This window comes from Lygodium microphyllum, chromosome 28 (assembly GCF_053477565.2).
Source record: "Lygodium microphyllum isolate KBCC chromosome 28, Lygodium_microphyllum_v1.1.10, whole genome shotgun sequence".
NCBI lineage: Eukaryota > Viridiplantae > Streptophyta > Polypodiopsida > Schizaeales > Lygodiaceae > Lygodium > Lygodium microphyllum.
The window spans coordinates 40,815,391-40,959,569 of NC_141162.1; the positions used below are offsets into that span (position 1 = coordinate 40,815,391).

A 144,179-nucleotide genomic window follows, 5' to 3' on the forward strand; every position below is an offset into this window, starting at 1 on the left:
CATATTCTTATATAATGAAGCAACTGTTTCTAGTTTCCTATTGAAAGAAATATGAATTAGCATCAACACTCAAACAAAAAGTAGTACAAATTTAAGATGCTCATGGGAAAAGCATAAACAACTCAAGTAGTTTATCACCCATACGCTACATATTTTGGTATCCCATATCACTAAAATACGGAATATGTGCCATATTTTAAATATCATTGGTGGCCATACTTAATAAAACTCAACTTCAATATATTAGTGTTATCTCATATGGCGAATCTACATTATCAAACTCCATTGTGACTTTTATGTTGGCTATAATGTTAAGAATGTGATAGGGATCAACTTATGCTTTGGAGTCATACAATAAATATAATAGAAAATACTATAATATTATTATTATTATTTTAATTTTATTTTTTATTTATAGATTCTCATTGTCTATTTATCACATAATAGTGGCTTGTCACATGTAAGCATTGAGTGTAATGTTGGTTGCATTGTGCTTGGTAGATAAATAGTAGAAAACTAATATGTTTAGTGTTATGGTGACTAGATTATTAGATGAAATTAGGTAAATTAATATTTATGAAAAATTATTGAGTATAAATCATCTTTAGGTGAATTTTTATTAAAATTTTAATATATATTTACATGATATTATTATTATTATTTTATTAGTAAATTATAAGTTTTATTTTTTTTAGTGATAAATTTGACTAACTAAATCATTGATATTTAATTGTACTAATTAATTTAATTTACTCACTTTACTATAAATAAGATTAAAAATCAAAATTAATATACACTTTTATTCAAATAAGTTTTTTTCGTAGAATGCTTTGTTATTTTCTTTATATGGTTCAAGTTTTCCTAGCTTTCTTTTACAAAGCAGCAAGATTGCATGTAAAACAAGAGAATAGGTAAAAACTTAGTTTTTTTGTTTCTCTCTCATTTGGAGTTGAAATTTAGAGCTTTCGGAGTCATTTTAAGGGTTTTGGCATGTTTTGGATGTGATTATGATGTCAAAATATCATGATTTGGTATACATAATTTTCTATATCAATTGCATCAAGGTACATGAAATCTCTTAATTCATAACACTTTGTAGTTTGATTGATACTTGTATTTTCTTTGAAGTTAGACACATGATATAATTGTAAATAGCTATGTAATCAATATTCCATAATATAGGATGTCAAACCATGGCTTTTGTCATGGAGGAAGTTGGTTGGGCCTATCGTGTGATTTCTCTTATTCTCTCTCAATTTGTTAAATTATTGAGTTTGTGTTTAATATTTAAGATGCTAGACTCGTCATGTGGTCCACTTTGCAATAGTGGTACCAAAGCTTGGTTACATTTCAACTTTCAATCATTTGGCTTTTTATATGAAGATAAGTATTGTAGCACAATCAAGATCTATAAGGAAAACCATTACAAACAAAAGCTGTAGTCATAGAAGTTATAATCATGTTTCTCATGCTCCAAAACCCTTGATTTTATTACTTAACTATATTGATTGGTTCATATTTCTTATCTCTAGACTCTTTTAAATTTTGAACGATTATATGGGTTGTCTAAACTCCAAATCTCAAAATCATCATCACAACTATACTTCAATCTCAAATCCTAAATAACATTTGAGATAAAATAACATAACTTTCTTTGTATTCTAAATTTGAGGATAACAAAGAAATAAAAGTTTAAGAGATTAAAAAGATCTATAATTCTCATTAGAGGCAACAAATAACCCTAAATCCATATTTTAGAGCAACAAATAGAAATTTATATTCTGGCAAACTTTGGGCTCTATTTCATCACTCTTACCTTCTGAATTAACAAGTCATCAACAATGGGAGATGATTTATAGAAATTTTTGCTATCTACAACTCTCTAGTTATCATCTTGAATTGAATCTAACTACTTAGAAAGTTATTTGATTCTAAAGTACATCTTTAGACTGGCCTAGACATCCAAATTTTTCAAATCAAACTTATGTAGTGACCTAGTTTCTCCTCAAAACAACTTTTGATTTATTTGAAATTCAAATGTACCATAAAAAGAAAAGTTGTAGCTTATAGAAAGAACTATTACTTGTATTAGAGGATGGATCTGACTAAATATGCATAGTTTTTAAGTTAATCTTAGCCAAAGTCGATTTTCCATAGCATTTGTCTTCTCGAAGGTCATGGAAAAAGATTCATGATGCTTTTCTTCCTTTGGTTTTGCTTCCTTATCTTCTTCTCCTTCTTCATCACTCTCTCAAAATACAAGAGAGGCTTCAACTTTAACTAGCCTAGGAGAGGGCATGCTCATAAGAGTAGTGGTCATACTCTTTAGGCAGGGATTTAAACAAGATACCAATAGCAATGTCTTCTTCAATTTTCAATTCAATTCTTACAAGCTGAGTTAACAATCCTTTCATGTAGTTCAAGTGAGATGCAAGGGAAACTCAAGATTTGATTTCCAAGCGAAAAAATTAAAATAGTAAACCAAACTCAAAACCTTTGGATTGAGGTGATCATTGCATGATGTGAAAGGGTGGGTGACTATGGAAGCTAGCAATAGTAGCTAATTGTCAATTTAAAGTGGACGGTGCTAAAGCTTAAGTGAAATTCGGTTATTGCTTAAAAAAAATTATGATTAAAATTTGTCTTCCTAAACTACAATTCCTGGTTTTATGGTAGATATAGCAAGTGCAAATTAGGTGGCAATGCTTCCAAAGTATATGTGTGAACCTAGAAACAAAATGGTGGACAAAGAAATAGTATGTAGATACCACTAGGAGACAAGCAAGGTGGAGCATGTTTGTCTTCAGTATCATTAACAAATTGTCAAAATCCACATTAAAATCTTGAACTTCAGCAACCTCTATATCCAGTTTAAAGAGGTTAAGAGCCACACGAAAAAAAGGTAATAGACTTTTGGACACTAATGCACACTAAGGATGGTGAATTTCCCCCCCTTCAAACATGATTGGCATTTTAGGATATTTGTCATAACCAAAGGGGTTTTGTTATGAGTGTAGCATGATTACACAAGTTTTGTTCCTATAGTAAACCTATTTAAATGTATATTTCATTGTGCAAAGCTAGTGTTGCAAGCATGGTATTAAATGTATTGCAAGGTGGACATTACCATGCATAATAAGAAGTGAAATTCTAGGGATAGGTCGTGGTTTGGAAGCTCTAAGGGTAAGATTTTTGGATAGTCGTTTTGGAAGATCGCACAAAAATAAAGTGATCAATTTGGGAGGGTGTGCATATGAAGAAGCAAGTTAAAATCCATTGAAAGTGGCAAAATCATCGAAACCTATTTATATGAAGAAGAAGAGCAGTACTGTGATCACCATTGATGAAGAACATGAGCAAGGGTGGTTTGTAAAATAAGGAGGCTTGATACAAGAGGGAGATAGTTAGAAGTTAATGAATATAATTGGTTGATAGAATAACTAATCCGCATAGTGTTGTGGAATCTTAGAGAGTACAAAGAAAAGATATCAGGCTTTAATTAATTCATTTCTAAAAGATATGGGGCTTTAATTAGTTCACTGGGTAGACAAGCACATTCTTGGAGTGTTATTGCCTTCTTTTAAGGGGAGATGTGTTCATAACAAAGGAGCAATTGAGCAAATGGTTCGATTTTGCAATTCAAATTTCAAAAATACTTAGACACATTATAACTCCATTCATGGTGTTCTAAGCAGATTCTTAGTGAATGGAACATTGCAACATATGGTAAAATGGAGGAACACATTCATTGAGATGGAGAGTAGTCAAATGGATGTCTCATTTGAATAAGGATTTCAAACAAAGAATAGATAAGCCTAAAATGATAGATTCATAATTGGTTAGTGAGTTGAATCAAGTGCAAGAGGGTTCTTGTACATACACTAATGCCATTCAAAATTTCAAGAGTACACATGTTGCACATGCTCGACTTGATGGGGAGAGAAGCAATGAAAGAATCATCTATGCCTTTCAAACTTATGTATTTTCATTTTTACCACATATGCTTGGTTTAAATCATGTTGGTCATCAATTTATGTACCAAGTTGCACTCACAAGGGTTGAATTGCATCAAGCTTTGAGTGGTCCAAAAAAGTATTAAAGGCATACCACACAAAAAAAGTTTGCACCTATGGGACTTCTCTCAATTGAAACTTATGATGATAGGCTATCATTTTACACCGTGAAATGTGGACTAGTTGAGTGCTTCTCATTCTTTGCTATCACATGTTTGAGCTTAACAAAAAAAACATCAAAAGCATGAAATGCTAAAAAGAACGAGTACTATTTTGGTTGCCATTTTGGATGAAAAATGTACCAATTGATCGTTGTTTTGTTTAGTGTATTCATGTTCAACGTTCCGAAAATTTACATCTGAAACTTCAGTTTCATGGCTTTTTCCTTCTATGGATTGGCATGTTGACTCTATTTATTGGTAAATATCATTGCATGGCTCATTGGTGGTTATAATAATTTAATTGGACGCTTATGCTAATATGAAAGCTTTGATCAAACATTTTATCATTGAATGATATGAACCCTCACTTTTTCAAACTCGCCCTTGAAAGATTCTCGCTTTTGTTGCTCAATTTTTTGATAATCCTCTAATAGTTTGTGTACTCTTAACGTTTTATGAGCATGGTGTAGAAATTTCACTATCAAATATCCATTCTAAATTATTGAGCAAGTTATAAGCCAATAAAAAAGCAACTATACCTAGTTCAAAGTTTCACAATGGTTACTAGTATTTTGCAATGCTCCCTTGTATATTATACTATTGTGCATTTTATTAGAATGGACATGGCTTTTAAAGACTTAATCTAAGAAACACGAGTACAATGTCACATGAGATAAAACTTTAATGCCTTTTGAGTATACCTTGTAAAACTCCATCTCATAAATGGGACCCTCTAAACGATGAACATGCCATCCATAGACACAAAATTAGATACAACGATCAAGCAACATACAAGACCCATGATTATATTTTCGACACTTCTACATGATATGAAATCATGTTGAATTTGTGTTTGTGATGACCACATGCTTAAGAAAAACTTCTGGAGCACATAATGGTTTCCTAGATATTCATTTGCATTGGTTCAACTACAACATCACACCTCAATTGATATACTTCCTTTGAATTTTATTGTTTATATTGGATCTTGTTCAATTGGCAAACATGCATTCAATGAATTCTATATCATTATATGTCATCAAGGAGGGATTAGGTTTACAACACCAAGAAGAATATTGTAGAATATTGCTCCTTGTATGCCCCCTGCGCCAAATTATAATGCATGTATGCCCCATTTTGATGTCATGTAAACTAATATAACACATACAAATTTTAGATGTTTTCCTTGCCAAAACAAATAGATTTGTGACTTTTATTTGAAAACAAGTTCATATTGGCATGCTATTGTAAAATTATGATGGTGTTAAGAGGATTCAAAATAGGATAGCTTGGATTAGCCAAGCTAATGACACCAAGGATAATTGTAATGCTTTTTTAAATTCTGCTGACTTGCCTTGCATTAGACAAATTTGAATATGAATTATGACACACCAATTTTTTGGCAACAAGTATTTGCCAGTTGACTAAGATGGAAATCTTTTCATGGAATATTTCAAGACAATATGAAATAGCAAATGTTACCATTGATCCATCTTGTGTGGCAAACATCTTTCCCCCATAGCTTAAGCCACAATGCACACAACAGGCTAGCTTGGGTCAATGAGATACAATGGATTCAACAAACTAGCAAGTTCTACAACTGAGAAAATGGAAAAGCTAGCCATACAGGAGGCCTGAGTCAGAGAATCAAGGGGATGATTTCAATGTCCTCTTAAGTAAGGCTGTTTGACTTGATACCTTCAGTTTGTAGTGCAGCAGATGACATTTTGCCTTCCGAATTCATATGATTTCTGTCAACAAACTTAAAGCTTATATTCAGCAGTTTCTTTTTAGATTCTACAAATGGATCTCAATGTGCAAGGTGACTGGAAACAAATATTCAAAGCCAGGTTTACTAGTGAGACAATTGTGATACCTCATGCTTTTCTCATTATGAACATTGAACATACAATTCTGTGGATGTCATTTAAAAAAGTACTCGTCATACTTGACACACATTTTACACCATTTCCAATTTTATGGACCCACTCATCATATCACACTATTTCGGCCGATCCGCTGTACTTCCTCCAGGTCTTTAATGAAGCTGCAAAAATATAAACTTTCAAGGATGGAAAACTTTAAATCAAGCACCAAGATCTTCAAAACTCTAGGTAGATACCTTGCCGAGTTGAGAACCACAGAGCCTCCAAGGATAACACGAGTTCCTGTGTTGGCAACATTCTGCAAAGCTACAGTGCGAGCTTCCTCATATGTTGATCCTCCCACAATGAATATCACCACATCTTGAGGTCTGTTAAGCATAAATATATGTGTATCAAAACAAGCATCTGCATTGATCTGATTACCTTTTTAATATGGCTAGTCTGTCAACTGTGAATGAGCATGAATTGAGTAAACTTCTAATGAGCATTGTCATATCTGGATACTACACCTGCCATGCTGAAAATGGTTGCCTAAAAATGGATAATCAGTATCCCGCAGTCGTCCCTTCACAATGTTTTCAATCGTCTGATAGAGAAGAGGTTGATGTTGTGTATACACGTTTTCCACACCCTGGCACATGACATTGGACCAAAAGAAAAATGCACATTAAACATTTAGGAGCACATGTTGAAATAACTAGAGGTCTTAGCCAAAGGAAATCCATTAACACTAGTTTCTTTGAAAATATGTAAAACACACATAAAGGCTCCATTCCTTGAGTTTTTTATGCACAAATTTTTTTGCTTCTTGGCATGTGCATTGGATAACAATGCTGTAGACAGAGCAAACTCACCGTGATGGCAATCTACGTGTGGGTGGCATTAAGGCTAGCCCACTGATAAACATACTGCCAGACAATAATCAGATCAAACCTACAATAAAATAAAATAAAATTCCGAGAGGGATTTGGACCGCTATTTAGGGCGATGGTCTGTCCAGATCAGCATTACCTCAGACTCGTCTTGGAGCTTTGCCAACATAGAGAGCACCTTTTGCAGTCTGGAGGGAGGCACCTTGAGGATGTAGGGTAACACACTCTTACAAACAGTTTCAGAGTTCAAGCCACATCAGGTACTTCAGAGCACACCTCCGATAGACCTGTGGATCCACAAAGGGTACTCACCTTTGACAAAGCCACAAGGTGATGCAGATCATGCCGTGGATGGGAACCTGGCTTTGGAGCCTTATCAACAGGTGCAGAAAAAGAGAGCTGAAATCAATAGGTCATTATCAAGTGGTATATGGTTTTCAATCAAAGGTAGATGATCCCTAGGTCACATGGTCTTCATGAAGTTCAACGTGCACTAACTTTCAAATGGGAGTGGTGTAACACCACAAACTAAGACTCCATAGCATAAATGCTTGTTTAGAAAGGCTATTTATTCCATTCAGATTAGCTACATTAGAGATGTGCAAATCCAACGTGTCATTGATCTTGAAACATATCACATGGGTTTGGATTTGGGCTATGTGTATATCACTGCTCACTTGGATCTTCTCAAAGTCTATGAGAAATGTTTTGGATTCCAAGCACATACCTAGATGGATTGGAATATGGGATTCTATCATGCATTTAGTGCCCTACACTTTACATACCAAACAAAATAAGTTGACATTGGACACAAAACGACATGAAGCAACATGTGCACTGCTGCTGCCATATACATGTCCACAAGGGTAATCAAAATCACAATTGTCCAGGCACCCATATGCAATTGCATAACAACATACATAGTGTCTGGAACACTAATCATAACAGGTCCCAAATCAAATTACTATCAGCATGCAGTACCTCGAATGAACACAAAGACTCCAAGCAACCATTTCTAGATATTTGAGTGTATCTAACGGTTAAGCAACAGGAGTGGAAGTGCTACCCCTCTCTTGACCATCAGGCAATGTTCCACATCTACGAGCTGCTAAGCCTGATGGAGCTACAACCAAAGCTGGCTAGTGAAATGCCTCAAGGTAAAGCTGCAACAACTTAGGTAAATTTGCTAAGTCATCCTCATGGTTGTCACGTTCAATGACATCCAATTAGTACCATCCAATACTCATACAGCACTATTCAAACTTATAAATCTTGGACATATGTCAATGCTACGTGCGATACCCCAAAAAAAAAAAAAAAAAAGTACATATGTTTTAAAGTCTATACTCAATATTTGAACTTAAAACACAATATTGAGAGAGAGAGAGAGAGAGAGAGAGAGAGAGAGAGAGAGAGAGAGCGAGCTTGAGGGGGTAGAGAGACTGAGGAACTGGAGAGAGTTTGAGGGAGTAGAAAGGGTAGAGAGATTGAGGAAGTAGAGAGAGCTTAAGGGAGTAGACAGCTTGAGATAGCAAGAGAGCTTGAGGGATAGTGAGAGTGAAAAGTCGAGTGAGTAGAAAGGATGAATGAGAAGGGGGAGGGAAAGAGATTTTTATAGAAGAGGGAGAGAGAGAGAGAGAGAGAAAGAGAGAGAGAGATTTACGAAAAGAGAGAGAGAGAGAGAGAGAGAGAGAGAGAGAGAGAGAGAGAGAGAAAATGTATATATTGTGTGTGTGAGAGATGAGTGTAATGTGTGATCACGAGAGAGGTGTGTGTGTGTGTGTGTGTGTGTGTGTGTGTGTGAGATCACGAAAGAGAGAGAGAGAGAGAGAGAGAGAGTGTGTGTGTGTGTGTGTGTATGAGAGAGGAGAGAGAATGTGGTGTATGAGAGAGAACTGAGATAAGAATATGTTTTGTGTGTGTGTGTGTGTGTGTGTGTGTGTGTGAGAGAGAGAGAGAGAGAGCCTAGAGAGACATGCCACAACCATTTGCTTGCATGTGGGAGCAAATGGCAAAAATGCTTAAGAAATCAATTGCTTAGACCTCGGCTTGCCAACTTTTTGTTGAGCTAAAATATGCATTACATGCTGATTAGCCTCTTGAACAGCCCCAAAAATGCTCATTTAATGAAAAAACCCCAAAAACGGGAGCGGTTTTGTGAAGATATGCTAGGGTTTGCACTAAGGAAATACATGTATGACCAAGACTAAAACACAAAGACTCAAACAAAGACAAACAAAACTCAAACCCTAAATGCAAAATGCAAAAACTCAAAAGTCAAACACAAAGAGAAGAAATTCTCAAGTGAATGAATGTTGTAAATGAATGTAAGAGTGTACAGAATGCCCAAGGGCAAAGCAATGCAGTGTCGAAGAGTGACGTCCACAAGATGGATCCCAAGTGCAGTAACCACTAGTCAGAGATGAGAGAGTGCTAAATAATGAAGGGCAGCAGGCTGGTCACCAAAACACAACAATCGGAGGCTGAAATCTAGTAAACGCAGCATTGTCCCACCAGAGAAGGCTGAAAACTGATCACCTGAGGCAGAGAATTGATGGGCGACAACAAGAGAGGTGTTTGCTGACGTAGACGGCCTACTAGACAGCATTAACGTAGATACTGCAGCAATCGCCTGGTGGGAAAGATGGCAACAGCCTGTCGCCTAGCACCAAATGCTGAAGATACATGTTGATCAGGTGCTATGATGACACAACAAATGGAGACATCCAAACAATAGGGTGATGGCTGAAAATAGGCCGCCTAGGGCTGGAAAGTGATGGGCTGCAGTCGATGCTGGCTGGACAGTAGATGGACAATGGCTGATGGCTGAAATTTGCACAGTAGAGTGAGAAACCTGCACAAAAGAATGAGGTTGAATGGTGGGCAATTCGTCTATTTATAGATGTTGAAGGGTATCTCAAAAAGTAGGGTTTTGGGGGACCACTGAAACACTCTCAAACCACACACCAAGTTTGTGTTTTTCATTAATTAAGTGTGTTTTGGGACTGTTTGAAAATGCTAATCAGCTGTAAAGCATGTTTTAGCTCAACAACCCCTCTCATGTCAGAGTGCAGCAGTGCGAAAACGCATGACCGAGATTGAGAGATAGAGTGAACACAAAGAGAAGAGAGAGAAGAACGCAGATCTGCAATATAAAGAATGCTGAATAAGGAACATAGATATGCACGCATGCAGTTTGTATATCTATGTATCTCCACCTCAATGATGTCACCCTACCATACACCTTGAAGTCTGCATCAGTCAACACGATCTTTGCCCCGAATTGAGCTTAGAATCTGTGATTAGAATGTGCCAAAGTGTGCTGGAAATCTGCTATATATAGTAGAAAATAATTACCAGCAAAAATAGCGACTACTGACACATGAAACTTGTGGCTGACTGCTGACATGACAACAACTGTCCAAGGTGATCAAACTACTGCCTATCGAGGGGATGACCAAATGACCATATCTCTAACACCCCCTCTTAGACCCTAGACAAGGCAAAAGGTTGAGGGATCTGAAATGCTAACGGAGTAAAGCTTGGGGAAGCACCTTCGTAAACAAATCTACTAGATTGTCCTATGTCTTGCAGTAAACCGCATTGATAGTCTTATCCAGAAGCTTCTCTTGAATGAAATGGTACTATAGCTCAATGTGCTTTATCCTAGCATGAAACATGGGGTTCCAAGCCAAGGCAATGCAACTTTCATTGTCGCAATGAAGTATAGTAGGACCTATGGGCCGGCAACCAAGCTCCTCTAATAACCTCTGAAGCCACACTATCTCGCAGGTGGTAGAAGATGCCACTCAATACTCCGCCTTGGTCGAAGATAAGGCAACCAAGGGTTGCTTCTTACTACTCCATGAAACAACACCTACACCCAAGGTAAAGCAATAACTTTTCATGGACCTCTTGTGGTCTACACCGCCAGCCTAATCTAAATAGCTCCAACTTATAAACACAAGATTTGACCATCTGTACCTACTAAATACAAGATCCCTAGATCGAGTGTCCCCCTCAAGAACCGCAAAATCCTTAAAGAAGCTTGCCAATGTATCTCTTTAGGGTCAGTCATGAACCTAGCCAACAAACCTACAACATAAGACAAATCAAGACAAGTGTTGAGAAGCCAAATGAGGAACCCAATAAGCTGCATGTAACGGGTAGCATCCACCAAAGGTGAATCAACATGGACTGTGGCCTTCTAGTTCGAATACATAGAAGTCGACAAGGACTTGCATCCATCCATCTCAAATGTAGTCAAGAGCTCCTGCACATACTACTATTGGGAGATGAAGATTCCCAGCTGAGTCTAATAGATCTCATGCCCCAAGAAGAAATGGAGAAGCCCCATGTCTATCATCTCGAACTTCTCATGAAGTGCTGCCTCGGTTGCCTTGACCATCTATATATAATCACCGATGAAAAACAGATCATCCACATAGAGCACAAACAAAGCACTTGCCCCCCCCCCCAAAATTTGGACATAAAGCTGTTGCATACTTGTCAAGTACAAAAGGTACGATACAGTACGGTACGAAAAAATATGGTACTAAATGGTACCTTGCGATTTTATAAGGTACGGTACGATATTAGTACGAATAAAAATTTAACATGATTTTTTTTTTAAACCGTAAATCATTAAATGATAGAATACATGACTCCTTTCTTTCCACATTGTCTGAAGGGGCTCATGTCTCTTCAAACTCAAGGGCTTCAAGTACACTGAAAGAAAAATAAGAAAACCTGCCAAACAGCCAATACTGTTTCTGAAACAATTGGGGACATGGACGTGTGCATACAAGCTGATCCATGCACTGGTATACCCACAGAGAATGTTTGTCTATGTATGAAAGTGTTGGAAACTTCTCCCAAAAAAAGAGTTGGCTTTTTGCAATTCCCAATATGGGATGAACCCCACTATAAGAAAGATGAGACAAACTCTTAAGGACATGAAGTTTAAGATCCTTCACAACATAATTAATATTCAGTAGTCTATGTCACATAGGCAGCCAGGACGACCCCTGTATATGTGCGTAGAAGTTAAATCGTGATTTGGTGACGCTCATGTTGCATCAAACATGCTATGATACCAAGTCCTGGCTGCCTACCTTAATTTTCAGATGGCCTTGCAGAATAAGCAGGGTGACCAAGAAGAAGCAGCTATATTAGCAACACCCAAAAAGACTCAGGGACACCCTTACTAAAATGAAGAAAGATTCTGCAACTTGGGAGCAAGGTTTCCTGTAAGATGTGCAGATCAGGTGCAGGGTTGCCTCATTTATGCTGGAGCTAGAGCTTGCCTAAGTAGCATTGGCATAATCCTGAAGGAGCTTCCAGCACAAACAGAACACGAATGAGGTTTTGGAATTTTTCAGTGGCCTTTGTCAGCTTTGCGAAAATTGACTGATAACCTGCAATAGTAAGACAGCTTTTTTGAATTGGTACAGTTGCCACACCTTTCACTTGATTTGCATTTTGTAACTTGTACCAGAACATTTGAGCAGACTGGCACAGGAATCTGTATTGTTCTTCAGAGCAGTTTCTAAGAAATAAGGATGAAGAGTGACCAGTGTCTAATGTTTAATTAATTTCTTCAGTGTTGTAAGCTATGTTCATGTCAAAGTGATTTAATATGCAAAGAATTTCAGAAAGATACCTTCAAGCCACGTGCCATGTTACGTGCCCTATTGAAAAGGTCTCGATTCCCATACAGATCCCCAGTACGTTTATCAACTCCTGCCTGGCTTATGAGAGTATGTATAAGCTGCATCCACCATGAGCTCTAGATAAGTACATGGATGAAAAATCTACACAAGGCACAATTATGAAAGGATTTCAAGAAAAGATACGTACATGGAATGATAAATCTACACAAGGGGCACAATTATGAAGGATTCTAAGAAAGTACCGAGGTTTTGTATTTGCTGGATCGTGAAGCCAGTTTATTCAAAAGAATATCTAGTTGTTGTGGATTTTCCTTCTCATAACGCAAAGCATAAAGCATCACCAATCTCAATCTATCTATCTCGTGCAAACCGTCATTGTTTAGCTGATTCATTACAGCCTGCATATAAAGTGAGCAAGCGGATAAAGCAGACACAGTCAGTGTGCTGGTATGTTTATTTTGAGCCAGAATGAATCACAGCACGTGAATGCAGACATGTATCTACAATATGACTAGACAAGAACTTCCAGATAAGCCCAAGCTTCTAACAGTCTGATCAGTTTTTGGTCTTAAATCAGGCAGACCATTGAAGCATTGGTTTTTATGAATACGCAGTGCAAACTCAGGCAGGCCTTTAAAGCATTGGTTTCTATGGCCAAATCAGCATAAACTCGGTTTTATCCTTCAATAAATCACAAATTTATTCAGTCCTCCAGAATTCAGAGCTCAGAAGAATATTTAGTCTTTCCCTTTACTTGGCCTCTCATGTCTTTTTTCTAGAGTTAACAGCAATACTAGTAAGCACTAGACTCCCAGACAAGGTAAAAAGGAGAGTGACACCCTAAAAGTCAAAGAGACTTCAATGTGTTTCCATTTTAAGCCCGCAGAAAAATGGACAGGATCTGCAATATCAACTGCCACAAGCCTGTAACTTGTCGATCAAAATAAATGTTCGTGTGATTCTACTGTAATCGTCCATACCTCAAAGGCTACAGCTTGCCCCGCATTATTGCAAGCCAGGTCCTGCTCTATCTGAGAAACTGACATCAACTTTCGTTCTTCGACTATTCTACTCATCTCTGTGACCATGGTGACATGCTTTGAAACATTACCATGCATCTTCCGATATTCTGGATAGTGCTCCACAAACTTTGCCATGTCCTCTGAAAAGAAAATAAAGGTCTAAGATCCACAGAAAGGTCGGCTAGCTCCAAGAATGAAAAATTAAAGACTAAAAATGACAACATACCAAGTGTTTGAATATTCTGATTACTTTTGTCCTTCTGCTGAAACTCGTCTACCATTTTCTTGATGTTTATTCCAAGATCTCCAAAATTCTCATACATGTTTGATTTGAAGAAGGCATCTTGTTCTGATGATAATACAACTTCCTGAAACAGGCGTGTCACTAAAGAACTACGAGAAGATTTAATTTAAGCCATTGCTTCAATCTACAAAAAATCACTACCTTGAAGTCTAAAGCCATTGCATTCAGACATGCAAGAAACTTTTCTTTTCAGAACACACAACCTACAGATGGGAGCCCCTATGCTTTGCAAGAACCTCAAATCTTACGCAATCTTAAGACAAACCTGCTGTTCTTTTGAGGCTTTTGAAACTTCCTTCAAAGCAACTTTGTTGTCCTTGATTCCGACCAGCTCATGCACCATAGCCTGTGATGTCAACACTTGTATCAGAGAGATTAAAAACAAGCATTCTAATACAACACGAAATAGTTATTTTTCCTCATAAGCTCTCACAAAAGAGTGACAATCCACCAGTTTCAACCACAAAAGAGACACTTTAAAGCCTTTTGGCATACAGCCTCACTATGCATACTCACCATCCTAGTCACAAACAGGAGTGCTAATAAGGCACCTTCTTCATAACTGCACATTTATTCACATCTAAATGCACTGTCCAAAATAAACTCCTTTTTTTAAAGGGCAAAACAAACATCGGATTGGACTATGTCTAAACTGCATTAAACTGAAATATTTCTCATATCCAGTGCATCCTCGCAGTTAAAGGAACACCATCCACACATTCAATACCTGGTAGGTCCATTGATTGAGTAAAGGTGTTACAGGGTCATCCCTCCTGTCCACTATCAGCAGTAATGGTGAGATCTCTGTCCGCCTGAAATCAAACAAGGCACTTTCTTCTTCATACATGAGCTTCTGCATGATAAGCATTATTCAATCAATGGCCAACTTACAGCACTGAGGAAAGCATGCAGTCTATTAGAAAATATTACATATCTCTCTTCAAAAACATCAATACTAAGCTTACCGCTACATCTTGAGCCAGTTTGCGTGAAATTTCTGAGCTACGCTGATAGCGTATTACAGGCCTCCTCTTGAGGGCCAAAAACACAGCTGCTATACCCTCTACCATCCTACCACAAATCTGCTGCATGCTTGGTGGATCTACGAGTGCTGGCAGCATGTACATATAATTTGATGGAAGATTGAGGGTAAAATGGAATGGATCAATTGCTAGATAGTCTGCATAAAACTCCTGCAAGCATTACCTGTAAATTATTAATATCATTAGCCTAAGTAAACGAAAAATTTAAGAAGACTTCTGATACAAACACCAACGAGACATATCAGTGAACATAATGCTTCCACAAGAGGCATGCAAAACATGATTATCATTCACAAGCATGCAAAAGGTGTCTAGTCTCACATGTAGGCATGAAGCTGATGCTCTCTCTAATCTTACAATTGGGTGCAAACAGACCCCACAAAAAGCAAGGCATATATAAGCATTGAAGCTGCAATGGTGTGCATTTTATAGCTTGAAGAACCTTGGAAGACTAGCACTAGATGGATTTGACAGTTCCAGGCATCAGTCACTTTGAGGTGTGATTTGCAACCCCCATGACAAAGCATCTAGCACATGCAACCACTGGTGCATTACTTGAGTGCACTTGCGCACTGGAGTTTGCACTCAGACCCTTCATGCACATACCTCTCACGCACTAACTAGTACACATAGATGCACATCACCCTTAATTGTGCGCAGCCATAAGAAGTCTCCTTCTCTCAAGTTCATTGACTCTTATTCTAGTGGACTGTAGAAAGGAGTCCATTGGGTACTAAGGACGAAGTGGGACTTGCCAAGTGCACTTGACACTCTACCCTAATGCACCCACATGCAAGTGCGATATCATGCACCTGAATAAAGTCATCCTACCTTAGTGCACATGGACACTAAGGTTACTCCTCATCCAGCCTCAAAAGTGTTCACCCTGCCCTTTTCCACAGTCGCCCTTATATTGAGCATGAAACAGCACTTCGAAAATGCAAGTCCCCATCCCCTTGTCAGTGGTCACATGGTGGATTCCAACCTATATGTTTTTTTGCTCTATGTGACACCAAGTTCTGTGCTTTGAAAAGAAGAGGACTTCCCACTTGGCATAAATTTGTTACCAAATTCTGCAGCCATCTAAGAGATATGAGGGGCTTGATACACAAGAGATGGATATCCCAACCTTGGAGCTCCCAAGGATATAAGGTTTCAGAGCGGTGTCACAAGGACATGTATAAGGTCTGAATTAGACGTGATGAGAAAGTGTAAGGTCATAAATTTTACATATGACTATTCCTAGCTCTTTGGGCATGTTGGACAATGCAGGGGTTGTGCAGGACATGGGAAGATCCATCAATGGCAAAGATTCAATCGGAAAAGAGTCAAAGTTCAATTTATTATTTTATGTGCACTTAAACGCACACATTTCATAATCTGGGGCTTTTTGAACCTTAGTGCCAGTAGTTTTCTCAAAGTAATAAATTTCAGGATGGCCAAGTTTGGGCCCTGGACATTTCAATTTCATATTTTTAAGTGAAAGTACACTTTTGGGAAGGATTAAAAAACCTGGAAAAATGTGGGAAAGCTGAAGTGTGAGTTTTAATTAATCACAGCACCTTTTAGCAAGTCATGGCAGCAAGAGGGGTCATGGATGCATGGGAATTGTGGCAGCTATGGGAGCAGTCCTGGCTGTGTAGACAACATCATGCGGCAGATTTCTCTCTCCTAGTGTTGCATGCATGCAAAAAAATACTGATTCTCTCTCTTCTCAAGTTGTGGGATAGCAGCTCTCTCATTCTCACCAATGTGTATACCTTTGATTTGTACCTCAATGCATATGCCCAACAATGACAGGTCTTTTCATCAATGAAGGTCACAAAATACATGGTTTCTACTTATAGGGGTCCATTGATTCCGATTGGCAGGAGATCTTGATGCCCGGCATTCCCATGGAGGCTACCTCTACACATTGGGCATGGTACCCATCTCTTGACCTAGTCGTAGGCAGAAGACGGTGGTGGCTTCCACAGTCGAGGCAGAGTATCAAGCTCTTTTTTATGGTATTACGAAGGCCATCTATCAAAGAAACTTCCTAGTTACACTTCAGTTTCCTTGCGAGTCGCCTACAAATGTCTACTGCGACAACCAAAGTGCCATTGCCCTTGCTGGTAATCCTATCATCACTCCTCAAACACGGCATGTGGCGGTTCACTTTCACTTCACTAGAGAGTAAGTTGAGCTAGGCACCATTTGCCTAGAGTTTGTACCATCTAATGACAACTTTGCAAATAATTTAACCAAGGTGCGGTCAACAAGCCAATTCTACATTATCTTCTACCACAAATCGGCTTGGATACACCCTCCTCTACTTCTTCAAAATTGACAGGGACAAGGTGCTTCCCTCTTATTTCTCCTTCTAGTTTGAGAGGGGGCAATTTCCTTCTCTTGATAGTGACAATGATTATGTTCACAGTTTTTGACCTTCAAACACTTATTTATTTTGTATTATATATCATCAACATTTGTAAATTCATCGACACTGTTAAGATGACATGATTGTAAAAGGGTGCTTGGGCAAGTGAACAATTTCCCTATGAGGGTACTATCCAAGTGGCACCATTGCATCGTATTCTGCATAAGCATGAATATTTGCATCTTCCTTTGCATTACCCCATGCATCAGCATTTTGTTCATACAAACATGCATCTATGTACATTTATCCCTCTTCGATTATCCTTAGAGTGGTCAACTCCGAATCCACCATACTCATAGTACTGCACATTGTGGTTTCCAAAGGCAATTTTTTCCTATGCTTGTATACTGGCTTTGCTTATCTTTTTTGCTTCCCATTGTCTTGCTTTTCTTCTCCACATATTCTTCATAAGATTGACACACATACACACACTCCCTTAGGAATCCCTAGACACCTATCCTAGTAGTGTGGGATTGTTTTGCTTTTTTTATAAAGATAGTGAGCCGTACTTCGGGGCATAGTGACTCAATGGGACGCACACTAATTTAAAACCCTCATCTAATGCTAAATCTTGTGCTACACTCAAACAAAGTCTTTTTTTTAAATAATATTTTTTTAAAGTCCACTGTTGATTTCATCCATCTTTGCATGACTTAGTAAGCCCTTGGCCAGTCGACACACACCCTTGGTCCAATGCCTTGGCCTCTCTAGGGTAATCACTTGGGCTCCCTTGGTAAGATAATCATTGCCTCTGTAGTCTTGGTAGGTCATTGAATAGCCGACGTACACCCTTTGCCCAATGCCCTAGTTGATTTGAGCTAGGACACCTTAGAGTCAAAGAAAATAAACCTCAAAGGCTTATTTCTCATGGCTCAATTTTGGGCCTGAGAGGGGATGTTGACCTAAAAATGCATTAACTTGACTTAAAGAGTCCCAAAAATATGCTTAATTAATGAAGAAACCATCTTATTTTTAAAAGAAACACAATCCTAAAGACTTATTGTGTCCCACATACAAAACCCTAATTTGAATGTCCCAAACTTTCTATAAATAGGCATGCAACCCACCACTCTCTCTCAATCTTGTTTTTGCAGGTTTCAGAAGTCGTATCTCTACTGCCCACACCCCGTTTACGAAGGATATTATGGTTAGACTATCTGCTATCATCCGGCGCCTTCACCTTCAGCCTACAGCTGTCGCTTGGTACCTTGGAGCTATCGCCTACTATCAGATTGCTGCATTTGCTATTAATGTCATCATCTATCAATCAGACACTATCACCATCTCCAAAATCTGTGTTTGTTGAGTTTCTCTCTCCTCTAGTTGTCGCCTACATCTTTTGCACAATTGCTTACTGATTGCAGCTGTCGCCCAATTTTTCTCATTCCTCAGATATCTGCATTTTTAGTCTCTCTCTCTCCTACACTATTGTCTGCATCAGATCCAGCCTTCCTTGGCTGTGTTTAATGGTATTTGACACACAGAGGCTGCCTTGCTACGTTTCGAGATCCATTCGAAGTGTGACACACTCTCCATCTCATAACCTTTGCCTTGATCCCAAAGATACAAGAGTTTGAGGTTCAATATTCACTGCACAGTATGTTTGTTGCATGAACATTGTATATTCAGTATTCATTCATTTTATTATTCATTGTATTCACTGTCTTTGAGATACCCTAAGCCTAGCCCTAACTGTGTTCTATGTTTATCAGTTTGTGCTTTGTCATACGATTGATTTTGTGTTTTCTACATTTAGAGCATTTCTTCACACTTGGCTATATACCAATGTTACCATACATGCCATTGTGCATTTGGGGCTGCATTGCCCCATGATAGTTCCTGGGAACACCTAACATAGGTGGCTGAAAACCAGCTGCATTTTGCATGCCAACATTGGTCGGTGCAGTGGCATCCATAGCTTGAAACACTGACCCGCCCCCAAAATAACCTAGATGCATAGATAGTGCAAGTATTGTTCGTTGTCCATGAGATATATACCACGCATTGTGTGAATTAACTATTGCAGGTTCATAATAGCACTTACTAACTATGCCATAAACATTGCATTAGCTTCCGGAGTACTTTGGACTTGTAGAATTACATGTGATTAAGTTGCATACTCACTGATCACATTTATTACTCATTGCCCTAAAGCATTTTCAGCATTTGAAGTCTCTCAACCATGTGTTAGAGCATCTTTCAAGAGGGGATTCCTGTTCCTCACTCCTACTACCACTGTTGTGTGACATCTTTTACCATTTGCCCCTGGTTATACACTATTTTCAGTGAGTATAAATCTTATTGTTGTAAAGAGATACTCTAAATGCAAAAAGCAAAAAACCAAGCATACGACAAAGCACAAACTGATAGACTCAAAATATAGTTAGGGTTAGTGCTAGGGCAACTCAAAGACGGTGAACACAATGAACAATGAAGTGAATGAATAATGAATATACAATGCTCATGCAGCAAACACTATGCAGTGAATACTGAACCTCGAACTCTCATATCTTTGGGATCAAGGCAAAGGTTATGAACTATAGAGTGCGTCGTACTCCAAGCGGATCCCGAAACACAATAAGTGCAGCCTTTGAGCATCGAACACCAATAAAAGCAGCCAAGGAAAGCTAGATTTGATACAAACAGCAATGAAGGAGAGAGAAAGACTAAAAATGCAAATATCTAAGAAGAGAGAAAATCTAAATGACCGTTGTTCAATGCAAACACGGCAGACAAAGGTGAGAGAATGTCATAGCAACTGTCAAAAATTGAAAACGCACCATTCAGAGGAGAGAGATAATTAAGGCGACAATTCTAGGCTAATGGCGACAACACCAGATACTAACATCAACATCAAACGCAACAGCCAACTCTAGGAGACAGCTCCTGGAAACCTGGCAAAAGCTACAACCGAGTGGTGAAGGCTAGAATTAAGCGCCAGATGTTAGTAGATAGCTAGGAAAGCTCTGACCACGATATCTACTACGGATGAGGTGTTGGCAACAAAGATACGGCTCCCGAAACCTACAAAAACGAGATTAAGAGAGAGTATGGACTGCCTATTTACACAAAGTTTAAGGCACCCAAATTAGGGTTTTACATATGGAACATAGTAACTCTCTAGAATCGTATTTCTTTTTAATATAAGAGGTTTTCTTCAATAATTAAGCATATTTTGAGACTGTTTAAGTCAAGCTAATGCGTATTTTGCTCAACACCTCCTCTCAGGCCCAAAATTGAGCCATGAGAAATAAGCCTTAATATATTTTTTATTTTACCCCAAGGCGTCCCACCCAAGCGATCAGGGCATCGAGCAAAGGGTGCACGGTGGCTGCCCAATGACCTACCAAGACTACAGAGACGATACTTGTCTTACCAAGGAAATCCAAGTAATCACCTCGGAGAGGCCACGGCATCGGACCAAGGATACTCGTGGGTTGCCCAAGGGCCTAGCAAGTCCTACAAAGGCGGATGGAATCAATAATAAACTTTTTTATTTTTTTAAAAAAATTTAAAAGGGCTTTTGGAGTGATGTGTTCAAGAAAATTAGCATTAAGTGATGGTTTCAAATCAATTTTCGTTCCATTGAGTCACTATATCCGAAAATACAAGAAAAAAAGAATGGATAGTCTCACTACCTTCATAAAACAAGCAAAACAATACCACACACAACTAGGATAAGTGCCTAGAAATTCCTCTATGTGTGTATGTGTGTGTGTGTGAATCATATGAAAAATATGTAAAGAGAAAGGAAAGATAGGTAAGCAAGCAAGACAAGCAAAGCTAGCATGCAAGCATAAGAAAAGAAGTATCTTCGGAGACTACTATATACAATGCCACGAGTATAGTGGATCCACAGTCGACTACTCTAAGGATATCCGAAAAGGGATAAATGCGCACACATGCATGTTTACATAAACAAAATGTCAATGTATGAAATAATGCAAAGGAATATGCAAGTATTCATACTTATGTCAAATGTAAGGCAACGGTGTCACTTGAACAATGCCCTCACACGAGAATTGTTCACTTGCCCAAGCGTCCTTTTACAATCATGGCATCCTAACAATACAAATGAAGTTACAAATGTCCATAATAGAGAATACATAATAAATAAATCTCTGAAACTGAAAAGCTATAAACATCATCACTATCACTATCAAGAGAAGGAAACCGCTCTCTCTCAAACCAGAAAGAAAAGTAGGAGAGAAACACCCTCTTTCCGTCAATCTGAAGAAATAGAAGAGAGTGTATCCAAGCCAATCCGCAGTAGAAGTTACTATAGAACTTGACCGCCTTGGCCAAAATATTTGCAAACTTATCACTAAACGGCACAAATTCTAGATAAATGGTACTTAGCTCAACCAACTCTTTGGTGGAGTGATAACCACCACGTATTATATCCAAGGAGTGACAATCGGATTATCTGCAAGGACAATGGCACTCTAGTTGTCATAGTAGACAACTGTAGGCGACTTGCAAGGAAATTGTAATGTGGCCAACAAGTTCCTTAGATAGATGGTCTCCATAATGCCATCGAAGAGAGCTCAATACTCTATCTCGACCGTGGAAACCATCACTATCTCCTTCTTATGGCTAGCCCAAGAGATGGATGCCATGCCCAAGATATAGAGGTAGCCTCCATGGGAACGTCAGGTGTCAGGATCTCCCGTCCAATCAAAATCAGTATACATGGGTTCCATGCACAAGATATCGAGGTAGCCTCCATAGGAACGCCAGGTGTTAGGATCTCTCGCCCAATCAGAATCAATGTACCCCTGCAAGCATAAACCATAACCATAAGTTAGTCCATTATTATAGATACACCGTAAATATCTTAATACACAACAAGCGATCCAATGAGACATTCTAGGTACATTAAAATACTGACTAAGCAAACTAACTAAAAATGCAAGATCTAGCCTAGTATGAATCAACCAAGTGAGTTCCCTACAATAAAACGATAGACATGAGCATCAAAAGGCTAACCCAAGATATCCTTGTACAGATGGACAATGGGATTTAGACGCATGGCCACTAACCGTTTCTAATTAGTGCAATATTGTCCTACCAGCTATAGGACGTACTTCTGCTGTGACAAAAAAGATACTTCCGTCAAATCTAACAATCTCCATCCTCAAGAAATAAGACAACAATCCTAAGTCTGTCATCTCGAATGTAGAGTAAAGTTATGCATTAATTTCTGCGAGAACCACAGAATCTGACCCAATGAGTAATAAGTCATCAACATATAGCAGGATATAGCTGATCCCTGTACTAGTAGTGCACACATATAGATTTGGATCATTGGGGGTAGAATGGTATCCATGAGTCCATAAGAACTCATTCATCCTGAGTTAGCAAGACTTTGGTGCCTACTTCAATCCATAAAGAACTTTTCGCAAGTAAAATATTTGGTCAGGGCAGTGAGCGGAAGAAAAGCTAGAAGGTTACTCCACATAGACTTCCTTCTCTAAATAACCATTCAGAAATACACTTTTAACATCTATCTAATAGATTGCCAATCGTGGTAAGTGGCGAGCACAATCAGCAAACGAAATGATGTCAATCGAGCAATAGATGCAAAGGTTTCTTCATAGTCAATGCCCTGCTTTTGCTTGAAATGTTGCACTATAAGGCGAGCGTTGTATTTGTCTAAAGTACCATCAACCTTTAGCTTAGTCCTAAAAATCCACTTCATCCCGATAAGCGGCTTGTGACGAGAGCGATCAATTGATATCCAAGTCCCATTGTGATCAATACTATCAAGTTTCTCCTCCATGGTCTCACACCACAAAGAGTCCTAGAGAGTCTCCTGCCAACTGTCTGTGTGCAATATAATCAGCTGTAAACAGGGATGCATATAAAGCATGAGAGGCGAGCCGAGTAGACTTCTAGGGATATTCGGAGTGAAATCCGATGGAAGGATCCCCGAATCCCTCATGGTCTACTGGTATCAACGAAATAACGGATCTCGCTGAGGAGGCATGAGAGCTGAAGTATCTGTAGGAAGGCCACAAGCGGATAGTAGACCTAGCTCAATAGGCACGATCTCAAATAATGTGAGTGAAGGTGAAGACAAAGAGTCTAGTAAGAATAACTGCACTATGTTACTCTCATCAAAGAAAACATCTCTCCTAACAATCACCTTGTTCGTCCGAGGATCAAACAAATGATAGGCTTTCACTTCAAAAGAATAGCCCATAAAAATCAAGAGATCAACTCGAGAGGTGAGCTTTCCTATCTTGTCAGCATCAGAAATGTGTAAATAAAGCACGACTACTAAAAACTCTGAAGTGAGAAATAACATGCCAAGAAACAAAAAATGCCTCGTACGGAGCCTTTTTAGAGACTGCCGCAATCAGGCATCACTTGAGGACATACACTAATGTATTAAAAACCTCGATCCAAAGGCGCTCAGGGAGCTCTCCTGCAAACAACATAAAGTGTCCATATTCATGATTGTCCGGTTCCTACGCTCTACAACTCCATTCTGTGCAAGGGAGTTGATAGAGGTGAGCTGGCATGTAATGCCTTGCTCCTATAGAAACTCAAAAAACTCGTGGGAGTTAAACTCACCACCAGAGTCACTCCTCATAGTACCCACACGACGACCAGTCTCATTATAAACCAACAGCACCCAAGCACTCAAATAAGTAAAAGCATTGGACTTGTGCTTAAGGAAGTAGACCCACATGTATCTAGAGAAATCATCCACTATCAAAAAGTACAATGCGCCATTTAAGGCAGCAGTGGATGTGGGACCAAGATCATATGAAGAAGAAAAAGAGGTGGGTTCTGCAACAAAAGTGATAGATTGCCTCTCGAGATAGTTTTAGGCTTGGAAGACCCTCAACCATCTCCTAACGTGATAGATCATAAAGAGAGTCGTAGCCAAGATGTCCTAAGCAAAAATACCAAAGACGCTCAAAGTCTGTAGACTTCCATGTAACGACCAAAGCCTCAAAGCGATGAAACTCCAAATTATCGACAGTAGGCTTGGTAAGAAAGTGGGTCATGTGGTAAAAGCCATTAAGTTGTGCCTAGCCGCGAGCAATCACTAAACCAGTTTGAAAGTCCAAGACCTTGACTGTACTCGCAATGAAAAAAACTGCTCGCCCCAACTGGCAAAGCTACTGAACGGACAACAAGTTCACTCCAAGCTGGGAGACATGATAGACATCATTCAACAAAGCGAGATCAAAATCCAAGTGAGTAGAAAAACTGACGACGAGTGTGATGCACCTGCACTCATTCACTCACTCAACACGGCACAGAAAGGTAACATGATATGTGAGAGTAAGATATACTCTTGTATTATTCAATGTAAGAAATGGTACAACATAGGTATATCCCAAGACTACACCCTTGTGATGCCACACATATGAGGGTTCACCATTGGGTATAGGGAATCACACGTAGAGTGGAAACCAAGCAGGGCTCAAAGTCGCTACTACTCTCTATATAGGTGTTTTTGGTATGATGGGTAGCTCCACTGTCCATAAGCTAAACAGATACTGACGTGCTTGGCTATGAGTGGGCCTTTGCACGCACCTCATCAGGAGACAACTCGTAGATGTAAACGAGACTCACATCCAACGTCTCTAAGGAGACGATATGGGCCTCTATAAACCAGTCAGACAAACCCTCTGGAGTTGAGTAGTTCGCCGACTATGATGACTGAACGGTGGCAGTGTGGGTCTAGCCTTGCCACTGCCTCTACTGAGGGTGGCCACCACGCTACTTCCCTTGTTGGAGATTACCTAACTGGGGTGCGAGGGTCTGATTCTTGGATTTCGATCGTGTGCCTCTTGACTTAGATTGACACTCGTTATCATAATGGCCAACCTTTCAATATTGAGAATACCTATTCTTCTCAGGTACATTCTGTCATCTAGGTTTAAGTGTAGATTGATTGGTTTCTTGGGATTCACTAGCCTGTTGTGATTTTGATTTTGATTTGAGTTTTATGTGCCCTTGCCCTATTGCCCCCTCTGAGAAAATGCAACAAGAGTCCCCCTTATTGAGGACGTGTTATAAAATTCATTGAACAACCGTCGAATAAGCCAATAGTTGGCACTCAAACTCATAAAATGTAGGCATATAAGGCTGTGAAATCACCTGCTATACAAAATGGATGTTGAAGCTAGGAGTGAAACTTAGGCAATAAGCCATACATAAGCTTAACAATAGCGAAGGCATTACGAGCCTTCCATGAGCGGACAACCTCGTATGAAACAAGGGCAGGATCAAGTTGAGGTTCCAATCCCTTGCACTAAATCCCATAGGTTCTAAGAGTCTTATACATACCTTACCAAATTTGACTAAGTGATGTAGTTTGACCCGTTGAAACGAGTCTTGTCATTAAATGCATGCTTGGCAGATGAAGAGCTAGAACTATAGTGTCTATGAAGATGGATAGATGGAATAATATGGAGGATAAGATGGTGATGGCGGTGGTGGATAAGAAGTAGAAGGAGGTAAAGATGGATAGGAAAAAATAGGCTATTAATGTCTAATGAGTGCTAATTACTACATAGATAAACGGACATAGGTCCATATGATTCCGTTGGTATAGGTGGAGGCACTGGGACACAATAGCCTTGTCTAAATGTTAGCTGAAACACAACATAATGATTGGATGGTCCACTAGGTAATTCCATAGAGACAAATTGCGATATCAAATGATCCACACTCCAGTATGTTTGGGATGCACTCCCAGAGGGATAACCTAAATGTGTGTGTGTGGAAGGTCAAGCCTTTGTCATAAATATACCACCCAAAAATGGCTATATAGAGATCATAAAGACTATGCCTAAATGTGCAAAACCCCCCAGTGTGGTGTGTGGTGGATAATGTGGTATACTTAATAGAAGTGGAAAGGAAGATGCAATAGAAGATGAGGGAGGGATGACTTAGGGCCCAAATGAATTTGTGATGGATGTTGTTGTGGGAAACATGATTGTTTCTTTTGTCCATTAAATACACTAGATGAAGATGCACCTACTCCACATTAACCATGAGAAATAAAATCATTTTCAAATTGAAAAAGTCCAAAAGTTTATTCATGAAATGTGAAGGATGCAGTCATAGATTTGAAAAGCCCCAATTTTTATTGGGTAAATGATGAGAAATTTTGATAAAAATCAAAAAAACCCCAATTTAGTGTGAACTACACCTTAAGAATTTTAAAACTTCAATTGATTTAAGTGTAAAAACCTTATGGGGCTGATGATGTGTCAACCAGTCAATGGGCCAGTGTGGACAAGTGGGTCACTCAAACTTACATTGGGAGCCGCTGGTTGATGGGGCACGCGTCGGGGCAGACAAACTTGACGGGCCAGGACAGCGTAGACAGACTTGACAGGTCATGTGGATGTGACATCTGCTAGTCAACAATCAAGAACGATTGGCGAGTTGAGTGTCGACACACAGGACATGAATGCACATGAGACGGGCTGCAGGTCAAACCCTTCCAGGGCAGTACTCCATAGGTCAGACAAGCCACAAGTCAGTTGTGGAGGACAGGCTGCAAGCAAGCATGCAGACAGGAAGTGCAAAACTTTCTCCTCCTCTTTTTCTCCTCTCGCAAAACTAGGCAGTGCTCAGCAGTATTTCTGCTACTTGTTTCTTTTTCTCCTCCTTTTTCTTTTACTTCTTCTTCTTCTTCTTCTTGTAGCACAGGCACACAAGGACAGGCAGCACATAGCTCCTTCTTCAAGCCATACTTTCCAACAGCACCATGCTTCTTGGATTCTCCTACTTTGATACCATTATTGGGTATGGAGCTCACATGTGTGACCAGCAGGCTATGGCAGATGGAACTCCATGGAGAGTGTTGGGAATAAAGGCCTCGTGCCTTTAAATGTGCTCGGGTGTGAACACACCCTTAGCGCTTGTACTTACACATATATATCTATCTAAAAACCTAGAGGTACACACTCCTCATTGTACCTTAAAACGTGCACACTCTCTGCTTTGCTCTCACCCACTCTCTCTCTGTTTCTCGCTCTTGCTGCGCGTAACGATTGACTGTCTCAATTTCGTGCCTAACCCGTCACTACAAACTAGTATTAGAGCGGGCAAGGAGTGCACACTTCTCGAGACCTCAGAAGTGTGCCGGGCTGCAGAAGGCGAGCAGGTTGTGAAGTCGTGGGTAACAGTTGCTGCAGGCACGACAGGGTAGCTGGCAGGCGAGCTCTCGGCAGGCAGCTAACTGATAGTCGACAGGAGTGTTGACTGTCAGACGAAGCCAGCGTGTAGCAACCAGCAGGCGACGTTGCAAGCCAGATGATGACAGGGCACGCAGGGATTAAACGCGCCACGCCAATGACCAAGCGCTAGCATGACCATCGAACAGTAGTCGCTTGACGGGCTCGTGGCGGGTAGGCCCAGGCAACATCCGGTCGGCGACCTGCACGGGGTCAACAAACCCCGTCACACCTTTCAAAATCTTTTTTTTTTAAGGAAAAAAAATCAACTTCTACCCCCTTTTCTTGACGAGGTTTCACGCGCCAGGCACAAAAGGTCAGATTTGTGCAATGGTGGTCCAAAAAATTTGTGCAATTGTAGTCCATAAAATTTGGAGCTTTTCCCAAATTTGGGGAATGCAATGTAGGACACACAAATTTGTCTCAAAAATTGCAGGAATTTGTGAAATCTTGCCTCCGACATTTGGGGCTTTTCATGTACATGCACAAATTGGGCTGAAATTTACCCAATTTCTCAATATTGATGCACATTGGACCCCGTGCAATTTGGGGTTTTTGCAGTTTGGGCAAAATCTGTGCAACATTTGGTCATTTTATGTACATGCAAGTTCAATTCCATGCAATTTGGACATCAACACTTTGTAAATTTTGGAGGTTTTTTCTGAAATTGCCCTATTTTGGCAAAATTGGCATGTTCTATGCATGACAGAGAAAATGCAAATGTGTGGCTGATGCTTTGAGCACAAAAATTTTGGGGCTTTTGACCGTGCATGTCAAATTTTATGCCCGTGGGTACATGTACAACAGAAATTGCAGCTAAATTTTGGGATTTCTCATGTAATGTGATGCATATGCCCTTGCAACAGCCGTAATCAGTTGTGGAATGCTGTAGCACATGGTTTGGTGCTTCTAAAAGTTTAATTACAAATCTGAAATCTGTGCTTCCACATGGTTATTTATTGCTGGTTGGTACTTGTTTGTACCTTGGTCACTTGGGTGACAGTTTTGGGCCTGCATTTCCTTTTTTTTGTCACATTTGGGCTGAGAATCATGGCTGGCAGCAATGACAGCAATAATCTGATGCACATGAAGAAGCTTGAAGGAGCACACAACTTTGCAGTTTAGCAAAAACCGTGCTACAATATCCTATTGCAAAAGAAGCAGGCAAAGCCGATTAAAACCAAAGGGGCAAAGCCCATGGACATGGAACAGGAAGATTGGGATGAGTTAAATGAGCTTGCACGCTCAACCATCGAGCTATCGATTTCTAATGCCTTGCTGTTTAACATTGAAGGTTTGAATTCTGCATATGCTATATGGACTCAATTGGAAGAACTGTATGCACAAAAAAGTGTTGCAAGCAAAGTGTACTAGCTGAAAAAGCTTATGGATTTGCGTATGAAAGAGGGTACAGCAAGGTCTACACATTTGAGTGAGTTTAACTCCATTTTCAGCCAGCTGGTTGCCTTGAAGTTCATGATTGATGAGGGATTTAAGGCTACTTTCTTGCTTTGCACTCTACCATAGAGTTGGGATACATTCAGGACTACTATGAGCAAATCTAATCTGATTCTTTTGTATGCTAATGTAGAGAGTGCTCTACTCATGGAAGAAATGAATCTGCAGAACAATACATCCAGAAAGTCTTCCAGTGCTTTGCATACCAGGGGCAGATCACAGCAGAAAGGCAAATCTGATAGCAAGTGATGCAGTAAATCACCTGGCAACGATGTTGAATGCCACCATTGTGGTAAGAAAGGTCACTTTAAATGTGATTGCTACAAATGGAAGAAAGAGAAAGGAAAGGGAAAGAAGACAGATGATAGCAAGAGAAGAAAGACAGTCAGCCTAAGAAGAGCAATGTCAAAATTGAAGAGGTGAATGTAGTCACTCATAACAGTGATAGTGGGAGTGACGTACTCTTTGTCTCTTCACACTTTGGTGCACATGCTTTACTTGCAGATACAGATGATGACATGCATACCTGGATTCTTGATTCAAGTCCTTCCTTTCATATCACCCCTCATCAAGAGTGGTTCTCTGACTATACAGAGGATCGACCTGGTGTTGTCCATCTTGGGGACAACTATGCATGTGACATTGTAGGTATTGGCAGTGTGCAGTTGTAGTTTCACCATGGCTCTATCTTTACACTTCAACATGTACAGCATATACCTCAGCAGATTAGCACAGGACAGCTAGATGATGATGGTGTTTATACCACCTTTGGTGATGGAAAATGGAAGATCTGCAAGGGATCTAGAGTGATTGCAAGAGGTTGCAAGAGTGATACTTTGTATCCACTTCATGTATCTAGTGTGCGTAACCATGTTGTTGCCGTGACCGAGCAACCAAGTATTTCTCTGTGGCATGGCCGGTTGGGACACATGAGTCAAACAGGAATGAAAGTGCTTTCTCATTTGGGTTACTTGCCTTGTCTTCCTTATGCTGATTTTGAGCATTGTGATCATTGTATTTATGATAAACATGCACAAACGTATCATAAAAAGTCTCTTTCTTTGAAATTTTCTCCTCTAGAGTTAGTACATTCGGATATATGTCAGATGCCAAGATTATCTTTAGGGGAAAATAAATATTTTATCACATTTGTCGATGATGCTACACAAAAGGTATGGGTTTTCCCTATTCGTAGCAAGGATGAAGTGCTTGACAAGTTTAAAAAATTCTTGGCATTGGCTGAAAATCAATCAGATAAGACACTTAAGTGTCTTCGCTCTAACAATGGTGGGGAATATGTGTCCAAGGCCTTTCAGGTATTTTGTGACAACAAAGGAATAAAGAGGGAGCTCACTACCCCTCATAATCCACCCCAAAATGGAGTTGCAGAGCGAATGAATCGGATCATAAAGGATAAGGTCCGTACAATGCAGTCTCATGCTGCTTTACCCCATGGTTTTTGGGCAGAGGCTGTTATAACAGCCGTTCACTTAATTAATCAGTCACCAAACAAGTCTTTGGGGAGGGGGGGAGTTCCCCAAGAAGCGTGGTAGGGCAAGCCACCTTCGTATACTCATCTGACAGTGTTTGGCTACGAGGCTTTTCTACACATTCGTAAAGAAAAACGCAGCAAACTCGAGCCAAAGTCTTGTAAATGCATTTTCCTAGGATATGGCGACGAGGGTGAAGTGGGGTATAGATGGCGGGATCCCGAGAAAAGAAAAGTAGTACGCAGCAATGATGTTATCTTCCGGGAAGATCGCATGCATAAACAGCCCGAAAAGACTGAGGAGGTCCGTAGGGTTGTATTCCGGGAAGAAATACCTTTTGGACAGCAAAATGTGTCCGCTGTACAACAGCAAATACCTCCTGTAAATTAACCTGTAAATGTAGAAAATGATGCTGGAAATGATCAGCCAGCTATTGCCCATGATAATGAGCAACTAGATGTGCAGGAACAACTAGGACAACAAGCTGTTAATGCTGATTTGCAAGCTGAAATGCCAGGACAGCAAGCTGAAAATGCTCAACAACAAGCAAACAATGATCATTGGGTTAGGAGATCGTCTAGGGCTACTAGACAACCTAATAGATTCATTCCTGGTGCAAATTATGTGGCTGATTATGTCATGTTGGCAAACTGTGGTGAATAGTCTTACTTCAAGGAAGCAATGGACAGACAGGACAGCAAGAAATAGTATAAAGCCATGTTGTCAGAGATGGAATCTCTTGAGAAAAATGGCACTTGGGACTTGGTGCAGTTGCCTAAAGGGTAAAAAACACTTCCATATAAATGGGTTTACAAGATGAAGGTCACTTCTAGTTCCTCACCAAAGTACAAAGCAAGATTGATTGCAAAGGGATACAAGCAGGAGCATGGAATTGACTTTGATGAGATTTTCTCTCCCGTAGTCAAGATGACTACATTGAGAACCATTTTGGGCTTGGTTACAGCTGAAGATATGAAGCTCATACAAATGGATGTAAAGACTACATTCTTACATGGTGATCTGCATGAGGACATATATATGCAATAGCTTGAAGGGTTTGTTGAACAAGGGAAAAAGAAGATGGTATGTAAACTCAAAAGGAGTTTGTATGGACTGAAACATGCACCAAGAGAATGGTATCATAAGTTTGATACATTCATGCAATCTCAAGGCTTTCATAGAAGTCAAGTGGATCATTGCTTGTACACCAAGAGGGCAGCAGATGGCAGCTTGATTATCTTGGTTTTGTATGTTGATAACATGCTGATTGTGCTGGCAGGGATACTCATGCCTTGGACTCACTGAAGCAAAGTCTTCATGGCAGCTTTGACATGAAGGATCTTGGTGATGCAAATCACATTCTTGACATGCGAATACTCAGAGATAGGTCGACAGGCTTTATCTATCTCAGCAGGAGTATATCTCCAAGGTTTTGCAGCGTTTCAATATGGAGGGGTGCCTCCATATATGAAACTCAGTGCAGAGGACAGCCCTACATCTGATGATGAAAAGGTTGAAATGGCCAAGATACCATATGCTTCAGCTCTTGGCAGTTTGATGTATCCTATGGTTGCTACACATCCTGACATTGCCTTTGCAGTGGGAGTGGTTAGCAAATACATGGCAACCCTTGGCAAGAAGCATTGGGATGCAGTGAAAGGTATTATGAGATACCTCGAAGGCACAAAGGAGTTGTGCATCTGCTTTGGGAAGCAGAAGGCATATGTTGTTGGCTTTACGGATGCAGACTATGCTGGTCATGCGGATTGCAGGAAGTCCACTTCTGGATATGTGTTTACTTTCACAAGAGGAGCAGTCTCTTGGATCTCCAAGCTACAAAAGTGTGTTGCATTGTCTACTACAAAGGCAGAGTATGTGGCTGCCACTTAGGCATGCAAGGAGACTTTATGGCTTTCATGTCTGGTGGGAAAGCTTGGTATCACAGTGTTACCTGTTATCCATTGTGATAGTCAGACTGCTATCATGCTAGCATGGAATCCTGTCTTTCATGCAAAGACAAAGCACATACAGGTGAAGTACCACTTCATTAGAGACGTACTTGATAGCAAGAGCATTGAGCTTGTCAAAGTGCATATAGATGATAATCCTGCAGACTTTCTCTCGAAGGGTCTTCCGGCAGAGCGGTTTGCTCATTGTCGACAGATGATGGGAGTTGGATAAATATATGTATTTCAGCTTTGTACATACTAATTCTTTTCTCCTCTTAAGACACATTGCCTTTAGGTGGGAGGTTGTTGGGAATAAAGACCTCATGCCTTTAAATGTGCTCGGGTGTGAATACACCCTTAGCACTTGTACTTACACATATATATCTATCTAAAAACCTAGAGGTACACACTTGTCATTGTACCTAAAAACATGCAGACTCTCTGCTTTGCTCTCACCCACTCTCTCTCTATCTCTCGTTGCACGTAACGACTGACTGTCTCAATCTTCGTGCCTAACCCATCACTAGAGAGAGAGAGAGAGAGAGAGAGAGAGAGAGAGAGAGAGCTCTTGCAAGTATACACACACTGAAAGAAAGATAGATGAGATATGTGGGATGCTTTTGTTTGCCTTCAAATCTTGTGAGTGCAAGAGAGGAGAGTAGATTATAACAGAGGCAATCTGGATTTAATGCAAAATTGAAACTGGGCACTTTGTTTAAAAAAAACCTAAGCAAGGGGGCAACTTCCTTATACATTAGACCAAATGGATACAAAAAAGAATTGATACAAAAAGAAGAGAGTCCGAGACAAGACACAAAGACTGAAAGGACATGTAATGCATGGAGAAGCCCTTCGAGTGCCGTGCCAACCCTCCCAGCACCACACCAGCCCATCTCAAGACTACCAGCTCTTGCCAATCATCACTCTCTCCTGCCACACAAGCCTGCTCAACAATGTGTCAGCCCATCCCAATGTCAATCACTCTTCCAGCACCATGCCAGCCCATCTCAAGACCACCTCCTGCCAATCATCACTCTCTCCTGCCACACAAGCCTACCTAACAATCTGTCAGCCCATCCCAACGTCGATCACTCTCTCGCTGCCCAATAATCTCTCTCTCTCTATCTCTATCTCTCTCTCCCGTCAATTATCAACCCCCCTTCATATTTTGTCTCTCTCTCTCCACCCAACACAACTGTTTTATCTCTCTCTCTATCCACAAATGTTATGTATACTCTTTTGTTAGCCCTGCCTATTTTATTGTCACTCTCTCATCTCCTGGTTGTGAACTTCATCAAAGTTTGACAGAGACATAGGAGCTCTACCTAAGTTTTGTATGCATTTCTTCCATTTGTGCATATTTCTTGTGCATTTCTTAGGTTTGCTAGTCATTCTCTAGCCCCTGCTAGTGCGCGACTGCCCCATGATGTCCATGTTAGCATTGCATCTACCACGTCAACATTTCGAATGCTATGGACTGCATTTATTGAAAGCCCTTAGCTAACTGAGACCACCTTGCCATAGGAAAGATCCATCACGGATCTAACCACCCACTTCCCTCAAGGAGTATGTTTAATTTTCTAATTATCCTAACGTATGTTTAATTTTCTAATTATCCTAACACAATTTAGTTGGATATATAAAAGTAGATCCGTTAATTAATTCATTAAATAGTGCTTCTTCACATAAGTTAAGTACAAACATGAATACAAAGGCAAACAATCTTTTTGGAAAACAAAATATTTATTTTATAATTATTCCATTCCATACTTGGACTCTACCTAAAGGCTAAAATAAACCCACCAAGTCCCCCCTCACCTAGGATCGTCAAATTGTAGGGATTGTTGTCGTGTATCAATGCACATGTGAGATGTAGTGAGGTTCCTCTTAGCGCTTGATTAAAAGTTAATCAAATGTGCTAGTGTCACTTGCACATGTGAGGTGCAAGTTAATTATTTCACAATGTAGGACCAAAGACCTCGAGATATCAATTGGTGCCAATAGCAAAAGTTGTAATAAATTATACCTAACAAGTACTACATGGCATCTAGTGTCAAATTTGGGCCTAGTCCAATTTATTGGCCACTAATGTCAATGGTGGCTTTAGAGACTAGGCATTAACTAATTAATGAATGCCCGTCTAAGGGTCAGTAACTGCTCAGGGATACTTGGAAGACAAATTGACCCGGCCAATATAATTATTGGCTAGTCAAATTAATTTTTTGAGAACTAGAATAATTATTAAATTAATTTTCAAAATTAATATTCTGAAAAGTAATTTAATAAGTTGGATAATGCTGAAAAAGGGGATTAGAAGGCTACCACTTGGCAAAACTTGCTCGTGCAAGTGGGAAAAACGTTTCCAAGAGTTGGTGAAAGTCTATTCCAGCCATTGTGAGAGAGAGAGAACGCTGTTAGAGAGCAAGCAGAGACTGCTAATGTGATTTGCAGCCACCAAGGATCAATCCTACACCATGTGATAGTAGATTGAAGCCCTCCAGAAGCATGTGACAGTAGCCCAAGGTCCTTCTAGTGCAGATGATAACATACAAGAGGGGGCAACATTCTTTCTAGTGGTCCTAAGCTATAGGTGACAACTTCCATGGCTATTTGAGCAAGGCGACAGTAGTTTTTCAACATTTCTTGCGATGAAACTCTAAAATTTCTCTCTCTATAGCATTCTCTCTCATCCCCCAATTCTCTCTCAGGTTATCTCAGCATTTTCCAACAATTTAAGCAATCAAAGGAAGAGATTTGAGTCAATCTCTACTATGAACACTCATTTACAGCAAAAATTAGGATTTGACAACCACCACGAGATACATGCCTAGAATTAAGGGCCTAGCACTTGAATTCTAGCAACTGAAATTGAGGAATGTCAAGGAGATTCAAGAGACCAACCAGCCCATATTAGATTTGGGGCTGAATTTGTCTTTCGGAGTAGGGTGAATGCAAATCCCCAAGAAAACCAAGGGGCAAATTGGTCTAGAGGCACTTGGATTAGTGGAGGAGATCAAAGGATCTCAATTGTACTCCTTCCATTTGTATAATAAGATAAAGAAATACTGCAAGGGGCATCAGTTTGGGGCCAACAAGGTGTCTAATGTACAAGATTAAAGTGGTAAAGTGTGTATTTTCAGCTTACGTGAATTATGTTTACTGTAATTAGTATTTAATCAGGTTATTTGTCACCCTATCCTAGAATGAAGGCTGGTTTCATGATTACATTGCTAGGACACCATCAATTTCCTCGAATTGGTAGGCTCGGATTGAAGGTCAGAAGCTTTACTCTAGTGTTGAAATTGTATTTAGCTAAGCAATACAACAAAAATGTCTTCAGATAGTGAGATGGAATCAAGCAAGGATGATATCCCTCGATCTAAAAATTCACAAAGTGTTGGGAAAAATGCAATGTTTGATCTTGGACAAAGCGCGCAACACAAATAGAAAAATTGATAACGTTGGTTTAGACCAAAATGTGGGTCCTTCTAAGCCTTTAGAAGCTGGTGATCAACAAGAGGAAGAGGGATTTGATAATTGCTAAAGATCAACTAAGGACAGCACCTAAAATGTTTATGCAATTTTGAATTGGCAAATGATCCTCAATTCATGTGCCTTTTGAAATCCTTAAAGGAGAGCAGCAAAGGCAAGAAGAGGAAATCGTCTTCAAGAACTTCAGGACAGCAAAATGCACCGAAGGATGAGCCAATACAACATGATGTTCCAAATGTGAGTAGTGAGCATAAGCAAATGATGCCAATGTGGCAATCAACGCATATGCAAGGCCAACTTAGAAGTGCCAATTCAATGCTTTTTGGACAGCAAGGCATGCATGAAATTATCGGGCAACCAACTTACTTTGGTGGTGGCACTAGTTTCCATGCTATGGTGGGTCAAGACCGCATATAGGGATGTATGGCAAAACTCCTTATGATATGCAGCAACCAATGCGTTGTATGCAAGGCTCAATGTATCTAGATATGGTTAGTAATATGCATAATCCCATATATAACAATGTTGGTATGATGCTAGGGTGCAAAGTGGCAAGTTTGGTAATTCATATCTACGGCCCATTATGTTTGAGACTTGTATTAATGCTAGTTATGCAAATGCTCCATATAGTATTGGTCATGAGAAAAAATGCAGCTAGTAATGCATGTAATGTATGGGAAAATGTATCTTGGTATGGGTGGTAGTATGCAAATTCCCATACACAATCACATTGCAATGATACACAATATGCAAACAAGAATGTTTCCTAATGCATCTGGTGCTCCTAACATGTCAAGTACACATGAGGGGCTAGTCAACTGGATGCAATGTTGCATATTAGTTAAGTTGGAATTGCCGCAATGTGAAAGTATAAAACATCACAATGCTTAAGGGGACAAAAGACCTACAACCTAGTGAAGGTTTCAAGGCAAGTAAAGTTAAAGGTAAAGTTTCCATATGCTTCTTGTTTTGGTAAAGCTTCAACATTGTTTCACCAATAGATGCAAAGTAGATAGAAAAGGATAACTTGGTAGACCATCCTCAGTTGTTGCAAATTTACCGAGATGCCTTTTAGTTAGAGCCGACTTTGATTCATGCTAAGTTGGGTTCAACAGAGCAGGGGTCCAAAGCATTGCCTAATGCTCAAGTGGGAGGTAGCACTTCCACTCCATCAATTTTGGACAACTCTCGTATGTATTGGATCTCGATGTGTTCAACATGCATCCAAGGTACTATGCTAACAGTATGTCTACCATGAGGTCACTACTCATTGTACTAGTCACTGTGAGATGTATGTAGATGAGTATGTGTTTTACCCAAGAATTGAAACTATACTTTTGCATCAATTTAGAATCAATTTGGCATGAGTTTTTGCCTCAATTTTGAGACAAAAATTCTAATCAATTTAAACTCATTTTTTAATCAAGAACTATTTGTGGTCACTTTGGGATCAATTTTGCATTAGTTTTTGCATTAGTCACTAATCAGTTTGGGATCACATTTGCAACAATTTGTGATTAATTCTCTTATCAGCAAGTGATCATTTCATGATTAGTTTTTACTCAATTTTCAATGGTCTACAACTGGTTCCATGGACAGCAACAAGTTAGTAAATGCCATTGACAATTTCAGCCATGGTTTATGTCGAATTAATGCTTTTCTATGGTTGATAGTCACAACAGTTGAGAAACATGAGTTATGGATACATCCAATGGATTTCTAATAACAATTCTAGGCTAGTTTTCAATTTTATATTATGTATATGCTAGCTGAAATTTTCAGCAAGTTTGGGACATATGCCATGGTTGGACAACAATGGTAATGTTGTGTGACTGTAATGCCTTATAGAAATTCCAATGCAATATGCTTTTCCTTTGGCACAATACAATCGAGAACAATTCCAAAGATTTCAAGGGGATGGTTTGTCACAAGGACGTGAAATTTTATTGCTTTGCTTAGCATTTGATTAAAAGTAAATCAAATGTGCTAATGTCACTTGCACATGTGAGGTGGAAGTTAATTATTTCACAATGTGGGATCCAAGACTCTGAGATATCAATTCGTACCAAAGGCAGAAGTTGTAATAAGTTATGCCTAACAGGTATTGGGTGATGTTGTGCTAAGAAATGCACTTAGCCACTTAAATAGCCCCAAAACATGCCTATTTTAGGCTTATTTTAGCCAAAACCCTAAAATGGGGAGCGGATCGAGAAAGTTAAGTGGGAGAGGATCTAGAACCCTAATTTTCTATAAATTGGCAGCCAACCCTCCACTCTTTTACAATCTCGTTTTTGCAGGTTCCAAGTGTTACCAGCTTGCTACCCACACCCCGGTCACGGACCACATCTCAGCCCTTGTTGTCCATCATTGTTCCCTACAGTCTAGCGCTTGTTTCCAGCCCTCCACACGCTCATTGCTGTTGTTTCTGCCTAGCGACTGACATACACGCTGATTGCTACTATTTCTAGCGCTTGTTCATCTGCACTGCTGTCATACAACCTACCACGCCAACAAACTGTTGCGTTTGCAGCTCCAGCTGTCGCCCTGACAATTTTCTCTCTCCTATCTGCAGTCTTTCACTCTCCTGCATGCTGTCCTACCTGCGTTTTTAGTCTTTCTTTCTCCTGCAGGCTGTCCTGCCTGCGTTTTCAGTCTTTCTCTCTCCTGCAGACTCCATTTTTAGTCTTTCTCTCTCCTGCAGGCTGTCCTACCTGCGTTTTCAGTCTTTCTCTCTCTTGCAAGCTCCGTTTTTAGTCTTTCTCTCTCCTCACTAGTGTTCGACATTCGGAGGCTGCCTTGCTACGATTCGGGATCCGTTCAGAGTACGACACACCCTCCAGCTCATTACCCCTGCCCTAATCCTAGAGATACAGGAGTTCGAGGTTCAGTATTCATTCACTGCATAGTGTGTTTGCTGCATGAGCATCGTATTATTAGTAGTCATATCATTTCATTTATTCATTGTGTTCATTGTCTCTGAGTTACTCTAACCCTAACCCTAACTGTGTTCTTTTTATCGGTCTGTGCTTTGTCGTACGGTTTCTGTTTATGTTTCTGTGTTAGGGTATTTTTTCTTTACATGTTATCAAAGCATGGTACTCTCTGAGAAACCTAGGCCTTTGATCTGAAAGCTCTTCGCAAGAAGCAAGAACAACAGTAGGTTCAAATGACTTCGAACACATCAACACCGATTTAGTCTCCATATCAACCTATGCCGAGAACCGAGCGAGTGGGCCGATCAGCTTGCTCCACAAAGTTCCGACTCAGGTGGGAGAAACATTTGAGTACATGGAAGAAAAGATAGGCAAGCTGACCTCTGAGGAATATAAACTGATCATAGTCTATCCACAAAAGAAGATTGAGGAGCTCGACCGAAGGATTGCCTTTCAACAAAAGCTTCTAAATGAAGGTATGCATGGATTTCACTCTTCAAATGTTGCGCGTAAGTTTGATGATGTTGCAAGACCGTCAAGACTTCCATTAGGGATGGGCCCCCCTCTTGGAGAGCAAGATCCGGAGTATGTTCCATTTTTTCAAACTCTTCTGTCCTCTCCGATGCAAGGTACTTTTGATTCGTCTTTTGTGCCTTCTTCTTTTACCTCTTCTGTTTTGCAATATACTGGTAGAGATCATGTGGAAGAAAGAGTCCAGTCTGTTGACTATAGAAAAGGTCCTCTGGAGAACCAATTCTTGTATGTTAACACATGTCGCGGGGATTATAAGAAAAAGCCAGGTAACTCTTCTTTTGTCCTTCCTTCTTTTCCGTCTACTTCACATAATCAGAATGAATTTGATATTCCTTTCACTTCATTACATGGTGTATCATCATCTTCGCAGTTTCATTTTCAGTCTTTAAATGATAAAAATGAACAAAAAGAATCCGCATCTCATACACCTCACTTTCAAAATCCACCCATCCCACCACATTCTTACGCTGCTTCACTACTTCCATTTACACCATTTACATTTCCATTTCAAACACCTCATCTCACACCGCACATCACTCCGGGGGGTTATGGAAACATAAGCACATCCTTTAGGACCTCATCCTTCCCTCAGCCACGTGGTGTTCCATCTACCTCATACACACTTTCGGGATCATTGTAGCCTGGGTATCCCACTCAGTCTCTCCCGAGTGTGGATTAGTTGCCTCCACAGTTTGCCTCCATGGCATTGCCTAGTGGACCTTCTGGTCATAATGCTGTGTCCCAGCCTTGCTTTGGACAAGGCTATTGTGTCCCAATGCCTCCACCTACATCGGCATCTTATGGAAACATTCATGTTTCAGTGCCTCCGCATCAATCGGCACTCATTGGACACTCACAGCCTACTTCTCCCTACCCACCTCTTCCCCCTCCTTCTTACTCTTATCACACACTCTCACCTCCACCATCTTTCCCACCATCATCTTACTCCACCCACCCGACACCTCATGGTTCTAGCTCATCTTCTGCGAAGAATGCATTTAATGACAAGACTCGTTTTAACAGGTCAAACTTTACTACTTGGTCGAATTTGATGAGACATGTCCTTGATTCACAGAACCTATGGGATCTAGTGCAGGGGTTGAAACCCCAACCCGATCCCGCATTTGTTTCATACGAGGTCGTCCGCTCATGGAAGGCTAGGAATGCCTTCGCTATTGTCGAGCTGATGTAGGGCTTATTGCCAGAGTTTCATTCTCAGCTTCAGCATTTTGACTTAGCATCAGAGCGATGGGCACACTTGACTGACCGCTATGCGGCTCGAGATAGGACTTGTCGTATTAATCTTGACCATGAGCTTCAGCTTTTCAAAATCACTAACCGGGATGACTAGAAAGTCAAGTTGGCTGAGTATCGGCGTCTCCTCGCTGAATTCTCCACTACGGGAACTCCCAAGTCCTTTGACGATCAGGTCACATTGTTCCTAAATAAACTCCACAAGAAATACTTCAATTTTATGGAAGGAATAGTTACAAAGCCTACCATGCCTACATTCTATGAATTTGAGTGTCAATTGTTGTGTTATGCACGGTTATTCGATCAATTTCATATGAATTCCTCTTCAGAGGGGGCTCTTCTTGCTCATTCTCAGAAAGGGCAACAAGGGAAGGGCAAACCAAACCAAACCTCCACTCAAAATCAAAATCAAACTCAAACTCAAAAGCTAAATCAATCTGGGGATTCTCAAGGAAACTCCCAGTCACAACTTAAACCTGGGTGGTAGAATGTACATAAAAAGAATAGGTATTGTCAACATTGTCAAAAGGCTGGCCATTTTGATGACGCGTGTCGATCAAAGGCACGAGGCACAACACCAAAACCTAAGTCTCAAACCCCTGCCCCTCAGTCGGGCAACCCCCAGCAGGGGAGACAGAGTGATGGCAAGGGGCAGTTTAAAGGTCAGACTCACACTGCCACTGCACAGTCATCTCAGTCGACAACGTTCTCAACTCTAGAGAGCTTGTCTGACTGGTCTGCACAGGCCCATATCGTCTCCATAGAGACATCAGATGCGAGTCTCGTCCACATCTGTGAGTTGCCTCCCGACGAGGTTACTGTAGAGACACACACGTCACAACCGAGTACTTTAGCTCCAGTTTGGATTGTGGACAATGCAGCTACACATCACATGACTCCTATAGAGGACATTTTCCATACTCAAGCCCCTGCAGCCGGGCGGATCCGTGTAGAAAACAACGCCTCGGTCAAGATTCAGGCTCAAGGTTGCGTCAGTTTTGCCACTGACAAGGGTCCGGATCTAGCTTCGCTGGACAATGTATATCATGTCCCTCAGCTTGGGGTGAACCTGTTATCTGTTCAGCAGCTTTGCCAGTTGGGGCGAGTAGTTTTCTTTACAGCGACCACAGTAGTCGAGGTCCTTGACTCTCTGACTAGTTTAGTGATTGCTCGCGGTGAGGCACAACCTAATGGCCTATACCACATGACACACTTTCTGACCGAGCCGACTGTTGAAGGCTCCGTGTTCCATAGCTTCCAGGCCTTAGCCACATCTCGGGAGCCTACGCACAATGAGCGTCTTTGGCATTTTCGCTTAGGGCATCTTGGTTATGACTCACTTATGAGTTGTCACGCCATGAGCTGGTTGAGAGCCTTTCACGTCTGAAGCTAGCTCGAGATGTCTGTAAAGTCTGTCAGCTCGGGAAGCAACATCGTACCCCATTTCCTCAACAGTCTACACATAGAGCTGAGGAGCCTCTTAGATTGATTCACGTTGATCTTTATGGGCCGACATCCACTGTTGCTTTGAATGGCGCGCTGTACTTCTTTTTGATAGTGGATAATCATTCTCAATACATGTGGGTGTACTTCCTTAAGCATAAGTCAGATGCTTTCACATATTTTTCTGCTTGGGTGCTATTGGTTCATAACCAGACTGGTCATTGTGTTGGGTGCATGAGGAGTGATAGCGGTGGTGAGTTATCTCCCACGAGTTTTCCGAGTTTCTACAGAAGCATGGCATTTTTCGCCAGCTCACCTCTACCAACTCCCCCTCTCAGAATGGAGAGCTCTGTTTTTAGTCTTTCTCTCTCCTGCAAGCTGTCCTACCTGTGTAGGCTCCCTTGCTACGATTCAGGATCCGTTCGGAGTACGACACACTCTCCAGCTCATTATCCCTGCCCTGATCCTAGAGATACAGAAGTTCGAGGTTCAGTATTCATTCACTGCATAGTGTGTTTGCTGCATAAGCATCGTATTATTAGTAGTCATATCATTTCATTTATTCACTATGTTCATTGTCTCTGAGTTACTCTAACCCTAACCCTAACTGTGTTCTTTTTACCAGTCTGTGCTTTGTCGTACGGTTTCTATTTATGTTTTTGTGTTAGGGTATTTTTTCTTTACAAGTGATACATGATGTCAAATTTGGGCCTAGTCTAATCTATTGGTCACTACTGTCAGTGGTGACATTAGAGACTAGACATTAACTAATTAATTAATTAATGCCAATCTAAGGGTCAATAACTACTCAAGGATACTTGGAAGACAAATTGGCCTAGCCAATTTAATTATTGACTAGTAAAATTAATTTTTTGAGGACTAGAATAATTATTAAATTAAATTTTAGATTTAATATTCTGAAAATTAATTTAATCAACTAGATAATGCTAGAAAATGGGATTAGAAGGTTGCCACTTGGCAAAACTTACCTACTCAAGTGAAAAAAACTTTTTTAGGAACTGGTGGAAGTCTATTCCAAACATTGTCAAAGAGAAGGCGGCTATTAGAGAACAAGGAGAGACTATGCTTATGTGATTTGCAACCACCAAGAATCAGTCCTACAGCATATGACATTAGTTTGGAGCCTATTAGAAGCAAGTGACAACAGCCAAAGGTCATTCTGGTGCAGATGACAGCATATAGGAGAGGACACTAGTCTTTTTGGTGGTCCTAAGCTATAGGTGACAGCTTCCATGGCTGTTTGAGCAAGGCAACAACAGTTTTTCAGCATTTTTTCGATGAAACTCTAAAATTTCACTCTCTAGAGCACTCAGAAAGGAGGAGTAGCAATAGGTGGAAACTGTTACAAAGACCAATATCACATGATGATGGGGATGACTCAGCTTCAGCCTTACATAGGTTTGCACAAACATCTAGTGAATATCATGGTAATTATGTTAGGATCATTAGAGAATAAAACAAGGCATTGGAAGTAAAATGTGAGGCAGCAATGACTACTGTAAATGAAGCAATGAAGAAAGATACTGAGTTACAAAAGAAACAGAAGAATTTCAATTTAGAGAAAGGCGATATCTAGATGAAATTTCACTTCTAGAGTTGTATTTATGGAAACAAAAGTTGAAATTAGGTAGTGAGGAGTTACAGATAGAACAAGCCTTACCTATAGAGAGGAACAAGGTGAAGGCCAATCCCCAAGCAAACCAAGGGGCAAACTGGTTTGGAGGCTTATTGGTTAGTTTTGACAAAAAGAGGCACTTGGATTAGTGGGGAAGCTCAAAGTATCTCAATTGTACTCCTTCCATTTGCAAGATAAAATAAAGAAATACCACAAGGGGCATCAGTTTGGGGCCAACGGGGTGTCCAATGTCTAAGATTAAAGTAATAAAGTGTGCATTTTCAGTTTACATGAATTTTATGCTTGTTGTAATTAGTGTTTAATCAGGTTATTTGTCACTCTATCTTGGGAGAAAGGTTGGTTTCAAGTAATATACTTGCTCTACAATCAATGCATATGCCTCCAAATTCTTCAACGTTGCTCCTAAATGCTAATCCGAAGAAGACCAATGAATAAGGCCTGCCCAAAGAGGGGAGAGAACTCTAGGAAAGGAAAGGGAAGTCTAAGGGAAGAGGAAAAAATTAAAATGCTGCAAAGAAGTCAAACCAAGAAGTAAGATGCAAGAAGTCTGAAGACCGGGGAAGGGGAGAAATCTAAAGGCAAGAAGTCTAGAGACAAAGAAGTCTAGGAAAGAGGAGAAGTCAAACAAAGAAGACTTGAGTCAAGAATTCTGGAGACAGAGGAAGAGGGGAGACTAGAAAGTCTGAAGAAAAGAGTTGAGACAAAGAAGTCAAGTCTAGACAGAGAGGTCTATGTCTAGAGAGAAGGCGTAGAGCCAGAGAGGTCTCAAAGGCAAGGGGCAAAAGGCAACAAGTCTAAAGAAAAAAGAAGAGAGAAAGTAAAGCCTATAGAGAAAAGGGAAGAGTAAAAAGTCTAGAGACAAGGGGCTAGAGACAAGAAGAGGAATGGAACCACACAAACCATCTCTACATGGAACATGAACGTTGGGAAACCAATACCTTGGGAACTCAAAGTAAACACATTGTGGAAGGGAGCTAAGCATCATGCAATCCTTTTAGTGGAGCCTCTTGGTGATTCCTCAAGGAGAAGAATCATACACATAGGTGTAGAGGTCAATATTAATTAACCAATCTGTGCTCAAAGCATGGAAAAAACCACCCATGAAGTGTGTGCACTTCAACCTCATGGTGACCAATGGTTACAAGGTTTGCTAACCTCTAGGAGCATTGAAATACTCACCTGTCAAAATCACACGGATTAACTTTATGGTAAACTTGGTGGTCATGAAAGGTGTAGATTATGACCTCCTGCTAGGCCACCCCTAGATGCGAAATACTCGACTTATTGAAGACTAGGGCAACAGACTGGTCTTCTTTACCGATAGGTGCAAGGTTGTAAAAGTAGAAACGGAAAGCTAGAAGACCACACTTGTCAAGCCTGATGTCATCTCGAGTATACTCTAGGAAGACACAAGCTACACATCTACAATTGCCACTCTCAACAAGTACATTTCTTACCTTGAAGATGAACATGACTAGATACACATCCTTGCCACTTTGAACTTACATTCATGGAAGAGAACGAATACAAGGAAGCCTACAAAGGAATGATTCAATAGGTAGAGCCATAATCATCTTTTCAGGAAAAATACCTGCACTAGAATGAATCTAATACTCACAACAACCCAAAAACATCGGAGGTAGAAGAGGACGTATAGTTGTATTGCTAGAGACCATGTCTCCTTTTAATCAGGCTTCCTACATATCTATGACGATCAAGCAAAAATGTTCAATTGAGATTCAAAAAATGCACAATATCTCATATTAAATATACTTGATGAGCTGCTGGATAACGACTCACAGGATCCAAGGAAAGCTTTAACTGTTGGGAATGATGCAATTTGGGCAGCACATATAATTTTTGACAGTCCTTCAATAATGGTTTTGAGACCTTGTGGCATCTAAGAATTAGCAACTAAGAAGTAGACAGCCCTTCTTAATGGCTTGCCACTAAGACGTAGCACGCACTTGTACCCTACTGCAAATGTCAATCATCGTTTTCAATCAATATTCAAGGAAATTATTTTATCCACAAACTGGTCATAAATGAAAATTGAAAATACATGTCCTGCCTTGCCCAGGGAACTGAATCTGCCATAAGTCAATAGAAAGTAGAGTAGGCAAGACCTTTTGTTATATCTGAACCTCCACCTTTTATCTTGAGGTTTCTTGGCACAGTATTTGGTTCGACTATTGTAAGTAATGGTTCAAGTATCTGCTAATCAAAATGACCCCACTTCTAGGTGTTGTCCACTGACCTCTGATTCTTTAACTGCTGTCAGCGATTATTGTATAATGGTCCATGCTACCAAAAACAACAAGACCAAATAGCCATGTTCTGTTGTACATAGTTTAGCAAGCAACACTTTTGAGGGAGAAAAGATGGGTGCAAACAATTTTGAAGCTTGCAAATCGGGAGAATCAGACCTTGTTTTTGAATCCAAAGGAGACATAGGAAGACAAACATGCGTCAAGTCTTGAACATCAAATATGGGTACATGTGTGATATCTCCACAAAATAAACAAAAAAGAAAAGGTTTGAGATGTCTAAATAAAAGAAGATTTTCCATTAATGATTTTACCACATTTATGGGGGTAGAATGGCCAAATTTTCAAGTTTGAGTCCACTACTAAAGGCGTTTTTGGGATTGTTCCTACCATATTAAACTCTAATAATATTTCACATAATATTACATATTTATAAGCAAAGTTCCAGTAAGAGATGAAGAAAATAGTGCAAACCTGGACTTGTTGTACTACTTCATGCTCATCAGCATCCCCCAGAATTTGTATGTAGGAATTCTTCAAAATATTTGAAAAATCTGTTAAGATGGGAACCTCACTCAGCTACTATATCTGGTAGATGAAAATTTTGAATAAGGACAAGCTAAGCCTATTTGACATCTTACATAGATGATACTCCCCAAATCTTGGGCTGCTTAATATTCTTTTCAAATGCTGCGCATTTTCAGCTGTAGGCCGCAGAAAGCATACAGCCTTCAAATGAGTCATGTACTCCTTGGCTCCCGAACCAATTGTCTCTACCAAAAATACTTCTTTCTGCAGCAACTCTGACTGACTGAAGACTACACTGATGATGCTTACCTGTACCAAAGTTAGTGATCATCAAAAATAAAGCAGTAAGAAAATGCCTTCAGCTACAAAAGCACCCTAAACCAAAAGCAGTCTGTTTAAAAAAGAAGTACTTGTAGGAGAGAAATGCCAAATTGAGACAAAACTTCATCAATAGCAACTGGAGTAGCTTCTTGTCAATTTCAAGCTAGAAGAACCTAACCTCGCACAATGGTACAACAATTGATTGATTTGATGGGTCAGCTAGAGAAGGCTACTGAGACCTTTTAGAAATGACTACGTCTCGATGAGGGAAACAGGTATATAGTCGTGTTTGGAGCAAAGGTTTTAAATGAGACATATCCGCAGTACCCTGATTGCACTCCAAGACTGCCATGAACAGGTTAGCATTGCATTCTCAGCCTGTTTTCACTCCACATTTTCAGCCAGTTTAAGGCACAATCACAGATGACATCTGGGTGCCACATTTTCGCATGCTGATTGGCCATTATTTGGCACTTGCAATGCATTGCAGCCAACCATTGGGGAAGTCAACAGCGTGTTGGTCATTAGAGGCAACAATCAGTCAGTTTCTACTATTGCCGCCTATATAGGTGGCTGCTCCACATGTGCATAGAACCCATCCTATTAATCACCTTCATCTTCTCCTCATCGTGCCATCATCTACATCCTCTCCTTCCTGCCTTGGAGTTCAGCACACTCACTGACATGACCAGCTCACACATGTAGAGTCTGAGTGTGTGTGGCCTTCCTTGGATTTTCAGATCAGAGTTTGATTCCTGCATCATCATATGTTCCTCTTCTCTCACACTCATTCTCTCTTTGTTTGGTTTGCTTGCAAACTCCACACTCACATGCTATCATCATTTGCAAAGTGTGTGACACCAAGAGATCTTAGCCTCCTGCATTTTATCCCTACTCCTGCATCCCCCCACCCACCGTAGGTCCTCTTCTCAGCCCAATCGTGCTGATCACTCAAAGGATTTGTCAAGGTGTCAACTAGTGAATCGTGTGCAGCAGTTGTCATCAAATGCATCCTTTTCATTGCAGATTTCAAATGATCAACAATGTCAAACCACTATGACACATAGGATCATGTGGATTAAGACAAGGACATCTGTGAAGACCAACAAGACCATGAGGATCTATTAGTAGTCGTGTGTCATGTATGGCCATCTCCTACGTGTGAGCATCGATTTGAGTCAAACAAGGATATAAGGAGCTCTAACAAAGTCTTTGTCCATCATTTTATAATCGATTGTCCTCTACTGTGACAACCAAAGTGCTATTGCACTAGCTGGTAACCCTATCATCAATCCACGGACACGACACGTTGGTATGCACTACCACTTCACCAAAGAGCAAGTTGAGTTGGGCCCCATCCGCCTAGAGTTTGCACCTTTTGCAAACATTTTGACCAAGCTAGTCAACCATCCGATTTTTCAATATCTTCCACCCAAGATCAACATAACATTAGGCAGCCAAATATGATTTATCAATAAAGTGATTGCTCATTTGTTGTCTACGTTCATGGTTATTCACGGAAAACCATTGCCTTACTACCCTCAGCCAAACAAACAAGCCAAAGCAACGAACAAAATCCCAATTAATATACTAACAAAAATAATTTCAGCAAGCAACTAGGATAACAAGCTTATGGCAACATTGTGGGCCTATTAAACAGCCTACAAAACAACAAACTGGCCAAACCCCATTTAAATTAACATACTATATCAATGACATAATGCTAGTGAAATTCTTTGTTCCAAGCTTGAGAGTAGCTATGCAAGAATGATAGGATGGGCAAGAAACTTGGACCAATTGCTTAATGGAACTAGAACAACTATTTGAAATAAGGCTATTGGCGACACATGCCCTAATCTATAAAAAGGCCAAATGGAAAGCTTGGTTTGACAAGCACATCAAACAAAGGGACTTCAAAAAGAGAAATCTCGTGTTCCTCTACTCCATTAAAGGCCATAAACAGAAGATAAAATTTAGAGGTCTCAACCCTGTCTACGTGCATATGCCAAATTGGCAAAACCAACAACATAGAACTTGAGACTCTTGATGGAGAAGGCATCAACTTTTTCAATGCTAGCCGCATCAAAAAGTATTATCCACCAACACACCCATTACATGAACCACCCATGATATTGCCACCAATTGACGTGCGTGATGTGAAAATTACAAAACTCAATCCCAAAGACGACAACCCTATACCAGCAACGTGGGGAGCAGGGAGCTACATATATAGACTGGACATGGAGGGGTTTTGAGAAGATGTGGCACTAAAGATCAATGATTAGGGATTATAAACAAGATGAAAAGTGACTCTTGCTAGCTCCCTTTCTATAGAGTTGGGTGGGTGTATGAACAATGGTGATAAAATTTTATAGTTGATTTAATTTGGCCTTTTCGGGACTGTTCTAGAGCTGAATAAATTTGAACTTTAATTAGCACTTGTTCTTTGCCTGGTTTAGCCTTGGTTAACTGGTTTGGCCCAAAATATAGTGCTTCCATTGTTCTCTCTTCACTCTACTCTCATTCCTTTTCAGCTTTTGCTAGAAGCTATCGCATTCCTAACATGATTTCAGAGCCTAAAATGTATATTGTTAAGCCTTTACCAAATATTCTAGTCATTTCTCAAACGGATCAAGAGTTCTCCACCAGCCCAGCACATTCACATTTCCTTAGTGTAAAAAGGATCAAAATTTCCCTACCACCCCAGCACTATACTTTGTATTTCCTATTTGTGTCAATCTATTATCCACAATAATTGTTAAGAGGGTAACCTCCAAAGTTTCTCAATAATTCTAGGGCACTTGTGATTGAGTATCAAGCTCCTATTACAAGGTTTCAACAGGTGCAACTAGGTCAGAACTTTGGACATTACTTTTCTCAGTTTCTCGATAACTCTAGGGCAACACAAGTGATTTGAGTGTCAAGCTTCTATTTCAAGGTTTCAATAGGTGCAATTAGGTCACGTTTTGGACATTGCTTTTCTGAGTATTAGAAGTGTGCCCTGGAATAGTAAGAAGTCCGTGAATGTCAGATAGCTGTTGTTTGGGAGGCTTGGTGGTTGGAGTTACTGGGAAATTATGCGTGTGAGAAAGGAAGGTTGCCGTCATTGGATGTGCTAGCATGAATTGTATTGCTCTAGTTGATAACACAATCTCTCCATGAAATGACCAAAGACATCTTTATACTAACGGCTATTTGGGGTTTTGATGGGTTTCCATCCAGCTAACAAGCAAATGACAATGCGTATGTATGCTCAGCACACTAGGTGCCGGACCCTATGGTGCGCTGGGAGGCAATCCAACACTGTGCCATGAATCTGTAATTGTCTGCGGGCACGACTGACCGTTTTGATATATGCTGCAACCATAGTTATCAGGAAAACGTGAAAAGGTCATGAAGATCAGAATCAAGCACAGAAAGAGGTTTCAAAATCGGATCTGACTATTCTTGGGGTCTCATGGATATCGGAATCAAGAACTAAGGCAATCTTACCCCTGCTCTTTCCTTTGGAAAGAAATGCGCATCCGCGCACAAAATTTACAGCACTGACAGAGAATGTCATGGGCAGATCCACAGAGATTTTTGTTCCGCTTACCGTGTGGGAATCGAGGATGAGCACCTTCATGCCAGCGATGTCGCTGAGCATGCGAGAAATGTAGTCTTTCACCGCGGACACGAGCACCATCGCAATGCAACAGTAGCAACGATGGCGAAGCAGAAGCAAGGCGATACAAGACGGTGAGGGGGGGATGAAGCCAGTCGATGATCGTCTCGTGTTTGAAACAGCCCCCAGTAATGACACAGATTCGTGACACTAGCTCGCACTTCAAGATTTTATTAGCCTATATTTACTTTTCTTTTAAAAAATGAGAATTATTAGTTAATATCTGCTTTTCCTTTAAAAATGGAGAAAATTCCTTAAGTTTAGTCAAAAGTTTATTTGTTAATTTTCTCTTTTTATCCAAAACATGAGAACATTCATAGGCAAAAAAGTGATGTTCAATAGCACCTTCATGTCATTGTTCACGTACGATTGAAATCCAATCTAAAATTAATTTTAAATTTTCTCTAAAAGCTTTAATAATTTAAAGAATAAGGTTTAAAATCCGTAAAATTGAGATCCAATCTAAAAATTAATTTTTAATTTTTTTCTACAAGCATTAATAATTTAAAGAATAAGGTTCAAAATCTTGGACTTTTCAAAGCTTCGAGTTATTAGAATAACATATACATGTGATTAGATTCGAAAATCCCTCCAAAATCTCAAGTTAAAGGTTTTGTGCATTTACTTTACCAACAATCTACTAGAATTAAAAGAAAACTCAAACCTACTTTCCAAATGTATGTGGCATGCACTCAAAAGCTAGTGAGCTAGAGATTTCAATATTTAAATAAATCTCATATGTGGTGCCTTCAAAGCATGCTCTCTCTCTCTCTCTCTCTCTCTCTCTCTCTCTCTCTCTCTCTCTCTCTCTCTCTAGGTTTTGGGCAACAAATGTCCTTTGTCTTACTCCATGGGGATTGTCATGTAGCAATATGTGAGAGGATTGCCCAAGCATGTAGTGGAAAGCTGAAAAAGTAGGTCAAGCAAAAGAAAGGAAGTAAGCATGGCTAGAGCAAGCAGAGTAAGACCATGTAAGACAGTGGGGGGAATGAAGCCAATCAATCATCTTGTGTTTTCATGACACTAGCTCGCACTAGAAAATTTATTAATCAATATTTACTTTTGTTTTAACAATGCAAAAAATCGTTAAGTTTAATATAATTTTACTCAATGATTTTTACTTTTTTTTCAAAAATGAGAATATTTCGAGGCAAAAGTGATGTTAAGTTGCACATGTAATAAAAGCCCCTTGAAGTCATTGTTCATGGAAAGTCAAGGTTTGATATAAAAAATGAATTTTATTTTTCCAAAAACCTTTTAAAATTTAAAGAATGAGGTTTTAAATGTTGAACTTTACAAAGTTTTTAGTTATTAAAATAGTGAACACGTAAAAATCCCTCCAAAATTTTAAGTTAAAGGCTTGTGTATATGCTACCAACAATGTTTTTGTGAAGACTATTCCACATGCAACCTACTTACGCCACCAATAGCAATGTACATTTTACCTACACATATCCTTTTTTTAAATGTGTATGAATAATTTGATATTTCTATCATAAGTATTTATGTTGCATTACTTAGGATGTTAAGGGCCATGCCAAAAAAAGAAGCTTGCCATAAAACCATCTTAAGCTTGAGCCCTCTTCAAGAGCTTATAGTCAACCTTAAATATATATTCCTTATTTCTAACTTTCCCCAAAAGACTGAGTACATTGTAGAGGCGAGCACAAGCTCAACCACCGAGACCCATGGACCGCTTATTGTTCAAGCATTTCAAGCAAGCACTAATGGCTGCCTCTCACATAGCCGACGCGCTATCCCTCTCTACGAGTGTAGTGAGCTTACCTTGATGCCTGATTGAGTTGCTTCCTCTCTCAAGCATTCCGATAGCTCCACAATTCATGATGCAAGCTCAAGCATTCTCAAGCCTCTTCCTCCAAGCTCCATCCTCCATAGCCATGCACAAGACAAGAGGAGAGAAGAGAAGAGAAGAAGAAGAGAGGAGAATGTGGAGAGCTTCACCTCCAAGATCCCTCACTCTCACAAGCTCACTCCCTCACACTCCCTCTCTCAAGTACTCACAAGCAAGCAAGAGAAGAGAAGGAGAGAATAAGAATAGTCAACTTTGCCACACACCAAAAAATAAGCTCTCATTTACTTTTTGAACTTTATATACAAAGCCCTAAATCCCTTTTGGACGGTCATCCCCTTTTTTACATGGCCGGCGTGGCCTAGGCTCTTTTTCCCATTGTTCTCCTATTTCCTTAACTTCCTTCCTATCACCTATCTATCTTTACAATTTGCACGGTGCTCTTAAAATAAATCACAGTGTGCCTTGTGCTCTTTTACAAAAGTATTGACTTGGGCATTTTCTTGTGTGTCTTTCTCCTTAATTTAGGATTTTTTCATAATTCTTGTATTTCCATATTTTTCTTGGCGCGTCTTCGTCTTCCATTCCACTTTTGCCTTGGCCTTGTCTTTTGCTTTAGATTTTCTAGATTTTCCACCTTGTTCGTCTAAGGGTTAACATTACCCCCTCCTAGCTGAGTCCGAGTCCCATGGCACTTGTTGAGTTAGACAGTGTTGCTAGGGAGGCCAAGTGGCTTTTTGAGTTTGTATATAAGCCGTGTTGGAGGGTGTGTTGGAGGGATCTATGAAACTGGAAGGCCCTTAAGTTACGAATGAGCCCTAGTGTTGGAGGGATTTATGGACCTTTTGAGGGATTTATGGAAGTTGAAAGGCCCTTGTACTAGCCCTGGTGGAAGGTGTGTTGGAGGGATTTATGCCTTTGAAATTGAAGATAAGGTTAGACGGATCTATTGGTTGCCCCTACGTGGTTTCCTTTTCCACTGTTGTTCGAAATGAGCTTCTTCATTCACTTTTTGATGGGCTTGTTGTACTTGCTTCTTGCTTTGTGATGTGTGCATGGTGATAGGCCGCATATATGGGGAATACATTGCATGGATGATGGGGTTTCTGAAGTTGGTGGTGGAACCTTCGCTTGTACCTAGAAAGAAAAGAAGGTGCACTACCTGGGAGTGTGTTTGTCCTACTGTGACGTGCGTGGTGCTGGTGCTTGTGGAACTGGGAGATGGGTCCACCCTCAGTGTGTCCCACACTTGAGAACCTAGTTCATGCATATGGGAGGTGCGGTGCATGTAGCTTAGGGTGACATGTCTAACCATAGGCGAGTGTTGCATCTCTAGGTGTGTCATGTCCTTGATGTTCCATAAGCGTGAAGTGGGAGATCAAAATGAGGCTAGGGGTTTAGGGACGAAGCGGGCTGATTGGGGCCACCAGGTGCACCTAACTTGACATTGGTCAGGACGTTCATTAGGATTTTATTTGTTGATTCAACTTGACTATTTACTTGTGGATAATATGGTGAAGATTTTCGATGGATGATTAGGAAGAAGGACAGGAGGTGAGCTATCACTTCATTGATGAAGTGGTGCCTTGGTCACTAACTAGTTTGATGGGGCAGCTAAATCATGAGATCACTTGCTCCCATAGGAACTTAGCGATGGTTCAAGCATCATTCTTTCTTGTAGCTCACGCTTCTCCCCATTTGGTTAGATAGTTGGTGGCCACAATGATGTATTTAGCCTGTGAATATTGTGTTGCGAGACTAATGGGTCCAATGAGGTCAATCTCCCACTTCTCAAAAGGTTGTTGTGCGATAATTGGGGCTAGCTCCATGCGATCTTTACAGATAGGTACTTCAGTTCGTTGGCACTCATCACAATGCTTCATGAATCACATCGCATCTCGAAAGAGGGTAGGCCACCACAGCTGGGATTGTAACACTTTGCAAGCTATCGTGTCTCCGTTGAAATTTCCTCCTGTGACTCTGCCATATGCCTCTATCAATACGTCCATGCATCTCATGCTCATATACGCATCTGCGTAGTAACCTGTCTTGTCCTAGCCTATAAAGTTGGCCAGCTATCAATTGAGAGAGGGTTGGATTTTCACAATAAGCCGTCTAAGTCGAGCCTTTTCTATCAGTCTTTCTAGTAGTCCGTGTTCAAGCCCTTAAACTATGTCATCTACCCAATAAGGCATTATGTCAACTCTAAACAAATATTTTTCGCTGGACAAGAGGAATAGTTGGGCGTCTAGCAGCTCGTCCACAATGCCTTGTCCAGTCGGTTCTCCCGTGAGAATGCGAGATAGATGGTCAACCATGTAATGCTATTTTCCCTTATGCACCGTCACAGAGAAATCAAACTCCAAAGGCAGAAGAAGCCATCTAGCAATGCGTCGTGTAGTGCATGGTTTGTTAACGAGGTACAACAAGGCTTGATGGTCAACAAATAAAGTAAAAGGTGTGGCTAGAAGATAATGCCAACATTTCTTTACGGCAAACACCATGGCCAAGCCCTCTTGCTCCGTTGTTGTTGAGTAATTCATTTTGGTCTCAGTGAGTTGCCTGCTAGCAAAGCTCACCTGGTAATCCAGGTTGTGTTCACCAGGTTGGCACAACACCACTCCTACGGTGAATTTCGAAGCGTTGATGTGCACATGAAACGTGAATGTCCAATTTGGGGCTCCTATGTTGAGATGACAAGCTCAACACATGCGGACATTAATGATGGACCGCCTGGTTAGATGGGTCCACACGTCTACACTTAGCACGTCGGTGGTCATTATGACTCACACATGGCCACTGACTCATTACTTATTATATTCGGGCTGTTACACCTATTTACAGCTGGCATAGTTATAGCGCCACATTCGACTAGTGTAGTCGGTTATGCATTGTTTGACTTAGTAGGCCACTTTCCTTTATGTTGTATCTTATCTATACTTTGTGTACATTGTAAAGTGTGTGGAATAAGAAGAAGAAACCAGCAAGAAAACATTTTGGCCTTCATCTCTCTTCTTGTCTCTTGAGTGAGCTTCTCCTTGTGCATTCTGTGTGTGTTCGGCGCAACATCTTGAGCAAGTCCCCCACCACGCAATTCGTGACATGGTATCAGAGCTGCACCACTAATTGAGGCTGGTTTTGAAGGCTAAAGCGAAGGAGAGGAGCCAAGGATTCGAGCAAGCAAGCAACGGGTAAGAAGCTCTTCCATTCTCTACTTCTTCTCTTGGACAATGTATGTGGAGGCACTGGAAGCAGGGCAGAGCAAAAATCTCAGATTGCAGTGAGATTTGGTGTGCGCAAAGAGCACTGTGTATTCTGCTAATAGACCCTTTAGGGCTCTACCGCTGCTATTTTGGCCATCGGAGGTCATTTCAGGCCCTGTTTTAGACTCACAAGGTTACAGACAACAGTTTTAGGTATCCTGAAATTTCAGTTGTGTCTGCCATATACAGGTGCACATGTTACAGATTTCAGATCTGTAAGTTCAAAGGTGTTTACTAGCGAATAAACACAAGGTTTATCTGCAAATTGGTTGCAGATTGCATGTATAGTTGAGCATACAGTGAAAAAGGATGTATGGTGTATTGCTGCACTACAGGTCGAGGGTTGCAGAAGATTTGCTTGCTGTTTGGTATTAGTTTTGTGATAATGGTAGAGAACAGTGGAAACCCCATCATTGAGAAGCTCGACAAGAACAACTACCCTTCATGGAAGTTCCGTGTCACGAACTTCCTTATTGAAAAAGGCCTCTACGAGTTTGTTTCAGGTAAAGAAAAGGAGCCGGAAGTGAGTGATCCTCCAATTGCAGAAGAGACAAAGGCACGGAAGGAATGAAATGCAAAAGACAAAAAGGTAATGTATTGGCTGTCTGCAGTAATTGACAATAATGACCATACTTGAAAGTATGTTTTCCGTAAATACAAAGGCACAAAAGATTCAACTCAAGTAAGAGTTAAATACATTGAAGAAAGGGATGATGCCTATCAATGAGTATGCACTAAAGGTAAGGAGCATTGCAGATGCCTTGGCAGGGATTGATGCAATGCCCAATGATGATGATTTGGTGTCGTCTACCTTGGGTGGAGTTAACAATGAAAAGGCTTGGAAGTCGTTTGTAACTTCTGCATATATCAGAAAGCCATTTCCAGATTTCGATGAGTTGGTCTCTCTTATGATCACTGAAGAGATCAACATGCAGAGTGAGACATCTGAAAAAAGTGGTGAACAGGTCCAAGCTTTCTACTCTAGTTCAGGAAGGGGACGTGGCAGGTCCTCTTCAAGAGGTCGTGGTACAGGACGTGGTAATGACAACCAACAAAACAGATTGAATCAGCAATTTGGCGATATGCAAGTTTCAGGAGGTTGTGGTAACTTTAGAGGCAAGGGGAGCTTTAGAGGAAGAGGTGGATGGCAGAACAGAGCTTCTAACAATTCTGGTATTGTGTGTCACTACTCTGGCAAAACAGGTCATATTGCAGCCCAATGTCATGCTAAGAAAGATGATATTCGCAGTGGTAAGTTGCAACAAGGAAACTATGCATCGTCTTCACGACATAATGATGACAAAAATGAACGCCTGTTTGTTATGCAGCATATGTTGAATGCTGCTACAGGAAAGGGAACACATAATGAGGTTTGGTATGTTGATTCAGGTGCATCCAATCATATGATCAACCATGTAGAATGGTTTGGAGAGATGCAAGATTTGCAAAATACAGTTATGTGCAAATGGGTGATGATTCATGCCACCCAATTTCACACATTGGAAAAGTTCCCTTATCCTTGCATGATGGTAAGACAAAGAGTCTTTCAGATGTATTACATGTGCCATCTATTACAAAGAACTTGGTGTCAGTCAGCCAGATGGTAGAGCAAGGGCTGCAAGTCAGATTTAATGCAAAGGGTTGCTTTGTAGAAGACTTCGATGACAAGTGTAGGTTGGTTGCAAAGGGAAGTAGAGTTAGATGTATGTTTACTTTGGATGCTGGAATTTCTACTATGAATGCTGCTATGTATGCTACTATTAAAGGTGGAGCCTTCACTTGTACCTAGAAAGAAAAGAAGGTGCACTACCTGGGAGTGTGTCTGTCCTACTGTGACGTGCGTGGTGCTGGTGCTTGTGGAACTGGGAGATGGGTCCACCCTCAATGTGTCCCACACTTGAGAACCCAGTTCATGCATATGGGAGGTGCGATGCATGTAGCTTAGGGTGCGTCTTTAGGTGTGTCATGTCCTTGATGTTCCATAAGCATGAAGTGGGAGATCAAAATGAGGCTAGGGGGTTAGGGACAGAGCCGACCGATTGGGGCCACCAGGTGCACCTAACTTGAGAACCCCTAGGTGCAGTGATGGTGATCGATGTGCAGCTTGCATTTTTTGTTTTTTTTTTTTGAATAAACAGTTTCTAGAATTTGGAGAAGTAGTACAAGATGACATATTCATTTTCTAGGTTCGTGGGCGTGGGATGGGAAAGTTGGGGGATTTAATGATTTATTAAGGAAGTATCTGCTTAACATATACCCTTTTTGGCCTATTCTGACGTGGAGAGGTGTGGTGGACAAGAATGGATGTCTACATTTGGTAAATTTTATGTCGTTCATATCCTCAAGAAGGGCCATCTAAAAGGATGGGAGTAAAGCAATGCGCGCAGCATTGGTCAAGTCATGGAGCACCCATCTATTCCCCCATTAATGTCAAAAAAGAGCGGCAGAAGATGGTACGCTCCTGGTGCGGGGGGGTTACTTGAGGAGAGTCCTAAGTAATCTAATATAGTTACATGTTGTTATAAAGGTGGGGTCTGGGCAAGAGGAGAATTCCATTAGGAAATGGGCCATGGAGTCCCATAGATCTTATTTTGAGAAGGCGAGTGTCTCCTCTAGTTTTGTGGCATTGACATTGTAGATCCTCAGGAAGTCACACCGGCCATGGATGTCAGGGTCAAAATCTACTCCCACCCTTCGAGGATATGGTAGATAGGTCAACTCATTCCATTCGAAGGGTAGGGGGCCACAAAACGACGTCCACACGTCCATGTTGCTGTTCCAGACTCTTCTCCTCCACTTAGGTTGGGATTCATCGCCTTTCACCATGTGGCGTACCTCCTCAACCTTGTTTTCCCAGTAATCTGGGGACTCTGTCTCCCAAGTTGTTGGATTTTTCTCTCTTTCAATGAGACATCTTTCACCCAACCTTTTTCCCATGGTGATTACCTCCGTTACTGCTTCGATGGATAGTACTTTGCTCAAACCCGCTAAATATTGGAAGGTAAAGTCGAAGGGTTGGCGACGATTTTCCCACTGCTCCCATAATGACAACTCTGTATTGTAGTTCATGGATAAGTAGCCCCTTTCTAGTGGGATGGGCGGCTGTGAAACTACAAGTGGTTGTGCTTGAGCTCTTTTGCGTGCTTGATCTAACATTCTGGCCCTCTTCTTTTTTGCTTTTGCCTTCCTTTTCACTGTGGCATCTTGTTCTTGAGGGGACTCTGGTTGTGGTGAGGGGGTGGTGGGATCCACTCCTCATCTTGTTGCTTTCCTTCACGGCTTGACCCTACCCTTGCCTCCTGGGGTTGTCGTTCTTGAAGTTCTAGGGCGTCAATCTCCTCTGGTGTTAAGCCTGCTCCTAACCGTTTCTCTTATTGATCTTGATTGATTGGGTCGAGGCTTGTAGCTTGGACCTGGGAGCACATCCCTTTTTTGATCGCCTTCCGGACTATTTCTAATTTCCTTTTAGGCACACCAACTACTTCCTCCTCCTTAAAAAGTGTGACATCTAAGATTGTACTGAGGAATGCACGTTGTTGGATTTCAAGGCTAGCTTGAGCAATGCCTGCCTTGCCTTTTGGTAATATTTGGGCTTCCTCTGCAAGGGCCAAGCGGCTCACTAGATCCTTCACTTGCTTCTCGCTCTTAGCTTCCCACTCCCTTGCCTTCTTTTTCATTTCTTCTAGGTTCTCGCTTTGCCTTTGTGACAACGCCATTATCATCGGCTCCTGCCTTTTCCATTTTTGTACAAGGTCCTCTTTTTCTTCTGTTAGGCACCCGATCTTCTCCTCTAGTGTTGCTCGTTCTTCCCTTTGACATTATGTTCCACATTCTACTTCTTCTCTGTCCTTTCTCCATTCTTCTTGCTCTTGTGCTCTCTCTGCTTCCAATGCGGCAAGCTCTTCCATGACCTCTTGAATTTTTATCACATGTGCTTCAAGCTCCTCCTGTTGTAGAATCAAGAGCTTGTATTCCCTTTGCATTGCAACTAGCTCCTGGTTTTGTCCTACCTAGGCGGGCTCATTGCTGCTAGTTCCTCCTGCCGACACTGATGTTCAATGGACATGTGCATAGCTTGTGCTAGGTCCTCCTCTTCTTTCCTTATCAACTCCTCTTCTTGTTCCGCAACTCTTTTTGACTTAGCCTTGGCTTTAAGTAGGTACGCTTCCTCTTTTCTCTTCCTCTCTTCCTCCCCTACTTCTTCTTCGTTGCCTTCTTTTTAGGTGTCTTCGCCTTCCGTTTGCTAGATTGAGCTTCTTGCTCTCTCTCTTCTTCACTAATTGTCCTCTCACTTGATGGTTCTTTGTCGTGATGAGGAGGTGACTTCTCAGGCGTTTCACCTGACTCCTCTTCTCCCTCTTGTGCCTCTTTTATAGCCTCTCAGATAAGGGCAATCAAGGCTCCTCCATACCCTATGAATGCGGCCTTGGCTGAGGGCTTATTTCTATCAGTTCCTTTTGATGTTGGGGATTCTCCACCCATTGGTCTACTTCCAAGGGTTAGCATCCTAGATGATTAATCGATGGTCTTCCTGGCATAGATGTTCCAATCCATTTCGTGCAGTGAATGCATTGCCATGCTCTCCAGCACGGGCACACTGATTCTATGCATGAGTAAATTGCACCTTAGGTTGGAGAAGAGGGTGTGGATCACCTTTGCTTGCATATTTGATCTCCACATTGGGGATGTCCTAGATGGTTATGCCATTATTTGTTAAGACACTTTCCTTCTTTATCCCCAGCATGGCATAGACATCTCTTTTGTGCCTCTTCTCCACCTTTGGTTCCAATCCCAGTGCCTTTTCTACTATATGATACCTCTATGACCTTGATATGGAGGACAATGAATCTCATTCAAAACAAAAGATAAGGCCCCGACTAGTGCCTTAGAGCTAGTGTCGGGGCCATTTTAGGTCCCAACACATCCACGAACAAATTCCAACTCTTTTCTATCTTATTCTTATGAATTTCAACTGGCCATGACTCTTGAAGCTTCTTCACAATCTCCCACTTGATGATGTTTGGAAATTCTTCAATAAAGGCCAAATCTCCTATGGATGGTTGTTCTCTCTATTTTTGCTTCGCTTGTCAATTTTGTGGGAAAAAATTGGCTATAGTGATACAACTTTTTGTAGCCCCAAAGGACAATGGGATCAGTTTATCACATAGAGAGCATACATCAAGATAGTTACATACTTTCTCCATTGAGGGATGCACTTCTTGTAAAGAGTGTCTTTGGAAATGAAGATCTCCAATTCTTCAACAGTAGTAGAAATTTTATAATCTTCCATTGTTTTTCTTCCTCTTCAACAATGCCACTTTTTCCATTTTCAGCCTTTGTTTGGTGCTTGTTGATAGAAATTTTCCTCATTGCACACACAAAAAATATGGAGCTCACGAGAGAACACCAAGGAAACATGGGTCTTACTACAAAAAAATCTACATTTATTCATCGACAACCATATTTTCATCCTTTATGTAACCACAACAAGAAAAAGAATACTAGATATAACAAATCGTCGAGCAGCATCATCTCTCATGACTTTATCTTTAACTAAATTGATCACATTCTTCATATTCTTCTTAGAATCTATCAAAGGACCACAAAAACATAAAAGAATGCTCCTTTTTTAATGGAAATTCATCAATAGTATTCATCTTCAATGTCTTCATAGTCTTCTCTCAATCTCTCATATAGATGCAATATTTTTTATAAAAATTAGACTATCTCTCATATTGTATCTCTCTCTCACATATATTCTCACTCAATAGTATAATGAAATTATCATCATTAATATTCAATAATCCTCTCTTGGTCGTGGATACCCCTCCCAAGAGTTATGCTTGATATGAAGAGTCACTAGAGCCATTATAGTGTCCCTTAAGAACTCACTATTGTCACTATCACTGCAATCTTTACTTCAAGTCTTCTTTAACTACTTCTTCAAGCTATTTTGAGTTTGCATTCCTCCTTTACAAGATTCCAAAACATTCCCCAAGCTAAACATCTATCCATCTATTAGAATAGATACAGAAGAAAATAGAAGAAAACAAAATAGAGATAGAGGCTCAACACAACACTACAAAGAGTCAATAGAAGGCATAAAAACCATATAGCTCAAACTAAAACCACTTCAAACTATCCAAAACCATCTAGAATGCTCTTAGTCATTCCTTAAAAGACTCATTCACAATCCCTACCTCATAAATAGAAAGAAAACAAATCAAAACAGAGGCAAAACAAATCCTATTAGAATATCATATCTCAGCCAAAAACCATCATGTCCTTCTCAAACAAACTCAACCCATCCCAACATATTCCAAAACACTTCCAATTGATTAAAAAATCAATCAGTAAACCCTCATCAACCATTTAGCTCACAAAAACAATAAAAAGCAGCTTTAAAAATAAGTCAGTTCAGTTCTCAACAAAATTTGCAACAAATGAATTCAAAAACAAAATTTTCCACTTATTTGGCAATGATCCTACTTGTGGCAACATCTTTTATCCACCTTGTCAAGTAATCCACTCCCACTATGATATATTCCTTTCGAGCATTGATACAGGGAAGATGGCCGATTGTGTCAATCCCACTTTTCAAATGGACCGTATGATTTAATAGGGGTTTGACGTTCATGAGTGAGCTTTCTTGGCCTTGTTCTTTGGCATGTATCACAAAGCCTTACATTAAAATTACACGTCCTGATATAGACTTGGCCAAGCATATCTTGCTTGGATTATTTTCCTACTAGTGATATCATGGAAAAAATGGTCACCACCTACACCATCATGGCAAGCTTCCAAAATGTAACTAATTTCATTGCAAGATGGGACCTTATAAAGAACTTGATCTTCTCTTTGACAATAGAGGTCATGGTTGATGAGTTGATATCTAACTACCTTTCAAGCTAGCCATCATCCTTGCTCCTTGGTTAGTTGATTTGGATGCATGTCTCTAAAAGACAAATAATGCCCTATAGATATTAATGACCTTGAAAATTAGGATCTGGTAGCTTTGCAAATCCCACCATCAGATCTCCCACTTTTTCACTAGCCAAGGCATCTGTACTCAGATTCTTGTCTCTTGGAGCAAATTTTACCTATATACCTTTAACTCTCTTCATAAAACTTCTCATCTCCCTTAAGCTAGTGACTAAATTTCCACTCTTGCAAGTCTAAGTGCCTTGAATCTATTTGATCAATATCATTGAATGAACAAAGACATTCAATATATGAATCCCATTATCTAGACACTGGAAGGAGCTTGTCATTGGTTTTCACCTTCTTCTCATGGTATCTTTAAGTCAACACATTGGTAAGGCATGCTCTGTTGAATCTTCCACCATTACTATAAAGTCAAATTCTTGCAACTGGATCACCTAATTAGAAATCCTAGTGGAAATGTCCATGTAGTACATGATATAGGAAAATGTTCCCTCTACAAAGATAACAAGCAGTAATGGCTATAGAAGTACGTGGAAAAGGGTGGGCCAAGCCATCGACTATGAGAAGTGTGCCATTTCCTCCGGACCTTCAATTGAAACTAGGGCACTACCATGGTGCACCTAGGAAATGAAGCCCACCGAGTAGATATCAAGCTGAACCGGGTTGTGTGCTCAACCGCAGGAAGAAGGAACTAGCCTAAGCCATGAAGAGAAAAGGGATTACTTGCTAAGGGCGGGGGTGATGGTCAAAGAGGTGGATCTACTAAGCTTCAAGGAACAAGAACCACAAGGGCCTAGGAGTGAAGTTGAAAGGAAAAGGACACTTTTAGAAACCAGGCTAGAGTTTGAAGAGGAGCTAGGACCGCAATCTCCCTCTCCACAACCAGAGATGCAGCAAGAAGTGGACCCCTCTGCCAACCAAAGAGCAAAACTCAAGAGGAAAAGGGTGAGAATGTTGAAGCATGTAAGGAGAAGATTAAGAGCCCAACCAACAATGGCCACTCAAGCACCCATTCCACCACGAGAGGATTGCTTCCCAGTGGATTGGAATGAGAAACTCATAGTGTGGGAGCAAAAAGAAAATGGCCGCCAACCCTTTGACTTCACCTTCGAAATCCCCTCCACCTTATGTAAAGTCCTATTGACCAAGGTGGTGTAGGAGGTAATAAGCATGGGAGGAAGGCTCGACAATAGGTGGTACTAGGAGAGGGAGAAGAAATTGACACGATGGAAAATAGAGGCACTAGGAAGACAAAGTCATGGAGATGCCACAGATAGTCCGAGGCTACAAGTCCCAACCAAAGTGGTGAAGGAGAATCTAGGACAGTAATGTAGATGTTTGGATGTCATTTTCTAACACACTACCCTTCAATAAAGATGACCCCACATATATGCCATATCCAAGAAGGATACGGGTGGATTTCAACCCTGACATCCATGGCAAATACGATTTTCCAAAGATATATAACGTAAATGCCACCAAGCCAAAGGATGCCATGACCTTCTCTAAAACCGATCAATCGCTCATTTTCTCAAAAATTTCACTTTTTGTCCCAATCCCACCTTTATTACTACTTGTAATTATATGAGATTGCATAGGGTACTACTTAGATAGGAGCCTATGCCACAAGAATGTCACCTCCCACCGCTCCTTTTTTATCTCAATGGTGGCATAGAAAGTTGTGCAATGGCTAGGCTAATGATGCACATTGCCCTCCTACCCTCTTTTTGTGTAGCCCTCTTAGAGGATATGAGCAACAGCTATTTCACTAGTTGCAACCATCCCTTCCTATCCACCACCCCTCTTAATGCACGACTGGGTCTAAAATGATACATCCAAAGTAGACAATTTCTTAGCAAATCCATTAAGCCTCCAACCACTCCCTCTCATATCTTTGATGACGAGGATTGAATCTTCGTCTATTTATTATTTTATTAATTTAAAAGAAATCAAAGGAACAGAATAAGAGATCACAAAAGGAAATCACAAAAAGAGCAAGCAAACAATCTTGCTCCATGTAGACCACAGACACTACACCTAGGGGTCCTCAAGTTAGCAACGTCTGGTGGCTTCGATCGGCCGGATCCATCTCTAAACCCCTAGCCCATTTTGATCCCCCACATCTGATAAGGGCACATCAAGGGCAGGGCATATCGAGGGAGGTCACACTCGCCTATGGTTAGACCTATCTCCCTAAGCCACATGTTGCACCTACAACGATACGCAAACAGGGTCCTCAAGTGTGAGACAATACCCAAGCATTGACCCAACTCCCAATTCCACTAGCATGAGCACAATGCACCACACGATAAGGTAGACACACCCCTAGGTAGTGCACCTTCTTTTCTTTTCAAGTACAAACAAAGGCTACAACCCACCAACTTTGAAGGCCCCATCATCCATGAAATACATTCTTGGTCCCCACCACCTCAACCAATTAATCAACCTCTCCCCAAAATCAATCCCCACACAACCCCATCATCATTAACTCACATGACTACCCTTTTCAATCACCGAATCTTCATCCACGCAAAACTACCAGTGTCATGGAACTTGCAACCGACTAGGAGGGGGTAATGTTACACTATAAATCACCATGCAACCCACACGACGCAGAGAAAAACCAAGGAAGCCCCTATCAAAAAGTGAATGAAGAAGCTCATTCTACTCAAGCAAGAATAGTGCAGGAGATGGTAACCTAAAAAAAAGCCGTGGGGGAGCTCCAACTACTTTGGCAAGGTCCTCTCAAGGATGAGGGAGGCCCTATCAAGGATGAAGGATTCTCTCTCAAGGATGATGGAAAGCACCAAATATTCTAGCAAGGTGCTCAAAAAGGATGGAGGTAAGCACCAAATATTCTAGCAAGGCTCTCTTAAGGATGAGGGAGAATCTTTGAAAACTCTCGCAAGGAAAGCGCAAGGCGCAATGTAATTCATTTTATAAGAAATGCAGGTTTCCTCCAATGCAAGTGGTAAACTCTAAACAGACATAGGTGAAGGGAATAGGGAAAAGCCATGTTCTGCGCATGTCGTCACAACCTCGGAGGGCGAGAGGGGGATCGGTCCAACACCATCTTAAATTTCAAAGACAGATCCACCCCTCCACTAATATCCCCGAGGGATCTGTCCAACACCATCTTCAATTTCAAGGGATAGATCCACTCAAGGTCAGCATCAGGGACCGCCCCCGCTATATCTTCAATTTCAAGGGCCAGTCCATCCAACACCATCCCCCGCAAGGCTTGCATAAAAACTCCAAAAAAGCCATTTGGCTACACCCATCCCACCTCCAACTACTACCCATTAGTGCATGGGACTGGCACTAGGCTAGGAGGAGGGTAATGTTAACCTCATCATAAGAAGAAAGCAAAAAAAGTGGAAAAGTGCAAGTCAAGACCTAAAAGAGGTGGCCTAGAAGGAAATCGGACACAACGGAAGAAGCAAGAAGGGCAGTGGTTGAAAGTGCAAGGGTAGCCTCAAAAGCTAAAGTCAAAGGCAAAATCACATTTTTAAATGCAAAAGGCACCCCTAAAACTTTTGGTAAAAGAGTGCCAAGCTCTCTCCTGTGCAAATTGTAAAGGTAGATGGGCAGTAGAAAGAAAGCTAGAAAGATAGGAGGACAATGGGAAAAAGGGCCGGCCATGTAAAAAAGAGGATGACCGCCCAAAACAGATTTAGGGTTTTGTATATAAAGTTGAAAAGTAAATGAGAAGCTCATTCTTTTGTGTATGTCAAAGTGGACTCCTCTTTTCTCTTCTTCTATCCTTCTTGCTTACTTGTGTGCGCTTGAGGAAGGGAGTGTGAGAGTGTGAGGGAGTGAGTGTGGGAGGGTGACAGATCAAGGAGAAGAAGCTTTCCATCATCTCCTCTCTTCTTCTCTTCTTCTCTTCTTTTCTCTTCTCTTCTCTTATCTCACTCATGGCTATGGAGCTTGAAGGTGGAGGCTTGAGGTTGCTTGAGCTTGCATCATGAATCATGAAGCTACCGGTGTACTTGAAGGAGGAGGGTACTCAATCAGGCAGTAAAGAATGCCTTCTTACATGGTGATTTGCAAGAAGAGGTCTATATGGAGCAGCCACCAGGTTATGTGCATGCTGTTCATCCTGAGTTTGTTTGCAGGTTGAAGAAAGCCTTGTATGGCTTGAAGCAAGCACCTAGAGCATGGTCTGACAAGATAGGACAGTATCTTGTCACTATTGGCTTTCAAATTTTCAAGGCAGATTTCTCACTTTATGTGAGAAAAATAGAGAAAGGTATTATGCTACTTGTCATTTATGTTGATGATTTGATTATGACAGGTGACAGTGATGAAGATATCCTTCATGTGAAAATGCTATTGAAGCAGAAGTTTGAGATGAAGGATTTGGGAGAGCTGCGTTATTTCTTGGGCATTGAGGTGATTAGATCACCAAGTGGGATACAGCTCTTGCAGAGGCAGTATGGATTGGACATGCTGTCCAAATATGGGATGACAGGCTGTAAGCCTATTTCAGTTCCTTTGGAGCAGAATGTGAAGCTGAGCACAGATGCAGGTGAGCTTCTAGAAGACCCTACTATGTACAGACGCATAGTAGGAAGTTTGATTTATATGATTATTACCAGACCAGATTTGAGCTATGCTGTTGGATTGGTAAGTCAGTTTATGCAGGCTCCAAGGAAACCACATTTGGATGCGGCTAGACGCATACTCAGGTATGTGAAGTCCACATTGCAGTATGGACTATTTTATGAGACTGGGGTTCAGATACAGTTGCATGGATACACTGATGCTGATTGGGCTGGTAGTATCTATGATAGACGATCTACCAGTGGACATGTGTTCTCTTTTGGGAGTGCTGCAGTCACTTGGAGGAGCAAGAAACAGCCTACAGTTGCCTTGTCGAGCACAGAGGCTGAGTACAGGGGTGCAGCAATGGCTGCATGTGAGGTAGCTTGGTTGCATAAGCTACTTTATGATATGCATCAGTCTACAGATGGGCCAGTTGTCATTTATTGTGACAACATGAGTAGTATACACTTGGAAAATAACCCAGTCTATCATGCTAGAACAAAGCACATATAGGTGCATTATCACTATGTGCGAGAGAGGGTTTTACTAGGTCTTATTGATCTAGTTTATGTCAGCACAGAGGATCAGGTAGCTGACATATTCACGAAGGCATTGGGCGCAGAGAAGCTGCGCAAGTTTAGAGACCTACTTGGTGTGCAGGAATTGGGATTGAGCTCGAGGGGGAGTGTTGAGATATCGAGCTCCACTCGTGATATGCCAGGGTGACCGTTGTGTATTTATGTCACGGACTTGTCAGTTGCAGACGCGGTTGGTACACCGCCCATGAATAATAGCTACATGATAGCTATCCTTATCTACTCTAGTTCGTGGCTCAGTTAGTATGCCACCTTAGTTAGTTGAGTTTGGTTGGAGACCCATATATAGGGTTCTTCTATTTCTTTGTACGAGAGTTCTTTTGGCTTACACAACTAAGAAGAGGAAAACTGTTTTCAGCCTCCACCCTTGTGTGTATTCCCCCATTGTGCAAGCAAGAAAGCTTCAAGTGAGACTCCTTCCTTCTCTCCCACAATCTTGACAAGGACAAGTCATATCTATGTGTGCATAAAGTAGAGGATGTGTGAGAAGAGTCCAAAATGTCAAAAGGTATCCACCACTTTAGAGGATATTTGTGTGTATATTAGTTGAGAAGAGAGAAGAAGAAAGGAAAAAAAAATCTTGAGCCTATGTATATTGTGCCATTTGCTCCTTTTGTTTTGCATCCTTCTCTATTCTTTTCTTTCCCCCTTCATAACTTGTACTGCGTGTACCAGATATCCCCATCATAGTGCTCTGATCACCACATTAAGTGATGCACTAGGAATACTGGTCTCTAAATGGTCTCATGGCCATGCTAGATCATCATCAACACTTAAAGAAAAGTGAGTCATTAATTTAATGACATGAATTTATTAAATAGAGAATGCATAATAAGCAATCAATTTAGTGACAGATAGCTTAGCAACACAAGCTCCTTGTGATAATTTGGGAATGCAAGTCATGAAGAAGGTTATCATCTACTATGATAACCTTAGCATCATTCAATTGGTCAAGAAACTAGTAAATCTTATGCTGACCAAATAGATCCATTACCATTTCACTTAAGAGCACATTTTGGTAGGAGATATTGTCTTGGTTTACATCAATATAGAGGATTAGGCTAAAAATATTCCAAACTCTTGAAGGATACTTAACTTGACCAACAATGACTTAGTTGTGGGATAACACACATGTAGCACAACTATTCTAAGAGGAAATCCAATACAATCAAAGCTATTGTTCTGTCACTACCTCTCATGCTCTTCAAAATCAAGATGATCCACAACAAGGACACCATAATGATATCTGTTTTATCAATGCCATCACAAGAGCTCAAAGCAATAAAATTAGTGTTAGTATCCCTAGATTATCCACTGCTATTGGATCCATTATATAGGAAAGAAAAACACAAAAATGAGAAGAAAGAGAGTGATTAAGAAACTTTTGTTTTGCAAACCTAGGAAGTTACCATTGAACTGATTAACAAAGCTACATCCAACAATGAGAGTGCCATGATTGCTCCTCAAGCTAAGAAGGTTGCGGTCTTAAGGGAAAAGGAGTACCCCAACATTGAGAAATAGTTTGAAATAATTAAAAGTCAAGAAATGGGTTTAAGAAACCTAGGAAGTTGTTGAGCAAGAATCATAATCCACATTTGACATGAGTGCTATTTGGTTGCCGATGAGTACTACACTTTTGTCTTGCCCAAGACTGTCTTGAATCCAAAAATACCTCTGACCCACTTGGAATTAGAATAGGTCAAAGTCTCACCTCCTAGAGTAAATGGTAACCAATCAAATCATCAATTTGAATATAAATATATAGAACTTGACCTTGTCACCACATTGGCTTCGACTAATGTAATGGTGCTATTTTTGTTATTTCTACATAGTACCCCTAACCTATAGAAAGCATTTTAGTGAAGGATAGAGGATAGGGCAGAACTACAAGAACAATTAGTTCACATAATTCAAGAGCACAATGCATGCATTGAAGTAATTGAACCTTTTCCAAGAACTCTTGGAATGAACACTTTTTGGGAAGGAGCCAAGGGTCACACCATTCTCCCTGTGGAAGCCTTATGAGACTCATAGCATAGGAGAATCATTGATATATGTGCCAAAGTCATCAAAATCAATTAATCAATGTTAGAAGCATGGGAAATTCACCCATTGAGAATGTAAACTTCAACTTGATAGTGGCCAATGGCTATAAATTGGGTGCATTGAAAATTTGGCTAGTTAAACTTGCATAAATGAGACTCATGTGAATTTTGTGGCTAGGTAGTAGACATGATAGAGTGCATTATTGAGTAGAGGTAAGAGTACCCCATGGTCTCTACATCATGCCTTCACCAATTGCTAGATGGATGTTTCCTCCCCAACTATGTCTTCTAGATTCAGGATATACCTGAATTTGAGTTGATTGTAGGCCCTCATCTCCAAAGAGAGGCCATATTTTGCTTGCTCCTACTCCGAGAATGGAAGTTTGATGCTTTTGTCTTGACTTGCCATAGTGGGTACTTGTTATAATTCCATAGTTCATCATTAGTGTTCTCAAGGTAATTTCTTGCAGAAAGGTGAGCAATAATTGATTATGCTTTCTAAGGAAGAATAACATGCTAATTACAAAGAAGAGCATTTTTTCTTCCCTTCAAGCATTTCATTCATTCCAAAGATTTTAGAAGTTTTCATCAGTCACGAGTTGATTTTTATCCACTTTTGTTCATTGTTTGAGTTTCATTGGTACGTTTCATTCACCTTACCTATTCACATGTTTGATTCCACCTTGCCCTAGAATCCTTCCTAGCATTAAGGTTTGAGGAGTCAAGTGCATTCAACGTTGTCTTGCGGTGGTTTACTTTTGCATGAGCCAATCATAGAAGTTTGGATTATATTCGAGATTAACATAGCGGCCATGTCAAAAGGACAGATACCTACTTGAGTGATGTAGGTGAGAACATCCTGAGGAAGTCACCAGAGTCGATCTTGCTAGCAATGTGTAGCTCTTCCTCAGTAAGGGATTGATCTAGGTAAGGGTGGCTCATGACATGATCTTCCAGTGATCGATTGCGAGTGATGGCCAATACCCTAAAAGAGGTAGGAGCTACGTAAGTGGGATCATACTCAAAGGTCTCAAAGGCATGTCACTGCTCAGCGTTAGTCATGATTTGGTAGCCTTCTTGTTCCCGCTAGAGTCTGAGAGCATACCACTTTCTCAAGAAAGACGAGTCACTATCGACTAGCTTGCGAAGCTCGGCTTGTGGTAGTAACTTTGCTCTTGCTGTAGGAGGTGATCAGCCATTGTTTGAGGGCTTCATCTTGAGATATCTCTGCATTGGTGAGTGATCAATTCCTCTATGACTGTGGGAGCTTTTATCGTCACAAATTCCTATTCCTCCCAGGTACATAGCATGGTGTGGACTTCCAATGCTAAGGATGGGTCAAGTAGACCTAGGTCTAAGCATTCATAGCTCTTAAGAAGTAGAGTGAAAGTGGCATCTAAGCGCTTGATGTAGGTGATCAGGTTGTCTCCTGTGTTTTTAGCCTAGTCCTTAGCCAATGTGAGGATCAATCATCATTCATAGGATGGTTTAAGACCTGCTAGCGGCAGGTAGGGTCGAGATGGGCTAGACAAGTTGGTAGCTAATGGTTGCATATTTGGTTGTACCTAAAGCCAAGATGGCCAAGGGCATGACTCAAAGGTTGCCTGCAACCTTGACCATACCAAGCCACGTGACAAAAAACACCCCAGTCCCATGAATGACTCACGTGTTGTGAAGCCCATAGAACCTCAAACACATAAGCGGATAGATACTCAACAAGTCTATCAACCAAAGCCACAGCCTACCATTCACACACTCTGCCTCAACCCTATCCTACTAGTGCCATTAAGACCTCAATAGCATCTAGTAGCGTAGAACCCCTGACCCTAATCAAGCCACTAGTGGCTTTGTAGGCTTTGATGGAGTCACGTTGCCCTTACTGAAAGTGGTGACTATTCGTACATTGTTGATGGCAAGGTGAATACATTGCAAGTCATAGTCAACATTGCAAAGTGTATGCTTTTTAAACATACATCCTAACAATGATTCCATAGTTGCATCCCTCGTTTTTGACAACACATAAAAGATCATTGGTATGCTTTCAAACTCGATAGAGACTACAACCTTGCACTTTTTTAGAAGTGCATATGGTCGTCCCCCAAATGGGTTGAGTTTGGCATTAGTGGGCTATAATTGTGGTTTGCCAATTTGAGTCCAATGATCGTGAGTTAGATATTAAAGTCACCACCCCCATAAATCAATGCATCAATGGCATCTGTTTTCTTGGTAGTGACAGCCATGCATAGGTAAGCCCGGGGCTACAACTTCCTCATCTTCATCTTTAATTTATGTGATAGTGGCCACTTGTACATTGACAAGGTTAGGTTGTCCATGTGAGCTCCTAGCCATCATGCAAATTGGTACTAAGGGCATGTCACTAGGCTTACCAATTGCCTTAGCGGTTTGCTCGTACTCCTCATCATCTAAGAATGGAAGATCGATCATGGTTAGCACATGCATCCAATCTTGCTCATCCTCAAGAAGACAGGGGATATATTTGGTCACACTGGTTCGTAAGATTTTCTAATCAGTGTGTCACCCTTTAGCATGGTGGAGATGGCATCCAAGTCGACTAGTGTGGTCTTCCATGTGTCCACCTCTACTCTTACTGCCTCTATTTGATTTTCCAAGAAGATCAAACCATTTCCCCAGTCTTCTATGACCCATACATTGCGCATCCAGGGCAGGCCTAACAAGATGTCATAGTTCATGACTATAAAGTCAACAAAGAATTGGATTCCTACAATCTTCAAGGGCCAATTCTTTGACACTCCAAATGGCTACACTTTCATTCCATTGGCTAGGGTGACATTGAACCTAGCATTCTCAACATGCACGTTACCCCAATCCTAGAGTACTGCATGGCACAACACATTAACTCCTACTCCCATATCTACAATTCCCTTTCTTGTGGTGTCTTCCAAATCTAGGACTGGTAAGATTGCATGCCTTTTGGTGCCTTCCCAAAAAGCATTGATGTGCAAGGACTTGAGCACCATGTGCAGCATTAGACTGCGTATCTGAGTTACCACATCATGATCATGTGGATCAGTTGTCCCTTGCTCCATTGGTCCTTCAACCCACTGCTTCAGTTCTTGCCATAGCATTGGATTTGTATAAGCAGATCTCCTAGGCTTAGAGTCACCGAGGTGGTCACTAGCATGGTGAGGAGGTCATTGATTGCTTGCCTCTCTCCTAATTCTGCATTTCTTGGCCAACGGCCCTGACTGGCTTGTTGGCCCGTAGCATGTAGGCTCTGTTTAAGTGGAACTACTTGTGGTGCAGTCGCCTTCCTCAACTTTGGTCATGGAGGTGAAACTGATGTGCTTATGCTTGAGAGATCATCGATCTCATCTTCCAATATGGACTCATCATCCTTTAGGTGCTCATGGGATTCTTTCACCCACTCTTTGACCTTTTTGATAGCCCCAAGTTGGCGCTTCAGGTTGGGGTACTCCCCTTGACCTTTGCACTCCCCTTCTTGGTCATCTTTGGAGCTGACATTTCTGCTTCTACATCCGTCACCTTTTTTTCCAGTAGGTAGTATCGTGGCACTCTCAGTTTTAGCGTGATCTTAGCATCAGCTTTCTTTCTCCTTTGCCTATGGCTTTTCTTTTCGATTGAGGCCACATTTAAGTTGCTTGGCCCTGGCAATGATGTGAAAAGTGTGGATCTAGAACATGGCAGGAGCTATGGAGGATGGAAGATGAATACAAGATTCATGTTGACATAGACAATGTAGACAACTGTTACACAAGTGAATTAGGTTCCAAGATGGAAGCTTGGACTCATAAAGACAATCTTCTGTAATGGACTGGCAATGACAATGACTAACTGAAAGAGAAAAGCATCATGATATTGTATTCATTCCATATGAAAGTGATAGTCAAGTACAATGATTTATAGTAGCTGGGTAGGTAGCATTCTGCACCACTGTGCTTATGGGATTTAGGACATCTCTTCCTAGATCATACATCATTTTTCATTTCTCAACAAATGATATGATGGCCTGCTTTGTTTGCGTGCGGGTCATGACATACAACGAGATGGGTGTGTCCTCTCCATTAAATGTCTCAACTCCAAAATATCCCAATGGCACATATGGCTCATTTGTTGCACTAGAGGGTGGCTTTCGTCTAGGGCATTCAGCAAACAAGTGAGTGATTCCAAACTCTGGGCATCTAAGATCGGCCTTTTTTTGATTAGCTTGCTCCTGTTTGGAGCAACGTGAGGAAATATGTCCTAGGTGTCCACAAGTCCAACACGAGATTGGTTCTTGGGTCTACCTCCAAAGCCTCTGTGTCTTCCTCTACCTAATGCCATCACCAAAAAAGGTCAGTAATCCATAAGGATTACATTGCCCTCTTCATTGTACGAGATGTAAGGGTGCACATAAGGCTCTTTGTCATTCAGCTCCTCCACATAGTGGACTGGAGCATCGCTCAATGGATGGGTTACGTAGGGTCCATGTGGTCTAGGTATGCATGTGGGGTTTATCTCCATCCTATAAATGGCTGGTTTGACATCGTTAGGTGCCAAGAGAGCCAATGGGGCTTCCCTTCTGAAGAAAATTTTCGGCCTATTCGCTAGGTAAGGCTATCCATGTGATTGCCAACATGGGAGTCTCCTTGGTAGTTGCGGTAATGCATGACATTGTGACCAAACCTACTGCAATTAGCACAAGGTCGAGACCTCGGGTCCTGACACTCAATTGGCAGGTGGTTTCTGCCACAATACACGCATTGGACATGAGGACATGTTGGTCATCTCATCATTTCTTGTAATTTGGCTAGCTCCCTCTTCATCTCTGCTAGCTCCTAACTTACATCCTGCCCTTTCCTTTATCCTAAGAACTTAGGCTTGATCTTTCACTTGACGTTGAAAATCTCTCGAAGTTTCTAGCATTTGTCTTCTCTTGGGTCAAGCTCTTGGAGCTTCTCTCTTTGAGCTGGTCATCCACTTTGATTGCCTCTTGTCAAAGACCCTAGCTCTAGCGCATCTCGCTACAAGCTTGAATTGCCTACCAAGGCCTTGTAGAGTTCCTTGCTTTGTATCCCATATTGATGAAGACTATGGAGACTATTGTTTCAGTAGGTCACTCACCAGTTGGGATCCTCTTGAAGAGGCTCCACACATGGGTAACATAGTCTCTGATGTCCTCCTTGTCTTTCTACTTGACATTCATCAGCCGCACCAGGAGGTTATCAGAGTATCCAAGCTTAGAGAATCTTTTAATGAAGAGACTCTTGAGGTTGTTGAAGTCAGTCTACTCAACATAGCATCCGGACTCGTGTACTAGATCCTATCCTTATCTCCTAAGTATAGATCAAAAGTTTGTGAGCATAAAATAAGATCGGCGAGGCCATTAGCCTCGCAGACTTACTCGAATTGCTGTACAAAGCTATATGGGTCATCGTTCGGTTGGTACTTGTCTAGTTGCTTAGCCATGATAGAGATTCTTGTTTGGCTCTTAGAGCCTTGGTTGATCCCTAATCCTGCAAGCAACAAGGTTTCCATTCCAACATGCTCTACTTGGTGGAAACATTGTCTAGCAATCGCTTTATAAGAAGCTCGCTTAGCCACCTCAGATCTCCTTTCAACACTCTTTCCCTTTGTGCATAAGATCTTGTCCTATTTTGGCTTGCTAGGGCTAGCACTCGCTAAATCTCATGCATTTTTATGTTTTGTTGCAAGCTCCTAGCTTGCTGCTCTTGATTGTAAGTCACCATGCCTTGCAAGGCTTCCTGCGCTAATTGGCAACTAGCCGCTGGATTTCTATTTGGAACCCACCTAGGTCAAGCTCTTCGTCCCGTCCATGGTTAGTGCTTGACTCTACCATGTTTGCGGTCTCTTATTCCACCAAGGAGTTGATGAGAGTGATCAAGTCAAGTAGATCCACTCCTCCAATGGTGTCGGTGGTTCCACGCTTTGGATTCTCAATCATTCAACTACATTTTAGGGTCTTCTCCTACTAGTGGGTTTGTTATGATGATTAGGTTTGAGTGAGTTCCTTATTATTTACAAACACTCCTCAACTTAAACTCACTCGATGTGTGTGTGTTGCACTCTCTTCCATGCATTGTGCAAAATCAGGTTCTCGGTTTTTCAGTGCACTTCAAGTTATAAAATCAATGTGGGTGCAAATACAAAGTGGCAATTGCACCTCTCGCACTCTCATCTCAATTCTTGGCCTAATGGGGCTCTAAACCCAATTCCTGGTCATTTCCTCTAGTCTCTAGGATCTATGCTACATCATCCAGCTTGGTCAGGGTCAAATAGGATCTAGTGGTTAGCCTATGGCTCTAAGTGTGTTGAATATGCTAATGTGAGTGTCAGCACTGTGCGTGGCCATTTGGCTACAATTCCTAGGGTTAAATTTGCTTGTAAGGCTTTCGGTGATTTATCATGTTGGGGATTGTACTCTTTGTCATCTTGGACGGGCTAGTTTTGTCAATTTTGATGTGTCAAAATCTAGTTCGATTCTACAAAGTCCAATTCTGTAATGTCCGATTTCAGACATCATACTTTCGATTTGCAATTTTTGTATTTGATTCTGAGAATTGAATGGTTTGAGTGTGATTGGGTGTGTTTGACTGGACACAAAGTGGTCCAAATGGTGTGTCCAGCTATGGTTGTCCAACTACAAATAAGGTTTGTCTGAATGGCACTGATCTGACTGACTAGTCCTAGTCCTAGTCGTGGACTAACTAGTCAGACAATTCAATTCTACTAGTTGGACGGTTTGACTAGTTCGACTTTGGGAGTCGAACACTGACTGTTGATTCGCCAACTACTATGGGGGCGCAAACACAAATTTTGACGTGATCGATTCTAGAGGTCCCTAGGGTTTACCACCTAACTTGTAACCTTCTAGAACAAGCAATTAGAGCACCAGGAAGGGATGGATGTACTTGGAATGAAAGATTGGACTCAAAATCAACACACTCGGTTCGTTCTATACTTGCACCTCTCTCTCTCTCTCTCTCTCTCTCTCTCTCTCTCAAGTTCTCTCTGTCACACTGAAGTGCAGAAATGAGCTCTTCCCTATTGGTTTTGGACTTTTAGGGTCCTATCTAGCCATTCTTAACCTTCCAACTCCATGTCTTGCATGCATTAAACCCTAAAACTCATTTTTTCCCTTTTCTTTTCCCTGTTCTGCCTATTTCACAGCAAGATCTTTGTTTCCTTGCGGATGGATTGAGCTTCGAGAGTCGCGTCGATGGTACGTCGAATAAGGTCTTCAGATTGAGGTTCCTCTTTGTCGATAGTCGATCTTTGTAAATTAGCCAATTGAACTTGCAATGCTTGCCTAGCTCGTCGTTCTTCATCCAACTGCATCATAATTAAATCCAGCTTTTGCTCCATCGTAGGTTCAGGAAGATCGCCTTCAGCCATTAAATCATCCATATGTGGTTCCGTCATCCTGCAAAACTTCAAAAGACCTCACACTCTCAAAATCCAATTAGCGAGATGAGCGTAGCTCAAGATCGGGTGTACAAGGCTTATATATTTTTGTGTGTGGCTTTCACAATCTTCGTCTTTGGCTATTGCGGGATTTGTAAGCTTTGAAAAATCTGTGTTTTATCCTTCTGCATGTGCTGAAATGGGTTCAGCAAACCTGCGTATGCGAACAGTACCTTCCAATGAATAACTTTGCAGTTTGGAGTTTCTGCGTAGGAACAGCCCTTCTATGAGTTTTGAGCACAAGTCAGTTCTGACTTCAGATGACTTGTCTGACTTGCCGAATTACAGACTTATGTGACTTGCAGAGTACCAGAATTTGCAGAACTTGAGTGATTTAGTAGACTTGTAGGATTTGAACTTGGAGAACTTGTGAGATTTTGTGTGACTTGTGGCTTAAGAGACTAAGCTTTAAGCTTAGTATAATTAAATCGTCGAATTGTAGGGGGGGTCGTTTTTCAGCCGGCAGAAATTTCGCGGACATACTCTGATACGCCGATTAAAAATCTGAAGCTTTAAAGCTTCTTTAAGCTTTATAAGCTTTGTATTAAGCTTTGAAGATTATGAAATTTTTGAGACTTATCTCTGTAACTCCACGACTTGTATGAGAGGATGTAGGAGTGGTTCTCCGCTATTGCAGGCCGGTCCTTCGCAATCTGAGGATGGAAACAGAGGTTCTTGATCGCCAGGAATCCACCCGTATCGACCGTTCACGATGAGATTGACCGTAGAGCTCGATCGTTCCAGGAGCTCCGCCTTCGCACAAGATGGGTGGCGATTGGAAGCTCTCGATCTCAGCTTCGCTGTGATACCACTGGTGCGCAGATCGGATGCTGTACACTCGCGTAGTGAATGCCGGAAGGTCCCCAAGAACAAAAGAACTCTACTTTTTGCACAAAACTCAAGGTAAAAAGCATGCACGACATGAACAAAAGACCAATTGGGTGCAATCTCCCCCCATTCCTTGTGTGAGCGCTCCACAAAGCATGTATTTTATGTATTAATCATCTTCAAGCTCAAATAATAGCCCAAATTACAAAATAGCAAGCTTTTAGCTTTTGAGTTTGCTTTAGCACAAAATAGAAATAAAGCTAATGGGCGGTGCCCAAAGAGTCAGGCGTACCCAATACAATGTCCAAGTACAAATAACATAATCGTGCATCCATGCGCATACAAAATAATAAATAAATATCCAACGCCTCAATAAATAGGCGCGACAAAATATAGGCACCATGCCTAAGGTATGCGCCCATCAAAATATAAGTGATAAATCAAATACTCGCTATCCTCCAATTCTTTCCTCCGCCACTGCTACTATCTCTACACATCAACTAAAGCATTCACAATTGTTAGTAAAATAATACAATTAAACCGACAAAAGTGAATACCTAGCAGTCTTCAGCTACATAAATAAATCAACTGGTTAGAAATCAATCCTAACCTTAATTTATTACGAGTGCGCATTCTAAACTCATAAACGTTTATCAATTTAATATGCATTTTGCGGAATCACCCGCTATGGAATCACCCATGTACACACTAAATTAATGAAACACCCGAAAAGGATAGGCGTCCCCATCAACTTCTCGCACAAAGAATCCACTTTGTGTATGAGCCCCGGTCATCAAAGTTTACAGAATCCACCGCAAAACCTCACGGAATCCACCATGAATATGCCTCTTGGCATCAATAGACATATGATGTATACTCCAAGAAGAGATGTCCTGAATCCCATATGCACTATGAGGAGAATGGAACAACCCAACTACTATAAAAGCATTGTACTTGACTATCACTTTCAAGATGAGTAATGCAATATCATGATGCTTTGTACTTTCAACTAGTGTCATTGTCAGTCTCTTACACAAGATTGTGTTTATGAGTCCAAGCTTCCATCTTGGAACCTCATTCACTTGTGTAACAGTTAGTTCATGTCACTATGAATCTAGTTTACATCTTCCAACCTCCATAGCTGCCATGCTCTAGATCCATCTTTTAACAAATAAGACATCTAGGCTAGTCCTCAAACTAGTCCTTAGGCTGGAAATGGACATCTCTTGGGCTTACATAATCACACATTCGATGAAGGGGACCACTTCAACCAAAGGCAAGTGGTTAGATGTTCATTGGGAGGATGTACTAGTTGCAATTGTGGATTTTAAGATCTGTATATCACCTACAACTAATGCATTGAAGAAGAGTTGGAAGGCTACTCTCAAGACACTCAAAGTGGCTTGGCAACATTGAGTGAGGCGGTGATGCCTCCCTAGAGCAACATACATGACTATCACCATTTACATTCAAGGACTTTCAAGTACCTACCACAAGAAACACTGAGACAAGCATTGCACTAATTTGAAAGGGTCTTCAAAGATGGATAGATCTTTGGCAACCTGAGACAACTAACTTCATGGAGCTTGATCCTACAAGTTGATAATTATAATTTTTTCCAAGTTGAAACATCAAGGCTGAGGGCAGTAGTGCCAATAAAAGAGACGATTGGGCCACTTCCTAGGTTCCAATCAAAAAGGCCCTCGCAAGGTCACTAGTGACAACAAAGGGCAAAGTGGTAGTGATTGCTAGAAATAGAAAGAAATTTGACATCAAGAAGGATGATAATTTCCTCAATCTCCAAGAAGGATGGAAATCCATATTTCCTAAGGATAATTGGAAGTCTTGGAGATGTAGAGTAAGGAATGCATGGAGTACTCCCTCCAACAAATTGAATACCATGCTTTGGAAGGTGTGTACTAGGAAGCTAAGTATCAAAGATCGAGTTGGGAAGTTTATGAAAGTCTCTCCATGGTGTTCATTTTGTGTGAGGGCCAAGGAGTCTATTAAACATGTCTTGTGGCATTGCCCTACTGCTCAAGCATTGTAGCATAAAGCCAAGAGATGGGTCAACTTTGTAGGAGTAAATGCCATGGTTTAAATAAAGATAACTCTATTTGGTGACAAGGGGATACTTGATGAAGAGACATTTAAGTTGTGGAATGTAATTAGAGCAATTTTTATTAGAGTCATTTGGTGCAAATATGGATAAGGAAGTCATAGAGAAACAAAGTAGAATCAATTATATGGTTCTCTTTGCTAGTTTTGTAAGGGATGTATGTTAACCCTCATATGAATAAGGTGGAAAATCTTGAAAATCTAAAGCAAAAGACAAGGCCAAGGCAAAAGTGGAATGGAAGACGAATGCCCGCTAATAAAAATATGGAAACACAAGAAGTATGCAAAAATCCTAAATCAAGGAGACATGCACACAAGAAAATGCGCAACTCAATACTTTTGTAAAAGAGCACAAGACACATCGTGATTTATTTTAAGAGCAAGGGGCTCTCACCCTCGTGCATATTGTAAAGGTAGATGGGCGATAGGAAGGAAGTTAAGGAGATAGGAGGACAATGGGAAAAAGGGCCTAGGCCATGGCCGGCCATGTAAAAAAGGGGATAAGGGGATGACTGCCCAAAAGGGATTTAGGCCTTTGTATATACAGTTCAAAAAGTGAATGAGCGCCCATTCTTTGGTGTGTGGCAAAGTGTACTCTTCTTCTTCTCTCCTTCTCTTCTCTTGCTTGCTTGTGAGTGCTTAAGGAAGGGAGTGTGAGGGAGTGAGCTTGTGAGAGGGATGGATCTTGGAGGTGAAGCTCTCCACCTTCTCCTCTCTTCTTCTTCTCTTCTCTTCTCTCCTCTTGTCTTGTGCGTGGCTATGGAGAATGGAGCTTGGAGGAAGATGCTTGAGAATGCTTGAGCTTGCATCATGAATCGTGGAGCTATTGAAATGCTTGAGAGAGGAAGCAACTCAATTGGGCATCAAGGTAAGCTCACTACACTCGTAGAGAGGAATAGTGCGTCGACTATGTGAGAGGTAGCCATTAGTGCTCGCTTGAAACACTTGAACAATAAGTGGTCCATGGGTCTTGGCGGTTGCATGTGCTCGCCTCTACATTTTGGTTCGGTTGTCGAGACCAACAGATTCAAGCTTGAGCACTTGTGCGCTTCAAATCGAGCATCGAAGTAAGGGTTCCATCCTCGAACCAAAGCTTGAGGTAGATAGGAGGTTTTGGGTCTTTAATCCATGCTACAAGTAAGCATTTTTTATATTTGCTGGTTAGTTTAGTAGGAGAAATTAGTTCAGTACCTTGCTTTTGATTCTTGTTGCATTTGGAGTAGGTTAAGGTTAGAAAATCGGTTGAAAAAGTGTAGGGTTTGTTGTTGTGCCAAACATGACATGGATCTATGAAAAATGGGAGGAAGGAGAGCTGAAAGGGGTTGAGACCGATAAGAAAGGGGGCAGGAGTGGCAAGAACTTTGTGGAGGAGGGGTTTACCAGCCAAGAGACTAAGGGGAAGCTCATTTGAAACCTTGGTTGCCTGAGAGAGAGAGAGAGAGAGAGAGAGAGAGAGAGAGAGAGAGAGAGAGAGAGAGAGAGAGAGAGAGAGAGAGCTTCAATGCATGGACTTGCTTCAATCTCATCGCCGACGAGTTCATTGCCCACTACAGGTATTCCACACCTTCCCCTACATGTGTAGTTAGGATCTAGAGGTGCTCGAGTAGCACGAAGGCTTCGATTGCTTGGCACAGTGAATTTTGTGCAAGCTCAGCAAAAAATGCATCGCGATCGGCCCATCCGAGAGACTATGATTCTGGGCCGAGTCCCAAAATTAGCCCTCAACCCTCGATCATTCGGCCATTCGGTCCACTTGACTCGCACACTCAAAAATTTGGCCCTCGGTCCTACCGACTCGGCCCAGTCCCACTGGAACAAAGCCCGTCCAAATTCATCATTCGGACCTCGGCCCACCTGACTCAGCCCTCGACCATTCGGCCATTTGTCGCACTTGACTCAGATGCTCGAAAATTTGGCCCTCGGCCCTAATACCAAGCTATTACGATCCATACATCTTTGTGGAGCAGTTCGAGCAGGTCTGCGAGGCCAATAGCCTCACTGATCCTACTCAACGCTCCCAAGCCTTTGGACTGTGTTTAAGCAACAAGGGTCAAACCTGATATACAAGTTTAGATACTGTAAAGTGTGCCGATTTCAATGGCTTGAAAAATCTCTTCATTATGAGATTTTATGAACCTGGATACTCCGATAACCTGTTGGTGCGGCTCATGAACACTAAGCAAAAAGAGAATGAGGATATTTGAGATTATGTGACCCATGTGAGGAACCTCTTCAAGAGAATGCCCATGGGCGAGAGACTACCCAAAAGGGCGGTATCCACGGTATTCATCAACAGAATACGAAGTAAAGAGCTCTACAAGGCCTGGCCGGCAACTCGAGCTTGCAGCGAGATGCACTTTCTAGGGCCTTTGAAGAAGCTATTAGAGTGGATGACCAGCTCAAGGAAAGAGGCTCTAGAGGATTGAATCAAGAAGAGTCCAGTGCCAGGAGTTTCGAGAGAACCTCAACACCGAGTGAAAGAGTAGACCCAAGCACGCTGGATAAAGGGAAGGGTATTGATTCGAGATAAGAGCTAGCAGAGATTAGGATGGACATAGCCAAACTACAGGAGATGATGAGACGGCCAACGCGCCCACATGTTCAATGTGTATATATTGCAAAAACCAACTAAATGTCAGGATCCTAGGTCACGACCTTTTGCTATTTGTGGTAGGTTCGGCCATGACACCATGCATTGTCGATTACCTCGAAGGCTCCCATACACACAGCCTTACAGTCAACCCTACCTTGCAAACATGCCCCTGAACCTCTTTGAAAGGGGAGCCCCATTAGCTCTCCCAGCACCGAATGATGTTAAATTGACCATCCCTAGAATGGAAATAAATCCTACAAGCATCCCTAGACCACCGGAACCCTACGTGACCCACCCATCGAGTGATGCTCCAGTCCACTATGTGGACAAGCCTTATGACCCATATGGGTCGTACGATGCGGAAGGCAACACTATCCTCATGGACTATCAACCAATACCAGTGATGGCATTAGGTAGAGGGAGAGGTAGAGGCCTAGGAGGACAAGCCCAAGAACCAATGGTATGTTGGACTTACGGTCATCCCGAACATATTTCTTTGCATTGCCTTGAGAGGGAGCAAGCAAAGAGAGAAGGCTGACTTGAGGTGCGCTGATTGTGGAATCACTCATCTCTTTGTCAATTGCCCTAGACAAAGGCCATCCTCTAGTTTGGCAATCAAGCCATCAATTTCATTAGGGTTGTTCAGTGTCGAGACACTCAACGGGGAGGCCACACCTATCCCGTTGCATGTCATGACCCAAGCGCAAACAAAGCAGGCCGGCATATCATTGCAAGGGCCTAGCAACCTTGACAGAACCTCAGTTGGAAAGAAGAGTCAGAGATGAAGGAAGAAAAGACTGGATGCCAAGGTCACCCTCAAAATCGAAAGTCCACAACACTGCCGGTTGGAAGGAAAGTCATTGACACAGAGGAAGAAATGTCAGCTCCATGGATAGTTGAGAAGGGAAGTGCTCAGGTCAGGGAGTACCCCAATCCAAAGTGCAAACTCAAAGCCATCAAGAAGGTGAAGGAGTGGGTGAAGGAGGCCTAGGAACACCTAAAGGACACTGAACCTATACTAGAGGACGAGATCGATAATCTCTCAAGCATAAGCATGCCAATCTCTCCCCCACAACCAAGATCAAGAGAGGCAATAGCACCACAAGCTGGGCCACCCAAACATAGTCTAAATGCTTCGAGCCACCAAGCCAGTCAAGGCCATTGGCCAAGAATTGCAAAGTTAGAAGAGAGACAATCGGCTAGCAACCTCCTCAATACACTAGTGACCACCCCTGTAACTCTAAGCTTAGGCGACCTACTTAGGCAGCACCCAACGCTATGGCTGGAGCTGAAGCAATGGGTTGAAGAATCAAATGAGCCAATTACCACGGACTTGCCTGAGCACAACACAAAAACTCAAATACTGATTCTGACACTACACTCCATGCTTAAATCCCTACATGTCAACGCCTTTTGGGAAGGCACAGAAATGCATGTAGTCCTGCCAGTCCTAGCTTTGGGGAATGTCATAAGAAAGGAAATTGTGGACACAAGGGTTGTTGAGATATCGAGCTCCACTCGTGATATGCCAGGGTGACCATTGTGCATTTATGTCACCGACTTGTCAGTTGTAGATGCGGTTGGTACACCGCCCATGAATAATAGCTAGATGACAGCTATCCTTATCTAGTCTAGTTCGTGGCTCAGTTAGTATGCCACCTTAGTTAGTTATCTTTGGTTTGAGACCCATATATAGGGTTCTTCTATTTCTTTGTATGACAGTTCTTTTGGCTTACACAACTAAGAAGAGGAAAACTGTTTTCAGCCTCCACCTCTGTGTGTATTCCCCCATTGTGCAAGCAAGAAAGCTTCAAGTGAGACTCCTTCCTTCTCTCCCACAATCTTGACATGGTATCAGAGTCTTGTTCGTGGTAAGGAGCTCAAGAAAGCAAGCCAAGCTCGCGGTGGTCTCGTAAGAGGAACATTGTTGCTTTCATTTTCTATTTTGGGAGCAGATCTCTGCAGGCAGCACGGCCGGAAATTGCAAGAGTGCATTGTCTCAGGTTGAGACGCCCTTCGCGGTGAAGCAAGAGGGCAGTATATGCTGCGGGAAAAGGCTTTAGCCCTAGGCGACCTTGTTTTTTTGATTTGAGGCCATTTCGGGGCCTGTTTTGGAGGCGGAAGTTTTTTGCACGCACTCAGGAAAAGACCCAGTTTTATACTGTGCGACCACTGTTCTACAGGTCGATGAAAAGTTACTGTAGAAATTGCATCGTATGCCTGTGCGCAGAGACATTGGGAGTTACAGAATCATCCATGTTGCCTGTTGATGCAAAATCGTCACTAGGAAGTGACTGTGTGGTCAAATACCACTTTCGTCAGTTTTGCAGATTAGCCCTTGTGAGGCTGAAGCTGTGTTCTTTGCAGTGATAGAATTTTTTGCAGTGTTCTATAATGGCGTCTGATTCTCTCTCACAAATTGTCTCACTGAAAAGCTTGACAAGAACAACTTCCAAGCATGGAAGTTTAGAATGACGAATTTCCTTATGGGAAAAGGATATTGGAAATTTGTTGCAGGAAATGAAGAAGAACCAGTTTTTCCTGATGTTCCCAATCAACAGCAAATGCAGGCATTTAAAGCATGGCATGAGAGAGCCAGGAAAGTTATGTATTGGCTGTCTATAAGCATTTCAGACTTATGATTGTGCATATTCAGGATGCAAGTACGCCAAAGGAGGCATGGGATACTTTGTCAAAAATGTATAGCACAAATACGCAAGCCAGGAAAATGCAGCTCAAGCAAGAGTTGCGTAATGTGCAAAGAGAAAATATGAGCATCAATGACTACCACATGAAGGTGAAGAAGATTGCAGATGCACTTGCTTCCATTGGGTCACCAGTGGAAGATGATGATTTAGTTTCTGTGACCTTGAATGGTCTAGGAAAGGATTATGCACAGTTCCGAACATCCATTTTTGTCCGTGAAAGATTTCCTGATTTTGAGGAGTTGATTGCTCTTCTAATTTCTGAGGAGCAGAGAAATGGTGGTGCATCTTCTTCAGGAGGAACTTCAAAAGAAGCTGTCTTCTACTCAAATGCTAGAAGAGGTAGAGGCAGAGGTAGAGGAGGCCGATCTGGAGGCCGTGGTAGAAATCAGAATATGCAGCAAACTCAAGAAAACCAGTCCCATGGAGGAGGATGTGGTAACTCTAGAGGCAGGGGGAGCCAAAGAGGTCGTGGTGGATGGCAAAGAGGTCAAAATGCAAACATCAATGTTGAATGCTACTACTGTGGTAAAATGGGTCATATGGCTAAAGACTGCTATAAAAAGCAGAATGACATCATGAATGGAAAACTGCAACAAGGGAATTATGCATCTTCTAGTAGACAGGGTGATGACAGAAATGAGCATTTGTTTATGGTGCAGCACATGAACAATTCTGTGACAAGTGCAGAAAAAAGCAACGATGTATGGTATGTTGACTCAGGTGCATCAAACCACATGATAGGTCATGCAGAATGGATGGAGGATGCAAGGAAAATGGAAAAACCAGGATTTGTGGAGACTAGTGATGATACTGCACATCCTATTGTGCAGATTGGAAAAATTTCCTTGTCTATGCAGGATGGGAAAAAGAAATACCTGTCCGATGTATTTCATGTCCCGAATATCACCAAGAATCTGGTTTCTATTGGTCAAATGGTTGAGCAGGGCTTGCAGGTCAGATTTAATCCTCATGGATGCTTTGTTGAGGATATGAAAAATAAAGGTCGCTTGATAGCAAAAGGAAAGAAGAAGGGCAGAATGTTTACGTTGGATGCAGACATGCCTGAATTGAGTGCAGCAATGTTTGCACATGGGACCGGTGTAGTTGCAGATATTGATATCTGGCATAAACGCATTGGTCATGTTAATGTACAGCGACTTAAATCAATGCAGGCCCAAAATATTGTTGTAGGATTGCCTAAATTCAAGGTTGCAGAAATGCATAAGGTATGTGAAGCCTGCCAATTTGGAAAACAGGCAAGGAAACCATTTCCTAGACATGTTCAAGAGAGTGAGAAGCCATTGGAATTAATCCACTCTGATGTGTGGACTACTAAAGCTGCATCTCTTGGAGGCTGTCATTATTTTGTCACTTTTATTGATGACTATAGCAGAAAAGTTTGGGTGTATTTTATGAAAAAGAAAAGTAAAGTTTTTGGGCATTTCAAAACTCTTAAAGCGATGGTTGAAAAAGAAACAGGCATGCAGATAAAATGCCTAAGGTCAGATGGAGGGGGAGAGTACCTCTCAAATGAGTTTGCAAGGTTCCTACAGGAGCATGGCATAAAGCAACAATATTCATGCAGTCATACACCACAACAAAATGGAATTGCAGAAAGGAAAAACAGGCATATTGGAGAGGTATCTCGTGCCATGCTCAATGAAAAAGACCTGCTAGATTTTTATTGGGCTGAGGCAGTTGCTATAGCAGTCTACATAATGAACAGGACTCCCACTGCAGCAATACATGGGATGACTCCAGAGGAGAGGTATACTGGTAGGAAACCAGATATTTCTCATTTGAAAATTTTTGGTTGCATTGCCTATGTACATGTGCCAGATGAGTTGAGATCCAAGTTGGATCCAAAAGCTGAGAAGTGCATCTTTATTGGTTACTCTTTGTAGCAGAAAGGGTATAGATGCTATAACCCCTCTACTCATAAGTTTACAGTGAGCAGAGATGTTGTTTTTGATGAGATGAGTAGCTGGTATAAACCAGTAAATGTGATTGATAATGTAGATGCACAAAATGGTAATGCTGCACAGAATTCACAGCAGCACTCACAAGATATCAGTGGATCTGGAGCGTCCTCTAGCAGTGGTTCATATTCTTCGCCATGGACAGGCAGATTGAGATCAGGAGAATCTTCTCAAAGCAATGCAGATAGTGCTATGCAGGTATCACGAAAAGGAAAAGAGAAGGTAGATCAGCCCATGTTTGATGTGAATGCAGGTCACTCGTATGTGGATGGTGAATCCAGTGGCTCAGAACAGAGCATTGATGATGAGTTGGGTATTCCTTCTATTGTTACACCTGGAGTAAGGAAGACCAGGGATGTTTTGAGAGCACCTGGAAGTGAACCTACTTTGCGCAGGTCTACCAGAGCTAGGTATCCTGTGGATAGGTTGAAATATGATGGATTTACAGCCATTCACTATGCATATATAGTCAAAGTGATACAGGAACCAGAACCCACTTCTTTTGAGCAAGCCATGGGAAAAGAAAAATGGGAGAAAGCCATGGATGAAGAAATGGATGCCTTGGAACTCGTGATATGCTAGGGTGACCGTTGTGCATTTATGTCACCGACTTGTCAGTTGTAGATGCGGTTGGTACACCGCCCATGAATAATAGCTAGATGATAGCTATCCTTATCTACTCTAGTTCGTGGCTCAGTTAGTATGCCACCTTAGTTAGTTGTCTTTGGTTTGAGACCCATATATAGGGTTCTTCTATTTCTTTGTATGACAGTTCTTTTGGCTTACACAACTAAGAAGAGGAAAACTGTTTTCAGCCTCCACCTTTGTGTGTATTCCCCCATTGTGCAAGCAAGAAAGCTACAAGTGAGACTCCTTCCTTCTTTCCCATAATCTTGACAAGGGTAAATGGAATGAAGGTGAATACATTTGGAGTGTTGAAGAATTGGCCAGTAAAGATCTCACGGATACAATTCTCTATTGACTTCATAGTTATGAAGGGAGTGGACTATGATATCCTGCTAGGCTGACCTTGGATGCGCAACACGAGAGTCGTAGAAGACTAGGGCAATGGTCTTATCTTCTTAGACAATCCAACAGAAGTTGTGAGAGTGGAGATGTACACTTGAAATACCTCAACAGTCAACCTAGACACCATCTCCACCATACTGAAGGGCGACGGACAGACTAGGGGATCCTATGGAACTCTTACCAAGTATATCCCATGCCTTGAGGACGAGCAAGCCTGGATGCATATTCTTGCTACCATCAACCTATCATTCTCAGACATTGAAAAGTACAAACAAGCCATCAAGGCAACTCACAAACTCAAGGACACACCTTCGGTGCCGGTTTGCATGATGACTAGAACCCTACATGGAAAACCCAACCCTGTTGCATTCCAAATCTCGAACAATAAACGAGAGCTCCTAGAGATCCTAGGTACTTGACCGACAAGTTGACGGGCAACCTAGCAACGAATCTTAAGCCACTTTGAGGTATCTTAAACGAGCCTGAATGGCAATGGTCCAAGGTGCACGATTTGAACTTGAAGTACAATTGGGACACCTTAGTTCCCAACCAAAAAGAAGGGAATAGTTAGAACCAAGAGGTTCAGGAACAACGACAAAGACAACTCCGAAGATGAATATGAGGACTGTTGTTCCTTCAGTGATGAGAGTGAAAAGGAAGTCGATACCGTAGAGTACGACACCGGGGGGCATATGATCGAACAAATACAAGTCAACCCCAGACCACATAAGCAGAGTGCACCTAAAATAGGGGAAGGAGTCAGGCACAAGGATTGCGATCGCGAACTTGGTTGGAGCACATGGGTGCAATCGACTACAAGTGAGTAGGCCTAGCCCAACCAAGCGATGCACCACTGTTGCAAATGGACTCACCTTATGAGCTACAACCACCAGGGGAGAGCCCCTCTTCTAGCGAAGATGGAGAGCTTAATTCTGAATCTGAGGTCAGCTCAGATAGTGACGCCGAAATACCTCGACCTCCTAAAACTAGGCGCACTAAGGGGGACCTACCCATCCACCTACGACATCGACGATTAAAGGAGGAACGATAGGCGTAGAACTAGGAAACAATTCAAAAAACTTGCCAAAATGATCCACAAAGTTCAAAAAGGAAGATAGGGTGGTGTTCTTGTTGGGAGCCAAACGACAAGGGCAAGCAAGCGAACCAATCGAGGGACTTGCCAAGGTCAAGGAGGTCAATTTAGCCAGGGAAGGGGAGACTCTATGACCTGCCTTTAGCAAATGACTTGGTTGAGCAAGATAAAGCAAGTCTCATTACTCTCCTATGAGAGTATCTAGACATCTTTGCTTAGTCCTTAGAAGAGCTCAAAGGAGTAGACCCGATCGTGGTGACTCACAACATAACCATGACGCCTGACGCAATTCCTGCCAAGAAGCGACCATATCCCATGAATCCAAAGCACGCTCATGCTATCAAGGAGGAAATTGACAGACTGACGAGAGTAAGATTCATCTATGAATTTGAACACACGGACTGGGTCTCACCCATACTTATCATACTAAAGAAGAATGGGAAGATTAGAGTGTGTGTCAATTACAAGAAGGTAAACACATCTACCAAGAGAGATAACTACCCACTGCCGTATACCAAGCATATGCTCGAGAGAGTAGCTAGCGAGGAGGCCTACAGTTTTTTGGGTGGTTTCTCTGGATACAATCAGGTGCAAGTGCATCCTAACGACAGGCATAAGACTGCATTTGCCACTGAATGGGGAGTCTATGCCTACATTGTCATGCCTTTTGGATTGACTAACGCGCCAGCCACTTTCCAACAATTAATGTATACAATTTTCAAAGACATGGTGAGGAAGAAGTTAGAAGTCTTCGTGGACAACTTGTGTATTCACTCCACTTGGCGAGAACACCTGGATAGACTCCGAGCGGTTTTTGAAAGGTGTCGACTATATCGTCTCTCATTGAACCCCTTGAAGTGCCAATTTTGGGTGAAACATGGATGTATCATAGGACACATGATGTCAAAGAACGGCATTGCAAAACCATTGTCGATCTTCCATCCCCAACTAATTTCAAGGGTGTTTAGTGCTTCTTAGGACATACAGGGTATTATTGGTGGTTCGTATTGAACTATGCATTAATTGCTAGACCTCTATACAAACTGTTAATCATATTCAAATGGACTGAGGAATGCCAATGCTCGTATGACGAATTGAAAAAGGCTCCAACAACAGCACCAATTCTACGAGCCCCAAATTGGACACTCACGTTTCATGTGCACATCGACGCTTCGAAATTCACCGTAGGAGTGGTGTTGTGCCAACCTGGTGAACATAACCTGGATTACCCGGTGAGCTTTGCTAGCAGGAAACTCACTGAGACCAAAATGAATTACTTGACAACAACGGAGCAAGAGGGCTTGGCCATGGTGTTTGCCGTAAAGAAATTTTGGCATTACCTTCTAGCCACACCTTTTACTTTCTTTGTTGACCATCAAGCCTTGTTGTACCTCGTTAACAAACCGTGCACTACAGGATGCATTGCTAGATGGCTTCTTCTGCTTTTGGAGTTTGATTTCTCCATGACGGTGCGTAAGGGAAGATAGCATTACATGGTTGACCATCTATCTCGCATTCTCACGGGAGAACCGGTTGGACAAGGCATTGTGGATGAGCTGCTAGACGCCCATCTATTCCGCTTGTCCAGCGAAAAAGATTTGTTTAGAGTTGACATAATGTCTTATTGGGTAGATGACATAGTTTAAGGGCTTGAACACAGACTATTGGAAAGACCGATAGAAAAGGCTCGACTTAGACGGCTTATCTTGAAAATCCAACCTTCTCTCAATTGATAGCTGACCAACTTTATAGGCTGGGACAAGACAAGTTATTGCGCAGATGCGTGTGTGAGCATGAGATGCGACGTACTGACAAAGGCACATGGTGGAGTCACAGGAGGGCATTTCAACGGAGACATGATAGCTTGCAAAGTGTTACAGTCCCAGTTGTGGTGGCCTACCCTCTTCCGAGATGCGATGCGATTCCTGAAGCATTGTGATGAGTGCCAACGAACTGAAGTACCTATCTGTAAAGATCGCATGGAGCTAACCCCAATTATCACACAACAACCTTTTGAGAAATGGGAGATTGACCTCATTGGCCCATTAGTCTCGCAACACAATATTCATAGGCTAAATACATCATTGTGGCCACCAACTATCAAACCAAATGGGGAGAAGTGCGAGCTACAAGAAAGAATGACGCTTGGACCACCGCTAAGTTCCTATGGGAGCAAGTGATCTCACGATTCAACTGCCCCATCGATCTAGTTAGCGACCAAGGCACCCACTTCATCAACGAAGTGATAGCTCACCTCTTGTCCTCCTTCCTAATCATCCATCGTAAATCTTCACTATATTATCCACAAGTAAACGGTTAAGCTGAATCAACAAATAAAATCCTAATGAACGTCCTGACCAATGTCGCCTCTGCATCACACAGTGATTGGGATAATAAATTGATGGAAGCCTTGTGGGCCTATCGTATGTCTTATAAGATAGCAGTAGGACAGACCCCCTTTAGATTGACATATGGTACATAGGCAATCCTTCCCTTGTAATTCTTCATACCAAGCCTCAGGATCGCCCTTCAAGAAAGGTGGGATGGGAAGGGAGCATGGACAGAACGCTTGATTGAACTCAAACGCTTAACAAAAACCCGGCTTCTAGCCACCCATGCGCTTATATGAGAGAAGAAAAGATGCAAAAGCTGGTTTGACAAGCATGTCAGGCAGTGCAACTTCAAACATGGTGACTTAGTATTACCGCTATACTCAGTCAAAGGACATAAGCAAAAAGTGAAATTACGGGGGCTAGGACCTTTCAAGGTTCGAACCATTAGCCAAATTGGCAACGTAGAACTTGAAACCCTAGAGGGCAAGGGCATACAATTCTTCAATGGCAACCGCACAAAGAAGTACTTTCCCCTCATGCACCCATTGCATAAGCCCCCAACGCCAACGCTACCTATTCACGTATGACTAGCCACTATCACTGAAATAGACAGTGAGGATGAGAAAGCAGTACCCTCAGCCTTCACTCAATATGACTGTCACTGTTAAGCACACGTGCACCATCAACGTATTGATTAATGAGGGAGATAATTTTAATATCTTAACCCATGACCATTGGACCCAAATCGGCAAACCGCCATTGCAGCCTACTAATGCTAGTCTCACCCGTTACGGAGACCAACCCTACAACCTTGTGGAAAAGTGCAGGCTTGTGGTTTCTATCGAGTCTGAGAGCATGCCGATAATTTTCTATGTGTTGCCCAACACTAAGAATGCAGGCACAGAATTGTTGTTAGGACAAACTTTCAAGAAGCAAGCTCGTTGCAATGTCGACTATGAGTCGCAGCACATCCACCTCGCCATGGGTAACATCCGCATAGTTACAGCTTTCAACAAGGGCGGTGTGACCTTTGCAAGTCCACAAAGCCACCGGTAGAGAAACCCATTGCCAAGACAAAGGAGGGGGGTCATGACTCATCACAACCCACCCAGTCTCGAGGCTAGCAACCCACTAGAACCTGCACTGAAGCCCATGAACCCCGTCTCAAATGGGTACCTAAACAGGGAGGGCCACCTAAGAATAGAAACCCACTACCTCACAAGACTAATCATCCACACCCAAAACCTAGGAAGCCAAGGCTTTGCCATAAACATCGGCACACGGTCAAGCCGCGATGGGTCCCGAGGACCTTATTGCAAGTGCAAGGATACTATGCGGGTAACACCTGGATTTGGATACCTAAAGCCAAAACAACCAAAGGCCCTACTCAAATGCCACCCTCAAACTTGACCATGCCTAAGACACTCACAGCACAAGAGAATCAAGCCACTAAGTCTGTAGAACCTCCAAAGTCTAGCTCAGTAGGGCTTGAACCAATCTATTGCCCAAAATCACAGCCCACTACTAGCAAAATGCCCATCTCTAGTGCTAATGATACCTCTCACATCTCAAATGCATCTAGTGGCATGACAATCGCAAATCCCACTAAACCCATCGAATGTAAGGCCAAGCTCCAACCTAAAGAACAACCCAAACTCCAACTATTGGCTATTGAACTCTCTAGTCATGTTAAGCTTCTACCGCCCACCGGCCTTCGACCCTCTTATGAGCGACAATTAATCTTAACCTTGGTCATAGACTTAGCTGAAAATACAGGGGACGACGTGGTTGCTTGCCTCCGATGCTTGGATGCTACTTTCATGACCTTGGCTAAAAGCTACAAACGACTAGACTTAGGCCTCTTGGACGAACCTATAGCAACGGAAGTACGAACACTCCCTTGCTCTTGTGAAGAGTCAGAATTTGTATTGGTCAAGACTTTTGAAGCAGCTCAGGAATTAATTGCAACTGAGATATCCCATGAACAAGCCATCAAGCAACGTCTCATTACATCATATAACAAGACTACAACCCCGGTCACAAATCAAGAAATCGTAGAGTTGGAACAGCTTATCGACCATGACTCCTCCTTCTTACGAAAATGTGGTACGCTCTACAATTGCAATGGGAGCAACTAGGATACCAAATAATGACCAATGCTGAACAGTGACGCGCAATCAAAGTATCTGAATATGAACCAACCTATGTCGCTCCAACTTCCTATAGGGTGTTGACTTCTATTGGCAACTAACCCCTGGAAGAACACATTGAGGGACATCCGTATTTAGATCGCATCATCACTGAGGAGGAGTTGCATGTCACTAGTCGAATGGACTCTGGTGGCTTCTTGCTTGATGTTCTCGCTTATATTATGCACGTAGGCTTTCGCCCTTTCGACATGGATAGCTATGCTAATCTCGAGTATAATTTGAATTTCTATGCCTAACCCATGCAAAGGTAAAGCACTCACATTGTGTGTTGAATGGCCCTCATCCTCTAATCCCTTAATCCTTGGAAGGTTTCTTCTCAATTCCAAGAGGGGGAGGCATGGTGAAACAAGCCAAAACACATAACAAGAACCATAAAGGAAAGTAACACATGCGGGACATGAGGGACCTCAATGGTAGGACGAAGCAACTTGTGATTAAGGAATTGACAATAAAACTTGAAAGCAATGGACTTAGACTATTGAAGGAAAAAGTCTAATCATGTACTAAAAATAGGTTTATCTGCCAAGCATGAAGTCTTTTCTTTCAATAAAGCTAGGTGAAAAAGCACTAATGGCAAACCATGGCTTATGACAGGAGTTGAGGATGTCGCAGCAAGACCGAGCCCATTGCCTACCTTTCACGGAAGAGGAAAGAGCAAAGTATGACCCATCTCTTGAAAATTGGGCATACAACCAACTCACGTTTAGGAGCATCCACAACATCGAAAGGGTGGTGACCAACAAAGAAGCTGTTAGGAGGATTGTGGATCAGTGCAACCTCGCCACGTATATCAAAAATTTCGGACAAGAGCCTAACCACACTAGGTACATGGAATTCCTGAGGACGTATGACCTTGACAATGAGAGTGGGACACTGTCCTTGGAAAGCAAGGAAGGAACCGAGCAGGCGCAAGTCTCGCTCAACAAGACCCCAAAGACACACTTTCTAGGGTTAAGAGCAATGCAGAACTGCCTACAATGCTTAAAACATTTTCTTAGAATAATTAGTTGTCTATCCCTTGTGGTGGGCCCCTAGATCATCAATAAATACATTTAACTCCTTTGGGGAGATAACACCAAAGGCCTTATTAGCCATTTGTTGCTAAGAACCCGATGCATTGCATAGACCAAAGGCCATCACATGATATGTAAAAGTATGAAAGACAGTGATAAATGTCGTTTTCAATTTGTCTTCCCCTGCAATAGCCATTTGATTGTATCCAGCAAAGCAATTCATAAATGAATAGATTTCCCTACTCGTTGATTGATCCAAAATCTAATCAATGAATGGCAACAGATAGTAATCCTTAATCGTCTACTTGTTAAGCTCTTTGAAATCTACACAAAGTCGAATATGATTATTATTATTATTCTTTCTGATAACGATTGGTGAATACATTCTATGTGTTGAATAAGAAATATCAGGCTAGCTTTTTTGCAGCTTTGTCAATTCTTCAAATAGCTCATCCCTTAATTCAAAAGGCATATGCCTCACTTTTTGATGCACAGGGCAGCTACCTTCCTTTAAGGGGATAGTATGAGTAGCCAGGCTAGGAGAAATGCCTCTTAGCTAATCATAACTCCAAGCAAAGATGTCGTGGAATTCCTAAATCAAGGACACATAATCCTTTCTTTCTTTTGAATTGAGCATGGATCCTAATTTGATTGGCTGTGAATCATTCAGCGTGCCAAGGTCTAGCTCAATTACATCCACGTCCCTTATCCTCTCCTGAGCTTCTATTGGCTCATTCAAAGTTGCTTGATAGATATCCTTTGTAGTGGACCCCTCATTGGATTCATCACTTGATGATGACTCACTAGCAGACGGAGCATCTAATCTATCAAACTTTGATGAGGATAGAGGAACTCTTTCACTTTGAGGAGATTTAGGATAGGCATCTACTACTATACGTCTTGCACATTGACCAAAGATCAATTGACCAATGGGTATATCAACATGGCAGTTTGCTTGTAAGGTCCATGGTCTACCTAGCAATACTTGATAGCTAGGTCACTCGGAAAACCTAATGACCCTAAAGTCCATAATGCATTTTACATTGGCAACAGTCACATGAACTTTAGTAATGCAACCTTTCGGTTGTCTTAAATTGTCAGCAGCCATTCAGAGCGTCATGGAAGACTCTTTCTTGATTTCTAATCCTAGCCTCTCCATCAATTTCAAACTCATAATGTTGCTGGAAGATCCCATATCCACAATGGCATGATCCACTAATATTCCATTAACATATGCTGCTCAATGCCTTTCAGCATGTTCAAACCAATCGTCACCTACTCGCACTATTTACAAGCGTTCAATGATATACCCTATGTGAAGAATCTTCTTAAATTCTTTATGCACTCTTGGAGACAACTTAATCAATTGTAGAAGGTTTATATCCGTTTTAACTTCGCAAAGAGAACTCGCTAAATCGAATTCATGATAATTAGCAAGAGCTCGCTTTTCCCGCTAGACCATTCTCTCCTTTGGTCTCTCAACCAACTTTGGTGCTTCTTGGATTTTGCCTTCTTCTTTGGTGACTCTTTATCCTTCTTGGCACTTGGATCGTGGAGCAACCGGAGTGCGCAGGAGAGGAGGTAACTCGATCGGCATGGAGGTAAGCTCACTACACCCGTAGACATGGATGGCGCGTCGGCTATGTGAGAGGTAGCCATTAGTGCTCGGCTTGGAACACTTGAAGCAATAAGCGGTCCGTGGGTCTTGGCGGTTGAGCGAAAGCTCCCACATTTTGGTTCCGTTTTTCCGGGACCAACGGATTCAAGCCTTGAGCGCTTGCACGCTTCGAATCAAGCATCGAAGTAAGGGCTTTCCCTAAACTGGTGTTTGAGATAGGTAGGAAGTGAGGGGATTGAAGATGGTATTCGATCTCCTTGGCAAGTAGGTTTTTTTCTTTTTTGAGATTTATGTTGTGAGATGGAGTAGTGTAGGTATTTACTTTGTGTATTGGATGCATTAGGGTAGGAAGAAACAAAGAAAAAGAAGAAAAACAAGCATCAGGGTTTCTACTGTCATAACGGGGCATGAGGGTTTGATTCGTTTATCGATTTGCATTTTGGAGTTTATTGGCTATTCTAGGTATATACAACTCTTCCCCTCCATCCATAGCTTTGATCTGGAGGTGTGTATGACAGACCGTGACCTGAATCATGTGATTGGGGTGATTTATTGTTGCACCGGCAAAAAACAAGCCGCGCTTGGCGTGTCTGAGTGACGACAATTCTGGGATGAGTCCCAGAATCGGCCCTCGGTCCACTACCACTCAGACCACTTGACTAGGCCCACCTAACTCGGCCCTTGGACCACTCAGCCACTAAGCCCTCGCCTGGCCGACTCGGCCCAAAAACTCATTCGGCCCAGTCGGCTGACTCGGCCCATTCACATTCGGCCCTCGGCCCCCGGCCGACTCGGCCCACTTGGACTTGGCCCATCCAAGCGATCCACTCGGCCCGGCAAACTCGGCCCACAGACATCCAGATTCGGCCCTCGGCCCTCGGCCGGCCGAATTTGGGATTCGGCCCAAAAACTGTACTTTTTCGAGAATTCCATTTTGGCCAAAAACTGAGTTGCCACCACCAAAATAGACTCTAGAAATCGTATAGAGCCAAACACACATCATAGATCTATCACTAGGCTAAAATCCACAACAAATAATTCAAAAATTAGCTACCAGAGGTCCTCTCAATCATGCATGGTATTTACCGTAATGGCCCTTTGAGCCGGGGGGACTGCCCCCCCCCTTAACCCCCGCAAAGGGGGGTCTGCCCCCTCTGCACCTCCCCCAATAGGCTGGAGAGAAAACGTGCACTGCAACAAGTCCTCCGAATTAGGCCCTAGTGTAGTAATGGCTCTACACAAGCATAGATCTTCACTTGCAAAGCAGCAAACAGAAGCCCATACCCAAACAAAGACCCTAGAACCTCAACGGGCCAATCTAGCCATCAAGGGCAAAAAGGCCACACCACAAGAACACATGTAGATTGTGTTCAAACTGTGTCTAGTCGAAGCAGAATGCAACATCATCAAGCTATCAATGTGAGGATGACTAGACATGACAGTCCTGACGATAGATGTACCTTGAGCAGCACTGCACAGACGACCCAAGACCTTAGTAGAGAATCCATGTTTGACTGTGCAGTTAGGGACTCAAAGGCATGTATCAGAAGGCTTAAAGCTGTAAACCAAGACCCGGAAGATGAAGACATAGTGCCACCTGCTTATCTTAGGGTCAAACTCACCGCAAAAAGAGAGCATAGTGTTGATGCTCTCATTGATGAAGGAGCAGATTTCAATATCTTGACTTACGAAGCATGGACTCTACTAGGTCAACCAGAGCTCAAATCGACTGATGCAACTCTTAATCCTTATGGGGAACACACAAGCACTTCTAGGCAAGTGCAGAATCCTTGTAACTATTGCAACAAAAAGCTTGCCAGTCATGTTCTATGTTCCTCCAAATAGCGAGAATTGTGGAAAGGAAATCCTCCTAGGAAGGCCCTTCAAAAAGGCAATGAAGTGTGAAGCCGACTATATAGCACAGAGGATACACCTAACATTACCAGGTGTGAGGATAATCACGACTTTTAGCAAGGGTGACCTCACCAAACCTCAAGGGAAGGGCAAGGAGCATTCTGACATACCAAGCGAGACTAGTAATGAGAGCAAGGAGTTGTTGAAAGAGTTGATACAAGCGCAGGTTGAACAGAGAGAACCAGTGAGTGAGGCCATACTTGAAACAAAAAGGTTAGAAGACAAGGCCAAGGATTTATTTGGACTTACAAATATCATAGAAGACCACGAAAGAAGCCCAAGCCTTATAGACGAAGGCATTGATGGAGAGCTAGCACAACACCACGATGGATATCCAAGGCGTTGCTTCGTGCTCAAGGGTATTATGAAGGCAACAATGGATTTGGGTACCAAAACCCCCTGCTAAACCACCTCTGTCAAGAAGCCCAAATTATGTCAAAAGCAAAGAGGCATAGGAGGAAACCTAAACAAAAATCCAAGTCTCAAATCAAAAATATTGGAGTGATTGAGCCCCTCACGATTGAAATCAAGAAACCAAACATGACCTATCAAAAAGTAGATCCTCAGCCTAGCGTGCTTAGCAAGCAGATATCAGAGATAACTATCGAGCGTGCACAAGGTCCACTTGTGCCCAAGGAGCCTTTGACTTCCCAAGAGGATAATGAGCACCACAGGCACAACATTGCTCAAGATAAGGCTGATTGCTCAACAAAGCTAATGATGGAATCGTCTAACAATCACGAGAAAATTCTCCAGTCAGTGCCAAGCCCACGTAGGAGTCCCAAATCTCCTACATCCTCTTCATCTAAATGGACACGGGAAGCACGGCAATAGCAGCCTTGTGCCACTGCTCAATTTGCACAAGTGAATGCGCAAAGGGCAAAAAAAGACATGACCACTTATGATCTGCCTAAGGACTTGACACCGCAATCTACCAAGGGTAGCCAGTCCACTGAACTAGCCACCACTACTTCCAATCAGGGACCATAGCAGTTACAACCTTTGGCCGTGACAACACCCATTGCGGAACATGCCCTTAGCAATTCACCTTTGGAAGAGATGTCACAACAAACATCCTTGACACCTCCAATCCTTCCAAAGCACCTAAATCCTAGGCTTGAGGATAAATCTCTCGAAGACTTGGCCAAAGAAATGGTGCATTTGACCAATGAACCAGAGATGAAGTACATGGTGAAGCTTGATCACAAGCTAACAACCATCACACGTGCATACATCCATGTGGACATCGGAAGGCCAACACTAGAGTACACAAAGCTCATAGTTGAACCACTGACTTGGTATGAGCAGCAACATGTTTTTTCTGCTATGCAGCTATTGTTGAAGAAGTCATGAAGGACATCCCAAAAGCCACAGCTAGAGAATTGCACTTGATACCCTCATTTTATACAGCTCTATGTGAGACAAACAAGGAAAATCTTGAAGCAATCAAACGAAAAGGGAAAGGACAAGGTACCTTTGCATAAAGTTGATACTCCAACCAAAGTTTGGCAGCCAAAATTGGCCACCGACTAATGACACTTGCTGAGCAAAGGAAAGCCCTTTGGACATCAATACATGATTCCACGTACATTGCCTCGACCTCATTGAGAGTGTTGGCAACTGCCCATGATGTCTAGCTTTCTACCATTGTCCAAAAACATCCGTTGTATGATAAAGTGCTTCTAGAAGAAGATCTACGCGTGGCTAGCAGGCTAGGAGTAGGGAGCATGGTACTTAATGTCAGCGCATATGTCTTTTGCCTCACTCAAGACCCTGCAATCCTAGATCTCTATGCTTCCCATCAATACAACCCTGACTTCTTCAATTGGTTTCTTCCAAGCCTACATGACAAAAACCCTAAACTGTCTCATGGTTCTACACTACAGTCACTCAAACCTTCAGAGCAAGAGAACGACATCTCTAAACACAACACTCACCCTGACAAGAAGCAATGGAGACAGGTTCTAATAGATAAGGACAAAAATCTAGAGCAAATGCCTAACCAAGAGCATCTGTCAATGCAATCGAATGCGGGGCTGAACAGAGGAGAATTAGCTGGACAGCTAGACTCTCCAAAAAGAGAGGTAGTTGAACCCTCGCAACCTAGCAAGGTTGTTCAATCTAGTGAGGCCGTAGCAAAATCCCATGACAACATGCCACAAAAAGAGAATGCAAAGGCCCAACCAAGCACATCAACTACTGACCTAGTTCAGGATCCTGAGTCCTTAAAGGATACACCTCTAGTGTCCAAGAGAAAGAGAAGAAAACAACGAAAACAACGACAGTTGCAAGCTACTGCAGACGACAAGAAGATTGGGACCAAGAGTACTGAAGAGATGATGAATGAAGCGTCTGGTTCATCCATAAATAAGCCCATTGCCATCTCTCTTAACAGCAGTGAAATCTCAGACACATCCATGTGTTCTGATAAATCAAAGCAACAATTACCGTCAACTATTTCTTGCAACACTCAATCCACTGACAGAGAAACTCGCATTGATCAATCAACAGTGGATACAACACTGTCACAACAGGATGCTAAGACCACACCGGTCACATCCGAGGAGAACCATGACACAACTACCATAAAGCCTCGGGAGAAACATGAAAACCTCGAAGGCATAAGCAATCCTGGCATTGATCAATCTTGCTCATCTAGGCATGAGCCCCCAGCTATGCTAAAGCCAAAGGAAACCCTTAGAACTTTGCATGAGATAGCAACCAAGCAAGCCCTCATAGAACATAGAGATGTCGCAGAGTGCTTGACCAAGTGGGACACTAAATTGAAATTATTCGCACGTGTCTATGTTCATGCAGACATGGGCACATTCCCTAGGGAGCAGCTTGAGGAATATTTGCCTTATCCACTATCGTGGGAAGAGCAAGATATCTTGATGGACATTATGGGAAGCTCTTACATGAACGCATGCGACTCATCTCCAACGAGGAGGCTGACGAACTACGCTTAATCATGACATTTAATGAAATGCTCTGCTAGCCAAATCTCTTAGAGATAGAACAACTAAAGTGACAATAAGAGGGTAGAAGCCAATTTGAAAAACGTTGGTTTGAAAACCCCACTACAATGGCCAAACTTGGAGCCGAGTCTCAGACGAGCGACTGGCCAAATGGCAGTCCCAAAGAGACCCAACCTATGTGGCACCAACTTCATTTTGAGTTCTAGCTATAGTTCGAGGTATGGATCTAGCTGGAACTAGCCTAGAGAGCCCTTTGATTGATTAAGTTCTCACTGAGGAGGAGCTACATGTTTCCAGTAGACTCGGACAAGGCACCATGCTACTCGATGTTGCCAAATATTTATTATTGCTAAGTAGGCTATCACAGAAGCTAGATATGTGTGCCACACTCGAGTACAATCCTGAGTTCTACAATTGGTTTTTATCCTCACGGAGTGAGATGGTTTCATGAACATGTACATAAATAAACAATGTGTTTTGTGATTGTGTAAATAATACCAAAAGAAGCAAAGGCCAACACACCCCATCAGAAGGATGACCAAGTGCAGGTGATACGCATCAAGTCAAAACTAAGGGATTCAGGTTGGCAATGTCTTGTTTAGCTGGATATCTTGTGGGAGCTTTCACTCAATCGCCAAGACCCACGGACTGCTTATTGTTTCAAGCATTCCAAGTGAGCTCTAATGGCTATCTCTCACCTAGCCGACGCGCCGTCGATCCTACAAGTGTAGTGAGCTTACCTTGATGCTTGATCGAGTACCCTCCTCTCTCTTGCACTCCAGTAGCTCCATGATTCTTGATGCTAGCTCAAGCATCCTCAAGCCTCCTCCATCTCCAAGCTCCATCCTCCATAGCCGCGCGCACAAGAGAAGAGAAGAGAAGAGAAGAGAAGAGAAGAGAAGAGAAGAAGAGAAGAGGAGATGGTGAAGAGCTTCACCCTCTTGATCCCTCACTCCCACACACACTCACTCCCTCACACTCTCACACTCCCTCTCTCAAGAGCACACACAAGCAAGAAGGAGAGAAGAAGAGAGGAAGAGGAAGACTCTTTCCGCCACACACCAAAAGAATCAGCTTCTCATTCACTTTTCAACTTTATATACAAAGCCCTAAATCCTTTTTGGGCGGCCATGCCCTTTTCCCTTTTTTACATGGCCGGCCGTAGCGTAGGCCCTTTTTCCCATTTCCCACCGTTCTAATTTATCATATTCCCAACTAATGTGTACACTTTGCACAGGAGCAAGCCTGGTACTCTTTTATAAGGATTCGAGAGTGCTTCCACATTTTAATGGTGCGCCTTTTACTCTTTTGTTGTCTCGGGGCGACACTGAGACTTTCTAAGGGTCATGCCCGAACATTTAAATTTTTCAGGGTCTGGTTACCGATCAAGGTGCCTTTTTCGTTGTTTCCTTTTTTTCATTTTTTGCTTCTTTGTGCTACGGGAAACACGGTAACATTACCCCCCTCCTAGCCAAGTGCCAATCCCATGGCAATGCGGTGGAAAGGAGTGGCTAGTTAGGTCTGCTGCTAGGCAGAACTGGTAGGTGGATGACACTGCTTCCAAGGTGGTTGTGTGAATGAGAGGTGATGGAGTTGAATGACGATGACCAAGAGAGATTCCGGCATGCTTTAGGCTTCATGAAGATGCTCGACATCTTTCACACAGTTGTCGTGTCCATTATTTAACCGGTCGTCTCTTGAGCACCAGAAACGCTTGAAGCAATAAGCAATCCCTTAGGAGGATGGTATTGGAGGGATTTATTCTGGAGAAGCCCCCCCGAACTTTGTCTTGACAAGGATATGGTTTGTCTTCGCATTGAAAATCTGTGTCTTTGATTTGAAGATCTTTGTCTTTGAGTTGAAGGTCTTCAGTATTGCGTTGAAGATCTTCAACTCTGCCTTGAAATTCTTCAGGCTTGTGGAATCAATAAGCAATTCGTAGATCTTGGGGCATTGGGCATGCATCTTTGGAAGATGAGGTTCCAAGATCTATGCCAATGGCAGATCTATCTTGACTTGGTTCAATCATGGTAGCCATCAGCACAGCAGGCAGATGGCTGGACACCGGCACATGGAAAAAATTTTGGTCATTAAAGGATGCCGTGGGTGATCCTCTTCAGTGGAGTAGCCATTTCTTGAAACTCGAACATAACCTGCAAGAAAAGTTGTGCACTCCCTAAGGGGTGTGTCTGCCTCTCCGTGTACTGCATGGTGCCCGTGGTAGTGGAACTGGGAGATGGGTCTAACCTTGGGCAAGCCCTTGGTAATATCCCACCCTTGAGGACCCAGTTCGTGTGTCGTTGGAGGTGCGGTGTAAGTCTTAGGGTGACAGGTCGGAAAGTCTTGCCCTTGATGTGCCTTAAGTCTGAAGTGGGGAAGGGGCTAGGGAGAACCCTAGGTGCAATGATGGCGGTGCATGATGAGGCGAAGGGGAGTTGCAAGCAATTCTTGCGAAGGCCTCTCTCGCTTATCTTGGCTTAATAGTAGATGCATCCCTTGGCTTTGCTATGCTTTGCTGTTGTCTCTTCTTTCCAGTTCACCCTGTTCTTTTGTTGCCTTGTGGCTTGCTTCTTCTTCTTCTTCTTCTTCCTTTTTAAATAAAGAGGCTTATACATGAATACATGTGATACAAGGGCATGACAGGAGTTTACTCCTCGTCATCCAACTGGCGGGTAGGGGATGGTGGAGAGCAGGGGGCCTTGTTAAGGAATCTGCGACTCAACAAGTAGCCCTTGAGATTGAGGCGGGTTTTGAGAGTGGTGGTGGAAAGGAAGGGGTGGTTGCATTGTGTGAATTTGTTATCGCTCATATCTTCAAGCAGTGCAACACAGAAGGATGGCAAAAGGGTAGCATGCATCATGAGGCAAGTCATGGTGCTACTATCTATGGCATTGGGGTCGAAGTAAAGGGGTGGGAGGTGGCGTTCTTGAGGTGCAGGCTCTTGGTGGACTAGGACCCTAATTAGTCTAAGATAATTACAAGTGGTTATGAAGGCAGGGTTAGGACAAGAGGTGAGCTAGCTAAGAAATCTATCTATAGAGCTGTACAAATTAGGGAGGGTAAAGAGAAGGGCGTCCTTATGGGAGGTACTATTGGCGTTATAGATAATGGAAAAGTCGAACCTGCCGTGGATGGATGGATTAAAGTCAACACCTACCCTTCGAGGATACGGCATGAAAGTGGGGTCGTTTCTCTCAGAAGGGAGGGTGTTACAAAATGCCATCCAAGCATCAAGGTTGACGTCAAAAATGCGTCTTCTCCAGCCTTCCACCGATCTAGGCACCTGGAGGACTTTATCCTGCTAAAATTCGCAGTCCTCGGCTCCCCAAGCAGTTGGGTTGGCCTCTCGCTCCGCTAGCCACTTGGCCTTGAGCCTTGCACCCATAGCGATTACGTCGTTTACAAGTTGAATGGCCATTACTCTATTTAATGTAGTGGGGGACTCAAAGCTCAAGTTGAAGGGATCGCAGGCACATTCCTGCTATTCCCAGATTATCAACTCTGCATGGAATTCAGCGGGGAGATTCTCAGGGCACACTAAAAGAGGGGCACCTTGTTTTGGAACAGGTCTAACATTCAACTTTTTCCTTGCCTTCTCTACTATTTCTCTCCTGCGGTTAGCCTGGGTTGCTTTCCTCTCAATAGATGTGTTAGGGGGCTACACTTCCCCTTGTTGTGGAGGAGGGGGTGGTGGGACGTAGTCCTCCTCCTGAGGTCCCAGATCAAACTCTGGTTCACCCCCCTTTGCTTGCATGTCTTCTTGCGCCTTCGCCTCTGTGAAGTCGAGTTTGTCTATTTCCTACGCCGTCAGGCCTACCTGTGCAAGATATCTTCTTTGCTCCTCCAGGCTTTGCGGCGGGCCTCCTAGCTGCAGTGGCACATGCAGGTCTGCTGTTAAGGCTTTGCGTGCAATTGCTAGCTTCCTCTGCAATTGATCATTGGCCTCGTTTCCTTCCGGTTTGGTGGAGTGGAGTAGTGTATTGAGGAAGGTGTGCTGATGGGATATCATGGAGAGTTGGGCCGCCTTTGCCTGATTCTCAGCCAACACCTTATCTCCTTTCACTTTGGCCAGCCCGCGTGCCAAGTCTCTTATTCTCCCCTCATTGTGGTTAGCCCATTCTTTTGCTCGTTTTTCCATATCTTCTAGGCTCTCCCCATGATGGAGGGTCATAGCCATGAGTTGCTGCTATTGGTCATCGAGCTCGTGGTGTAGACGGGACTGCTCCTAGCGTTCATCGGTGATCTGTGCATTGAGCTGGTCCAGCTTCACCTGCATCCTTTGCACTCACTCTCCTCTTAATTGGTCCAGCTCTGTAGCCTCCTGTCTGATCTTCTCCAGCTAGCTTTGTGCTTCCAGGTTGACTGCCGCGAGTTAGTCGTTCTTGCGCCACAGGTGAGCATTGGTATCCCTTTCTCCGTTGAGGCGTTCCATTAAGATTTTTCTTCTTCCTTCCCAAGCAGCGTCATGTTCCTTCAGGGCTTTTGATTCTTTTGCATCCTTATTGTTGGCTTCTTTCTTTAGCACAGCGATATCCCTTTGGCATTCTGCTATCCGCCTTGTTTTCTCCAGCTAGAGAGCAGCTAGTTGAGACTGCAGCACCTTCCGTGCCATTGTGTCTCCACTAAAGTGTCCTCCCGCGATGCCATTGTGTGCCTCTGAGAGCACATCGTGCATCTCATGCTCACACACGCATCTACATAGCAATCCGTCTTGCCCCAGCCTATAGAGTTGGCCTCCAATCAGTTGGTAGGGCTGAATCTTCAAGATCAAGTGCCTAAGTCGGGCTTTTTCCATTGATCGCTCGGGTAGTCCGTGCTTGAGAACTTGGTCTATGTCGTCTACCCAATATGGCATTAAATCAACCTTAAATAATTCTCTCTTGCTGGACAGGTGGAATAGGTGGACATTGGGTAACTCGTCAACGATGCCTTGTCCAACAGCTTCTCCTATGGGGATGCGTGACATGTGATTAGCCATGTAATGATGTTTTCCCTTTTGTACTACCACGGAGAAGTCAAACTCTAGAAGTAGGAGGAGCTATCGAGCTATGCGCCCTGTAGCACAAGGTTTGTTTACTAAATAGAGTAAGGCTTGATGGTCCACAAAAAAGATGAAGGGTGTGGCCAATAGATAATGCCGGAATTTCTTCACAACGAACACCATGGCTAATCCCTCCCTTTATGTTATCGACTAGTTCATCTCTGTCTCAGTGAGTTGTCTGCTAGCAAAGCTCACTGGATAATCTAAATTGTGCTCACCAGGTTGGCACAACACTGCCCCCACGGAAAACTTAGAAGCATCGATGTGCACGTGGAAGGTAATGGTCCAATCCGGGGCTCGTAGAATTGGTGCTGTTGTTAGAGCCTTTTTCAATTCTTCATATGCTCGTTGGCATGCCTCGGTCCACTCGAAGACAATCAGCAGCTTGTACAGTGGTCTGGCGATCAGCGCGTAGTTCAGTACAAACCACCGATAGTATCCTGTATGGCCTAAGAAGCATTGAACTCCCTTGTAATTAATTGGGGGTGGAAGGTCAACAATAACCCTGACCTTCGAGAAGTCAGTGGCAATGTCGTTCTTTGACACCACATGTCCTAAGATGCATCCGTGCTTTACCCAAAAATGACACTTCAAGGGGTTCAAGGAGAGACTATATAAGCGACACCGTTCAAAGACTGCGTGGAGTTTGTCTAAGTGTTTGATCCAGTTCGAATGGACACACAGGTCGTCGACAAAGGCCTCTAACTCCTTGCGAAGCATGTCCTTAAAGGTAGTGCACATGAGATGTTGAAAAGTGGTGGGGCATTGGTCAACCCAAAGGGCATGACTATATATACAAAGACACCCCACTCAGTGGCAAAGGTGCGGTCTTGTGCCTGTCTGCAGGATGCACTTGCACCTGGTTGTTTCCTGAGAAGCCATCTAGAAAACTATAGGCTTCCTTGCCTGCCACCCTCTCAAGCATGTGCTCGGTGTACGGCAGTGGATAGTTGTCTCTCTTCGTAGCAGCGTTCACCTTCTTGTAGTTGATGCACACTCGGATTTTTCCGTTCTTCTTCATCACAATGACTATGGGTGATACCCAGTCTGTGTGCTCAATTTTGTAAATGAATCCAGCTCTCATCAGCTTGTCAATTTCCTCTTTGACAGCATGAGCATGTTTCGGATTCATAGGGTATGGTTGCTGCTTGACCGGTCGACTCCATGGGTATGTTGTGAGACACAACACTCAGATCTACCCCCTGTAGCTCTTCTAAGGACCAGGCGAACACGTCTATATACTCTTGCAAGAGAGAAACAAGGCTCGTTTCTTCATTGCCTATCAAGTCGTCGGCAATGAACATTGGTCGAGGTGTTTCCCCTTCCTGGGCTAAGTCTACCTCCTTGACTTTGGCTGGTCCCTCGATTGGTTCGCTCATCTGCCCTTGACGTTTGGCACCTAACAGAACTACTATCCTATCCCCTTTTTTGAATTTTGTGAAGCGTTTAGGGAGGTCCTGAAGCTTTTGCTGTTCTTTTGATCGTGTATCGCTAGGTTGCTTTGCCTTTTCTTGCCTTACCCATCTGCGCCTCAGGTGGACGGGTAGGTCCCCCTCGGTACGTCTAGTCGTGGGCGGCCTAGGGATCTCTGGATCACTATCCGAACTAACTTCCGATTCAGAGTCAAACCCCCCATCTTCGCTGGAAGAGGTGGTCTCCCCTAGTGGCCGCAGTTCAAATGGTGATTCAGTCCTAAGTATTGATGTCGTTTCTAGCTGGGCTAGGCCTGCTTGCTCAAGGTCTCTGGCTCCTATGCATTCCAACTAAGCGCGATCGCATTCCATGCTCATGACTCCTCGCTCTATGCTAGGGGTCTGCCTTCTCTACGGCTTGGCATCTGCTCATATGTGCTCAATTTCTCGTCCTTCAATGTCGTATTCTATGGTATCTACTTCACCCTTGCTCTCATCACTGAAGGATTGGCAGTCTTCGTATTCGTCGCTAGAATCTTTGACATCCGACTGCTCGTCGTCTCCTAGGGTTTGGTATGCCTCGTGTCATTGGTCAGGGACTAGGGCCCAGTTATACATGAGGTTTAAATCGTGCACCCTGGTCCATTGCCACTTGGATTCCTCTAAGAGATCCTACAGAGGTTTGAAATTTGCCGCTGGATTGCCAGCTAGCTGGTTCGTTAGGTATTTCAGTATCCCCTGGAGTTCCCTTTTGTTGGATGGTACGTGGAAGGTGACAGGCTTAGGCTTTCCACGAAGGCTTCCTGCCATCATGCAGACTAGTGTAGAGAGTTCTTCGTTAGTCTTGCCGATCGTTTTGAGGGCTTGCTCATACGCCTCATGATCTGAGAATGGCAGGTCGATTGTAGCAAGAACGTGCATCCAATCCTACTCATTCTCTGGGCATGGGATATACTTGGTCAAGGGTCCATAGGGCTTCTTGATCTGAGTGTTCCCTTTGAGCATAGCAGAGATGGCGTCTAGGTCGGCTGGTGAGGTCTTCCAAGTGTCCATCTCTATTCTCATGGCATCCATTCTATTGCCAAGGAAGATAAACCGTTACCCCAATCTTCGATGACCCTAGCATTGTGCATCTAGGGTCGGCCCAATAGGATATTGTAATCCACTCCCTTCATGACTATAAAGTCAACAGAGAACTGGACACCTACGATCTACACTGGCCAATTCTTTACTACCCCGAATGGCTTCACTCTCCTATCGTTTGCTAACGTGACATTAAACCTAGCAGCTTTGACAGCCGGGTTTCCCCAAGTCTGAAGCACTGCATGGCTAAGCACACTAACCCCAGCTCCCGTGTCTACAATCCCCTTTCTTGTTGTGTCGCCTAGGGCTAGGACCGGTAAGACCGCGTGCATCTCAGAGCCTTCCCAAAAGGCATTGACATGCAAGGATTTAGGCACGGAGTGCAGCGTCAAACTTGGCAATTGCATTTCTGCATCATGGCCTTGAGGGTCTGCCATGACTTGCTCTTGTGATCCTTCGACCCACTGCTTAAGGTCTTGCCATAGGGTAGGATGCTGCTTAAGCAGATCTCCCAGGCTAAGTGTTACAGGGGTAGTCACCAACGTGGTCAGGAGATCGTTGGATACTCGTCTCTCCTTTAACCCAGATTGTCCGGGCCATTGGCTGACTGACCTGCAGCTCTGTCGCGTCAAGGCTTGGTCTTAGCGGCACTGCTCATGGCGCAGTTGCTTCTGTCGACTTAGGTTGAGGCGGTGATATTGGCATGCTTACACTGGAGAGATCATTGATCTCATCCTCTATGATGGGCTCAGCGTCTTTGAGATGCTCTTGAGCCTCCTTCACCCATTCCTTCACCTTTTCTATGGCCTCTAATTGTCGCTTCGGATGCGGGTATTCCCCTACCTTAGCGCTTCCCTTTTCGGCCGTCTTAGGGGCTGAAGTCTCTGCCTCTGCGTCTGAAACCTTCTTTCCCGCAAGTAGAGTCGTAGCACTCTCGGTTTTTAGTGCGACTTTAGCTTCCGATCTCTTCTTCTTCTGCCTGCGGCTTTTCTTCCCTATCGAGGTTGTGTCAAGATTGCTAGGTCCTAGTAGAGAGATGCCGGCCTGCTTCGTTTGGGCTTGGGTCATAACCCGCAATGGGATAGGTGTGGCCTCCCCATCGAGGTTTTTGACGCCAAATAGCCCCAATGGGACAGATGGCACGTTGGCTGATCTAGAGGATCGCTTTCGCTTTGGGCAATCTATGAAAAGATGGGTGATCCTGCACTCTGCGCATCTTTGGTCAGCCTTGTCTATGTTTTGCTGCTCTCTTTTAGGGCAGCATGATGAGACATGGCCCGGGTGACCGCAAGTCCAACAGGTGACTGGTTCCTGCGTCTGCCCTCCTAGGCCTCTACCTCGTCCTCGTCCTAACGCCATCACCGACACATGTCAATAATCCATGAGGACCGCATTGCCCTCGTCGTCGTGCGAGACGTAAGGGTATATGTAGGTCTCTTCATCATTTTGGCTCCTCCATGTAGTGGACTAGAGCATCGCTCGGTGGGTAGGTCACGTAAGGACCAGGCGGTCTAGGAATGCCTGTAGGGTTTATGTCCATTCTAGGGACAACTGGTTTCATATCGTTAGGCGTGGGAAGGGCCAATGGGGCTCCCCTTCCAAAGAATGGCTGTGGACTGTTTGCTAGGTAAGGTTGGCCATAGGGTTGTGAGTGTGGAAGTCTTCTTGGTAATCTACAATGTGTGACATCATGGCCGAACCTACCATAGTTAGCCAAGGTCTTGACCTAGGGTCTTGACACTCGGCCGGCAAGTGGTTTCCGCCACAGTACACGCATTGGACGTGTGGGCGCATTGGTCGTCTCAACATGTCTTGTAACTTGGCTAATTCCATTTCGACCTCAGCCAAGCCTTGGTCTGTCTCGGTGGTTCCCCTTATCTTGGGATGATGGGATTGACTGCTCACTAGAGGTTGACGTTCTCTCTGAGCTTTGCGAGTTGGTCTCCTCTAGATTTGAGCTCCTGGAGCTCCACTCTTTCAGCTGATCATCGAATCTGATGGCTCCCTCAAACACTCTAGCCAGCGTGTCCCGCTGTAAGCTTGAATTGCCTGCCAAAGCCTTATACAACTCCTCGTCTTGAATTCCGCTGATGAATACAGTCGAAACTGCTCTGTCAGTCGGTCGCTCACCTAGAGGGATTCTCTTAAAGAGACTCCTCACATGGGTCACGTAGTCGTGGATGTCCTCCTTCTCTTTCTGGTTGACGTTCATCAAGCGTACAAGCAGGTTATCGGAGTATCCGGGCTCGGCAAATCTCTTGATGAAGAGATCCTTGAGGTCATTGAAGTTGGCTCACTCTGCAGCATCTAGGCTCGTATACCACATCCTACCCTTGTCACCTAGGCAAAGCCCAAATGCTTGCGAGCGTTGAGTTTGGTCGTTGAGGCCATTGGCTTCGCAGACTTGATCAAACTGCTCAACAAAGCTGTATGGGTCGTCATGAGGTTGGTACTTATTGAGTTGCTTGGCAACAATCGGTATTTTGGCGTGGATTTTTGAGCCTTGGTTTGCCCCTAATCCTGCAAGCAACGACGTCGCTAGTGCGGTGGCACTCTGCTCTACTGCGGTGTTATCGAGCAGTCGTTTCACGAGGAGCTCACTCAACGTCAAGTCTCCCTTCAGTGCTCTCTCATGGTCCATTCGGTTTCGGCCAGCCAAGTTCAGCACTTGCTGCACCTCATGCAGCTCCATGCTTTGCCTTTGGCTCCTAGCCTGCTGATCCCTATTGTACTCAGCTATTCCCTGCAATGCCTTGTGGGCTAGCCTTCTCTCCTCCTCTAGATCTGCAATGATTGCGTCTGTTGTCCTGCCGCGGTGCTCGTACCGGGCGTGCGTGTCATAACTGCTCACTAGCTGCTGAATAGCATCTAGGAATACATTCAAATCAAGCTCCTCACTAGACCAATGGTCGAAGCTCTCTTCCATCATGGTCGAGTTCTTGCGCTCCACTATGCTGTTGATCAGGTTGAATAGACTTGACAGATCCTCGTCGTTGGCACTCCTTGCTTGGTCCTATTCTACGCTTTGATGGTTTTGTCTATGTCTTGGTTCTCTCCTACTGGTGGGTTCCTTGAGTGGTTTTATCTGGGTGAGTTCCTTGACTTATTGAATATAGTGCTCAATTATTGTTCACTCGGGGTGTGTCTTTTCTCGTGCAGTTGTGGTCAATCAGGCTTTCAGCTTCCTCATGTGTACTTCAAGTGCGGAATTCAATGTGAGTGCAGCAACAATCTCTATATGCTTACGCCCTCTTGTCTCGTCTCGGGCCTGATAAGTTTCATCGCTCAAGTCCTAGCCGTTCTAGCGGGTTCTAGGGTCTGCACTGCTTGTTGATGTTCACTAGGGGTTCGATCACAGGTCCTCCGATTGGATTTCCATTCTCAATGCATCAGGTCGCTGGGGAATGCACCAGGACTGTCCCCCTATCCCTTGGTCGTAACTCCTACGTCGGGAACTGCCTACAAGGCATTCACTATGTTGTCCTGGAGCGGGTTGCGCTTCCAGTTGGTCATGGAGGTAAATTTTTAATGTTCTCTTTTTCTTTTTTTCCTAAGGGTGTGTCCGAGTCTGAGAATCGGACGTTCGATTTACCAGTGGTCCAATTTACTAGTGGTCCAATTTACTAGTGGTCCAATTCTAGGAATTCGACCAGGTGGATCCGAGTTTGAGCTGTCCGAGTCTTAGAATCGGACGGGGGTTGAGTGTCCGATTTTTGAAAATCAGACGAGTGGTCCAATCGGACCATACATTGGTCCGATTGCTGACGTGTCCTAATTCGTGAGTCTGATTTCCTCGATCGGACGATCGGACTAAGCGTCCAATCGGATGGGTTGGTCCGAGTGTTCGAGTTCGAGTGTTCTCAGTCCGAGTGGTCCGAGTCCCAAAATCGGACGGGTTGGTCCGATCAGATGGTTGTCCGAACGTCCGATTCTCAAAATCGGACACTGAATCGGGTGTCCAATTCCACCGACCCGAACGCACTTTCGAGCATAAATTCGTCCAAAATCTTAAGATATCTATTATTATAGGCTACAAGATTCAACAGGAATGATGCTGGAGTGATGGGGAAGAGATCTATATACCTGGGGATTGCCGATAGCAACGTCACTCCTTGAATGATCGATCGAACGGGTCGCCCAAGCTCTCTCTCTCTCTCTCTCTCTCTGTGCGTGACATGACGCTCGCCCAACAAGCAATCACATTCTGACCCCTCTCGATCTGCTGCATTACTCTTGTCCTTCCTCGTCACGCTTTCATCTTCATTGTGCCTTCTCTCGACATGGACGAGACAAAAGGTCTTCAGCACCGGCCTTTCTAGACCTCCGGCATTCCTCCTTCTTTCTGCGGCCTGTCTGAGCGAACGAGATGGCCCCAGTAGTCGCAGCACGAAGATCCAAAAGTTTGAACGGGAAAGTTCAGAAAAGAAGCAGTCCGCTCATTTCATAGGCATTGGAGGATCTGGCATTTCTGCTCTCACTTTTCATGCTCTAAAACAGCCTGCCCAACCTGGGGTCACATACATTCAGATTCGTAGTGTGCAGGGGTTACACTTTGTCAGGCTTAGAGACATTGCAGAAGGAAGGCTCTTGGAATGTGCAAGCTGGGACAGCATTTGTGGATGTGCAGTTTCAGGAGGAGGTGAAAAGTGGGAAACTTTCTTCATTGAAGGTGGTCTCTCTGACATTCAACAGGTCTATCGAGGGGGCTTTTTCCCTGTGAGGCGACATGCCGCTCGAGCTCCATAACGTGGAGCTTCTAATCAGCCAGGCTATCAAGGAGGCGAAGAAAGATTTCAAGAAAGATGCGGATAATGCCTTGAACCAAGAAACCCGCTGGCTCCATGAGAGGATCCGGTGATTGGAGGAGATGGTGAAGACACTCACGGAAGAGAAGAGGGATCTCAAAACCGACCTGGACAAGCTACAAACGGAAGTGTCACATCTACGGGAGGCAAGAGAGGACGCGGATTTCAAAGCGGACCTCCGAGAGGCTATCACGAAGGAATGCCAAGAGGACCTCCAGGTATGCATTAAAACTGAAGTCGAGGCTTCGAGAGAGGGATGGGAGGAAAAAATCAAAGCAAACATGAAGGAAGAATTAGAAGGGAATAAGGAGGGGTGGATTGAGGTAGTGAAGGAGAACATTAAGAAGGAGGTCCAGGAAGAAAATAAAAAGGAGGAGGTAGTCCGAGTTCAGGAGACCTTAGAGGAGGAGAGGCTCAGGAACGCGCGTAGATTGAATGTGCGTATTACCGGGCTCCCCGAAGGGGCCTCTCCGGAGGAGGACGCACGCGGGCTATGCACCCGACTAGGGTACACGAGCATGCCCTTTACTCAGGCATGGCGTGCAGGACGAGATACTACCAGGGTCAGAGCTCTGATATTACATATGAGCACACCGGAGGACAGGGCCGCTTTCTTTCGGAAGCGGATTTCGCTCCGAGGGATGACTGGGGCTCCCATCTTCATGGATGAGGACCTGACTCAGATGGAGATTGCACACAGACGAGCATGCATGCCACAGATACTCCAAGCACGTAGAGAAGGCCGTAGGGCCTTCTATCGAGATGGCCGGATTTTTATAGATGGACGCCCCACCAAATAGGGGGCGTGGCTTATGAGACGGGGCAGAGGACTGTACAGGAGACCCCGATACGTGTGCCAGTTTGGAACTGCAACGGCTCCCTATGGTCACGATCGGACAGACTTGAGGAGATTTTACCCGACCATGATGTTATATGCCTCACAGAGACACATGAGAGCCCAGAGAGAGGGCTTCCACGCATTACAGGATTTGAGTGGGTATCTGCATACTGGGCTACTACTAGGCAGAGCACATCTAGGGGCTCAGGAGGGGTGGCAGTTCTATTCTGTCAGGGGATACAAAGACATATCCAGTTAGTGAGACGAGATGAGGAGGCCAGTTACATATGGATCAGAGTGCAAATATCAGATGAGAGATGGATCTATATGGTAGTATGCTACTTTTCACCACGAGGGTCCAGATATGCTACTACGCAGGGTGATATTCAGGCCAGAGATTCCCCCTCCCCTTATTCACAGCTCTCAGAGGACATTATTCTGTATTCTAGTTTGGGTGAGGTCTTCCTTATGGGGGACTTCAACGGGCGCACATAGAGCCGGCAGTGTGAGAGTTTTGATATGGAGCAGCCAGAGATCATGAGAGCATGCTACAGAACAGGTGGTATGATGATGAGTGTAGAGATCTACGTCGACAGCTACGTGATTTGGAGGCCAGAGGAGAGATCACACACAGACAGGCGCAGAGACGCATGCACCGCTTGACCCGCCGTAAAAAGCGAGAATGGGAGGAGGAGAGATATTGGGATATATACCACCTTCTTATGAGCAGAGATTGTGCAGAGGCATGGAGGCAGATTAGAGAACCACGCTCACCCACACCGATACATGACCCTGCAGTATGGCATGGATACGCACAAAGTTTATATCATGTACCCGCACAACCACTGATACCCACACCATGTACACCGAGACCGGGTATTTCATCCTTTTTCACCACTAGTATGGTGAAACATGCTATCTCACGGTTACAGCATGGCCGCGCTCGAGACCAGTTTGATCTTCAGGCAGAGCATATTATATATGGCAGAGACACATTGGCTCCACTCATTGCTCACCTCTTCAACCGTGCATTGTCTGAGGGGTTCCCTGACTCGTGGACAGAGCACACCATTGTACCTATCCACAAGTCAGGGGATCCTATGGATCCTAACACATATAGGACCATCATGATTGGGCCAGTTTTGTCCAAACTTTATGGCACGGTGATGGAGGAGGAGCTCAGCATACTGGCAGAGAGAGAGTGCATGCGTACACCCGGACAGGCAGGGTTCAAATGGGCATTTTCTACCATAGACCACATCTTCACTCTCCGTTGTCTGATCGACCAGACATGAGTGAAGAAACAGAGATTGTACTGTTGCTTTGTGGATTTCTGCAAAGCCTTTGACATGATTTCGAGAGAGAGGCTTTTCAGACGCCTACTTGATCTGGGGGTGGATGATGACATGATGTGGGGTATTTATGCACTATATGAGCGGGTTACTGGCAGAGTCAGATGTCCGGGAGGTATATCAGATCCCCTTGTGAGCACCATTGGTGGGAAGCAAGGATGCCCACTCTCACCGACTCTATTTGGGCTATACATTGATGAGATAGCAGAGTTTATTCAACAGCGAGCCGGTGGAGGTATAGATCTCAGTGGAGCCACAGTTCATATCTTACTATATGCAGATGACATTGTATTGGTCTCAGACTCAGCTCAGGGATTACAGCAGCATTTATTAGCATTGGATGATTTTTGCATACAGAGAGGCATGACAGTGAACCTTGGTAAAACCAAGGTTCTTATATTCCATACATCAACTCAGATATGCAGACAGTGTATTTTCATGGCAGCAGGAGGGAGTATTGAGGTCAATGGATCATATGTATATTTGGGAGTCACCTTTACAGCAGCTTCAGGGACTTTCTCGATGACACAGGCAGATCGTGACCGCCTCACTAGAGGATACTCAGCATTGGCTCTTATGGAGCGACAGTGTCATCAGGCACATTTCCAGGAGCCCCGCACCAAGGGGTGGCTCTTTGATACTCTAGTCACTCTAGCACTGATGTATGGAGCAGCTATATGGGGGCCAGGCCTTGCCGATTATGTATGGACATTGATGGAGAGACCTCAGGTGATCATGATATCTAGATTGATTCGCAGCAAGGCCTCAGTCCCACATGACATTGTGCGAGCAGAGCTTGCCACACCGCCCATGCTAGTCGAGGCATTATTTCAGACAGCCTACTTCCTACACAGATTTCAGGATATGGACAGAGATCGCATTGCATATAGAGCATATATGGCATCTCAGGAGATGGCTCGAGCGGGGGATACCACATCATGGTATGCATAGACTAGAGCTTGGTTTGATAGATATGGGCTGGACATTGATAGACTCCCACCTCTTCTATATGATACTCAGGCTCCCACTTACACCCTCTCTCTCTCTGAGAGGAACAGAGTCATCAGATAGGAGATATGGCATATTTATATACAGAGGACATGGGTCAGCCCTGCACAGCCACTACCATCGAAGATGGCACATTATTATACACAGTTCTTGAGTATATCAGAGCAGGGATTCATAGAGATTCTGAGATATATGCAGATCTATATGCCACATTGATTGAGAGTTCTTATTGGACAGCTCAGGGTATCATCACATCAGCTTATGATTGAGAGTGGCAGAGCCAGTGGCATCCCACGGGAGGAGAGGATATGCCCCCTTTGCAGATCAGAGGTGGAGAGTGAGGAGCATTTTGTTCTCAGATGCCCGGCATACTCAGAGTTGAGATCTAGATACACATTGAGCAGCTCACTTCAGGGATGTATGACTGATATGGATCAGAGATCATTTGGCCGTTTTCTAGGAGAGGCATGGCACATCAGAGAGCAGAGCACACAGCGGGTCCCAGTCAGAGAGGGGCCCACCCAGATGACTATTACACAGTTCTTTCAGACAGACAGAGTGAGAGCTACTGTACCAGCCTCCAGCCAGACCTCCGGGCTCACACTATAGCAGGCTGAGGACCAGCGTACCCGACGCCGCACGAGGATCCGTGGTGGGTTTCGGACCCCACAGCCACACCGACAGGAGATCCGAAGGATTCTTGATCTACATCGACAGCAGCAGACTGAGATCCGACGACACTCGACACATTGGATCTCAGATCTCCAGTTTGCTCTTTCTCCACCACCGATGTACCACATCCTACATCCAGGAGAGATCACCTGCTATTAGCGACTTCGACGACTGCTACTACATCCCAGGATAGTATATCTCCCTGCATCTGTTACATATACACATCGCACCACTTTATCACAGCCGATAGTTGTTCCCCTATCACAGCCGACATTTGTTCCCCTTTTGTAGCCATTATCTAGAGTACCAGAGCTACATACGCACATATACATACACGACACTTATCACACTCACAGCACCGTATTTTCAGTTTCCAGTTTTTAGCTTTTCATTCAGCACTTTTATTTTGGATAGCTGGACCTCATCAGTTGTATCACAGTTTGTCTCATAGGCCAGTTTTGGTCTTTAGAAGACGTTAATATAACTTTCTTTCTTTCTTTCTTTCTCTTAACTGGTTGCAAATGAGAATTCCCTTGCCCTTCAAGAACTTATAACCCTACTAGACATTACCCGGATGTTACCGATCACTCTCCTTGCGATTTCTACACATTAAAATGAGCATTTCCTCCATTTTCCACCTGTTTCCTTGATTTTCTCCCTGTTTCACAGCAGCAAACCCTATGCCTCTCGGGTGAGATCTCCTACTATTAACCTACTCTAAATGCAACAAAAATCAAAAGCAAAACACTGAACTAATTTCTCCATATTTTCCAATCATCAAACAACCAAAATATCCCAAAATACTTACCTGTTTTGAAGATTAAAATTACCCAAACTTCCTACCTATCTCAAGCTCTGTTTCGGGGATGAATACCCTACTTCGATGCTCGATATGAGGCGCGCAAGTGCTCGAGATTGAATCCGTTGGTCCCAGAAACGGAACCAAAATGTGGGAGCTTTTACTCAACCGCCAAGACCCACGGACCGCTTATTGTTTCAAGGGTTCCAAGTGAGCTCTAATGGCTATCTCTCACCTAGCCGACGCGCCGTTGATCCTACAAGTGTAGTGAGCTTACCTTGATGCTTGATCGAGTACCCTCCTCTCTCTTGCACTCCAGTAGCTCCATGATTCTTGATGCTAGCTCAAGCATCCTCAAGCCCCCTCCATCTCCAAGCTCCATCCTCCATAGCCATGCACGCAAGAGAAGAGAAGAGAAGAAGAGAAGAGGAGATGGTGAAGAGCTTCACCCTCTTGATCGCTCACTCCCACACACACTCACTCCCTCACACTCTCACACTTCCTCTCTCAAGAGCACACACAAGCAAGAAGGAGAGAAGAAGAGAGGAAGAAGAAGACTCTTTTCGCCACACACCAAAAGAATCAGCTTCTCATTCACTTTTCAACTTTATATACAAAGCCCTAAATCTTTTTTGGGCGGTCATGCCCTTTTCCCTTTTTTACATGGCTTGCCGCAACCTAGGCCCTTTTTCCCATTTCCCACCATTCTAATTTATCCTATTTCCAACTAATGTGTATACTTTGCACATGAGCGAGCCTCGTGCTCTTTTACAAGGATTCGGGAGCGCTTCCACATTTTAATGGTGCGCCTTTTACTCTTTTGTTGTCTCGGGGCGACACTGAGACTTCTTGAGGGTCATGCCCGAACATTTAAATTTTTCAGGGTCTGGTTACTGGTGAAGGCGCCTTTTTTGCTGTTTCCTTTTTTCCATTTTCCGCTCCTCTATGCTGCGGAAAACACAGTAACACATCTTCATTATGGTTGAAGCATGTGACTTGCATGTACTCACACGCATTTCCAATTGAATGTAGAATGACACTGGTCAATGCCTAGAAGTGTTTAATGTCCAAGTCACCACAAGACCACCAACCCCACAAAGAACCATTATGGAGGAAGTGACAGGAATACCAAGAAACAAAAGCAATGACGGAAGTGCCACTGGATGAGAACCCAATGACACCTCTACAGAAAGCACATATTGCAACTAAACATGGCCAAAGCATAATCATCGATTACCTCCTCCTTCTTGGCCAAAATCTATGTTCGGGCAGGAGCCACGCTCTCAACAAATCTGAACGTCTCTTCATCATCCAGGATTCCATTCGCAAGATGCTCTACCCTTGTCCATGCACAACTCACTCCAAGTGCTACCTCAATTGTTCAATGTCTCACATGTTACAAAGAGGTTCGCAAAATCTCAAGTGTATCTCTTCATCTCAACAACAGTTCCTCTAGCATCAAGGCTGGTGACACAATCATCTCTGTAATATCCATTCTTCATAGCCTTTGGATCCGAACATTCCTCAATCCAAATGAAAGGCTAATAGCCTCAATGTATGGCATTGACTGTATTCATTTTTTTCCACAAAAAAAAAAGAGAAAGAAAGAAAAAAAAAGAAAAGAAAAAAAGAAAAGAAAAAAAGCACACACAATCACAGCACCGCACCTAGGGGTCCTCAAATTAGGTATGTCCAATGACCTTGGTCAGCTGGCTCCATCCCTAATCCCCTAGCCCTTTGTACATCCCCCATAGTTGTTCAAGGCACATCAAGGGCAGGACCTACCTAGGGAGCTCGCCTCGCCTATGGTTAAACCTGTCACCCTGAACCACTTGTACAATTCTTTTGCACTCCATCTCAATGCCATTACAATCAACAGTGGTAAGCAAGGCATGAAAGACAATGGAAAAGTATACCACACTCTTCAAGCACTACAAGTAGCTACTAGCTACCAAAAGCTAAGACATCAAGGAGCTCAATTATGCTACATTACCTTGACAAGACCATAATGATGTCTCAAGCAATCTTCAAGTGTACCCCCCGTCTTCATCGACAAATTTTTCCATCAACTTAACCCCTTGCTTCACTGACCCATTGCTATACAAGGAACCAGGCTGACAGTCTTCTAACTAAGTAATACCTAAATATGCACGTGTAATCACTTAATATTCACACTATAAACTATACACGGTTTGGGTCCTCAAGTGCAGGACAATACTCTAGGCTTGCTTAGAGTTCGACATGTCTCCAAAACTAATCAAAATATGTATTGTGCACGATAAGAAGACTAGCACTACCCCTTAGGGAGAGACCACATGAGAGGTTTTCAATTGGAGGTATTGAAGACTCCAACGAAGGTGTCGTTTGCTCTTCATCAACACTCAACTCTGAATTCCTATCCTTATTACCCTGTACGCCTGCCAAGAATCATCATGTACAGAATTCCCAACAAACCGCCACTTGTACTCCATCAGTGCAACCCCCCCAAAGAACAGCCCTACCACCAACTCCCATTGCCCTACCACCTACCACTTAGCCCACCAACGTGCCCCCAATGACCTTCCTCCCCACCACTATCAACACTCCGCCATGGCAACCACCGACGTCCTTGCCACCCACGTTTTCGGTGCATGCTAATGCCTCCTACCTACAACAGTGAGCGCCATGGGACTGGCACTCGTCTAGGAGGGGGTAATCTTAACCTCAACACGAAACCCCAACACGAAGAAAGCAAAAGGAAATAAAAAAGACGCAGGGCAAAGGTGGAAAAAATGTCCAAGGCAAATGAAAAAGGCGAAAGGTGCATTTTAAAATACAAATGCACACCCTAAAATCTTGTAAAAGAGTGCCAGGCGGTGGAAGATTCGGAAAGCTAAAATAAAAGACAAAGACAAAGGCCAAGGCAAGAGAAATGGAAGACAAAGGCACACAAGGAAAAGCGCAAGACAAAACTTTTGTAAAAGAGTGCAAGCGCATCACGGTTTAAATCAAGGAGCGCTGGCCTCTCACCCGTGCAACTTGTAAATGTAGATGCGCAGTGGAAAGGAAGCCAGGAAGAAAGAAAAACAATGGGAAAAGGGCCTAGGCTACGGCCGGCCATGTAAAAAAGGGAAAAAGGGGATGACCGCCGAAAAGGGATTTAGGGTTTTGTATATAAAGTTGAAAAGTGAATGAGAAACTCATTCTTGTGTGTGGCAAAAAGTGGCTCTCCTCTTCTCCTTCTTCTTCTTCTTCTTGCTTGCTTGAGCTTGTGCTTGAGAGAGGGAGTGTGAGAGTATGAGGGAGTGAGTGTGTGAGAGTGAGGGACCGGGGAGGAGAAGCTCTCCATCTTCTCCTCTCTTCTTCTCTTCTCTTCTCTTCTCTTGCCTTGCTCGTGGCTATGGAGCTTGGAGCGTGGAGCTTGAGGATGGAGCTTGCTTGAAGCTTGCACTTGGATCGCGGAGCAACCGGAGTGTACGGGAGAGGAGGTAACTTGATCGGCATGGAGGTAAGCTCACTACACCCGTAGACATGGATGGCGCGTCAGCTATGTGAGAGGTAGCCATTAGTGCTCGGCTTGGAACGCTTGAAGCAATAAGCGGTCCGTGGGTCTTGGCGGTTGAGCGAAAGCTCCCACAACTGGTCACTCACCCCACCCTCTATCTCACACTTGATTGAGAGATTCAGAAGATAGCCCATACTTACATCCCCATCCAGTGGATGAAAGCTCACATCACTTAATGGGTTGTCAATGAAGATCAACATTGGCTTGTTGGTGATGTCAATTTTTGTCTATTGATGGAAAGGCGTACCCAGGGAGGTAGCCTATAGATCGAGAACTTATATTGGAATATAGCAATGTATCATCTACTAAAGGGGAGACAAATGCTCTGTAGAGAGTTGTAGGACATACACACCAAGGGAGACAGCTTCGGAATTGGATCCTAGAAGTTTGATTGAGGAATCAACTAGTCTGGACTACGAGGTGTTACCACCTTTTCTTGAAGCGAGGCTGTTATGACATGGAAATTCTTTCTTTTCTCCCGTAACAGTTTTTTTTTAAATTTCTCTTTGTTTTTCCTTTCTCCCTACTCTCGAGGATGTTTCTACCTTTTCTTGAAGAGTAGATTGGTATGATAGGAATCAAAGTCCTTTTCTCTCATACCCAAATTTTTTTTGCTTATCTTTTTTTCTTTTTTTGCAAGTAAATGAAAAAATACCATAGATCAGAACAACCTTGCAACGTCAGTTGGATTGAATAAGAAGGTAACTGAGCAGAAGGCAAAGGTGGAGGTGAAGGGCTAACAGAATGATGCCACCCCATCAAGTTGAGAATGATATATATCAATAGCACTATAAGATGTAAGGAGGGAAACCTCAGAGAGAGAGGAATTGTCAGCTATGATTGTCAGGATCCCCAAGGAGGAAAGCACCTCTTTAGATGATAGCCATTGATTAGGAAGGGATCTTCAAAGGTGTCCACGGTCTTTATATCTAAACACACCTATTAGGTTGACAGCAATTACCTTGTAGGGGCCCATCCAACATTGTAGGAGCTTGCTAAGAAACTTGCCAAATCTTGAATCATATGCGAGCGCGAGGTCACCTTCCTTGAATTCTTTGTGCTTGATGAAGTTGTCGTAGTAAGCCTTCCGTTGTGCCTATGTGGCTTCCATAGACTGTAAGGTCATCCTTCGAATCTCATCCAAATATTCAAGTATAGGAAGCAACGCTATAGTGACTCATTATCTCCCAAGTGCTCAGTGATAGCCACTCTCAAAGGGGGTAGCTCTAAGTCAACATGGAAGATGACTTCTATGCTCTACACCAGCTAGAAAGGTGTGTGTCCTATAACAGCCTTATAGGAGATTCTACAGACCTAGAGGGCCTCTGTAAGTCAATCATCCCAATCACAATGATATGCAGTAATCATTCTTGTCAGGATCAAGCAAACCTTATAAAGCTTTGTTAGCTCTTTCATAATCTTCTTTAGGAAGTGAGTACCTCTATCATCACTATCCAGCTTTAAGGGACTACAAAAGTGAGTGATGATATTCTCATACAAAAACAAGGCCATGCTATTGCCATCATATCATTTGAGATCTTTGTCTTCACACCACTTTATTATATAATCTATACATACAAAGATATATAGATTCTTCTCCCTTCTGCTTAGAGGGTTGATTGGGCCCATGAGATCAATGCCCCACTTCTCAAATGGCTTCAAGGAAAGGATTTATTGTAGCGGCATAGCATTGGATTTAGTAGGCCTTTCCATCCGCTAATAAGCATCACAATGTTTCCAGTAGTCGTAGGCATCTTTATGTAGTGTAGGTCACCAGTATCCTATGAACATAACCTTTTTCACTATTGCTTCTTCAGTAAAGTGTCTGCCTCATGGCTCATTATGGCATGATTTCACCTACGATCCAGATCTCATCTCCTGCAATACATCTTTGTAGCTTTTTATATTTGCCTCTCTTGTACAAAGTGCCACTTGGCAGAGTGTAGGGGATTGATTCCATCATAAGCTTTTTCTTCTCTCTACTAGAGATGCCAAGGGGATACTATTGTATTTCCAAGAGATTGTCTATGTCTACAGACTAGGAAGTTATAGTTTCTACTAGAAATAGCGAAGCATCAGGGAGGTTTGGATCATCTTACTCCTCTTCATCACTCTAAGGGATTCATGGCATGTGATTAACTAGGACATGGGAGCAGCTAGATTTGGTAACCACTTCAAAGTCAAACTCCTAGAATAGAAGGAGCCTCCTCATCATTTGGCCTTTCACATCTTCCTTATTTATCAAGAAGAATAGTGCTAGACACTCTAACTCCATCAATCTGTGGTTTATTTCTTTGTCAGTGACTTTTCAGCTTGCATAGTCGATAGGATGATCTAACTTTGAGGAGCCTTTTTTATATAATATTGCACCTAACCACCCTTCTATACATGCATCAATGTGCACATGGAATTCCTTCGTCCAATCAAGAGGATAAAGGATAGGTGCTTCAATCAAACATTGTTTCAAAGTGTTGAAGGCTTTTTTACAATGAGCCGTCTAAGTAAACTCTATATCTTTCCTTAGTAGCTTATGAAAGGGGACTACCTTTGTTGCAAAGTGTGCAATGAAGTGCATGTAGTAGCCCACATGGCCAAGAAATCCCCTCAACTATTTGAGGTTGGTTGGTGTTGTTAGAGTTGCAATATTCTCAATCTTAGTAGGGTCTATTACTATCCCTTGTACAAAGACAATATGGCCTAGAAGAACTCCTGAAGGTGACTCAAAGGCACATTTTTTGGAGTTGAGGGAGATCCCATACTCTCGATATCGATCAAAGCACTACTCCAAGTGCCTCCAATGCTCAGAAATTAGGTTGTAAACATAGAAATCATCTAAATATACCTCAATGGAATTACGTAGGTGATTTTGGAATGTGGCCATCATTACTCTTTGAAAGGTCATAGTCACATTATATAGCCCAAATGGCATCACTCTATAAGCATAGGTCTCCCATTTGGTTGTGAAGGTTGTTTTGGATTGATCTTCTTCTGCTATCTGGTTGTACCCTCTGAATCCATCCAAGAGGGAATAGAGTTCATATCTTGCCATTGTATCTAACAGTTGGTCCGTGAAAGAAGTAGGGAAATGATTCTTCTTTGTCTTGGAGTTTAGCTTGTGGAAATCCACATATATTTGTAGCTTTTCATTATTCTTGGATATTACCATGATGAGTGAAACCCATTCACTATTGGCTACTAGATAAATGAACTCGACTTCTTCAAAGAGCTTCAACAACTCTACTTTCACTAGGGCTAAGTAATTTGGATTCACGCACCTCTGTCTTTGCCTCACCACTTTAGCATCGGGATCTAGATCGATGTGGTGCTGACACACCATAGGATCAATCCCTTTAGATCTTTATACAACCATGCAAAATGTTCAAGTTCTTTTTTAGTAGGTCATGCAGGACTAATAGTTCCTCTTCTGAAAGACTGGTATCCATCCACCTTGCGGATGAATGTCCCACAGATTGCTTCTTGGTACAAATTTCACTCCATCAAGGGAGTGGTCTCCTCATCTGATGCTTCACTAGAAGTGACTTCTTCTTTGCATGGAACTCGGCTTGCTCTTTGGGATGATGAAATGGTATCATGGAAGTTTTGGATTTTATGGGAGATACTTATCTCTTGACTGAGTACTCATCTTTAGATGATGCCTCCAAGAACATTATATAATAGGAACCTTCTGAGCTCTGTTTAGGCTGTAGGATTGGTGTTTGTTGGCAAGGGGAATCATCACTGTCCTTTATTGAGAAGGTAAATGAGGGAAAGAAGAGCCACTACTAAAGGAGGGCTTTTTCTACTTAATTCATTTCTTATGGAGGATTTGCATATGCTGTGATTCATTTATTAACCCCAACGGTACTAGAGTCATTATGTCCAACAACATAGGATCTTTAGCTTCTAAAGCTTTTGAGAGTTCCTCCTCATTAGTATTCTCATCTGGTTGTATCACTTTTTCCATGTTGCTTTCATTGTCTTTATCTTGACTTTCATCATAATCCTCTTCAGACTTTGGCTTTGCCTTTATAGGGGCTCTATAGGAGAAGAACAGACTCATTGTTATATCTTCTCCCTCTACTTCTACCTTTGGCTCAAATTTTGTATTTGTCTTTGTCTTATATTCTTTCCATGGCTCTGCTATGGCCATGTAACAAGGAGGATAATACATCCATACCTCTATCTCCCTATCAAAATGTCACAACTCTATAGAAACAGAATTTGTATCCTTTCTCATTAATTTGTCTATATAATGATTTATTAAATTTATTTCCTTTGCACTAATTAGATATAAAGAAAAGTGTATTGGAGTTGGCCACTGATGAGTGGTCACAGGTTATGGTGGACCCACACGGTGGGTTAGAGAAAAGATAGTTCACACTTCCACCTATATGACCCGATTGGGCGCCTGTGACTAGAACTCACGCATATCAGGGTTAGTCTCGCACACAGAAAGGATTGATGCCTTGAAGTGTGGGCTAGATCCACCAGAACAGACAGTTACAATCAACAAGATGGCATGATCATGAAATGCTTGTATAATGTGCATGTGTGGGCTGAAAGCTTGAAATGCACATTTCTTTGCATAGGAAAGTCACATGAAGATTCGGATACCATTTTTGCGATGTACACGGAAAAAGCTTTCATATGATACCCATATTGGGGGGGTCCCTAAATTTTAGGAGATCCCTAAATTTTAGGAGGTCCCTAAATTTTAGGAGCCTCGAATTAGCCTAAAAATGCTAGTCCTAAAAAATAGGGATGTCATTCTAAAAATAGTAAGTTCTGTACTCTGACTGTGCTTACTAAATTTGGTTGTTTCTATTCTTGACAGTATTCAACCCAAAAAGGAAGGCCATAGAGAAGAGACAAGTGTCAAGACACTTGTCACACAAGTTTCCAAGTGTCCCACCACTTGTCACATCTCATGACATGTGGCTGGACACTTGTCTTGTGCTACTCCACTTTCCCCTTTTGTACTAGCTCTCCCCTCTCCTATAAATAAGAGCTCGTTTTTCTTCATTCAACATCATTTTTCTTTGCTGTAAACTCATGTACAGCGCCCACAGATAGCCAGAAACTGGCCCCATCCATCCCCATCATCATCCCCCACTTCTCCATTATCAAATTCTTCCATATTCCCTCTTCTATCACTGTTGTTTTACAAGATAGCAAGCCTGTAAATTCATTACAGCACCTCCTTCTTGAGCTCTTTCTTCCATTTTAGCTACAAGAAGCAAGCTCTATCCATGTACTGCTGATCAACGATGGAGAAAGGCTGAATTCCCTTTTTTCTTCTCTCATACTGTAAAGAAATCAGTTCTTATCATTGCATAATAGATAATGTATGTGTGTTTGTACATCTTTGTATGATCTTGTGAGAGTGAGAATTACTTCTTCTCACTCTCGGGTTGATTGTAACTGAGCTCTTCCCTAAGGGACTTGGGTTGAGCAGAAATACATTCCTTCGGGGGGGGGTTGCCCATCTTCAACCCTCAATCTTGTCTCCATTACTTTTACATTTTCATGGCTGTAATTTTGTGAGTAATTTTCATTTTCAGCTTTAAGTGTTCATTCTCTTTTATATTAAATCTCGAAAACAAGCAAATATCATAATTGTTAAGCATACTACGTTGTTTGGGGCGTTTACAGTGGTATCAGAGCTTTGGCTCGGTCCTCACCCCCAACACTAGTAGTGCTTACAACTATAAGTTTGTTTGTTTTCAGCCCTTGCATTGAGTGCTTGAGCATATTTTTTTTCTTTAGTCTCAATGGATCAATCGAGTGCTATCCTTCAAGCCATTCAAAGTCTTAGAGGGGAGAATCAGCAAATTCGTGAGCAACTTCTCAAACTAGAAAAAGTTGAGAATCCCAAAGAATTCAAGGAAAGAAGCCCATCTACTTCAAGGAGACAAAGCCATACCAATGAAAGGAGCCGATCAAGAAGTCCAACTACTTCTAAGAGGCAGTCCCATTCTACTTCAAGACAAAGAAAGAGATCGCGTCGAAGCTCATCCTCTTCTTCAAAGTCATCTGGCGCCTATTCTGATGGATCCTCTTCTAGTAATGAAGAGTCACACCCTTCTCGTGGAAGTCCTCATCATCGTCAAAGGCGTCGACATTCTTCACCCTCGTCTCCATCTTCATCCCCATCAAGCACTTCATCATCTTCAACCTCAATATCCGAGCATGGACGAAGGCATAAGAAGAAGAAGAAGACTAAGTCACTATCTCAACTTGAAAAGAAGATCAAGTTCAGTATGTATGATGGTTCCCGAAATCCTGATCTTCTTCTGAAGTTTATTCGTCAATTTCAAATTTTGTATGGTCGTGACAAGTATAAAGAAAAAGAAAAGATTAAGTTTGCAGCTTTACATTTAACTGACTTAGCCCATACTTGGTGGACGGGGTTGGAATATGATCATGCTGCCCCAAAATCATGGCGGTCCTTTGTTCGCCTGATACAAAGCCAATTTCTTCCTGTTCATTTCAAAAGAGATGTAAAAATGGAATGGGATCGGCTTTGGCAAAGGAAAAATGAGTCACTTGGTGACTATACCAAGAGATTTTGGGAGCTACTTTTGAAGGTCCAACATTTCAAGAAGATCAGCAGTTCGGAAAAGCTTAGGAAGTTTCAAGGAGGTTTGCATTTTAAACTTCGTACTGCTCTTAATCATTATCATTGTTCTAGTCTCAGGGAACTCATTGACCATGCTGAGACATGGGAAATGGAGCACAATGGCAACAAATCATTCCAAAAGAATGATAAGAAGAGAGTAGCTGATGATGAGGAGTATTCAGCCCCAAATGAAGGACAAAAACAGTGGCAAAAGCAGCCACCATCAAATCAAAAGAAGATGAAGCCCTATGCACCTCCTAATGCTCCTCAATTTCGCTCCAATCTATACCCACAAGCAAAGCAACTTTTCGAAGAAGAAAAGCAACGCTTCATGAAAGAAGGGAAGTGCTTTAAATGTGGACAGACAGGCCACATAGCGAAGCAATGTCCAAACAAGGGACAAAGCAAGGTTTCTGACAACAAGCCTAAGTCGCCAGTGAAAATCAATGCTATCAGTGATGTAGTTGCAAACACAACTCACACTCCAGAGACGCGCAAATTATTAAAAGCTTGGGGACAGTTGCAAGGTAAGCAAGCACTATTCTTGATAGATCTTGGGGCGAATGAAAATATCATTTCCTTGCAATTAGCTAAAGAGCTTGGATTAAAGAACGAAGAGATGGACACTCCGGCAGAAGTTCGCCAAGCTTTAAATGCTGATGAAGGTAACACAGTGAAGACTATGATACCCTACATTGGCAAGCTCAAGTTTCAAATTCAAGGCTACAGTGACGAAGATACCTTCTGTATCGGAGACCTTGATGGTTGCGATGTGATTCTTGGCATGCCCTAGAATCATAGAGTAGATTCAACCATCTTCTCTCAGAAAAAGAAGGTAGAACTCACCAACAAAGGCAAGAAGTACGAGATCCAAGCTGGAGTTTCTGGAGACACCATACCTATGGTAAGCCATATGCAAGTCTCTAGAGCAATTAAGGATTGTGTTCAATGTTGTCTGCTTTATGTCACTGATGTAAAAGATAATATGAATGCTGAAAACCAAGAGCAACTTCAGCTCTTGGAAAAGTATAAAGATTGTTTTTTGGAAGATCTTCCTTATCAGCTTCCCCCAGAAAGGCCAGAAGACCATCATATTGATATTATCCCGGGCAGTTCTCCTCCTAATATAGCACCATACCGTGTGAGCCGTCCTCAACAAGAAGAAATCAGAAAGCAAGTCGAAGACCTACTCAACCGTGGGCTAATTAGGCCAAGTAGCTCACCATTTTGTTCACCGGTTCTTCTTGTTCAAAAGAAAGATGGCACATTCAGGATGTGCATTGATTATCGAGCCCTCAACAAAATCACCGTGAAGAATCGGTTTCCTATTCCCAGAATTGACGACATTTTGGATCGTCTAGGAGGCTCAAAGGTTTTCAGCCGCATTGATCTAAAGAGTGGTTACCATCAAATTAGGGTAATACCACAAGATGTACACAAAACTGCTTTTCGCACTTCATACGGTCTTTATGAATTCTTGGTGGTTCCTTTCGGATTAACCAATGCACCAGCCACCTTTAATCGAATGATGGAGCGCATCTTTAGAGAGCATCGACAATATGTCGGTACTTTCTTTGATGATATTCTTGTCTTTAGCAAGAATGAAGAGGAGCATCATCAACACTTGGAAATTGTTCTACAATTACTACAACAAAATCAACTCTTGGTAAATGGTAAAAAGAGTGAATTTTTCATGCATAAAATAAATTACCTTGGGCATGTCATCTCTTCTGAAGGGATTCAGATGGATCCTGAAAAGATCAGGATAATCCAAGAATGGCCTCATCTTCGTGATGTACATGAGGTGCGATCGTTTCTTGGCTTATGTTCTTATTACCGCCGCTTCATCAAGCATTTTGCACATATGGCTTCTCCACTTCATGACCTTACAAAGAAGAAGATCTCTTTCCAATGGAAGGAAAAAGAGAAGGCAGCCTTCACAAGGCTGAAAACAGCTCTTACTTCTGGACCTGTTCTTATCATTCCAGATCTGGTAAAACCATTTGTGGTGGAAGCAGATGCTTGCGGTGATTGTATTGGTGCAGTGCTAAATCAAGAAGGCGCCGCCGTCTAAATGATGTGGAGAAAAGGTATGACATTTATGAAAAGGAGCTCTTAGCAGTGGTTCATGCTTTAAAGATATGGAAACATTATATTTTAGGCAATGAATTCCTTATTAAAACCGATCATCAAAGCTTGAAGTATTTCAAGACTCAAAAGCATTTGCAGGAGAAACATGCAAGATGGGAAAATTTCTTGTCTATGTTTCATTTTCAAATTATGTACACTCCAGGGAAACAAAATGTAGTTGCTGATGCACTTTCTAGAGTGCCTCGCATTGCAACTATTACAGTGGCTCATCATGAAGATTTTCAAACGATGAAGAATACTTATGATGAAGATACTGATTTTGCAGCAATTTGGTCAAATTTACAGCAAGGAGGTTCTCATCCAGATTATTCCATCAAAGACGGTTACCTTCTCATGAACAATCGCCTTTGTGTCACTCTTCCTGTTCGACAAAAGGTGCTTAAAGAAAGTCATGAACCCCCTTATGCAGGGCACAGAGGGAGGGCAGCCACTCTAAGTGCAATTGAGCGCTACTTTTATTGGCCAACATTACGAAAAGATACACATAACTTCATTGAGGCTTGTCTGGTATGCCAAAAATCCAAATATGATAGGCAGAAGATTCCAGGATTGTTACAACCTCTTCCAGTGCCCAAAGATCTATGGGAATCTATCACAATGGATTTCATCTCAGGTATTCCAAGAACACCTCAAGGTCATGATATGATTTGGGTCATAATTGATAGATTCAGCAAACAATCACATTTTATTCCATGTCATAAAACATTGAAATCCGCACAAGCTGCAAGACTTTTCATTCAACATATCTTCAGATTACATGGTATGCCTTCTGAGATCATTTCAGATAGAGACTCCAAATTCACAAGTAGCTTTTGGCGTGCTTTATTTGAGAATTTGGAAACCACTTTAAAGTTCTCCTCAGCTTTTCATCCTCAAACTGACGGCCAAACAGAGGTGATGAATCTCACTCTTTTGGATATGTTGAAAGCTTATGTTAGTGAACATAAGTCACAATGGGAGAAATATCTTCCATTATTGGAGTTTGCTTACAACAATACAGTGCACTCATCCACAAGGAAAGCTCCAAATGAAATAGTACAGGGTAAAGTGATTCCTCCTCCAATTATTCGCACTAAAGATAAGATTTTTGCTGCTGATGAGTTTGCTTCAGATTTAAAAACCACAATGGATCAAGTTCGAGCCACTATCAAAGTTTCCCAAGAGCGACAAAAGAAGCAAACAGATAAACGAAGAAGACCTTTGGCTTTTGAAAAAGGTCAATATGTCTTGCTAAAGTTTGATAAAAGCAGGCTCAAACAAGGTTCTGGTCAAAATTCATCTTTTCCAAAGCTCTCCAGTAGATACTTTGGACCCTTCAAAGTGATTGAGAAAATAAATGAAGTTTCTTATCGACTTGAGCTTCCTACTCATTGGAAAATACACAATGCTTTTCATGTAAGTTTGTTAAAACCTTACATAGGACCAGAACCAAAGGAACCCATTACTGAAGATCCCCCAGAAGTTGAAGAAACAGAGCAACTCTTGGAACCTGAAAAGATTTTGTTTCTCAAGGATCGAACCACGAGAAGTGGCCTTGTGACACGAAAATTCTTGCTAAAATTCAAGAATCTACCCACAACAGATGCATAGTGGGTAGATGAAAAATTCATGAAGGATTACCCAGATATTCTACAGCAATATCAAGAAGCTTTTCAGCTGAGGACAGCTGAATAAAAGCCAGAGGGCTGTCACAACTCTATAGAAACAGAATTTGTATCCTTTCTCATTAATTTGTCTATATAATGATTTATTAAATTTATTTCCTTTGCACTAATTAGATATAAAGAAAAGTGCATTGGAGTTGGCCACTGATGAGTGGTCACAGGTTATGGTGGACCCACACGGTGGGTTAGAGAAAAGATAGTTCACACTTCCACCTATATGACCCGATTGGGCGCCTGTGACTAGAACTCACGCATATCAGGGTTAGTCTCGCACACAGAAAGGATTGATGCCTTGAAGTGTGGGCTAGATCCACCAGAACAGACAGTTACAATCAACAAGATGGCATGATCATGAAATGCTTGTATAATGTGCATGTGTGGGCTGAAAGCTTGAAATGCACATTTCTTTGCATAGGAAAGTCACATGAAGATTCGGATACCATTTTTGTGATGTACACGGAAAAAGCTTTCATATGATACCCATATTGGGGGTCCCTAAATTTTAGGAGCCTCGAATTAGCCTAAAAATGCTAGTCCTAAAAAATAGGGATGTCATTCTAAAAATAGTAAGTTCTGTACTCTGACTGTGCTTACTAAATTTGGTTGTTTCTATTCTTGACAGTATTCAACCCAAAAAGGAAGGCCATAGAGAAGAGACAAGTGTCAAGACACTTGTCACACAAGTTTCCAAGTGTCCCACCACTTGTCACATCTCATGACATGTGGCTGGACACTTGTCTTGTGCTACTCCACTTTCCCCTTTTGTACTAGCTCTCCCCTCTCCTATAAATAAGAGCTCGTTTTTCTTCATTCAACATCATTTTTCTTTGCTGTAAACTCATGTACAACGCCCACAGATAGCCAGAAACTGGCCCCATCCATCCCCATCATCATCCCCCACTTCTCCATTATCAAATTCTTCCATATTCCCTCTTCTATCACTGTTGTTTTACAAGATAGCAAGCCTGTAAATTCATTACAGCACCTCCTTCTTGAGCTCTTTCTTCCATTTTAGCTACAAGAAGCAAGCTCTATCCATGTACTGCTGATCAACGATGGAGAAAGGCTGAATTCCCCTTTTTCTTCTCTCATACTGTAAAGAAATCAGTTCTTATCATTGCATAATAGATAATGCATGTGTGTTTGTACATCTTTGCATGATCTTGTGAGAGTGAGAATTACTTCTTCTCACTCTCGGGTTGATTGTAACTGAGCTCTTCCCTAAGGGACTTGGGTTGAGCAGAAATACATTCCTTCGGGGGGGGGGTTGCCCATCTTCAACCCTCAATCTTGTCTCCATTACTTTTACATTTTCATGGCTGTAATTTTGTGAGTAATTTTCATTTTCAGCTTTAAGTGTTCATTCTCTTTTATATTAAATCTTGAAAACAAGCAAATATCATAATTGTTAAGCATACTACGTTTTTCGGGGCGTTTACACAAAAGTAATTTCAAAAGTCATTCCTAGTTCAAGAAGTATTCACCCATCGATAACGATTTTTCTTCTTTCAGGAGTTGGCTGAAAATGCTTACTATCAGGGACTATGGCTTTGTTTTCTTAGGAAATATCTGTTGATAGCTTCTTCATATTTTGATGTTCGATCTGTAACTTCATTGGAGAAGTCTATTCAAACTTCAATAGAGGTGGATCCATTTCCTTTTTGTGAGCCATACAACTTTACTGTCACCTTGTTGGGCCTTTTGCCCAGAGTTAGGTTTCCCTTGAACCAATCTGTCTGTGCTAAAAGCCATGGTCTTTCCAATAGTAGAGAATAGGAGGTTCCATAGGAATTTGGTTTCACCACTAGATAGGTTAGTCAATAGTCTCTTCTTGCTAGGTTGGCTTCACATATGGGAGAATATGCAAAGGCTTAATTTTGCTTTGGTCTGCTAATTTAATAAGCCATTATATAGGTAGCATACCTTACAGTCCTAAATCCTTGTTTGTCACATCCATCATTATATTCACTAATGAGCCTCCATCAATCAATGCATTCTCTATAAACCATCCTTCAATCCAAACACCAATCTCTAGGGTATTGAGATCCAAGAAGGCGTTAGCCACATCCACTTCTTTCACAGGCTCTAGGGCTTCATTGGCCTTAGTGGTAGCTATGGAGCCAATCCTTAGGCCACGTCTTCTTATCAGTATGCTTTTAGATTTCTTTCAATAATAGTTAGGGGATAGTATCAAAAATTATTAGAATGTTACATTTGATTTGAAGATGTCTAGGTCTTTGACCGTCATACTCTTTGATGGGATCCAAGCGCTTCTCCAACAGGCTAGGGATACTTATCTATCCTCTATTTCTTGGACCTTTGGTCCTGCTTCTATAATTGTCTCTATATCCTTCTGTGGTACTACATTGCTCTATACTGCACTATTCTATTCTATACTATTCTATTTCTCTTTTGGAAGATTGAACTTCATTGTTTTGGTAGAGGAGACATTCTCGTTTGAAACTGTGGGTTCTCTTTTCTTAGCATGTGTTATTGCTGCAACTTCCACTCCACCAAGTTGGAGGCAAGTTCTTGGGTCTTCTGCTAGTTATAAGTGGTGTTGGCTTTCACAGAAGTTGGACTCGGACAGAGTTTTTTAGTGTGGCCTTCTCCTTTGCATCAACTCCATAAGGGCTTGTAATCCATCAACCTTCTAGGGTGTGGACAATTTAGCGAGATATGTCCCTTTTCTTTGCATCTATAAGGCTCCACTTCTTCCAATCTCTGGCCACCACCTGACTGTTGTCCTCTGTAACTTTGAGACGGGAATCTCCTTGGGCCAAAATTAGAACCAAAATCTCTAGGCTTGGATCTTATATCTTGGGTTGTCACCTTAAATTCCAATAATTTGAATCTTGTTTCTTCATCCTTCTTTCATACATCCCCTTGAAAGAGTAGATATATTTTGTATGGTTCTTTCTTATATAGTATGAACAGAAGGCTCCAAGGATAGTTGGTCTTCAGGTACATTTAGTGGCTAAATATCCCACTTGATGGCACTTTCCACACCATGTATTAGATCACATTACATCTCTTTCACCTTCTACAATATTGGATATATTGGCGGTATTCATCTTTAGTATCTACAGCTATTCTATAATCACATCTATCATCACTTTTTTTATGCTTGCAAACTAAATTGGACAAATAGTCCTTTAAATTTTCTCATCCTAGAGTACTCATTGTAGGGTTTTATGATATCTCTGTAATCACTGCATAGAGTGGTTGGGTTGATCTAGAGGGTCCTCTATTCTAATTCTGATTCAAAGCTCTTGTTGTTCTATAATCACATCCATCATCTCTTTTTTTATGCTTGCAAACTGAATTGGACAAATAGTCCTTCAAATTTTCTCCTCCTAGAGTACTCATTGTAGGGTTTTACGATGTCTCTATAATCACTGCATAGAGTGGTTGTGTTGATCTAGAGGGTCCTCTATTTTAATTCTGATTCAAAGCTCTAGTTGTTGGGACTAATGGTTGTTGGTTCCCGCCGCTGGTAGGGTTCCACTGTCATTGTTGAGTCACCATTGGAGAAACTATCTAAGGTCATTGTTGTTGTGCTTGAACCATCATTTAAGATACCGCTATCTCAGTGGGCCACTATGGATTCAGTGTACTACACTACAACACTATTTGCATCTGAGGGTAGAGGTAGAGAATAGTCCTTGGGAACTGAATTTGGTGGGTATATCATTCTTGGTATGGAAGGAGGTAAGAATCCTCTCATGAGGTCATTGACAGCCTTGTTTTAACTTCATCATATAGTGTTGCACCTTCCACTGCAACTTGTTGGTTAACTGGTCATCTTAACTCCACAAACTTATGAACTTCTGATTGTAGGCCTCTAGGAAAAACTCCCTTCTAGATGCCTTCATCCATGTGATGGTTGGTCTATCTTTTTAGTATGGATTCCATTCTAGAGACATATGCTTCCACCCATTCACCTGACTTAAGTTTATGAACTCCTATTACATCTACTCTTCAAAACCTTCATGTCTAAATTTAGTGAGGAAGGCTACTTTCAGGTTGCCAATCAATGCTCAAGGGTTTGGGCATTGTTGACTACACATACTACCATGAACTTAGCTATATGAAGATCAAGGTCTTCATTGTATTTTCCATTAAAGACTGACAATGGATCTACATTCATTGGCTTGTCATCAATATTTCTAGGACAGATTTGGCTAAGAAGGCGACCTTGATTCGCCATTGGGACTTCCTTAAAGAGTGCCACAAGGGTATCAAAATAGGCTTCTACTGCTATCTTATTCTTGACTTTGATTTTTTCCTTCTCTGTTCTTACGTACCTCTAAATTCGTTCTAGTGCTTACCTCTTGATTGTGTCATTCATCAGAGAGCTATCTTCACCCAGTTTGTTTGTACTCAACAAAATAGAATCAGAAGGGCTTCAGTCTCTCAAGGACTCTCTTGCCAACATTTTTTCTAATTCCTTCTTTTCAATATCTCTAAACTCAACTTTCATTCCACTACAAGGGAAGATATTCAGTTCTGAATGTATCAAAACTCATTCTTTTGAGGATCACCATAGTGCCATTGTTCTAATAATACCAACTTTGGAGGGTTTCAATAGTATAGGTTGTGAAGAATAGCCTATCTACTAGCTTTCAATGGATTGCTAATTGAACAAATAGAAGGTTATCAGTACACTAAGCATCCCACATATCTTGCTATTAAACATCCTGAGAGCGGATTTTAAAGGCCATTTTTAAAGAGGAAAAAATCCCAAGAGGCCGTAAAAGACTAAATTTTCATGCAAAATGAAACAATTGTGGATTGATGAGTTGGAGCTTTCCTAGATGGAGTTCGATGCCAAGAAGCCAGCACAAGTCTCGGTTCGTCGATCAAAGTACGTTTGACCCCCTATTTAATCCCCATAAGGTTTCACATTGTGAAGTGGCCACATGATCCGAAATCTAGAAAGTGCATGGCAGGTACTAGGTTTATAGATTTTGATGTCATGAAGCTATCTGTCTAGACAAATCTCAATTCTGAGTATGTTTGCCCCCTTAAAAGGGAAAAAACCACTTTCTCCGCAGTGTGAAACTCCCAAAGTGATCGTGTTTTTTGGGGTTTTAACTTTAAGCTTAGTTTAAGCTTGTGGAATGAAGGGGCATGAAGTAAAAACCTTTTTTTTTGCGTCGTTTTTTTTTGCACCCTCTCCAATCATTAACAAATGATTTTATGAGTCAGCAATCATCGGAGAAACCCTCTTGGTTGTGAGATGCCCCATTTTTTCACTTGTCATCGCTCCAAAAATGATTGAATTTGATACGCTATTCAATAAGACCTCATTCTAGTATTTCTCTCTCCTCTCTCCTCTTGTGGATTGTTATTATGGATCAATGTAAAAGAGAGAGGAATGGGCTGAGATGGACGCTTTTTGTCAAATGATGAAGCGGGAGTGGAAAGACACATGAATTGGAGTTGGAAGGATCATCAACGGCCATGGAATAGCATCAACGGGCCTCCAACATCAAAAAACGTGCTTCATAATGAGTGGTTTTATGAGAAAAATATAGATTTTACCGATTTATGATGGATTATTGTTTGAGATGGCTAGTAATGCTTGGATTTGATTGCAAATTCTCTATTTAATCCGTCATGTTCAAAGAATCATTAAACATCAATCATACAATAATTGTATGCAAAACACGCAAAACCCGAGACTAGGTGGTTTAAGAGAAAATATGCAGTTTTTATTGTATGCAAAACCTAATACTAGGCGGTTTAAGAGAAAATATGCAATTTTTAGGTTTTTAGTGTGCATTTGTCATTCCCATGGAATGAAATATGCTAAGAAAATCATTTTTTATAAGATTAATCAGTCTACGTATGAAAATAAGTACTTTTCTATAATTTTCTATAAATAAATAGATAATATTAAAGAAAAATAGAAAAATAGGTTTTTTGCGTCATAAAAATAAGATTAATATGTGTGATCGTATTATGGATCTAAAGCATGAGTTTTATTCTAATTTTAGTCCCATTTCTTTGTTAAAGTGAGTTTTTACCGCTTTTAATAAAGAAAAACGCATGGAAAATATGCCCCCTACACCTATCCATGCAAGGAAAATCTTAAATGATAGAGAGAAAGGGGATAGTTGAGTGGTTGAAGTATGTTAAATGCTGATGTCTGATACTGCATATCATATAAACTTTGTCGTTGTTTGAAATTAAAGGGACTAGTAGCACGAGGAAACTTGGTGCTAGTCTTAAGCAACGAAGCACTATCGTGTAGAAAAGGAAATCATGAAAAGAATTATATTCGCACTTTCACGTTGTTGATTTCCAATGAATATTTGTTTGAGCACAATTTTCATATTCACATTTGTATTCATGTACCTCATGGTATCATATCCTGGATGCATAGCACCTATTTGTATGAGTGATGGCCCGATGCTAAGAGTTTGAGGTATCTCGAGTCATAGGGCTGGATATTTGATTCCTTTGGGGTTTATTTGGTGAGGTTTATATATCATCTCCTGGATGTTTATCAAAAGATTCTTCTAGATTGTTTATCAAAAGAGTGGACTTTGTTTCGGAAGTGTTTTATGTTCACGGCACATCTTGGGGCCAATCCCTAAGGTGTAGGAGAGCCATAGTGGAGCCATGGTGATCAACTGAGGGGTGCTCCCTTTGTGTGTGCCATGTGGTGTATAACACCATGTTTAGGGATGCCCTTTGAGGATTGGGATTATTCGTTGGACTACGAAAAACGTACAAACGGAAAGTCTTGTACACTTTTGGCTGCAAGGCCACGTGGGGTGGTTTTAGTAGGTGTGTAGTAGTGGCCCAACTAGTGCCTTAGATCTAGCATTGGGCCCGTTTTAAGTCCCAAAAAGGTAGTGCATTTGCTGGGAACTGCTAATAAGTGGCAGTTTCCAAATCTCAATCAACAGGGACCAATTCATTAGCGTGTGCCAAAAGGCAGTGAGATAGAGTCAAAAGCCGAGCTTCAAAAGCAAGAAAGAGTTGAACGAGCTAGACAGAAATAATTAGAAGATGTTGTCTGCAAAGGAGTGGTCCAATATCCTTACAAGGGCAGGGTCTTAGTAACCCTAGCTTGATGCATAGTCTACTAAGAGGAAGTACTAGTACTTCCCCTTTTCCAGTCAGTCTGCCCACTTCAAGTGGAGTAGTAGTTCTAATCATTCAAACTCCTTTAACGAATCTAATTGTTACCATGGTGCAACCCATTGCAATTCCAATAGGAACGCTGGACCTGCCAGCCTTAGGGTTTTCTCTACCCATTTTTAATGGGTTAGCAGAGGAAGACAAAGAACTTCATATCAATGAATTCCAAAAGTTAATGTTTAACTGTCGAATTCAAGATGAAGGATACTTGATGATGTTCTTCAAGATGATTCTAAAAGGACGAGCTGTAGTATGGAATGACAACCCAGAGGCTGGAACCATAACTATGATTGATCTATTATTTATAGCTTTTCAAAGAGAGTTCGCCCCCCTAAAAGGGGAGGTTAGTATTGCTACGTGTCCTTAATGTAACACGTCAAGAACCTCACAAGAATGTTCGTGGGGCATGCCAAGAAACTAAAAGAATTATTCCATAAGTTGCAAACCTATATTCCTATTCCATCAGCTGTTGCAATTGCAATGCTTTTTAAATGGGGTAGATTCTAGCATTCAAGTGTAGTTGAGCAGTGTTGCTTTTATGATGCGGCTACTACAAGAGCAGAGGAGGCAGAATCGCGATTGCAAGAGGCATATACCTCTGGGGAAAATTGGAATTCGAGCTTAGGGTTTGAAAATATGCTAGCATTAACCAATGGAGGTCAATGAATACCTATGATTCCTCCAAATGGGAGAGGAAGCATGATTCAAAATGTGTCTATGTTGACAGCTCCTCCTAGTGTGACTATGCCTATGGCTAGTCAAATGGCTCCACCAAATGTTGGAAGCCAAACGATAAATCCCACTGTTGTTCTAGGAAATCAATAGCCAATTCCCAAAAACAAGTGGTTAGGCCAATGGTATGACAAGTATACAATCATGGCTATGAGTCAAGTGCCCCAAATGTCCTTGGCAAAGTTAAGGATATGATGAAGCACTATACTGATATGATTAGTGAGCAATATAGACAAATAGTCATTGATGTCAATTTCCTTAAGAAGTAGCAAAATTTAATAGGAAGTTAATACCCTAAAGAGGGTGGCCCCTCAATATTCAATTGTAAGTATTGTGGCGGCCAACATTTCCCTAGGAATTACCCAAATGTTAAATGCGACATATGTGGAAAGTCCAGCCACTTAGCTAGTACGTGTTGGAGCAAGATTGGTTCTCTCCAACAAGGAAGTAAACAGCCAGGTCCAGTTAACCATCAAGCATAAGGACATAATCTCTAGCAAGATAAGGGACAGAAGCAAATACTACATAGGGAAAGCTATGGTAGAGGAGCTACTTGGTGGCAGTGGAGTTAGTCTTGTAGAAGCCATTTGTGTCAATGGCACTGAAGCTTCTAACCTACAAGTCTTTACAAGAAGTCAAATGTAATGAAGGAGACCTAGGAAAGAGAATGAGAGAAGGAAGAGACTGCAAAGAGGAGAGGGAAAGAGGAGTAAGATGAGAGAAGAAGAGAGAGAAAGATAGCAAAAGAGAGAGAAAGAGAAGGGAAGCCATGAAAGCTGGAAGGAAGGGTTAAAGAGACTTGAATATTGATAAAATTGATGCCCTAATTGGATCTCCCAACACCTTAAATAACTCATAATTATAACTAGGTATTCCCATGCTAACCCATGTCCTACCCGTATATCCCAACCCTTTTACATTCCATCCCAACCCGAAAGGTTTTTGCCCTCAAAAACAAAAAGAGAACTTATGGCTCACAATAGAAGGGGGGTTGCAGAGTACTACTCTATTTAGCATTACAAAGGAGAATATTGGTATAGAGAAGTACAATATCATGTGCGATTGGGGCATACAAAGGTGCATGTGATGTATACAACATGTGCAGGTTGATAGCGTATGAGTTTGGCCACCAATACTTGGCAATTAGGGGTTGACAAATAGTAGACATCATGCTGTCCAAAATTGGTCTGTTGGAGAAAACTGGTCATAACTTCCTATGGGCAGCTCAGATTGAGGCGTATGACATGTCAAAACGAAGCTTGTGAAGTATACTTTCAACCCATATAGGTGACACTTGACTGTCATTAATGCAAGGTAAAAACTATTCTAAAATGTTGTGTTGTCTGCAGCAAGTTGTCTCCAGTGCAAAGACTAGGGAAAATTTAGCTACTGCTCAGTCAAAATTGCACCCTTGAAGTAGGGAAAGAACTGCACTGGTGAAATGCTGATCAGGGTAGGGATTTTCCAAGACCAATCCATTTCCTGAGATCAAATGGATTACCTACATAATAAGCATCAAGAGCACAAGGGTCATCCATACAAGCATGGGTCACCATACTACCACCAGGGTCAAAAGGATAATTGTGATACAATGCATCTGTTGTATCATAGAAGTAATTTGTGGTGTCATCTTCAAGCACTAATGGTGGCACAAGATCCTCACAATATCAAGCACTCCATTGCTGATAATGATGTTGCTCCCCATGCCCCATGTACATACTCATTATCAGTATAGCAATCATCAAAATCATTATCCAAGTTTTCATAACCATGATCATATGCATCCAACTCCTCTTCTAGTTGATGTAGTTCCTGATTAAGTGTGAACTTATGCATATCCTCAACTACTTCATCATAAGCATGGTCAAGAACTTTAGAGTCTTGATTTTCAGCATGTGCATATTCCTCCCCAAATGGTCCAAAAGGCTGATCACTTACCAAGTGATCTTCATATGCATTGGCTTCAACTACATCATCAACTTGCTGATCAACTTGGTCTTCTTCATATGGTTGACCTTCATGATCTTTGTCTTGGTCATTGGCCTCTTCATGTTCTTCCTCTATCCCATCATAGAACCCATTTTCCACTTTAGCATCATCATTACCTTGAAGAGACAAAGAATTCAGCACTGCAGTTCCCATTGATTTGTTGTCCAAGATCTATGGAATAATCCGCTTCATCCTGGCTTTGTACAAAGTACAAAGTTATACTTGTTGTTCATGATTTACTTCTCTAGATTTAGACATAAGAGTAGCATCAAAGTATTCCAAAGAATTAATCACATCTTTGAGGGTAGGTGGAGCACTATCTTTGAAGTCATTGCACCAAGTAGTAATTGATGCAAGCATTTTCTTTTTCCATGAAGCATGTTTCAGCAAAAGATTAATAGCCATCTTTACACAATAGCAAATTTCTTCATGGTAAATACAGATACGGATAAAGATGAAAGCAATATATTCCTCTAGCTTGGTAGAATATTTCCCAAGAAGTTTGACCAATGAATTCATACCAACAACCAAGATTTCTCATGCTAGCTGTCCTTCTAATGAATCTTGTGATCGCCTACTAACCAATGGAGGTGTATGAACCACCGTAGCCCACTAATTAGCATCAATCTCAGTAAAGAGAGTAGAAACCAATACCAATGCATATTCTAACTGTTGATGAGATGATTGATTAAGCAATAATATTAACCAATATAATGCATCCTTGCCTTGAAAAGACTGCAAAAGAGTAGTACCACTGCTGCAAAAATACTTCATTGATGCCCACAAATCAGCTTCTTGAAGCTCCAGTTTCTCCATGGTTAGTAATCCCAGCAACATGCGTTTAGCTTCAACATTACATATACATTCTCGTAAGATATTGTTATCATAGAGATTGATAAGAGCCTGCATTACACCTTGTTGAACCAACTGAGAGGTATGCGGTTGCAACTGATGGATAAGTACTTGCTCAACTAGACTCACATCTATCACTTCCAATGCCATTTGAGAGTCATCATAAGCCATAAAATCATGTGCCAAAGTACTCATAATGTCTACAAAGGAATATCCAACCTATTAGAACCAACTTCTCTAATTAGACCTATAATACTCTGTTTCCCTCTTTATGGAAAGTGCAGTCTTGTAGTACCTATAGGTACTAAATCAGCCATAAATTTTGATTGAAAGCTCCGATTGACAAATTTTTTTATTTCAAAGCAGGTCAAAAAAATATATGATAACCCGAAGTTGGCTGATTGTCTACAACCTGTCCTATTTTGAATGAGTCTGTAAGAGGTCTATAGATCCACTTTGACCATGTTAAACCTTGAATACTCACAAATATAACTGAGAGCACTTTGTAGGGTATCAATACATCAATTCATGTTCAATAAAATGTAAACAAAGTCCCATACCATCCATTTAGGTGACTGCAATGAAGGAGTAATGTCCTAAAATCATTGTATGAATTAAATCACTGCAAAGACGAATCAACTAATGCTGACATGACCATTTACAATGACTATGTGAACATCATATTATCACTGCTGCCAATAATAACAAAACATTGTTGTAGATATATCAACATAAGCATTTAAGTGGCTAACTAAAGATCCCATGCTACCACAAATATGCCATCA

The 144,179-nt window shown here is 42.2% G+C and overlaps 2 protein-coding genes across 5 annotated transcripts; one reads left to right on the forward strand and one right to left on the reverse strand.

Moving 5' to 3' along the window:
• Positions 1 to 5,640: 5,640 nt before the first annotated feature.
• VPS45 (vacuolar protein sorting 45) lies at positions 5,641 to 50,734 on the reverse strand. 4 transcript variants are annotated; one of them, XM_087670930.1, is made up of 13 exons: positions 50,525 to 50,734; positions 46,722 to 46,917; positions 46,555 to 46,634; positions 14,896 to 15,123; positions 14,658 to 14,783; positions 14,196 to 14,276; positions 13,853 to 13,994; positions 13,585 to 13,766; positions 12,847 to 13,002; positions 12,595 to 12,702; positions 6,570 to 6,691; positions 6,297 to 6,428; positions 5,641 to 6,221 (listed from the first exon to the last, which is right to left on the reverse strand). In XM_087670930.1, exons 1-13 carry the CDS (start codon positions 50,612 to 50,614, stop codon positions 6,167 to 6,169), a joined length of 1,698 nt encoding a protein of 565 aa, XP_087527056.1. In that variant the 5' UTR covers positions 50,615 to 50,734; the 3' UTR covers positions 5,641 to 6,166. The 4 variants fall into 4 exon arrangements, with proteins under 4 accessions (XP_087527056.1, XP_087527059.1, XP_087527057.1 ...); XM_087670933.1 differs by lacking the exons at positions 46,555 to 46,634; positions 46,722 to 46,917; positions 50,525 to 50,734 and adding an exon at positions 16,734 to 17,426; XM_087670931.1 differs by lacking the exons at positions 46,555 to 46,634; positions 46,722 to 46,917; positions 50,525 to 50,734 and adding an exon at positions 16,722 to 17,426.
• A 63,554-nt stretch (positions 50,735 to 114,288) lies between these two features.
• LOC148011391 (uncharacterized) lies at positions 114,289 to 114,819 on the forward strand. Its single transcript, XM_087670694.1, has one exon. The coding sequence runs from the start codon at positions 114,301 to 114,303 to the stop codon at positions 114,817 to 114,819; it is 519 nt and encodes a 172-aa protein (XP_087526820.1). The 5' UTR covers positions 114,289 to 114,300.
• The last annotated feature ends 29,360 nt before the right edge of the window (positions 114,820 to 144,179 follow it).

Excerpts from the sequence above, each read along its gene's own strand:
- LOC148011391 (XM_087670694.1), top strand. The coding sequence starts at position 114,301 with ATGAAGGAAGAATTAGAAGGGAATAAGGAGGGGTGGATTGAGGTAGTG.
- VPS45 (XM_087670930.1), bottom strand. The coding sequence starts at position 50,614 with ATGGTGCTCGTGTCCGCGGTGAAAGACTACATTTCTCGCATGCTCAGC. Across the intron at positions 46,918-50,524 it reads TCATCCTCGATTCCCACACG|GTAAGCATCATCAGTGTAGT; the intron begins GTAAGCGGAACA and ends ACTTTGGTACAG. Across the intron at positions 13,767-13,852 it reads TCAGAATATTCAAACACTTG|AGGACATGGCAAAGTTTGTG; the intron begins GTATGTTGTCAT and ends TTTTCTTTTCAG.